General features: G+C 53.3%; 2 protein-coding genes across 2 annotated transcripts in view; both read left to right on the top strand.

Moving 5' to 3' along the window:
- The first annotated feature begins 46162 nt into the window (after positions 1 to 46162).
- Positions 46163 to 126654, top strand: FRMPD3 (FERM and PDZ domain containing 3). The gene is made up of 15 exons (XM_075896708.2): positions 46163 to 46345; positions 75564 to 75718; positions 76777 to 76879; positions 79279 to 79324; positions 82005 to 82109; positions 85197 to 85304; positions 86107 to 86238; positions 87683 to 87802; positions 88958 to 89094; positions 92249 to 92375; positions 93198 to 93287; positions 95709 to 95888; positions 113346 to 113490; positions 119171 to 119992; positions 122001 to 126654. The coding sequence occupies exons 2-15, from the start codon at positions 75571 to 75573 to the stop codon at positions 124817 to 124819; spliced, it is 5082 nt and encodes a 1693-aa protein (XP_075752823.2). The 5' UTR covers positions 46163 to 46345; positions 75564 to 75570; the 3' UTR covers positions 124820 to 126654.
- Positions 126655 to 135284: 8630 nt separating this feature from the next.
- Positions 135285 to 141327, top strand: part of PRPS1 (phosphoribosyl pyrophosphate synthetase 1) — a 16381-nt gene continuing 10338 nt past the window's right edge. The window contains exons 1-3 of the mRNA XM_075896709.2: positions 135285 to 135719; positions 140604 to 140787; positions 141203 to 141301. Of these exons, the coding sequence (XP_075752824.1) occupies positions 135598 to 135719; positions 140604 to 140787; positions 141203 to 141301 (405 nt within the window). The 5' untranslated portion in view covers positions 135285 to 135597. The remainder of the gene's footprint in view (positions 135720 to 140603; positions 140788 to 141202; positions 141302 to 141327) is intronic.

Here is a 141327-nt window from a genome sequence, read left to right as displayed (position 1 = left end):
GCGAGATTTATCACTTAAACAGCGTTATCGATTGCCCAGGGAGCCTGGTTTCATATGGATAGATCTCTGCATGCGGACAGGCCAGGGAGCCCTGTGCCCTCAGAGCAGGCGTGGGCAATCATTTTGAGTGGGGGGCCACGCCAAGCATTTGGAAAGTGGTCAAAAGTGGCCCTCTTCCATGATGTGAATGGAGGGAGTGCGGGGTCGGGGACGGAGGTTGGGTGCAGAAGGGATCTTGGGGTCACCAACCAGTCGATCGGGATCTACTGGTCGATCTTGGAGCCTCTGACAGGTGATCCTGGCTGGTTTGGCCAAGAGGCTGTCAAGGGCAGCACTTCGCTGCCGTCCCTCTACTGCGCACCTCCTGCTCTTTGCCTTGCAGCTGCCTTCCCCCACCCCCGGGAGCCTCCTGCTTGGTGTGCAGGGCAGGGCAGGGGAGGGGAGGGAGAGGAGGGTGCTGATGTCAAGGTGCCCCCTCTCACTCTGCATCCTTTCTCCACAGAGCAGAGAGGGGCACAGCAAGACTTGGGAGGGAGTTTGCTGGCTGCTTTGGGGAGTGGTGTTGGGCCAGGGAAGGGGTGAGCCTGCCTTAGCCCCATTGCACCCCCACCCAGGAGCAGCCTGAGCTAAGCAGTGCCCAGCTGGAGCCCACATCCTGAAACCCTCCCCCAGTCGTGAACCGCCTCCTACACCCCAACCCCCCGCCCTAGCCCTGAGCACCCTGCATCCAAACACCCTCCCAGAGCCTGCACCTAGAACCCCTCCAGCACCCCAGCGGCCTGCCCCAGGCTCAACTCAGAGCCCCTCTCACACTCCACATCCCTCCATCCAAGACCAGAGCCTGCCCCCAACCTGCTGCTTCTGCCCGGTGAAAGTGAGGGAGGATGTGGGAGGGAGGGAGGATGGAGTGAGCAGGGGCGGGGCCTCAGAGAAGGGGCACAAAGGAGGCGGGGCCAGGGGATTTGGATCTGAGGTGGATCTTGGATTGCACTTCAATTCAATAAGTGATCACGTGCTTTTAAGATTGGAGAACCCTGGGGTAAGGGATTGGCACGCAGGAGGGGGTCTGGGATGGGGGGGGAATTGGGTGAAGGAGGGGGTTGTGACTTGGGGCAGCAGTGGGTGCAGGTATTTGGGTTGTGACGGGGGATAGGGCATGGGGATGCCAGGTTTGGGAAGGGTTTGTGACCTGGAGGAAGGGTGGAGGAGGGGCTGCAGGATCTGGGTGGAGTTATGGGTGCAGAAGCAGGGTTGCAGAGGGTTTGGGTTACAGGGGATGGGGTGCAGGAGGGGCCAGAGGGCTGCGGGAGGGAGAGGATGGGGTGCCAGAGGCAGGGTTGCAGAGGGTTTGGGTTACAGGGGGTAGGGTGCAGGAGGGGCCAGAGGGCTGCGGGAAGGGAGAGGATGGGGTGCCAGAGGCAGGGTTGCAGAGGGTTTGGGTTACAGGGGGTAGGGGTTCAGGAGGGGCCAGAGGGCTGCAGGGAGGGGGAGGATGGGGTGCCAGAGGCAGGGTTGCAGAGGGTTTGGGTTACAGGGGGTAGGGGTGCAGGAGGGGCCAGAGGGCTGCGGGGAGGGAGAGGATGGGGTGCCAGAGGCAGGGTTGCAGAGGGTTTGGGTTACAGGGGGTAGGGGTGCAGGAGGGGCCAGAGGGCTGCGGGGAGGGAGAGGATGGGGTGCCAGAGGCAGGGTTGCAGAGGGTTTGGATTACAGGGGGTAGGGGTGCAGGAGGGGCCAGAGGGCTGCGGGGAGGGAGAGGATGGGTTGCAGAGGGTTTGGGTTACAGGGGGTAGGGGTGCAGGAGGGGCCAGAGGGCTGCGGGGAGGGAGAGGATGGGGTGCCAGAGGCAGGGTTGCAGAGGGTTTGGGTTACAGGGGGTAGGGTGCAGGAGGGGCCAGAGGGCTATGGGGAGGGAGAGGATGGGGTGCCAGAGGCAGGGTTGCAGAGGGTTTGGGTTACAGGGGGTAGGGTGCAGGAGGGGCCAGAGGGCTGCAGGGAGGGAGAGGATGGGGTGCCAGAGGCAGGCTCTGGCCAGCTGGGAGGTGCATTCCTGGGCGGTTCCCAGCCAGCAGCTCAGCTGGTTCCTCAGCCAGGCTCCCTGCCTTCCATGCCCCTGCACTGGCTGCAGGGGCCACGCGTGGCTGATTCTGAATGCTTCGAGCCCAGAGCGGGGAGGGGTACTTCCCGCACTGTCTGTCCCACAAACAGGCAGCTCCCGTTGGCTAGAAACCGGCCAATGGGAGCTGCATGATTGTGCTGGGGGCGGGGACTGTGCACAAAGCCTCTTAAAGTCCCTTCCAGCAGCCTTGCAGTGTCAGAGAGCTGCTCTGAGCAGTGGCTGAGAGCAGGGCAGGCAGGGAGCCGGCAGAGGCCGGATCTGGCAGCTTAGTGGGCCAGATGTGGCCCGTGGGCCGTATTTTGCTTGTCTCTGCTTTAGCGCCGCAGAGCACACTGCAGCCAGAACTCCTCCTCTCCCGCTGCCGCAGGTCGGGAATAGGGATGTAAAATCCTGTATAATTAGTTAACCGGCCCCCGCCTCCTGCCCCCTCCAGGTAACCGTAACTGGGAAGCCTCTCCTGTTAAGGGTGAGGCTTACCAGTTAACCGGCCAGCCGTTCACATCCCTAGTGGGGAGCCACCTCTGGTGCCCGGGGTCATCAGCCCTGTTGAGCCGGCCCTCTGTCTCTGAGTGGGGACTCAAGAGGGTGGTCTTGTAGTCAAAGGAAAAGAGCCAGAAGGAAGCAAGTTCAAGTCCACCTGAGAAACAGCCGCGCGTGTGTGGACCAGCTCTGGGCACAAAATGGCAGCTGGCTTTGCACACCTGGCAAACGCTTGGACACTAACAGAGCTGAACACATGTCAGCGAAAGACCTCTGTTTCCTAGCTACCTACACCCTGCGCGTGTGTCTGCCGGCCGAGGACATCGGGGGACGGAGGGAGGAGAGGTTTTTTGTACTGAGACTACTTCAGAGAGGAATGGGCCAGCTGGGGTGGGAGGGGAGGTGGCTGTGCACAGGGTAGTTTAGTAACTACTGGCTGTTCCAGCAGTACCCACCCCCCCATTCCTGTCCCCCACCCTCCCCTGCGAGCGGGGCTACCTGTCGGGCTGTTGCGCTGACTGAAGAGGCTGACTGTCTGCCGTGGATCCGGGCGTGGGGGGTATCTGGGGATCCCAACTCCAGACTGCGCCAGCAGGGTGGTTGTTTGGGTGACTCCAATTGCAGGGCTGCCCCCGAGGGGAGGTGTTGCGGGGGTACTGGTGCGAGGGACGAGTGAGCCCCTGAGGCTCTGTGGTGGGGTCGGAATTGAGGGGTTCAGTGTGTGGGGAGCTGTCGGAAAGCAGGTTTGGGGTGCCCAGCTGCCTGCCGCCAAGTGCGGGGAGCCCCGAGCTTCAAGGGCCAGATCCAAGCAAGCCAAGGTCTGGCTCTGGCCTCCAGGCCGAAGGTTCCCCCCCCCCCCCCGCCTTAAGCAGTGCCACCAGGCCTGCTCAGAAAACCGTGCCGCACCTGAAACCTCCTTCTCAGGGAAGGCTCTGGCTCCGGGGGGCCCAGCCGTAACAGGGCAGCTCTCCGGAGAGGATTAAAAACCAAGCCAAGGTTCTGCTTGACCAAACTTTTCACTCCGCCTGTGCCGCGTATGCTGCAGCGTGTTGCACTGTGTTCCATCCCCACCGCCCGGCAACACTTGTGTCTGCAGCACACCCGGCCTCGTGCCACCCTGCATTATGATGTGCTCTTGCGGCACAGCAGCGTGTGTGCAGAGTGCCGGTCTGCATCCGCGGCTGCACCTCGTTTCAGACGGCGCTGCCTGGTGCTTGGACTGCTCTCTCGTGGCTGGTGCTGCAGTCCCCCCGGCTGGGGCGTGCTCTCCATTGCCGTAACGGTGCTGCGTTGCCCCGCGCGGCCCTCACCCTGCCGTGCGCGGAGAGGCGCTGCCTGGACCCGGGTGCACTTCAGAGCAGGGATGTCAAATCCCGTGTAATGCATGAACAAGTTAGACCTTATGTTTAACCCGTTCACTGCTTAAATGGGGGTGGGTTGGAGCTGCCCCGTGGGTGGGCCTGGAGCGCCCCTTCCTCCGCACTGCCCGGGGGCTCTCCGGTCCCTGCTGGTTAACTGTAACCAGTAAGCATCGCCTGGTGAGGTTAACCGGTTAACTCTTCACATCCCTGCTTCAGAACTGCACCTCCCACTGTCCTGCCACTGTGTACAGGAAACAAAGGGTCTGAATGAGACGTTCGCCGCCTTCGTGATAGCAGGGGAGATGGGCGTGAGGCCTCCTGTCCAATGCAGGGGGATGGGCAGCTTTGGGGAGAGAATAGAGGAGGCCTCCCTGGAGTTCAGCTTTGCTCCGTTGTCCCTTTAAGACCCTGCAGTCGGACTTGCCTGTGAAATTTCTGCTCCCTGAAATTGCCCATATGGCAGCTAGCGCAGCAGGTCTGTCATTGACTAATGAATTCTCCATGAATAGCAGAGGGAAATTACCCAAAGCCCCCGAGTGCGAGCGAGACTTTCAAGCCCTGCCTGGAGATTGCATGGCACAGGCCGGTTCACTGGGGCGCAGACGGGAGGCCCCGTTCTTTAAGGCTGGTTTCTGCTCCAGTGAGTTTCTTCAGCCCTCAGGAGCAGTGCAGTGGCCATGCTGGTGAGTCCTGCCTCGCACGAGAGGAGGAGTCGTGCTCACAAGTCCGGCACCAGGTTACTCTTCTGGGCTCCTGGTGTTATTTGTCCGAGTGTGTTTATAATGCTCCTCTCACAGCAGTGTCCGGGCGTGGTAGTCAGATTATACGCAACGCTACACAGCGAGAGTCCCTTATGCCGGGCAGTCCGGCGGTTCTGCTCAGCCACCATAAACAGACATGAGACAGTCCATAGGCAAGCTGGTGTCTGATAAACTCAAAGAGCCCTAGAACTGGAAGGGACCTCGAGAGGTCAAGTCTAGTCGCCTGTCCTCATGGCAGGGTCAAGCACCATCTAGCCCATCCCTGGCAGGTGTCTGTCCAACCTGCTCTGAAATATCTCCAGGGATGGAGATTCCACAACCTCCCTAGGCAATTTATGAAGGGGGCATAATTTACAGCTAAAATAGCACGCAAGAAACCAGGCCAGCCCAGTCTCCTTTGCAGTCTCGTCTTCCTGTAAGTCGCTGGTGATGGGAGGAGGAAAGAAGCAAACAAAGCACAGAGGGACTTCACCCCCCCAGGCTGCCCAGATGGGCGCCGGGCCGCCCAACATTGCTATCTCGCAGGGCTTCAGTTTGGGGAGGCAAAACCTGTTTTAAAAGCTCTTCCTCCAGGAGAAGTGAGTCCCCATTCCCTTTCTGGGCCGTACTGTGGATCTGCTTCCCACTGGTTATGTGGTGTGCTTGGGACTACAGCATTGGCAGACGGCCTGGTGCTATCTGTGAGTAACCATTGCATTTCTGTTACCCTGGCCCGGGTGCCTGGAGAAGAAATGAAATGACCCTGCCACTGCTGCTTTTATGGATTCCTTTCTCTCTTAAACGTTCAGGCCACACGATGTCTCAGATCCCCTGCCAATAGCAGGGCGCTAGCTGGGAATGCAGATGCTATTAATAAAGCAAGCGTTGTTACATATTCATATCAGTCAGATTCCTAATTCAGCGCCATAAAAACCCCACTCCGTAGCAGTGGTGGAGAGAGACCTTAGGGAGGCTAAGTTTCGTTTTACCAGCCTGGGCACAGCCTGCACCGTGCAGGTTCCTTCACTTCCAGATTCCTGAATTAAATATCCCATCCGGCCCGCTCTGATCTCTCTCTAGACGGTTCCTCGCTGGCTTTGGCCCCAGCACTGGGGACGTTTCTGTCTTTCTGCTTCATTCTGTTTTGCTGGGAGGAGCAAAGATCCATCTTTCCCATTCTCACCCAGCCTGTGGATTGGATTGGCAGGACTGCTGTCCTCGGAGCGAGGTACCTGGCAAATGTCAGCTCCCCGGAGCGGCTTCTTTGCCTTGATTGGCGGTAGATACATTGATCTGCTTTCTTGCCAAGCGGTGCCTGAGGCCACCAGCTCCGTGCGCATCGGTGTCCCTGGACAGGGCATGTCAGGATGGAGGAAGGGCTAAGATCCACTCCTGGGGGGTTGTCTGTATGAGAGCTGGAGAAGTAATTTCCTGCTGGCGGAGACGTAGCCACGCTCGCACTGATGGAGTTGGCCTGCTGAAACCAGAGGTGGGCCATGGGGGGCTGGCAGCCCTAAGCAGGAACCAGTGATCTTGGGTGGGATCATACCGGCACTGGTTAGCTCTCCCACGTCCCCTCCTGCTGTGGCTATGTAACTGCCATCGGGCGGATTTGAACCGGGGACCTCTGAAGTAGCGTATAGGAGCCTCTACCCTCTGAGCTAAAAGCCAGCTGGCTCCCAGCCCGTGCTGTAGAGGTCTCTTGATCTTAACTGTTGCTGTGGTCTCGGTACCACTTGCATTGCTCAGTAACCACACTAGGGCTATGTCTCCACCGTTGCGATCTTGCACCAGAAGTATGCAAACGAGGCTAAGCGTGGAATATCGCCGAGCCTCATTTGCATATCTAATGAGCCACCATTTTTGCGGGAGAGGCTCTTGCGCCAGAAAGAGCTGTCTACACTGCCCCTTCTTGCGCAAGAAACACCCTCTTGCACAATGCCGTTACGGTGATTATTTTCACGAATAACGGCATTGCGCAAGAGGGTTTTTCTTGCGCACGAAGGGGCAGTGTAGACAGCTCCTTCTGGCGCAAGAGCCTCTCTGGCAAAAAGGGTGGCTCATTAGATATGCAAATGAGGCTTGGTGATATTCCATGCTTAGCCTCATTTGCATACTTCTGGCGCAAGACTGCGGCCGTGTAGACATAGCCTAGGTGTGTGGGTTACAGCTACACTTCTGTGTTTAGCTCGCTAATGTGGCTATGCCCCCTCCAGCTGGGTCCCACCTCCAGCACCAGTGTAGACACACCCATAATCCCTTTCAGGCCCAGGCCCCAGAGCACGTTAGCGGCTCCAACACAAAACTTGGGAAAGCGTCGGAACCGGGCAGTTCTGCTGGCCACAGCTTGGAGAAGCCTTTCTTCTCCTCTTCCAGAGCTGCCGGTGTGATTTCCAGCCTGAGGCCAGCTGCACTCGAATTTAGCCATGGGAGGCGTTAGCAGCCTTCTGCTCATGCCACGGCGACTACGCTCTGGTGTTAGCGCGCTGGCTCCGTCCGAGCTAGGTTGGGTCTGTCTCCTGGAGCGGGGTATCTCGGACGGCACCGCGGCCTTCCCTGTAATCCCCCGCTTCAGCGCCTGCAGCACTCGCGTTCCACCTGAGTGTGCTCAGTCCTTGTAGCAATCGCCTGGCCCCTTCTTGGTAGGGTCTGACAATGGTACTGGGCTGGCTGGTCCCAGCCCCTGGTCCTTGCGGGGCACAACTCTGTTACAATGGGCCTTCCTCCTGCCTATGGGGATTCCTTACTCAGCCCCACGTGAGGGCACGTTCCACCCCAGCCAAGCCTCGTGGGAATCAATTTCCTCATAGCCAGGTTGTTCCTATGTTAGGCCAGGTTCTGCAGATCAACATGTTTTTCCGACCTAGCTCTCAGAGTGCGTTCACCTTGACCGCTGCGGTACGGAACCAATGGATCAATTTGTCCTGCTTCTCTGTTTCCCTTCCCTGACTGCGTCAGCGGCTAGTCTGCCGTGTCCACGAGAGGCTCTGTATTAGGAGCGTCAGCTCGGAGAGCTGCGCAAGATTAACATAGACTGCAAGGACAAGGCCTGTTTCTCTGCTTGATTCCTGCACTGTGGCAGCGTGGTAAGGGCAGCTGTGTCAAATACCCTCTCCCCCATCAGCCTCACTGGTGTTTATGCTCGTTGTCACCCTTCTAAATGAGTAATCAGGAAAAATGCTGCTTTAACAACATTGTGCTGCCTTTCTGCCTGGCAGAGCGACGGCTGGGCAGGACTTTATGAATACGGTGGCTGAATAGACACACAGAGAGGTTTGGGGCACACACCTTCCTTCCTTATGTTGTGTATTCCACAGCAGTGATTCTCAACCAGGGTACGTGAAAGTCTTCCAGAGGGTACATCAACTCCTCTAGCCATTTGCCTCGTTTTACAACAGGCTACATAAAAAGCACTGGCAACGTGGGTACAAAGTAAAATTCATACACACAACAACTTATTTGTACTGCTTTATATACTGTACACGGAAATGCAAGTACAATATTTATATCCCAATCAACTTATTTCACGATTATGTGGTAAAAACGAGAAAGCAAGCCATATTTCAGTACTAGTGTGTTGTGACACTTCGGTATTTCTGTGCCAGATTTCGGAAGCCAGTAGTTATTTAAATGAGGTGCAGTTTAGGGATGTGCAAGACAAATCAGACTCCTGAAAAGTGGGGGCTGGGGCACATGACCTATGGGGAGAGGCTGAGAGATTTGGGCTTGTTTAGTCTGCAGAAGAGAAGAGTGAGGGGGGATCTGAAGGGAGGTTCCAAAGAGGATGGAGAGAGGCTGTTCTCAGTGAGGACAGATGGCAGAACGAGGAGCAATGGTCTCAAGTTACAGTGGGGGAGGTCTAGGTTAAATATTAGGAAAAATTATTTCCCTGAAAGGGTGCTGAAGCGCTGGGATGGGTTACCTGGGGAGGTGGTGGAATCTCCATCCCTAGAGGTTTTTAAGTCCCAGCTTGACAAAGCCCTGGCTGAGATGATTGGGTTGGTCCTGCCTTGGGCAGGGGGCTGGACTCGATGACTCCTGAAATCTCTTCCAGCCCTATAATTCTATGAAAAGAGGGTATCGTCGTCTGGAGAGGTTGAGCCACTCTTCTGTGGCACCCAGGATGTTGTATAGGAGCCAAGTGTGACGGCAGGATCCAGGAACATCGCACAAGAAGTGCTTGTGATGGGGAAGCTCATGCAGGGATGAGCCAGCCAATAATGGATACATGCAGTGCTAGGCTGGAGACAGACCCAGTGCTGTTTGGTTTTATCATCTTTATATGTTTTGACCTGTGCTCTCCAGCCACACATATATAAGTACATAACAAAGTGTGTGACAGGTTAGCTCATAGAAATCTCCTTGGGATTGTCCCATGGTGTGCTGATCAAGCCACTGATGCCCACCTTCCTGCTGTCTGGGGCTCCCCACCACCCTGTCTGGCTGGGCCAAAAGCTCTGATCTCCCCCAGCCAGCAAGACAGACTCTGAACCAGATCAGCTCTGAGAGGACTCAGCTATAAGGGGTCAGCACCTAGGAAACCAACCCCCTAAAGGGACCAAACCCCCAAATAAATTTGTCTTACGGTGTGTAAAAGTTTTACACAGAGAAAGCTCAGTAGGTCCACCCCCTTTATCAATGAAAGAGAGATATGCACAGTGGTTGCTTCCCCTCCACCGGCTAACAGTTATTTGCACTGGGCTTGATAGTAAACAAAAGTGTTTTTATTAAGGATAAGAAGTAGGATGTAAGTAGTTGCAAGTGAAAATAGTCAAGTCAAAGTAAGTTACTAAGTTAAAATAATACACTAAGAAACTTGTTACATGCACATTTTTATCCTAAGCTGTTGTTCTAAACATCTCTTTCACAAGCTCAACTGCATCCTAGCTTGGGCTTTCTCCTGCCCCTGTTCAGTCTGCAATGTTTTCAGCAGGCATCTTAGGTGGTAAGGGGGGGACTACTGGTGTCTGGCAACTGTTCTGTTCTTCATCCCCCTCTCCACCATCCCTTTTGCCCCAGGTAGGAATTCTTTGTGCTCAGTTCAGACTTTTCTCACATTGAGTTGGAAAGTGCCAGATCCAAAATGAGTTTCAGCATCTGGTGGCCTGGTGACGTGTCCACAGTTTGGACTTTCAGGACGAATAAAACCATTCATGGGTTGTTGGCTTGATCACTGAGCCATTAAGTTTCTGGAGCATCTGAAATGGCCCTCGTTAGCACATTGAGAATTATAAAGAGACCCACACTTCATATTTTAACTTCACATACAAGAATGATGCATGTACAAAAATAGGATATACATATTCATCAGATTGTAACATTAACTTTGATAGGTTACATGAGGTATTTTGTCTAAAGTGTCTTCGAGTTATGCATATTCATATTCACAAGCCAGTTTTTATAAATCACGGGGGAACATGACAGTGCACTGAGAAATCGCAGAAAAGGGCTAAATACACTTAGGGTATGTCTACACTACCACCTTAGTTCAAACTAGGGTGGTTAATGTAGGCAACTGGAGTTGAAAATGAAGCCCGGGATTTGAATTTCCCGGGCTTCCTTTGCATATTGCCGGGCGCTGCCATTTTTAAATGTCCGCTAGTGCGGACTCCGTGCCCCGCGGCTACATGCGGCACGACCTAGGTAGTTTGGAATAGGCTTCCTATTCCCAACTACCGTTACTCCTAATCCGAACTACCTAGTCCGTGCCGCGTGTAGCCGTGGGGCACGGAGTCCGCACTAGCGGACATTTAAAAATGGCGGCGCCCGGCAATATGCAAATGAAGCCTGGGAAATTCAAATCCCGGGCTTCATTTGCAACTCCGGATGCCTACATTAGCCACCCTAGTTCGAACTAGGGTGGTAGTGTAGACATACCCTTAGAGAGCTGTTCCTACAACCGCACACACTTTTGTCCTCCATGCCTCCCAAATTGCAGCAGCATTTTACAGTAAGCCATAAATTGGACAAAATACCTTCTTATTCATAAAGCATGATGGACGTGTCAGTAAGTGACTGTGCAGTGAAGGCTGCACTGAGAAATATGTGTAAAGTATGACTGAAATCTTATATTTGAAGGGTTGAATTCAGTCTCCAGATTTGGACCAATATTTCATCAGAGGCTTATTGCATTTCCCCGTGTATGTTTTTTCAGAAATATTTGCTCAGGGAACTTTTGAACTTAGCCCTCTTATGGGGTTTTGCCTCCCCTGAGGTCTTCACGCTCTACCGACACACCCAATTCCAGGGTGGGACACGGCTGTGGTAGTCCATTCCAATCCCAAACTGGGGATTGCCTTTCTTCACCATAACCTAATTGATCCCCACCAGAGACAGCGAAGGGAATTGCTTGGCTCCATCTTCTGGAAGATCCATCCTTCGCAGGAAGCAGCTGCCTATGCAACAAAGCTGCACGTTCCACGGGTCTGACAGCTTGTGTATCGATTTTCTCTTGCTCCACGCCCTTTTCTGCCATGGTGGAGGGGTTCCATCTGATTGGAATTCCGGGAGGATGAAGCCCTGCCCCAGAGCACTCTGAGAAGGGGGGCACAGAGATGGTCTCCTCCATCCTCTTCTCTCCTGTTCAGTGCCCTGCCCCCCTTAGCGCCTGTGACGTAGTGGGGGGTACCTTGCTGGTTGCTATGCTGGGCAGTGGGCTGTGGGTGACCCCCACTGGCTGCTGTCTGTAGCACGGCCCAGCAGGGCAGGGAATGAGTCACTAGGCAAGGGTCTCTCAACCTGTCCGACCAGCTACCCCCCAGGGAGAGGAACAAAGGAAGGTGAAATGCCGCCCCTGGCTGGGGGCAGGGCTGGAAGTGAGTTAGTTTCGGTCTGGGAGCATGGAGGAGACAGCCTAGGGAAAAGGGCTGGGATTTAGGGGCCCAGTCTCCCCCATCTCAAGGGGGGATGAGGCATCCTAGCCCCAGTTCCTGTAGCCAGATTCCATCTGTGCTGTGCTGTATCCTGGAGAAGCAATAAACTCCCCCTATTCTACTGCCTGGCGGAGTCTGTCTGTGCCATTACGGGGGTGCAGGAGACGGGAAAACCCCAACGCGCCGTCACAGCGCCCCACCCTCAGCTCCTGGCACTGCTGTTTGGTGCAGCACAGAGGCCGTCGCAGCTGGCTTTGTGGAGCAACATAGAGGAGCGGAGCTCTGTGGTGGCCAGTAAGGGAAGCAGTGGGACAGATGGGAGAGAGTGGGGCTCTTTGCAGCAAGAGATGGCCCGGTCGCGTTTTCCCCGTGGATAACAGGCTGGTGTGCACATAGCCTGGAGAGCCTGGCCTAAGCCACCCTGATATCAGGCTGAGCCCCACCTGGGCTCGAGTATGAAAGGGGGGCAGGTGGGCTGGTCAGGGGATGGAGCTGTGACTCTGGAGACCGCCCGTCAGGTCACTGTCACCACCCACCCACCGCTCATTAACTTTATAAACTTCCCTCCCCTGGCAGGGGGCAGGTGCCCCATTCTCCCCATTTTACAGATAGGGAAACTGAGGTTGACTCTTGGGAAGCGGAATGGCAGTGACCCAGGTCAATCTCCAAGCTGCAGCCAAAGGGAGGTGAGCACCGTTTTCCCTCACTGGCAAAAGGAGAGAGTGAGGCAAATGTACCCGAGGCCACAGAGCCAGGAATAGACTCCACCTTGGCCCTTTCCTAGATGGGTGTTTTACCTAGAGACAATGGTTCATAGCGAGGAAGCAGTTCCTGCAAGGTACTGAGTGCCCTCGACACCCGCTGGCAGGTGCTCAGCACCTCACAGAAGGCATGGTAGGTCTCCTGCCACCAGGCCGGATTGATTTAAATCAAGGTGATTTAAATAACTGATTTAAATCACCAGAAAAATCATTGATGTATCAAGTTACCAAAAAAAGCTAAGAGTGTTTGGTAACTGGGAGTGCACTTGATTTTGGAGTAAGCCCCATTGAAGTCATTGGCACTTTGGTGGTCTGAGAAAACAGGTGTAGGACGGGGTTCCCTTGGAAAAGCTGAGTGATGCTGAAGTGAAATAAGGAATAGACTTGTGGCATCACCGTTATGGTCTGTGACCGGGATGTTCCAAGATAAGGGGCATGTGTTATGCCATATAAAATCTGAAAATGAAACTCAGCAGCAACTGGCAGCTCTAGATTTCTCTGACTGTAGCCTTCTGTATGGTGTGCTTGAGTGGCAGGAGCTAAACCTCGTTAACTAATTAAACAAGCCATAAGGATTAGCGAAGCTCAACTTTTTTTTCGAGCAACATCCAACACTTGCAAACAGCTTGGGAATTTACTTGTCAAATCGCACTTACATTAAAAAGCAGAGCAAGAGAGTCTTGAAGAGTGATGCGTTGCAAAGTGAATTATTTAAGTGACTAACCAGTTGATCCTCTCAGTCATGTCCACGTCTTCATCCACACCCTTTTCTCCCAATAAGCAGTTTTCCGTATGACGTTTCATTTGTTGGAAAGGAACAGGCCGAGCCAGAGGCGGATGGGGTAATGGGGTTCTTTTATTGCCGAGACTTGTTCCGTCTCAGATCCCGCCTACCTGGGATGGGAGCGAGCAACAAATTTCCCCAAGTTACACCCTTTTTATCTTCGTTAGTATGTAAACACCCTTATCAGTTACATCACTCGTTAGGCCCTAATTTAGTAATGTGAACACTCCTATAATGCATAATCATAGCCATGTGGGGAATGTAATTATACCTGCCCCTGTTTAGAGCTTTTTAGCTGAAGTTGGCAAGTGCCAGAGCTCCCGGCATCAGCAACTTGCAAGGGGTACAGGAGATGTGAGACCCTGAATGTATAATTCACAGTGGATGAGGCTTAAGGAAGAGAGTGTGGCTAACACACAGACCATTCATTAAAAGGTTACATCTTGGGTACAGCTGCATTCTATCTATCCTGAGCAAGCAGGGAAGGAGGCATTAAAATAAGTCTGTAAGGCTACATATACACTGTGGGGCTATTTCGAGATACCTCCGGTATCCCAAAATAGCTATTCCACATCTTAAGAGCAAGCCCGTTATATCAAAATATAACGAGCTCGCTGTTCCGGCATCCCTGTACAGCTCATTGCGTGAGGAGTAAAGGACGTGTCGGAAAAGCGCTTTATTTTGAAATTCGGCACTGTGTGGACAGCGCCAAAATTCAAAATAAGCTATTTTGAAATAAGATGGAAATAAGCTATGCAATATGTGTAGCGCAAATTGCATAGCTTATTTCGAGGTAAGGGTGCTGTGTAGACGCAGGGTCTGCCTGGACCGTGCCCCATTACCATGGTAGCGTTTACCAAGACTCCTTATTTAACCCTTTCGCACCCCAACATCGTTCTTGCATCTTCCTCTTGCTCTGCTTACACTTGACATGTTTCCCTTTTTCACCCAGGGAATGAATTTCTTCAAAATATTCCCAGAGAGGGTCCCTCTGATGCCCAGAGGCTATGACAGTTTTTCTGTGGCAAGAGAGAGGGGGAATATAGGAAGCTGTGTGGGTGCTGAATAACGTCTCCCCTTTTTCTTTCCAGTCCACTCCACTGTTCCTTTCTATGCTGCCTCCGTCCCTTCCTATGTATTGTGTCTCTGTCTTTAGACAATGTCTTAACTAACTCTGCTTGGCCAAGGTCCACCACTCCATAAGCACAGAACAACAACAATCCATCCAGCCTGCGTCTTTGATCCCATGTGTTACTTTTCAGTCTGAGAAACCGAAATTGAAAGCCCAGAACTTTCAAGAAGCAAGAGCTGGTGTTAGGCTGGACAAACTAGAGCCATTCATTCATTTTTATGAGACTGTAAGTGTAGGTGTAGCATGGTAGTGATGCAATTTAATTGCAACTGTTATTTTTCAATGAGAAACATAGTATTTTGTTGATGATCGAAAAAAATCCAATGTCAATAAAAATCCAACCGCACAGAGAGAGAGAGAGAGAGAGAGAGACAGACAGACAGACAGACATGCAGCTCACTGGCAAGGGCAATCTGGCAACAAGTGAGATTTCGGCGATTAACCAATAAGCAAAAGCTTATAGGTTAATGCCATAGACTACATGCATTTCCACCGTTCCCCCTTGCCAGTCATTTTTTAGCAGGCTGGCCAGCAGCCCAGCTCAGTCCTGGCTCATGCTGTGTCCGGGACCTACCCCTGCTACATCTCTGCATTTAAAGTGTATTAGGGGCCAGGCAGGCAGGCAGCCCAGCTCAATTCCAGCTTGTGCCAGGTCCAGGAGCTCAGACCTGCCCTGGACAGGCTGCTGCCACCCTGCACTGCTGCCTCCGATGCAGTGGCTGCCGGCCCCGCCCCCAGGACTATAGAATCATCGACTAACCGGTAAGAATTCATGAGGTTACTCGACTATTCAGTTAGCTGATATTTAACATCCCTGACTTAAACCGGGGTGTGTCTGACCCGGAGCATGCCATGGGCCATGCAGAGCTAGGTGTACTGTTCCTTCCTGTTCAGAGCCATGCTGATTGCGGACCTCCCAAAGCTCGGGGAGGCTGCCCGAGCAAAGCCCCCGTGTGCCGTTAGACCCAAGACCAGCTCATTGTGAATGAATGTTAAGAGCATTGGAAAGCTCTCGGGGGCGTGGAAGGATACTGCGGCAGCCTCTCCCAATGAGACTTTCACAAAGGCGCACTCAGCAGCAAGCACACAGGGCAGGTAGCAAGATCTGAGCCTGCGCTGATAACAGCCGAGGTCGTTAGCAGCAAAAGGGCTGGACAAAGCCAAGGAGCTGTCCCTGTGGATGCTCTCTGGTGACTCCATGCAGTCCATCCAGGTCCATTCCAGTCGTGTGCGTTTCCTCTTTCGCTTTCCGTTTTGTGTTCTTCGTCTCCTGCATTGGCCCAAGACCGGGGCTGCGGCAGCAGGTTTCAGTTGAGCAAACACATCTCTGCCGTGGTGGGGTGGCAGGATTGCCAAGAGGCAATCAGCTCCAGGCCCCGTTGTGCTCGGTGCTGTACAGACAGACAGCAAACCGGCCCTCCCTGCCCTTGAGAACTTGCAGTCTAAAGGCAAAGCAAAATGGGTGGATGAAACAAAGGTGGGGTGGAGGCGGCAAAGTAATAAAAATAAAGCGATGGACACAATTCTGAGGCCACAGTGGCGAGTTGCCAGCTGCCCTGTCAGGACACGATGGTGCCGATGGGTGTGCAATACGGCAGAGGTGAGGCTTTTGATGGAGGATAAGGGGGGGGGGGCTTTGTGGATTATTGACTCGGAGCTTTTCCCCGGGTGCAAGGAGTGATGGGGTAAAGCCCAAATATGCTTGTGAGAAAAGGCATTGAAAGAGGCAGCATTGATGGAGAGCGGGATCTGCATCTGTAGACCTCTCTCCGCCACACTGCTCTGTACAAGGCCACAGATGGGGGGGGGGGGACAGGTGCCTGAGGGCCCCATGATTTAAAAGGGACCGGCTCTTTGGGCCACTGCAGTCAAACTCCTGAGCCCTTTAAAATCATGGCCAGAGTCCTGGGCAGTGCTAAGGATTGGCTGCTCCTAGCTCCGCCCCTTCTGTCACAAGCCCCGCCCCTTCTGGGTGTTGTGCCCCACCCATTCCCCAGGGCCCAGTGAAGTTTGTTGCCAGCCCTGAATCTGTGTACCAGCCCTGAATCTGTGTGTACACACACACACACACACACACACACACACACACACACACACACACACACACACACACACACACACACACACGAAGTCTGTTGCCAGCCCTGAATCTGTGTACCAGCCCTGAATCTGTGTACACACACACACACACACACACACACACACACACACACACACACACACACACACACACACACACACACACACACACACACACACACACCATTCCCCAGGGCCCAGTGAAGTCTGTTGCCAGCCCTGAATCTGTGTACCAGCCCTGAATCTGTGTACACACACACACACACACACACACACACACACACACACACAATCCTAGGACTGGACAAACACAGACTCGGACAAACACACACACACACACACACACACACACAATCCTAGGACTGGACAAACACAGACTCGGACAAACACACACATACAATCCTATGACTTTTTGCTAACATTCTTCTTTTCTCCTTGGACAGCATGACGTGGCAGTCTCCTTATTGAAAGCTGCAAGCAGTGCCTGTAAGGAGGAAAAGCAGCTCCCTTGTCTAACCCGGTGGGGGTTGAGCAGCGAGATGATTCTGGAGTGGCAGAGCCGTCTTGTAATTTTAGGTGATAATTTTATTTTGGAAATAACATTAGGATGCTTACAAGCTGGGGTTTTGTGAAGGCAGCTGCTGCCATGGATTGAACAGGCAAATTTGCAGTTATTTGCTCTTTTGCTAGGCATTTTCCACTTTCATTTTCTGCAGCAGGGCTATCATTTGGGAAAGGCGCCACTAAATTTTCAATTTCTTCCTGAATGATGGTCTCCATTTGACTTGATTTGATTTTACATTTTTCTAACGCGGCGGCTGTTCTGTCTGGCAGTGCGTGTGAACTGTTTGCGTACGCGAGCGGCGCCAGAATGTGGTTTATCCACTGCATGAGTGTGTGTTTGTAAACAGGCGGTGGTGAAAAGAGGCTTTTGAGGGGCATGTGCGATGAGACGGGGGAGGAGACTGATACCCGCGGGATGCAGAGCGGGGAGGCCTGTCTTGTGACTTAACTGGTGCAACAGGAGGTCAGCACAGCAGGGTTCTGTCTCTGGGCCTGCCACTGATTTCCTGTGAAGTCTTGGGCAAGGCACTTGATCTCTGGGTGTGTCTAGACTACACCTCTCTGTCGACAGAGAGATGTAGATTAGGCGCGTCGAAATTTCTAATGAAGCCAGGATTTAAATACCCCATGCCTCATTAGCATAAACATGGCTGCCGCTTTTTTCGAAATGGAGTTTTTTTGAAAAAGGCAGTCTAGATGCGGATCTGTCGAAAATAAAGCCTTTTTCGACAGATCCTGTAAACCTCATTTTTTGAGGAATACAGGATCTGTCAAAAAAGGCTTTATTTTCAACAGATCTGCGTCTAGACTGCTGGTTTTTTTAAAAAAAAACCTCTGTTACAGAAAAAAGCGGCAGCCATGTTTATGCTAATGAAGCATGGGATATTTAAATCCCGGCTTCATTAGCAATTTCAATGTGCTTGATTTGCATCCCTCTGTCGACAGAGAGGTGCAGTCTAGACGTAGCCTCTGTGATTTGGTTGCCTCACCTATATAATGAGGATGATTATGAGGCTGAATCTGGATGTGTTTTGGTTCACATCCTGGAAAGGCATTTAGGTGCCCAACCCCTCCTCCTCCCCCCCCGGATTAGGTGCTTGGAGGATTTGGGACTTAGACCTTCGGATGGAGGCAGCTAGAGATGGGCAAAGTGTGATTGCTGGGTAACAGTGCGTTGTAGCGGCTTCACCTTCCTCTGACGTATCTTTTGGTGGTTGCTGCCCTCAACCAGCTACTGGCCCAGCAGGACTATTGGCCCCGCTGGTCACACCAGGCCTGGGGTGCCCGTCGAGGTTACGTGGAGACAGGGCTGGCTCGATGCATGCACGGCTCCCATCCTGCCCCCTGGTGCATGCGAAGCCCCGGCACACGGTGCATGCACGGCTCCGCCCCCCGCGCGCTGCGCACCTTATAGCTGCAGTCGGGTGCGTAGCACCTGATTGCAGCTCTAAAGGGCACCGTGCGGCCCTGGGCATGGGGCGACACGCAGCCGGGTGTGCAGCGCCCCTTACAGCTGCCATCAGGCGCCCCCCCCCCATAGGTTGGCGCCCCAGGCAGCTGCCCGGCTAGCCCCTCCTTAACCCGGCCCTGCGTGGAGAGGTATTAGTGCGGTGGGGGACGTCTGGATGTGGTGAAGAGCTTTCTGATTTATTTAGGGCACCTTTGCTCATCTGGGAGAGGAAATAGCAGACGGTGGCGGAGGCCGGCTGACATTTACTGTGGCGTGAATGATCCTACCTCCCCTTGCAAAGGAGGATAAATGTCACGAACGGGAGGTTGAATAATGGTGACAAGGCAAGTAAGATATGACGGGGCCAGGGACCGGCCTGTGTGCGGTGGACAAACACCAAGGACCCTGACAAGGGGATTGCTGCCCACACTCAAGGCTCTTCATTAAATGACAGTGTGGCGAGCGCTGAACTGATATTGCTGAAGGGCTTGACTCATCAGAGTTCACTTCACTACTAGCCCATTTTACACAGGAACTGCCAGACTGGGTCGGACCAAAGGTCCATCTAACACAGTATCCTGCCTGCTGACAGTGGCCAATGCCAGATGCTCCAGAGGGAGGAAACACAACAGGCAATCCTCACGTGATCCCTCTCCTGTCACAAATTTCCAGACACACAGAGGCTAGGGACACCCTTCCTACCTGGCAAATAGCCATTGATGGACCTAACCTCCATCTAGCTCTTTTTCGAACCCTGTTAGTCCTAGTCGTCCCCACATCCTGTGGCAAGGAGTTCCACAGGTTGACTGTGTGCTGAGTGAAGAAAACCTTTGGGTAGCAGGTTTAAAACTAATAAAAGAAAGTTCTTCTTCACACAGTGTGTAGTCAACCTGTGGAACTCCTTGCCAGAGGAGGCTGTGAAGGCTAGGACTATAATAGAGTTTAAAGAGAAGCTAGATAATTTCATGGAGGTTAGGTCCATAAAAGGCTATTAGCCAGGGGATAAAATGGTGTCCTTGGCCTCTGTTTGTCAGAGGCTGGAGAGGGATGGCAGAAGACAAATCGCTTGATCATTGTCTTCGGTCCACCCTCTCTGGGGCACCTGGCCACTGTCGGCAGACAGGATACTGGGCTAGATGGACCTTTCGTCTGACCCAGTACGGCCATTCTTATGTTCTTATGTTTGTTTTAAACCTGCTGCCCATTAATTTCATTTGGTGACCCCTAGTTCTTATACTGTGGGAATAAGTAAATAACTTTTTTTATTTACTTTTTACACACCAGTCATAATTTAATAGTTAGTCTCCTCTTTTCTAAGCAGAAAAGTGCAAGTCTCTTTAGTCTGTCTTCATACGGGGCCCGTTCCAAACCCCTCATTGTTTTTGTTGCCCTTTTCTGAACCTTCTCCAATGCCAATATATGTTTTTTGAGATGAGGCAACCACATCTGTATGCAGTATACAAGATGTGGGCATCCCATGGTTTTAGATATAGGGTTTTAGGGCACAGACTGCTCATTCCCAGCATGGCAGTGTTTTCAGGCAGCTGTCACATGCTCTCCACTCTGGCCTGCTCTGCTTGTGGGGTTTCCCCAAACCTCAGTTCGACTCCAGGCTCCGTGCTCCGGTTCCTGTACCTGGCATGAAGCAAAGTGAGGCTGAGTTGATCAGACTCAAACTGCAGGAGATGGATGTGCAGGATACATCATAGATGCCAAATTATACAGAAAACCTCTTCCTTTCTGTACCTTGATACATCACACTGTGCGGCTGCACGGTACCCCACCCGCTTCACAATTGGGTTGGTTTCTTAGGACCCCATCCCTGTACAGCACATATTGGATAATCGGACCTTTGCTGTCTCTCACATTTAGGCTTATTTATTAATGCCAGGGTGTCCCTGCTGGTCTCAGTGAGCCATCCTGACTCCAGAACCTAATTGTGATGGAAACTGGACCTTCCATTTGCTTTCCCCGTTGTGCTCCAGAGAATGAGAATCGTAGAACCGGAAGGGACCTCGAGAGGTCATCAAGTCCAGTCCCCTGCCCTCACGGCAGGACCAAGCACCAGCTAGACCATCCCTGATAGACGTCTGTCTAACCTGCTCTTAAATATCTCCAGTGATGGAGATTCCACAACCTCCCTAGGCAATTTATTCCAGTTTGTGACCACCCTGACAGTTAGGAAGTTCTTTTAATATCCAACCTAAACCTCCCTTGCTGCAGTTTAAGCCCGTTGCTTCTTGTCCTGTCCTCAGAGGCCAAGGAGAACAATTTTTCTCCTGCCTCCTTGTGACACCCTTTTAGATACTTGAATACTGCTCTCATGTCCCCTCCGTCTTCTCTTTTCTAAACTAAACAAGCCCAATTCTTTCACTCTTCCCTCACAGCTCATGTTTTCTAGACCTTTCCTCATTTTTGTTGGTCTTCTCTGAACCCTCTCCCATTTCTCCTCATCTTTTTAAAAACGTGTTGCCCAGAACTGGACACAGTACTCCAGTTGAGGTCTAATCAGCGCAGCGTAGAGCGGAAGAATGACTTCTCGCATCTTGCTCACAACACTCCTGTTAATGCAGCCCAGAATCATGTTTCTTTGAGATGAGAAGGTGTCAAAGTCAGGGCAGGCCTCCACGCTCCAGTCGGGTTCTTCTGCTCTCATCACAGTAGAGTCTGAAATGGTCTTGTCGCTCTGTTGCTATGACACCCAGTGTCGGGATTTTGGTTCTTCTTAGACTGGGCTGGCCCCTAGGGGAGGAGGCGTTGCACTAGGTAACCGCTTGCCCCCAGAGCACAAACGCGCAGGAATGGCAAATGGACACAGGATCGGATCTAGGTGTAGCTATGTTTAACCGGTTAACCGTAGAGCGGCTCCCAGCCCGTGCTATGAAGCAGCAGACCCGGCTGGGCTGGTGAAGCTGTGCTTCCAGAGGTGGGGGGCTGCTCGAGCTGGTCCTGCTGCTCCGCTCTGTGGGTGGGGTGCTGCTCCAGCCCAGCTGGATCTGTGGTACAGCGGCTCCAGCCAGGCCACCGGTTACCGGTAAGCATTGCCTGGTAAGGGTGATGCTTCCCAGGTAACTGGCTAACCGGTTACCCTTTTACATCCTGGTCAAATCCCAGAGATTGTCACCTTCTTCTGGGAGAGGGTCCTACTCCCCCTCTGACTTTTCCTTGCACTCTGCCAACACTTGTACCGCACGTAATGAAAAATGATCTTTGAATTGGCCTGAAATAGCTTTCATTGTTGCTTGGAGAAGGCAGAGGAGCGGGGTCGGCGTGGGGGAGAGGCTAGGAGGTTTGCTTCGAATAGGGTTGCCCGGTGTCCGGTTTTGAACCGGACAGTCCAGGAAACAAATTGAGAAAATACCAGACATAGAAATGTTCGGTATTTTCTAATTAGGTTTTTATTATTATCATGAGTATCGGTACGTAGTTGTGTACTGCCTGGCTGGTAGACGCGCTCATGCTGCATGAGCATGTCTACCAGCTAGGCAGTACGCAACTACACAGTAGAGAGGAGGGGGGCGGGGCTGGGGCAGGATGGAATCCCTGGGGCCAGACTCGCCCGTGCGCCCCACTGAGACCATGTGTGGGATGGGCAGCACCCTAGGATCTGCATGCGTCCAAGCCAGCCCCATTCCCCAGCAGCCGGTACCCCCCTGGCCAAACCCGCTCCCTCGAACCCCCTCCTGGCAGGTCCCACTCCCCCACCCCCGCCATTTGAGATCAAGTGTGACTGTTATTTTTTTTTAAATCATCTGGTAACCCTAGTGATGGAACGTCTAGTAATCTGCTAACCGCTCCCTGTCAATGAAATCACGATAGCTGTGTGAAAGGCAGTGTGGGGAGATGCACACAATACACTCTGCGTGTGCGTGTGCGTGCGTGCGCGGTGGGACGCAGCAGAACTGGACAAGACCCTCCGAGCCTTCCACTCCCATTGACTGTGACAGCACATCCCTCTACACAACACTAATCCCCCTGTGATTTTTACCTAGCCTATTTCTGCGGGCTGCTAACGGGTGACTCGGCTATCTCCACCAGAGGACATCATCCAAAGCTGCCCTAAATGTATCTCTAAAAACTTAAAAAGCAAACAATAGCACCAAAGGTGCTGCTAGACTATTGTTTGCTTTTTACGTTTTTCCAGTTACTGACTAATTCGGCTACCCCTCTGAAGGTAAATCTATCTCAGTTAGGAAATGTGTTTACTCTGAATTTTTTGTTCCGGGCCATTACGCTTTGTTTTGCCTCTCTCAAGAGAGAACAGAAGGGCCCTTTCTTCCCTATTCACCAGCCAAGCATGGTTTCAGATTGCTCCCGGCCCCCCTTGCATGGGATTGCTTTGCGAAGGGGCTGGCAGCCGGAACCTTATGGTTACAGTGCAGACCCGTGGGCCCAGGGGGCGCTGTTCCAGCCTCCTCTCTGCCCGCACGTTGCTGGTTGTCCTTAGCCTCACTTGCTTGATGTGCTGTATCTAGGTAAAGCATTTTCCTCCATCTCTGTCATTGTAGATGCATGTTTGTGATCCACTTTAAGGCCAGCTGGCCGAGATGGGACTATCTGTCTCTTAATGCTCGGGAAAAAAATGTAATGTAGCATTTGGCGAAATTGATTTTTTTTTTCAAACTGCTCTTATCTTTGCTATTCTGCATGCAGGCAGCGTCGTTTTGGTAACCAAGGCAATTGCATAATACGTATGTTGTGGTAATTGTTCCAGTCCTGAAAAAGGACACATTAGCAAACAGTGTTCTGATGGCTCATGCTGTCTTTAATGCAGGGGCAAGGGTAGGAAGGGATGGTCAATAGGAGGCCTCATTTAATTCCTCTCTGCACCAAAGCCCTGCAGCTGGCAGTCTTCCTCCCTTTTCTAATGGCGTTCTGTAGAAATGAGCTCCGGAAAGCTATTTTGCCCCCTGTCAGCACCTGACGCTTCCATTCAGAATAGTCACTTAATGCTGTTTATGCCGTCTGGAAGAATACCAAAGCAGGCACCTCTGAGAGTTTTCCAGATTGGCCCAGCAGATAGGGTGTGGAACTGAGAATCAAAAGATGTGAGTCCAAATCGCAGCTCTGCCACCGAGCTGCTGGATAACCTCAGGCAAGTCACTTTCCGTGGGGTCTTGGCTTCCCATCATCAGTTTAGATCGCTAGTTCTTCAGGGCTCACTGTGTGACTGCGTTTTGCTAGGTGCCTTCCAGCCGGCATCTGGATTTGCTCTGCGTGAAGGCTTTGGGCTGCTACCCCTGAGACTGAAACTTTCCTGCATATAACGGTGGGTTCCTGGCTCTTCGGGTTCATTTCAGAGAGCTAAGGAAATAGCCACAAATGTGGCGTGGGAATATTTTCATGGCCGAAGAGCTGAGGAGCAACTATGGGGCTAGAACTGGGTAATATCTATATTTTTGCACATAGTAAATTTGTCAAAAATGCAATTTGGGGGCCACTACAACAATTTGCAGATTTGGGTTGAATTCCACAATCGGTTTCAGCTAAAACCAAGAGGAGGGGCATATTTTGGAAGTGTCAGAACAGCTTGCTTGTCCCAAATGAAATGTTTTGGTTTGAGAACCAAAAGCCTCCACCCCATGTTGCCCCAAAAATCCCATTTTCGTTTTTTCTGGATGTATTGGCTCAGCCAGTGAAACGAAAAACCAATTTGCCCCTCAGTTCAAGTCCCTGTGAGCAGAGACAAAGGCAGAAGGCTGAGCAGCGCGGTCTGTGCTGCTCTGGGAAAGTCTCCTGGGTTTGATGCTCATTAACTTTGGGGCTGCTGAGGAAGTCATTCCAGTTTCTCACTGTTGCTCGACCCAGACAATCTGTCAAGTTCAGCATATGAAGGGCTCCTCGAGTCCTCAGAGGCTCATAACCCCGTAAGAAACGAAGTGCAAGCCAGCCCTGCATGTGAGATTTGGGTGCATGAGATAGCAAATTCACCCATCGTATAATTGGTAAAGAAAACCAAAATTCCCTTGTCAAAGCACCATCTATAGTTGTAGTCAGCTCTGGTAGTGCTAGCAGGCTCTTGTGACAAACCAGGGACGGGGAATTTGCCCCCCAGCCATGCATCTGAAGCACCTTTACTACACCTCCTTTTGTTTGTAAGCATTTGACTCTTGCAAGATGACTTCGCCTTGTATCCAATTTATTATCTGCTCTCAGCCTTAGGCCTTGCTTCTGCATTACCACATGCCAGATTGCAGACTCCACTCCTGTCTCTGTGCTATGTCTCCCCAGCTATATTACCTCACCTTGTATCAGTATTAAATCTCATCTCGTTTATCTCCCGAAATGTTGGCAAATCAGTCTGTGATCCCTCCTGTGGTACGGCTTTCCTTCCTCGCGCTGTTCATTTGCTGTGCTCTTCAGATTTAATCCGCGTGAAGTTTACGTTGGTCTTTCAGATCCCCGGTGAATTATGTTGAGGAGCTGAGATCCCAAAGCGGATGCCTGTGGGAACTGCTTAATGCTGCTTCCTGTTTGGAGACCGCACTGTTAACAACTGCTCACTGCCTGTGTCTTGTCAATCGTCCTCCATACGCAGTCTGGCCTCTTCTTTCCTGCAGAATCTTTGCAGCTCCTCGAAGGTGTACGTGTAATTCTGTCTGTGTAGATTCTGTGTGTATCCTTTGCAGACTAATAACACCACCTCAGATGTGGGTTGTCAGCATGCTGGCCACTTGGAGCTTCGTACAAATTCAGCAACGTAGGAGGAATTGTCAGACTAAGGCCCATAGTGATTTCAAGGGGGAATCTATTAGGTACTGGGTATCTTCAGATCTTGATGGGAATGTATTTGGAGCCTGCACTTTCTCTCCCAATGTGTTTGTGCAAGATAAAGCAGGGGTAGTGTCTTTGGTATGTCTTCACAGCACGCTAGGCCCAGCGCTGTGGAACCCAGATGAATGGACTTGATGTTTCCACACAGCACCGCAATCCTGGGTTACAGGTCTCTCAACCGTGCTAACCCAGCCGTACTGCATTATGCCGACTTTCTGGCTTGGGTGCACCGTGGCCTGCAAGCTCCCTGCAAAATGACAGGGCCTTAGACCTGGGTCTCAGCAGGACTCAGGCTCTGGCCCACCCTGGTTTGAGACTGCTTTGGGTGTGGACGGACCGTGGGCTTAGGCCCAAACCTGATTCACCATCCAATCCGCTCGCTGCCCGGATTTAGTGATCACTGCATGATAGTGAGTCCATAGTGCCCAGGCGTCTCTTCGGCCGGCCACATCTTTTGGCCTCTGTCCTGCGCCTTCTGACTGATGCAAGTGCTACCATAATACAGATAACTTGGTTGTGTTCACCCCCTTGTTCACACCCCTGCTAAAAACACAATCCCTGACAGGAATGTTATGCCAAAGGATACATGGACACAAATCAGACATCAAGAAAGGTGACGTACGTAAATCAGTAGAGCACTTGAACTTCCCTGCAGCCTCAGTAATGGATTTAAAAGTAGCTATCTTTCTGCAAAAAAAAGTCAAGACAAAGAGAAACAGCAGAGCTGCAATTCATTTGCAAATTGAACATGATCAGATTAGGATGGAATAAGGATTTAGAATGGTTCTATCACTACAAAGGCAGTTTTCCCTCTCTCGGAATTCCCACCTCCCTGTCAGCTGCTGGGAGCGAGTCAAATTCATCCTAACCGAGTTTGCCTCCTTCACGCTGGTCCTACAACTTGATATGCGAGTACATATAGACCCTTACCTCTGTGCTTTCCACTCCATGCATCTGACAAAGTGGTTTTTACTCTTGAAAGCTCATGTCCACGTCAATCTGTTAGTCTGTAAGGTGCCACAGGACTCCTCGATGTTTGCTGCAGGCACAGACTAACACAGCACTCCCTCTGAGACTGGTATTTTAAGTGAGTTTTGAAAAATATACAAAGGAAGTAGCTATTGAATTTGTATTGTAGGAAATGGGATTGTAAGAATTCTATTAGGAAACAGAAGAATTCTCACAATGTCACTCCTTGTAAGGTGCAAGGTGGAACCTAGTTGGTGAGTGATTCGAAATCGCGTATTTGCCAAAATCACAGCCTGCTGGTGGGTAGTTTGCAAGGAGGCAGAATTCATCAGACAAATTAGTTGTCTCGTGCTGCTCGCTGCCCGGATTTAGTGATCACTGGACACACTGCATGATAGTGAGTCCATAGTGCCCAGGCGTTCGGTGTCTCTTCTGCCAGGCCACATCTTTTGGCCTCTGTCACGCGCCTTCTGAGTGACGCAAGTCATCGTTGCATTTCACTGTTCTGGTCTCAGTCTGAGCCAGGGGTACTCTCGGTCCTGTGGTGCAAGAGACTCTCTGTTACCCTCTGCTCGCAATAGCAAAGGGGGAGGCTTTTGAAAGCACCAAAGAGATTTAGGTGCATGGGATTCATGCTCCTAAATTCCTTTGGCACTTTTGAAGATCTCTTCCATGGCTTCTGAGCCCATGTTATCGCTTGAAACTTCTAATAATACTTGGTTTGTGTACAGTGCTTTCTGTAGTCACTGTGCCGGGTAAAAGTTACCTAACCCTGTAGATAGTGACACATTACTGCAGGGCTACTCAACATGGGGCCCGTGGGCCGCATGCAGCTCGCCACCTGTTTGTTTGGGCCCGCAGCGCAGTTTGGATTTACACGGGGTTCAACATGCGATCCTATGACCATGGCCTCCACCGGGAACACGCTCCACAATGGCAAGTCAATGTAATGGTCTTCTGTTCATAGGCGTTTCAGTAGTTCAATTCCCGGACTGTCATTGCTCAGTAAAAGTGCTGTCAGATGGGTGGACATCGGGGAAATGTTGCATTGTATTAATATCAGCAGAACTGACTTAAATGGGGCCTGCGTGTTGTGTAGTCTTGCCTTAATCTTTGTATCCATGCCCGTCAGTGTGGAAGAAGCTATTTGCATATATATTTGCATGGATATGCAACCACACTTAAGTTGCCGTCCTCGGCCTGTGCTGTGAGTATCATTGTGGCCCCCAGGGCTTCCAAAATTGAGTCGCCCGGCATTAGTGGTTGCGGGGCCACACAGTTCAGTGCTAGTGGGATTAGAACTAAGAGCATCTTGCTATCTATCCGCTGCCCTTTGTGTCATTATGGCTTGTCAGACTAGCCACGCATAATCCATGATGAAGATGTCTCTGTGTATGGCTCCATGCCTCTCCATGAGTACGTGGGTTGCGAAGGGTAAATCGGCTCCTTCCGCCACTGTGGGAGTCTGTTCCAGAATTAGCAGATACAGAGGGTCAGAGGTTTCTTTTTCCTCCTTTGTAATCACAGTGGGGATAATTAGTTTCCTGGTAGGAGTGAATACAGAACGCCCGCAACTCCAAACATCCCTCCGCCCAGCGTGTTTCCCGTCCAGGAGTTTTACTGGACCTAAATTACAGTCTCCCCATGGGACAAGTATTTGCAAGCCTGTGGCTTATTGTCTGCCACTCCATAAACACTCTGCGATGAGCCGGCCAGTCGAGCAGCCATGAGGCCGATGAGAAACCGCCTGTCTGGCTAGGAATGGATGCAGGGAACCCGCGCTTCGTCTTGGTTCCGAACGGCTGCCTCCTCGCCCAGCTATGGCGTTCGAAAACTCCTCCTCTTCCTCGGCTGAGTCACTCCTAGCCCGTTTGCATTGCTAATTAACAGCGAGGATCCCCTGCTGAGCATTTGAAATGAAGATGAAAAGGGAGGGCACCCCCCGGGCTGCCACCAGAGAGGGGGATGGGATTGTAGTGAACGCAGTGCTACACTGGCAACTCCGGAGCCCGAACGCTGTCCTGGGAAGAACAGATTCAATGTGGCCATTGGTGGTGCAGCTTCCCCTCGTTGCCTGTTGACACTGCTCAGCCCTGGCCCGGAGGGGCAGCTCCTGAGGGCGAGCAAGCTGTTCCATCGCCGTGGCCAACGCCGACGTGGGTTGGAAGGCCTGGCTGGTGCTCCTCGGGGTGGCGGGTCTCCCATTGCCGTTGGAATGGGAGCCGTCAGCTCACCTGCCAGCGGGTGCTCCTGGCCTCATTCCTTCCCAGCCAGGCTAGATTGGAGCCTGGGACCCGTGCGTGGCTGGTGTCGCACATCTCCATACGGCAGGGCCGGGCTCTGGCCCAGCAGCCCTGAGAAGGAAGACCTCTGCCTTCCCCGTTTCATGAGCTGCAAGGGAGGCCGAGCCTGAGGCGCGAGATCTGTCCGGAGCATGCAGAGTGGCCAGTGTTACCTGCCAGCGGCCTCACGCAGTGCCTGATGCCATGCTAAGGTGCCCCCCCAGCGACGTTCATCACACTGCACCCCCCAGATGGAGGGGGGTGTGGCTTGAAACCCAACCGTCCTTTTATGGCAAGCAGCAGGGCTGTCCTTAGGGGAGCACGGAGGCCCAGGGCAAACCCCCTGGCCATAGGCTCCGCCCCTACCCTGCCTCTGCTCCGCCCCTGCCCTACCCTCACTCCACCCCTTCCCTAAGCCCTGCCCCCATTGTACCCCTTGCCTGAAGCCCCCTCCCTGAGCGATGCGAGCCAGGGGATTACCTGGGGGCCTGATGTGGGGGGATGAGAGGGGCAGAGCCAGCCCTTCCTGGTGTGGGCAGAGGGTCGAGAGGGGAGAGCCAGCCCCTCCCGGTGTGGAGCAGGCACGTACCACAGGACTGTGCCCATCGGACTAAGCCTAGAGAAGCAGGAGCTGGTGTGTGATCACGTGAGCTGTGCGTGTGAGGCAAGCGCTGAACAGCTTATGCCCCAAGCCCCTCGACAGCAGCTCTCAGCCAAACCCGGCTCGTGCAGCTTTTAATCAACTCCTTGACAGATCCCAGCCACAGTGAAATGAACGTGCAAGATTGATGAGCGAATGCCAGGGCATGTTGCTTCCTGCGGGCAGCAGGCAGCCTCTGGGAGCAGGCCCGGCGCTGCCTGCTGTCCTCGCTCCTCCCGGAGAGCCTCCCCCCTCATCCAGCTTAGAGCGGCCTGCCCTGCGTAGAGATGTAAAATCCCCTTTAATCGGTTAACTGGTTAAAGGGGAGGGCGGACGGGGGGAAGGGAGGGAAAGCAGATGGCAGATGCCACCCTTTCTTGATAAAACGTGGACATTGAGCAGGCGTGGAACATGGCAGCTACGGGAACACGCCCTCGTGAGACGAGCTCCATGCGATATATGCACGTTTCGGTCTGGTGCCGCTGACATCTGGTGGCCAGTGAGCAGTCCCAGCAGCTGGGCAGAGAGAGGCACGCCCGCTGGTGAAAGCCAAGGAACGTGCGGTGCACGAGGAGGTTCCTGGGGCTGGGCCGTGCTCTGGCAGAAGGGGGCAGTTCCGCTCTGGCCCGGGGGGAGGGCAGGGCATGGCGCTGTGATGGGCCGTGTCTCGGGGCAGGGTTTCAGGGTGTCGTGCTGGAGATAACGCTCTGAGACAGCTTGACAGCTTCTCCTGGGACGGCTCTCCCTGAAAGTCCAGCTTCCATGCTGTTAGGCTCTCGCTCCGGCACTGTGGCGTTTATTGTAAACAGACAGGGCGGGTAATTCTCCCCCCCTTGCGTTCAAGGAGCAAGTTGGACCACGGCGTCATTTGCCTTTTCTCTGGGGGACGGTCCGTCGCCGTGTCCCCTTGAATCGTGGCTTAGAGCGGTGTCTCTGTGAGGGGCTGCGGAGGGAAGGAGGGAAGATGGTGAATTAGTTCGAAGGTGGGGGAGGCTGTAAGAACATTCCTGGGAGGGACCAGTCTTGTTGGGTCGCCGTCACCGCCAGCTCCAGGTCTGTATGGGGCGGAGCCTTTGCCGGCCTTGCAGAGTTTGAGCCTGGGACAAGCTTAGGGTTGCCAGGTGTCCGGTTTTCACCCAGACAGTCCCGTTTTCCCTGCCTCTGTCCGGTAAAAAACCAGAAAATTTCACGTCTGGTATTTTCTGTTTCTCTTGGACGGAAGGCCGGTGGGGACATTTTTCCTCTGCCACAATTGGGGGGGGGGGAGGAATCAGGGATTTAAAGGCGCAGTGACGTTTGTTTGTTCAACAAATTTGGTCCCCCGTTTGCTTTTTTTGGGTTTTTTTTTTTTTTTGCTCATTCAATTTTTTTTGTTCGTAATTTTTTGTTTAAAGTCTCTGGCACCCCTAGACAAGCTTAGGCAGGGCTGGCGCACGCGAGGGGGATGCTGCCCGCAGTCTGCCAGGTTGAGTCTTGGCTGCCGGAGCGTGCGCAAAGCGTGCAGGGTTTTATGGCCCTCAGCAGGTGCGTGAGAGTCTGTTAATGAGTTATCTTCTCCCCCAGTAGCTGATCAACAGCTGGCCGACATGCTGCTCGCGGGATGGTGCTCTGGAACAGACCTCAGCGGTAACCGGTTGGGACGGAGCAAATCTGAATCGCATTACAACCATATCAGGCTGGATTAGAGGCGAGCCTGAACCAAACATCTGAGTCTGAACAGACCCAGACGTCAAACAAGTCTGGATTTGGAGCTAGCCATGGTGTCTCTGGCCCCATCTCGGGTTTGGATAGACTCACCCCCACTCTCTTCTCCCAGGCCCACAGCAGGTCTAATTTAAAATACCATAGCCCACGCAACAGAAGTCTGACAATGAAAAAGGCAAAACAGGTGTCGTTCGAGGTTAGGTTATTGGTTTTCATAGCAAGCGATGGAGCCAGATGCTCCAGAGTGGAGCTAGTCGGAATTCAGAATTTATCTGGAAATTTCAACATTTTGAAATTGGAATTTGTTCTGATTTGGACTGAAGCCAGATTTTTGTATTCTGAAGCAGCATTTCCCAACCCAGATCTGCTCCTCCGATAGCTGCTGGGCGAACATGACATGATTCGTGTCCGTGTGATTTGATGAAAACACGGTGACCCAAAAGCGGTTTTGCAAATTTTGGGTGCTGCAAACTGGCATTTTCCATTGAAACGCTGTTTTGTCAAAAAGCTTGTAGCCGGCTCTCTTCCTGAGTTCCGATACCAGCTGCGACTTCGGCAGAATTACCCCAGGGAGAAATTTGGCCCGGGATATATTCCCATTCTTCAAGCCTGCTCAGGCTGGAGAAAGCTGCGTCTGTTCCATCAGCTTCATGCCCAGTTATGATCCTCTTGGGGACCCAAAACTCTGCTCCAGAGGCCTTTGTCTTGGCTGCTTCCCGGGTCTCAAGGGCACCAGCCGGATTCCCATCACCCACAGACACACGCCAAGTGACTTCCCTACACAACATGCTTGTGCATTCCCCATCAAGGGGCTGGCTTCAGTTCTGGCACCGGAGAGGGGAAAGGAATCGGGATGGATTCCTTTTCATGTCGACTGGTGACTGATCTGCAAAACCGGGCTGCCCGCCGCCACCACTCCCTGCTGCCCAAGCTGGCGGTAGCTTTAACTGAGCGTGCCCCAGGCAGATCGGCACGGGGACGTGGTTTGCAATCATGATGCGCCGCGTTCTCTGGTTAGGTGGGGCCTGAGCTTGTCCTTGTGCGGCTTTCAAGCTCCCAGCTAACAAACCTTCTGACTATAGGAAGGAAACAACCAGGAACACAAACAGCCAGGCCCATGAATTACCGTCCTGTCTGGAGGGGCACGGAGCTGGAACGAGACAGGTGCTGACAGCTGCTTTGATGAGGTTGGGGAGAGACAGCGGCTGTGTGTCAGCCGCTAACATCCCATCTCGACAAGCGTTTACCTCCCCTCCTTTTGTCTCTGTTCCCCTTGACAGAAGGCATCTGCCAGGAGCCCAGCACGGCGGGGGAGCTGCCCGGGGGTGTGCGTGCCACCGCCCTGAGTGCATGGAGCCAGGGTGTCACTAGCATGGCGAGCGGGAGGAGGATCCAGAGAAACAGCTGCTGGTCCTGGAAGGGTCCGGCCCCTCACCGGAGGGGCAAAGAGGAGCAGACTAGCTTGGCCAAATGGCATTGAAAGCAGCAAAGGAGCAATCTACAAGTAGTTCAGCTAATTGGTTTGTGTCTGTTGTTTGTTGAGTGCTGCGAAGTGAGCCATGCTGTACACGGAAATCTCCCACCCCGCTGTGATCTCATACTGGGCCCCGCGGGACAGCCCTGCAGGGAAGCCAGGAGAGCGTGTGTGATCTAAACTTGGACCTGCCTCAGCCAGTGAGGACCCCGTCCAAGCAGGAGAGGGAGAGCCGGGGGGCGCGGGAGGCATGGACTCCCCACGCTCCGAGGATAGGGAGGAGTGAGTTGGCTTGATGATCGCTCTGTGATCGGAGTGCTTGTGGGGCCGCTCAGGAGAGATTCACATGCTGGCCGGCTGATTAGCAGAGCACCCGCAGCTCACTTTTGTATTTCTACTGGTGGTGCACATTCACACGCGCCTCGGAGCACATGCAATTTATTCCGCACACTGAGAAAATCCACACACGGATGGGAAAGAGCAGAGGGAACATTGCTCGGGGCGGGGGAGTCCGTGCACGCATGGCGTGGTGAGGGGGCCGGCCAGGCGGCTGCTGTTGATGGACTGGAGCCAGGAGGGGGGTGTGGAGGGAGGCAAGGCGGGAGATCCAAGCTGGGGCTCCGTGACAAGGACGCAGAGCTGGGATTTGATTGCCGGAGCAGCAGGAGGCAGCGAAGGGGTCTGAAGGGCAAAGGAGACTTGCTGCTTTCCTACAAAGAGACAAGCAGGCCGTGAGAAGAGAGTTCCTGCGGCAGGAGTGGGTCTGAGAGGTGGGGCTGGGCAGTAGACCTCTCACTTCTCCCGTGACGTCGCTCCGTGTGCGTGCCCTCCCACTGCCGGCGAAGTCACCTGGTGCCCTGCTGCTAGGGAAGGAGTCGTTCCAGGCGGGGAGGCTGAGGCACAGACCTGTTGAGTGGCTTATCCCAGAGCCCACAGCGGTGAGCGGGTGGGGAGCAGAACCCAGCCGGTCCAGAGGGAGTCCGCACAGGTGACCTGACAGGGCTTTTCGCGCGCTCACGCCTGTGGTTCCTCTGCCCTTCCGTGCGGTGGCGGGGCTGGGACGCCAGCTGCTGCCAGCCACCTCCAAGGTGGGCACGTTCCGTGGGAGACCAGCCGATGGGCGGAGTAGGGAGGGAGACGGCAGTGGGGTCAGAGTACTGGAGGGGCGATAGAATGAGGGCTGGGGACGATGCAGCCAAGGTTGGGGAGTTCGTTGCATCCTGGGACAGGGCAGTGTGGACGCCGGCGAGACGGGCTGGTGGGTAGGAGGTTACCCATTCAGGGCATGGCTGGAGAGGGCAGACAGAGACACGGAGATGGAGGAGTAATGGGATAAGCAGGGAAGGGCGAGGCCTTTCTGACTCTGCCCCAGCTGCCTTTTAATGGTGGGTTTTATTTTCCATCAGCCGTCGCCTGCGTCCTCTCCGCGTCCGTCTGGTTTAGAAACAGCTTTGGTTGAAACTCGGCTCCTGTCTGTTTTCTGCCTGGAGGAGCCTCCGGGAATGTGTCAAAACCCCTCCCGTCCGTAGTCTCGACGCGCCCGGGCTAGGCGCTGGTGTTGGTCTGGCGCGGCCATGCTCCGTCAGGCGCCGAGGACTTTGGGATCGGTCTCTGTTCCTCCTGCTTCCCTTTCTCCCGCCGCCGTGGAGCTGGCAAGGGTGCGCCGCTGTCCTCCTGACAGCTTTTTCCATTAAGAAAGCTCATTTTTCACATGGCGCTTGGGCAGGCGAGACAGACCATCCATCCCCGGCCTGGCCCTATCAGCGCTGGGAAATTGGCAGCTGCGATGAAATGTACCGGTCCCTGCCTTCACCTTCCCTGCTGCCGCTGAAATGCTGACTCCAGCCCGGAGAGCGCTGCAACAAGGGAGCGGGCTGTGCTCGGCTCCTGGTAACAGGGCTGCAAACATCAGAACGCAGGAGGGCACAAAGGCACAGCCGAGAGCGAGGGCGGCGTGGAGCGAGGGCAGATTTCCGCGCTCTGCTCAGTGTGGTGGCGCTGGAGCCCTGCTGGGTAGGAGTGGAAATACAGGGGCTTCCAGCTGGTGCGCGAGCACAGAGGAGAGACACAATGTGCTGAAGCTGCAAAGTGCAGTGGAAGGTCTCGATCCAAAGGCCACTCTGGCTGCAGTTTTCAGGGGCTTTGGATCAGGCTCTCGCTGTGGAGCTTTGTTGTCAGCCACCACCTGCCCTGCTACGCAGGGTGCCTTAAACGCTGTGCTACAAGCAGGGCTGGTCCTAACCAATTGGCGGCCCCAGGTGACCGATCAGTTTGCCCGTAGGGTTGCCAGATGGTTTCAAAAAAATACCAGACAAAAATTTGTCAAGCAAAAAAAAAAAAAAACTCCAAACTAAACTGCTGGGGAAAATTTGTCGAGCTGAAAAAAAGAAAGGACTCGGGAGGATTCGGGAGGTTGGGCCGAAATGCGCTCGCGGCCCGCCCCTAAGACCGGCTCCGTCGGCGGACCCTTGAAAATGGCAACCGCCTGGTTTGCCCACTCTTAGGACCGGCTCTGGCTACGATGGCGGATGGCCCTGCCCTGGCAGCCAACCAGAGGAGCATACAGGTCACGGCCTAGCTCGCCCCACTCTGCTGCTGTCTGCAGGGTGACCCTGCCCCCCTCCCAGTCCTGAAGTTTCCCCACACCGTCTGCCAGGGGGACTGTTGGCAGGGTCTCCTAGAACTGGGAATTCCCGTGTGACCCTTTCTGCTCCTGGCCCTCTGGTCTGCCTGGCCAGCCAACTCGGCAGGAGTTGGAGCAAAATAAGCTTGTTAAACCGATAGTCTGAGGATTAAATGAGACCAACTGCAGGGAGTAGAGAGAGAGACTGGGGAGCGGGGATGGGGGGAGAGAGAGAGAAGCCCACAAGTAAAAATACCTTTCTCAGACTAACATTTTCAGCATATTCCAGTCCTTGTCCAGTGGATATTCCAGTCCATACCCAGTTCCCGGAGACTTCCACCCCTTTGGCTGCAGGATGCAACATTCTGTAATTTCAAGAGCTCTGGTCCCTGGGCCCCCCCAACCAGAGACGACCATGTCAGCTGGTAATTGTGGGTAGAGTGAGGGCAGCTGCCTTCAGCAGTGTTACTGAGCATGCTCAGTACAAGTCAAGCAGGAAGTTGGAGGGAGGTGGGCACATGAATTGCCTGCCCCTTGCTCATCTTCTCTGCCCCCAAGTGATAGATAACTGTGGGGTTCTCTCCCCTTTCTTTTTATGGCCTGGGAAACCTCTGCCTTGTATTCTTTGAAAAACAGCCCAGACTAAGCTGCTCACCCCATGCTGGGAGGTAGACACCAGGCTATCTTCCCAAACCTCATTGACCATGTCCCAAAGAGCAAGAAGGCTTCCTGCCGTTCTTCCCTTCCCGGTGACTTGCCGTCCCCCTGCGGCTTTGCATGGAAACGGCACTGCCATGCTTTTGAGTCCATAATGCTTTATTTACACAGGAGACAAGTAGGTAGCTGCCTTCCCTCCTGGCTGGGGGAGAACCTGTTTCTCTCTGTGTTTGGTCACAGATTTCAAAGCACAGTATCCGGGCATGCCCATAATTCCTTGGGCAGTGTTAACGCAGCCATTTCACAATTCTGCCAATCACCTTTCATAAAACACTTACTCAACCCCCCTGCTCTAACACCGTGATACTGTATTTGATCAGTGATTCTTAGCCTGGTACCTAGAACCTCCCGATATCTCACCCACTCCCGAGGCTGATGGCTTTGCTTACCTTCTAGGTGAATATTCCGGCGTTGTCTCTGCCAAAGGATCCAGCTGGTCGGACAAGCAAATGCACGTTTCTATGATTAGGGCAAGACAGGGTTCGATGCTTTGCTTTCCAAACGCATTTTAAGAGCTCCATTCTTGCGCATACCCACAACTCTTCGTATACCACCGTGCATACGCCACACAGGACCACTAGTGATCAGCATGTCATGAGTTTTGACCATTGTTACATGCCATCGTTTGGGTGTGTTGCATGACAACAGCGTGTTAGGTGTAGTGATTTGTCGGGTGTGATCCACCAGGGAGACTCTGTCTCACAGCCTCCTCGGGACAGAAAGGCAGATGTTTCTCACTGTTCAAGTAGTGGTGATGACCCCTGGTGGTGACAAGAACTGAAATGCGGGTGATCCCTGTTCAGTGCCTGCAGACAGGGTCTGTTGTTAGTGCTAGTTACTATAATTTATTAAAGGCTGGTACATGCTGAGCCTTCTGCAAGACACAGATGTCAGGACAGTATCCCTGCCCCCAAGCACTTGCTGTCTACAATACAGAAAGAGCTGGCTTCCCGCAGGAGCTGAAGGATTTTAATCCTGAGAGCCCCAGGTGAGATCACCATGCAAGGTGGCTGGCTGTTTTACAGGGGGGTCTAAAGGACAATTAGTAGCATAACCGGGGACATTGGGGGCAAATTAATAAGCTATTAAACAAAATGTCAGCCAGGAAGGGATGCAAATTAGCACTGCCTTTACAGCTTGGACTTCACAAAATCACTAGCCTCCTGTGAGACTGATTTGCATATGCAAAATAGGAGAATGGGGCTGTCTCTTTGAACTCCATGATACTAAAGGCAAGCGGTATGAATTCAGATGAATAAATACCAGTAAATGACAAAACGAGCTGATGATATAATCCTGGCCAATTTGCCAAAGGAGACGTTTTCCAGATCCAGACCTTCCCCCCCCCCCGCCCCCCCGAAACCAAACCAACTGGCATATGAGAAATGAACTCTATAAATTGCCCATTTATCAGAGTCTCATGCTGATTTATGCAAAGGTGTGTCATTTGCATATGCAAACGAAACCATTCCACTTTCCAGTTGTCTTTAACACCTGAAACCCAGAAGACTGATCGGTATGAAAACTTCATGAGATAAATACAGCGCATATCGGATTAAATAATGATGGATTTAGATAGATGCTGATTTGCATAGGCTGATCAAGCTAATTACGACAGTGTCTGTAGGAACTCAGAAAATCATCAAATTCTTATGCAACAGGAATGCTAAGTTCTGTTGCTATGAGACTTGATGCGTAAATTACTGTGAGCATTATTAATATAGCCAATAGGATGCCAATTTGCATTTCCACATTTGAAAAAAAAATCCTATACGGGATTTGTAGGAACGGGGCAGCATTCTGTGGGAAGGAGAAGCAGCCGGTAGGTGTGGTGATGCTGCAGGTGGGGATGGTCCCAGCATGGCGGAGCCATCGATGCGAGTATTTCGAGCACACTAACGTGTTCCGAGAGTTTGCGCCTCATCATTTGATGGGAGGCCACACCTTCCCCGTGGATAATTTATAAGCCATTTAGTCTGTTTTTAAAAGTATCTCTGTGTCGCTGTGCATTATTGATGCTGTCAAAATGGTTACTGCCTACCGAGTTAGCTCGTCCTAGGATCCGAGGAGATGATTTCAGTCTGGTGTGAAGTGAACTCCTGGGTAGGTCTGAGAGCGAAATTTTCAGCAAATATTCAATTTGTCCAAAAAAAAATAGTTTCAGGGAACAGAAACTATTGACAAAGCCCGTGAATAATTTTGGCCCGGAGAATCAATTCAGAAATGTCAGACGTTCTGTTTTGAAAAGAAAAAATCAAAACGAACGGGTTGGAAAATACGACATTTTTGAACCCAAAATTGTCAAATTTTTGATTGAACCTTTTTATTTTGAAAATGTCGATTGGCATTAACATTTGAAATGTTTTGTTTTGAGCCAAACACTTCAACTCCCACTCTACAAAAACACCTGCTTTTTCACATCCCTACTTAGGAAGGGAAGTTTGCAGCGCTGATTTCTACACTGATTCTGCCTCCAGGATTGTCAACCCTGCACCTCTTATCAATTCACATTTGTGTGTGTGTATAATACCCAGGGGTGCATAGAGCTAGACTCAGACACATACTTCATTTTGTGTAAACAGAGCTGCTGTCTTCAGGTTTGTCAATGCAGTGCTAAATTGATACATATACTCACCCACCTTCCTTTTAAACATATATATTTAACTAAAGCCAGACATCTCCTTGGCCTCTGAGGATAGGACAAGAAGCAATAGACTTAAATTGCAACAAGGGAGGTTTAGTTTAGACATTGGGAAAAACTTCCTAACTGTCAGGATGATTAAACACTGGAATAAGTTGCCTAGGGAGGTTGTGGAATCTCCATCACTGGAGATATTTAAGAGCAGGTTAGACAGACATCTATCAGGGATGCTCTAGGCCAGGGCTACCCAATTTTGGAAGCCCCAGGGGCCACAATGATACTCACAGCATATGCCGAGGGCCGCAATTTAAGTGTGGTTGCATATACATGCAAATATATATGCAAATATATGCAAATAGCTCCTTTCACACTGACGGGCATGAATACAAAGCACTTCCCAATGCCCCGGCGCTCCAGGCACCTCCTCTCTGGGGGCTAGAAATGCTGACACCCTGTACCTGTCTGTTCCAGCCAGCCCATCCGCTTGTATCTTTCCATGCTCATCCCACCTGGGAGACACCTCACCATTGTGGACCGAGTTCCCAGCGGAGGCCATGTTCAAAGGATCCCACCTGCGGGCTGCGTGTTGAGCCCCGTGTTAACCGAAACTGCACTGTGGGCTGCAAACAAACGGGCCATGGGCCACATGCAGTCCATGGGCCACGTGTTGAATAGCCCTGATTTAGGCACTACGTGGTCCTGCCACGAGGGCAGGGGACTGGACTTGAGGACCTCTCGAGGTCTCTTCTTCTTCTCGTGTTCTAGGATTCTGTGATGACCGGCTGCACCAGAGGCAACGAACTCTGACAGGATTTATGGGAGGGGATACAAATAACATGACATCTGTGTTCCATCTCTGTGATTTATGGCACCTAATCTGAGTCTTTGAGACTTAGGACAATTGTTGAGCTGACTTCAGATAAAGCCCAACCCAGCATAATCCCATTGGCCGGTGTTTGGCCAGAAACTGGCCAATGTGAGCTGCCTGTTTGAATAACACGGAGCACCACACCCTGCTCCCTTCTGGCTCAGTTATTCACACAAGCACATGGCCTTGCAGCCTGTGCAGGCACGGGGCAGGCTGGCTGGATGAGAAACGTTTTAAGATCTGCAAGCATTTACCTTGGCAGGCAGGCTGGCTGGGCTGCTGGCTGGTAAGTCTCCTGGCCAGAGCCTGTCTCTGCACCCCAGCCCCTCCCTTCCCCAATCCTCTACCCACCCAATCAACATACCCAAACCCTCTGCCCCCCTCCTGCACCCATACTCCCTCCCAGATCTGGCACCCCAGTCCCCTGCCCCAGATCACAATTTCTCCTACCCTGGGTCACAGCCCAAACTCCTGCATCCCAATACTCTACCTTAGGTCACAAATCAAACCCATTCATCCCAATCCCCTACTCTAGGTCACATTCCAAAACCCTGCACCCCAGTCCCCTGCCCTGGGTCACAACTGCCTCCTTTACCCAAACTCCCTTCCAGACCACACTCTCCCTCCTGCACCCCAAACCCTTACCCCAAGCTCCCTTCTGCACCCAACCTCCATCCCAGACGCTGCCCCTCCTCCATTCGTATCACGGAAGGGTGCGACCCTCGGCCACTTTCCAAAATCTGAGTGGCCCCCCCATCAAAAATTGTCCACCCCTGCCCTAGGAGCTCAAGAGGGATTAGACTCACCCCCATCCCGGCCTGCCCTTCCTGAATCACCAGTGGAGCATAGTCTGTGCAGGCCAACACACCAGCCTGAAAGCTAAACCGGAGGCAAGTGGCGAGCAGCCTCCAGCCGTCTGGGAGCAAAGGCAGTGCAGGGAAAGGTGATTCGGAGATACGGTTCCATCCAGAGACGCACCAGGGCTTACGCAGCGGCAGCAGGGCATGAGGCAAATGGTTTCATTAACCTGCAGTTGGGAGCAGACTGCAAAGTAACAGATTCCTTGTATGTATTTGCCGAATGGCAGCACCAATGAAGGGTGGAGCGATTTAGGTTAAAGTTCCCTTAACTAAACGAAGCAGTGACAAGGGTGAACCTACCGTCGTGTCAGCACAGCTCTGAAGCCAGCGGTCAGCGGAGGCCACGGCACGGGAGTTTATTTCACGAACTGCCACAAAGCCGTGTTGTCGCAGCACGAAGGCTGCACAGGTCAAAAATCACCGACGTCAGGAAATGCCAGCGCCAAGGGGTCTAGGAGCGGTTTTCCCTGAGAGACGGCGCAAGGCGGGTGAGGCTTTCTAGAATACGTTACACGCACCGCACCCGCTGCACGGCTAAAATGTCAAGCGAATAAGCAAGGCGAGTGGATCCAAAGTGGCGCAAAACGGTATTGCTGTTATCTCTGAGAATCCCTCGTGCCACACTTCTCTTCTGCCCGGCGTGTCGTCTTTCCAAGCACTGGTGGATACGGCCCCCTGGGACGGCCGCGTCCGACGCCCGGATCTCAAAGGGCTGCCGTGAGCCCTCCTGTGGGTTTTAGGCCCACGTGCCTGGCTCGGCATGGTCGGGAAGTGCCGTAGCTCCCCTCGTTCGCTGGGGGCAGTGAAAGGCAAAGTGCGGAGTTCTCAAAGGGGGCCTCGGCGCGGCAACTTTGACTCCACAGCCTTGAGCGGGAGCCTGCAAAGGGGACCCAGAGGAGCCAAACGTGGGAAGATGCCGGGGCTGGGGGAGGAGCCCAAGTACTCTCTGAACGGTAGAAGCCGTTCTGATCTGTCCCAGTGATTTAATCACGTGGACAGAGACCTCTCGCGTCCTGGGCCAGAGGGCCATTCTCACTCACTGGCCTCATGCATATGCAGCTACTTATGCAAAGTGGGGCAGCCTCACCAGGGCAGATTGGGCCCTCTTTCTTTCTCCCTCCACCCAGAGCTCGGGGGTGGGGCGCAAGACTCAAGTCCCTGCCCCAAATCAGGCCGAAGTGGGGTGGTGAACCCCCATCTCCTGCCTGGGACAGAGTTGTATCCACCGAGCTGGGGAAGGGGGCTCCTCTTCCGGCAGTATCAGCAGGGTCTGGTGTGTGGGGCGCTGGCCCCCGCGAGTGTCCACTGGGCCCGCAGGCAAGGCAGACATGGAGGCTGTGCACGTGTTCACTGGCGGGGTGGGGAGGTTATGCCGAGGGGATACAATTGGCAGAAACTTGGGGGCCTAGAGGGCTAAGCCAGCTGCTGAATGGGTGTCCAAATGTTGGATGTCAGTGCCTAAAGTGGCAGTTAGGGACAGGGCCACAAAGGGATGTAGGCGTCTAAGTCACTTGCCCGAGGCCACAGGGGAAGTTCGTGGCTGAGTCCAGGGCGGGGGGGAGAAAGTGCCTTTAAAACGTTGCCTGAAAATCCAACACCTCTGGGTCTGAGTGAGTTCTTACCTGGCTCTGCTGAGAATTCCCCGCTCTAGTGGAGCACGTTGGCGCTATGTGTCCTGCTACCACGACAGCAAACGAGGGCCGGGCCACGGCCTAGTCCACGCTCCCGTGGGCCGTCAAGCTGAGTTACGTGAACGGCGTAGCTGAAGTCGATGTACTTAGAGCTGCTTCCCACAGCTTCCCCCCTCTCCCATCCACCCCTTTCCTCTGCTCGCTCTGGGGAAGCACCAGAGCCAATGGGAGAGCACTTGGTGGTCGATTTACCAATAAATCGACCCCTGCGGGATCGCTCGCTGCCCGTCGATCTGGTGGGTAGTGAAGACACGCCCCGAGGGGTTACTATTGGCAGAAACGCCACCCACCATGCAAATGGGTGGGGGCCAGAGATGGGTGGGGCGTGTTAAGTGGTGGACACTAGGGATGTAAAATCCCATTTCATTAGTTAATTGGCTAAACATTCCTGGCTGCCGCATCTGAGCAGGCTGGGAACCAGCAGCCCTGTGGGGCTGGAGCCATGAGCAGGAGACTATTCCTGAGTAACGGTTAACCATTACCTAGTAAACATTGCCGGTTAAAGGTGATGCTTACTGGGTAACGGGTTACCTGGTCACCTCGCTAGGGAACACTGAACCAAATATAAACCTGGCCCAGTTTTTCCCCCCATTTCTCCCCAAGAGTGGAAGGGAAACCAGCTAGCAGTCTCCCATTTGGGTTTCTCCTAAGTCTGGCCTCATGGTAAAGTTTGTGGGCTCCCCATTTTACCAAGGGAAGGGGAGGAGAGAGGGCTGCATGTGAGCAGCTTGGCTGTGTAAACTTACCTCCCTTCCTGCCTTTGAGTGAGTTTCAAATGTTAGATCCCTGACAGTCTCTGCATTTAGCTTCCTCCGTTTTAAAGTGGGGGAAATGCCCAGGCTTACTAACGGGCTCGTTTCAGACGGTCTCTGACGTTCAGACCGAGCCTGGCGGATGGGGTGTGGAGGGTTGGTCTCCCCTTCCCTGCAGCAGCACCACTGTCTGCTCTGGTGGCTGCAGAACAGGCGTGTAACTACAGCGTGGAATCTGCACCGTGCAGAGTGCAGGCAGGCGCGCCCAGCCCCCGCTTTGGGATCCAGCGACTGTGCCTTTGCCTGGCTGTGGGAGGCTATGGGCCTTCTGCTGGGTGGCATTTCAGTCTCTCCTGGGCAGCTGTCCGAGCGCTCAGCTTACAGGGAACACTGCTCCTTACCCCACTGCCGTGTCAGGCGCTGTTGGTCTGTTGTCTGCCTGGCTGTGGCTTCCTGTCCCGGAGGTGCATGCGACAAGGGTGACTGGGGCTCCGCCCGTTTACAGCGGGATAAGTCCGTTGGCTGAACGGCGCTGTGGTGCATTTACATAAGTGCAGCTCAGACGAGACCTAGCTCAGGGATGGGCAATAATTTTGCAGGTGGGCCACTGCTTGAATTTTCATACATAGTCATGGGCTGGATCCACCCCAGAAGGGGTGGGGCTTCAGGTGAAAGGGGCGGGGCCTTAAGCGGAAAAGGGCGGTTCCCTCGGTGCTGTGCTGCTTTGAACAGCGAATAACTTGGCGCACTCCCCCAACCTCAGGCCTTGATTGGTCTGGGGGCGGGGGAGCGGCAGGACAGGCCGCGGGCCAGATCAAATGGCTTGGTGGGCAGGATTTGGCCCGTATCTTGCCCTAGCTCCTGGCCTTACTGCTGAGCCACTGTGTGAGCTGGGACAAGCCAGTCAGCCTGTGCTTTAGTGAAGGGGGATTATTGCCTGTGGGGGGGGGGGGGTGTAATTCACTGGGTCCATAAAGAGAGTGGGTGTTCTGCAGTCCAAGGCTCATGCTGCAAAGCACTTTTGGCTCTGCCACATTGATTTTTAGGGCCTGTAAAATGCGGCCAAGGCACATTCTAGGCACCGTCCATGGCAGCAGGTCTTGAAATGCCAGGTCTTCATCCATTCGACAGATGGTCCCTGTCTGATGGCTCTGGTAATATTCAGAATCAGGGATGGCACGAGGCAAGCTGGTTGTTTCTTGCTTGGCATTCAGTGTATACTACAAAGCTCTGAGCCTTAGTCTCCCTCATGATCCTGTACCAGCCATGGGCTGGCTACAGGGCTTGCTTCTATACACCAGCTGTGTTCATCGTGAGACCCTTTAATGCTGTGCCAGGTATGGATGGGTTGATTTGTAAATCAAAGCCATTTAAATCACAAGTTTAAACTGTGGTTTGTATCTGCAAGCAGGAAGCCTCTATTTTAATCATGTTTTTCATTTGTAGTTATTTTCCTAAAGAATGATTGAGTCTGACTAGCTGGTAACCGTTAAAACAAGTTGTTTGCAACTAAAAATACATCAAATAGGGTGGTGCTTTTTGCTAACCAGGAGTAGACATTATTTCTGTATGCTTATTTGTGCAATTAGTTTGATTCTGACTGTTTGCATATTTTTTGTTAGAAAATGGTGAATGATGCATTTCTCATTTATTGGATGGTTCAGTTTTTACTTGGGATTTGTATTAAGCTCTGTTTGGTCGGAAATTCAAAGCCAATTAAAAACATAACCAAAAATGGCATCTTAATTTTGTAATTAACTAAAATTACCTTAAGTGCTAGCTACAGTAGAAAGAAAAAAAGTTTATCAAAACATGTTTTTGTTTTTCACTTCAATCTAACAGATTTGTTAAACAAAGGAGGTGTTATTTGTAGCGAATTAATTGAACAGATTGTTTCTGGTCACGGTGTCATTCAAGATTTTAGAACTAGTAGATCTCTTCCTCTCACAACTAGTTGTTCCTGGACTGAAAAAGGACAATAAGCTTTCCTGCTTTTTCAAGTCAGAGTTGGTTTGAGGGAGCTAGTCACTGATCTGAACTAGTTGAATAAATGAACTAAGGAAATATTCTCTCTGTGCTCACAATAGAAGCTAGTGATCTCAAAATCTCGGTTCCAGGGACACACCAGGGATGTGCCCCTCGTTCAGTGATCTTTCTTTAAAACTTAGCAGCGACCATGCACTGTACAATAGTATTTTTGTAATTAATTGAAATGAGTTTAGTAGATTATAATAAGTTTAGGCTTTAACAGAGGTGGCCATATTTTTAAATTCAATTTTAAAGAGGTTTATTATTTTAAAAAACTGTGTTTAATTTAACTTTTTGCCTCCTGGGGGTTTTTACACTCCTGATAAAAGCGGTTTGGGCACATCTGGTGCTTACTCTCCGGCCACTCCCAGGGCTGCATTCCCCAATGCCTGCAGACTCAAAAACTTTGCATGCTCTGCTGTCCCACCCTAAGCCTGGCAGCTTCTGGCAGCTGCAGGGATCAGAGCTGCTGCTGCTCCAGCTGTTTTCTGCACAGAGCTGCAGAGCCAGGGCTGCCCTGGTTAGTGCAGGAGCAAAGCTGCGGTCACCGCAGGGACTGACTGCTGCCCCTATGCTGCAGGCCCCAGGGTCACACGCAGGAGGGACAGGCATGCCCAGCTGTACGAGCCCCAGAGCCCTGCTAATCTCAGTGAAGCTTGCTGGGAGGCAGCCGAGCGGCAGTGCAGGGTCCCCGCCGCCTTGCATTCATGAGCAGGGAGAATGGTTTTTTCCAGTAATATTTCCCGTGGCCACGGCTTGCAGCCGGGTGTGTGGAGGAGCAGTGATCCGTACCTGCCGGACAAAGCTCCATCGGCGTGCAGTCCCCAGACACATGAGCCCTGCAGTATCCTTTCCTGGCTCTTCCCCAATCAGATCCCTGCTCTGGAGACAGGGAAAATGTATGCAAAGGTGACTGCCCTCCCTCGATCTCTCCTCCGCCCCCCTCCCGAGGAAAAGAGTCTGGCTGAGGAATGTAGCCCCAAGCTGGTTCCAGATATTTACCCTGTGGACAGAGCCGGCTAGGGACCCCCAGGGGTGTGAGCTTCCCTGTGGCAGTGCCCTGACAGAGCTGGCTAGGGGGGCCCTGGTGGTCTGAACTTCCCCGTAGCAGTGCCCCCACTGAAGACAGGGGTTCCCGGCAGTAGGAGCTTCCTTTTGGCAGTTCTCTACAGAAGATGGCTATGAGCCCCCGGCGGTGTGAACTTCCCTGTGGCAGTGCCCTGACAGAGCTGGCTCGGGGCCCCTGGCCGTGCGAGCTTCTCCGTGACAGTGCCCCATGAAGCTGGCTCGGGGCCCCTGGCCGTGCGAGCTAAGTCTTTCCCTGCCTTGGTCCGCCGGGACCCCACAGTGTGTGCCTGGGCAGGTCAGTCTCCTTGGCCTGTGTGCTGCCTGCTGGAGCTGTGTTGAGACCGACCAACTCGTTTCCCATTGATGTAGCTTTCAGCCCTTCCCCCTCCCGGCGGAATTCAAACCTTGGGCCCAGCGGTGAAAGCCTTGGACTGAGCCATTGCACCCTCCTCAGCCCTGGCTTTCCACGTGCCCCTTGTTAGAACAAGCCCGACCCCCCTCAGCCTCCTCCCGCGGGGGAAAAAGAGCAGCGAAGCAAGCTGAAGGAGACACCTGCTCCTCATGCCCACCCCAGGTGTCTTGGGGTCTCGCTGCTGGCCCCTCCTAGAAGCCGGTGAGCAGGGTCACTGCTCCGTGGTGGGTGTAATGCACTCGCTCCCCATGTCGGCTTCCTGATTTGCGAGCGAGCAAGCAAGCGGTGGCTGTGTTTACCAGCTCGCTCCCTGCCGGGGCTCTGGGGCTGAGCCAACCGGCTTCTTTAAGATTCTGGTCACAGCGGGTGCTGGATTTCTAAGGCTGTGGTGATCTTTCTCTTTCTGCACAGACGCCGTCGTCCGTCCGTGCCGGGCAAAGAGAGAGGGGACGGGGGGAGAGGTCAAGCGTCCTGCCAGCCGCCTCGGCCGTAGGGAGCAGACAGTGAGTATCGTGCACCACGAAGCAGCTCGTAAGTAGACGAGGCTGTCTTGGCATTTATTGGCGTGGCTTTGTTTGGGGACTATTTCCGTCTCCGCTGAGCCCCGGAGAGGCTGGGGGACATCTGGCAGCCAGAGTCGGTGCCCGCTGGGCTCCGTGGTGGCCAGGACGTTGCAGCGAGATGCCGCGGGTCCCTTCCCTGCTGTGTGTGTGTGTGTGTGTGTGTGTGTGTGTGTGTGTGTGTGTGTGTGTGTGTGTGTGTGTGTGTGTGTGTGTGTGTGTGTGTGTGTCGCACAGGCAGCTACGTGGCTGCTCCGGATCTCCTTTAAAGCACCACTAGTCCCTGTTCATTAGAGTCAGATTTATTGGAGTCACAAGGGGGGGGGGAGTGAGAGAGGGAGAAACTAAATCAAGTCCTTAATGAAATGGTCTGCCAGGCAGGCTGTCGGCCACTTAACCTGTCAGCAAAACCGCGGCTCCAAAATGCTCAAGGGGGAAAGGGAGCAGAGGGAATCGAATGCTGATTCGCCGCCGCTTCGTGGCAAGAAGGGTGCTGGGAGCAGGGTGGGTGCTGTCTGTCTGTCTGTCTTTCTGAGGTTCGGCATTGGACATGTCCCCTCCCCCAAGGCACCCGGCTTTGCCCCACTTGAGACCTCCCGGTCTGAAGCAAGGGGGCGGGTTTCATTCCCCATGTCCAGTCAGTCCTGGGCTTCCCTTCATTGCTCCCTCAGGACGACCCCCGTCCCCTGTCCTCAGAGCAGCCCCCTCGTACTATCCCTCCCGGCCTTTCCCGCTCTTCCGGGGTGAGAGGAATTTGGGCTCGGTCGGAGGATTCCCCAGCCAGCTCCGTGGTAATCTACGGTGCGTGTGTGCAGCAGAAGGCTAAACCTTTCAGGCGTGACGGCGCTCTGAGGATTTCACTCCGATCGAGCTGTGGAGAACAGAAAACCTGAAATGTTCCCCACAGCTGAGAAACGTGAGGAGCCTCCAGCATTGATCGGAGGCCAGTGGCTGGACGGATGTGCCAGCCAGGCAAGCCCCCTTGTGCGAGAGGCATCCACGTGGGGTTTGTTGGGTCCAGACAGATCCCCGGGGCGTGCGCACACACGTGGTGCCAAGCCCACTTACCCACCTGTGCCTTGGGCCTGACAAATCCAGCCCAGCATCCTGTCCTCATGCACACGAGCGCCCTGTATGTGCGTCTGCACAGACACACTGCTGCTGGAGTGCACGGCCACGCCCAGGGCCCTTGGATACCTGCATGCCCCACCCAGCCAGGTCTCTAGCATGTGAACATACAACCTTACATGCAGTAACACACGTGCACCAATGGACACGCTGGTCTAACATGCAGACACAAACGTCTGTTCAGGCCAGAGCGCACAGAGACTCTGGAACCTGGGGTCTAGTCCCAGTTCTGCCCCTGATAATGATCTTAGGCAAGTTCCCCCCCTCCTCCCGTGCCTCAGTTTCCCCTCCCACCTTTTCTCTCTGTTTGCAGTGCAGACTCTTCCTGCGTCCATATACTAGTGTTGGCCCAGAGGGGTGCTGATCTCAGGCGAGGGTCTCTGGGGCAACGTGGGCATGTGATCAGCAGCACGGCCCCACGGAGCCGCGAGCCCTGCGGATTTGCCCGCGATGGCGGCCCCAAGCAGGAGAGGTGCTGCTCCCAGGTTCTGAGGATGCTGCCAGGGCTCTCTGGGCATCGCCTGCTCTCCGTGGGCCTGCTGCCCCGCTGAAGTGGGTCCGTTAGCATGGTGCTGCCCTGGGGAAGGGCGAGCTGCTGGCTGGCAAAGGGACCTAGGAGAGCATGGCCAAGATCTAGCTTGGCAAGCTGGCGCGGGGTGGGGCGGCTGAGGTGAATGCAGGCGACAAAGCAGTGAGGGGAGGTCGCCCCATGTGCTGTCCACCGGGCGCTTTGCAGGCAGTGAGCTGGGGAGCTCAACCCCATCCCTGGCAGACACTGGTCCCGGTCACAAACACCTGGGTGCAAGGGGCACCGACGGGCTCCCTTGTCGGCCTCACAGAATGGCCAGTGACCGAGTGGCCCTGGCGACCACGCTCCCCTCTCAGCCCCCACATTGGCAAGCCTGTGGGGGTGGGCATCCTGCCCTATGGCTGCAGCAGGCACCTGGCTCCCGTGGGGCAGAGGTGGGGGGAGGGCTGGACGCCCAGTGCCTCTAGCTGGGCGGTTGCCTGCAGCAGTGGGGCTGGGCAGCCTGGGACTGCGATGGGTTCCAGTCTGCAGCCAGAGTAGGGCTGCTGTCCCAGCGCGCGTGTGGCCGAGGAAGGGGCTGTACCCTTCCGGGAGATGAGTCGTGCTGCGGGGACACAACTCGCACGGGAGGGAAGGGCCACAGAGCAGCCAGGCCCAGCTCCCCGGGAGGGCCACCGCCACCCTGGAGCCGGAAGGCAATTCCCCGTCCTCGGTGAGGTGCTAATTAAACCACCGCGAGAGGGCATCCCGCGTTTACCACTGCGGGTGCCCACCTGGGACGCTGCGGCCCCTGCGCCTCGTGATTGGGCCTGGAGGGTGGTTTATCAAAGCGAGAGGTTGCTTCGATGCCTGTTGCTTCCTTTACGTCCCTGGCGGCGCCGCCTCTTGGTTCAAGCTCTGCTCCTCCGGGGGTGGGGGGCTGGTTTCTCTGTTCCGCGTACAGCCCCAGGCGCTAGATTTCCCAGCATGCACAGCCCTCGAGGCTCCGGCCACGTGCTCAGGTGCCTGGATGGCAGTGGAACTCCCCTGAAGATCTGCTCCCCTCCCTGCAGATAGCGCTGTCAGGCCCATCAATGTGAAAAGTGCTTTAGAATCCGCGTTTTTCCCCTCCTGGGTGCAGATATGGTGGGGGTGGGTGACGGGGGAGGGTATAGGAGCAAGGAGCTGAAAAGAGAACGCGGGAGCTGCAGAAAATGGAGTCGTGCTTCCTGGATTAAGCCGGGAGAAGGGGCAGAACGGAGGGAAGTGGGAAGAGGCAGCAAAGGGGGGGGGCAGGGTGCTGGGGTGGCTTGGAGGGGTTTCCGTCGTATGCAGAGTTACCGTTTGGTTGGGTGGCTCTCCGCACCCTCACGCCCCTGACGTCAGCTGGAGCATGTCGGCCGAGCTCAGAGGAGTGGGAGCCCCGCCCTGTTAGAAGGAAAGCTCCCCCGCCAGGCCCATGGCACCACCACTACCCAGGGCAGCAGGATAAACGTAGCCGCTTGCTCCCACCCCAGTACAGACGCACACGTGACCAGATTGGAACCAGCTGCACGCCACCTCGGCTGCTCGCTTACAGGCGGCCGCTTGACGGGACGGGGGGAAGAGAGGGCAGCTCCTCCCAGCAGGGGTGCTGTGGGGGGACAGGGCAGCTGACCGGGAGAAAGCAGAAGGGGGGATTCTGCGCTCCCCGCGGGAGAAGAGCTACCGGGGGATCAGGGGCCACATTCCGGCCAGTGCATGAAGGGGTTAAATCAAGTAGCTGGAGCGAAGGACAGAGTCAATGTCAGCCTGTCCCATCCTACAGGGCCTGTGTATGCAGCTGGCACCCAGGGCTTGCAGGCTGCTGTCCTGTGGCCCAGCAAGCAATGACTCAGCGCAAACCCAAGCCGGGCCGTGTGGCCGGCCCCAGGACAAGCCCTGGAGGGCAACGGAGTGGCACTAGGGAGCCTCTGTTCCTGCCACGCCGGGGCAGCTGCACAGGGACCGTGGCGGAATAAGGACCCGTCTTGCTGAGACAGCAGCGGGCCCCCGCAGATCAGCTGATCTATGACGAGCCCTCTGCTCAGCCCAGGCTCACCGCACGCACTCGCTTGTCCGTAGCCCTTTGCACTCCTGTAGGAACCCTCAGCCACGAGCCCCCGGGCCTGCCACGTTCAGCCTGGCCTCCAGCACTGACTGGTCTTGGCCCCTCATGTGGTCGCGCGCAGAGGCCGCTGCCCGGGCAGGGTTTAGTAGCGGACACTCCCGCTCGGCGCCCCAGTGACTCTCAAGCCTGTGTGTGCTCCAGCCCCGGCTGCAGGGTGACGAAAGGGAGCAAAGCTGGATTGAAACCGGATCTCGGCCTTGCGGCGCCCCCAGGCTCCTCCCTGTGGCCACGCTGGGCTGTAGTAGCCCCTCGAGGTCCCCGTGAGAGACCGTCCCTGCTCCAAAGCGCTTCTGGTCTAACTGGAGGGTGGGGCAGCAGTGGGGGAGAGAAGGTGCCTTGCCCAGAACCCAGGTCTCCAGCCTCCCACTCCAGTGCCCGAGCCACCGGATCACACAGCCCGCGGCAGAGCAACGGGAGTGGCCTAGCCCTGCTCAGGTGGCACCCCGGCTCCTGTCCTGCTCCGTACCCCTCCGTTTGCACTGGCACATGCAGCTCTGTGCACCTGCGAGGGGGAGGAGCCAGCCCAGCGGGGTCAGCGATGGGCAGGTGTGAAGGGCCGGGCAGGTTACTAAGAGACGGCCGAGTGTGGTGGAAGCCATCTGACCTCTGGGGAAGGACGGCCCTGCCTGGACTCTCACACGGCTCCTTCATCCTGCCTGTCCGGAGCGCGCGGTCACCTCCTCCTCGCTCACCTCGCTAGCGGAGCTACCCATTTCATGGCCGAAACCTGCAGGCAGAGCGGCGAGCGCTGAATTCCTTGCCGGGAGCCAGGCTGCCTCTTCTGCTTCATTATTTACAGCGGCGTTTGGCTGCCCCGCTAACTTCTCCGCTGCCTCTGACTTCTGCCTGTGCCGGGGAGCGCCGCTTGCCTTCTGCTGGCGGCTGCCTTTTCGTGGCTGCCATCTGCCTCCTGACCTGGCGGAGTGATGCCAGCCGCCTCGCTGACTCCAGCGGGGCCCAGCCCTTGCTGGTGGTCGAGGCGTGTGCTGCCAGCAGCAATTAGATACGACTTTAGGCTGCCGGGGCTCCGGGAGCTGTGCTGGCAAGGCCGGGGGAGGGCTTCGGTGGCAGTGCGGCAAAAGGGGTGATGTGGTACGAGAGGAGTGTATAAAATCATGACCGGTGTGGCGTAAACGAATACAGTAAAGCTATTTACTTGTTCCCATAAGAAATAGGGGTCACCAAATTAAATTAGTAGGTTACCTGGTTTAAAACAAAAGGATTTTTTTTCATGCAGCGCACAGTCAACCTGTGGAACTCCTTGCCAGAGGATGTTGTGAAGACCAGGACTTTAAACAGGGATAAAAAAAAACTAGATAGATTCATGGAGGTTAGGTCCATCAATGGCTACTAATCAGGATGGGTAGGAATGGTGTTCCTGGCCTTTGTTTGTCAGAGTCTGGAAATGGGTGACAGGAGGGATCACGTGATGATTCCCTGTTGTGTTCCCTCCCTCTGGGGCATCTGGCTTTGGCCACTGTCGGCAGACAGGACACTGGGCTAGGTGGACCGTTGGTCTGACCCAGTCTGGCCATGCCAGGAACAAGGGCAGCCATCGCTGTTCCCTGGAACGCTGACTTCTGCGCCTGCTCGGCTCTCCGCTGTCCTAGGAGTAGCTCATCCTTTTGCACCCAGACCTCGCTGTGGGCATCTCACTTGCCCTGCCGGCAGAGCGGGCGAGCTCCTTGTGTCTCATCGGTTCTGTGGGAGCCGCTCCCAGAATGAGCTGGCTCCATTGGGTGAAGTGACCTGCCGCTGTTTCTCTCAGCCGCGGGTGGGGAGGAAGAGGGTGGATCCCATGGCCTGGTGCGGGCACCCACCCAGCCTCCCCATGGCCAGCCTGGGGGCAGGACTGTTCTGTGGACTCAGCCTCCCCCCAGCCATCCATCCGCTAGAGCCTGAATAACGGGCTCTGTGGGCTCCCGTCCAAGATGGAGACCAGCACATGAGGCTGGAGCTGCCATGTGTTCCCTATAAAAATGGTTCTTGGCTGTTTCCCAGCTCTCCTGCTGCACGGGCTCCGGATCCCACATGCATCGCAAGCAGAACGCCGAGTGCAGACCGGCAGATGGGGGAGCCAGACCGTGTTCCGCGGGAGAGCCAGGATTTCAGCTGCTCTGTTTGTCTTCGGGATGCTTGGGGCAGAAAATCAGGGCTGGGGGGGCAGTCACTTTGGGGCCCGATCTTGCTATGTGCGCCCCTGCAGAATGCCCGTGGAGTTCACTGAGAGTCCTGTGCCTGGATTGGGAAAGAGATGAGCCCTTTAAATAGCCATCCTGCTTCTTGTGGTGAACTCCCTTTTCCCCGCCTTAACATCCTCTCCTGAGCGCCTTAGGTTCTTTCGGTTTCCAGGGAGATTGCCGAGAACTTAGAAAGAGACCCTTCTCCCTGAACGGAGCTGATCCGGTTACTGGGGAGTGAGACAGCCCAGACCCCAGCCCTGCGAGGTCGCTCCCATGGAGGGGAGTATAGCCAGGCGCTGGGCGGGAGGGAGGGGGGGCCCTCTCTAGCTAAGAGTGAGGCTTGGAGAGTGGGGTCTGGGCACAGTTGTGTGGAACCATTGGCCCCTCCCCACCCCTCACGAGCCAGGCCTGATGGAGAACCTGCCGGATGGATTCTCCAGAAAACTCAGTCGCAGGCGGGGACGAGACCTGCCCATGGACCCCTGTGTTTGGGTGTCTCCCTTAAACGCTCCTCTGAGCCGAAACCTGAGTGTGGGAGTGAGCTTCCGCCCTGGGGACTCTGTTCAGGCCTGGGGATCTCCCCGGTGGGTCCCTGCCCCATCAGCTTCCATGGTCCCCGTCTGGAGCCTCTTCCCTGGGCCTGCGGGACGCCGCCGTCCCTGCTCCGTAGTCAGGCTCTCGTCCGAGGCTGCCTGTGCCCTGGTTTCTGAGAGAGACTCCGTCAGGGAGCTGTGTAGCCATGCCTCAGTCTTGGTCTCCGCGCCCCCAGGGTTACCAGACAAAAAATCCCAAACAGGCAGGGAAAAATTGGCTGAGGAAAAAAAAAAAAAAAAAGAGGTTGCTGCGCCTTTACATTTCCTTCCCTGCGCCCCCCCTCCCCCCACAAATGCTGCCAGCCATCTTTTTAGGAAAAAAAAGGCCGCTGCACCTTTAAATGACCACACTTCTCACTCCTCCCGCCCTCGCAGATGCTACCGGCCAGCCGTCCCAGGAAAACAGAAAATACCGAACATTTTACATGTCCGGTATTCTCTGGTTTTTCTTACCGGACGAAAGGCCAAAATACCAAACTGTTTGGGTGAAAACCGGACCCCTGGCAACCCTACGTGCCCCTCGCTGGTGGCATGGGTCTGCTGGAGCTGGAAACGCCCCCAAGGGACTCCACAGGCCTGACCCTCTGCTGGTGTGCTCCGGCAAAGCCCCGTTGACTGCTGAGGAGCCTGCCGCACATCCCCATCCGTCATTGTTCAGAAAGGGCCTCTCTTGAGGATCCCTGCGTGCTGCTGACAGGAGGGCTGGAGAGCAGGGCTCTGGCTTGAGAGTCCCCGCCTGGCTGCCACTGGCATTCGGAGGCAGGGGTCTCCCCCAAGGGGCAGGGAGCATGCCTTGTTATGGAGTCTCTGCCTTCTGCCCCAGGCCCCCAGCCTCCACGGTCTATTCCTCATGCTAGGCAGCAGCACCACTGCCCCAGGCAGCAAGAGGGGCCTGTAAGGAAGGCGAGGTAGCCGTCTTAGAAGACCTAAGGCCCCTCAGAAGAGGCAGCCGGGAATGTCAGCAGGTCTCTCTGGCCTTTCCTCCTGCCTTGGCTCCCAGAGCCTTTCCAGGGACCAAACAAATGAGCCAGTCTCAGCGAACATGGGGATTTTTTCTGCTGTCTAAAGCAGCCTGTGGTTACAGCCCCAATCCATCGGGCTGACGCGCGGGACCAGGCCGTGCAGGCTGTAAGATGTGGACGGTGTCAGAGACCAGCCGGCTGCTGGGGACCGACTGCAGGACGGCTCTAGCACGTCCCTAGGTCGTTTGCCATGGTAAGAATCCTCCCCAGGCCGCCTGGGGCAGGCTGTGAGGGGGAGAGGAGAGCTGACCTGCCGGAGGAGTCCGTTTTCCACCCACCTTGCTGCTCAGGGTGGGACTTTCCCCCAAGCTCAAGGCCACGTGGTTGGGAGGCTCTGAGCAGGGTGCGCGACACGCTTGTGGCAGACCCGTGTCCCAGAGCCCCCACGCAGAGCCATGTGCATCTGTTCCGTCTGTCTCGGCTCCCCGCTTGGATCACAGCCCGAGCTGGGGAGGGAGGGCAGCTGGGAAGGGGGGGGTCGGTGGAGCTGGGCGTGCGTTTTCCATTGGCAAAGGCAGTTTTGTCGAGTTCGAGGCGTGGGGTGAGAGCAGGTTGATTTCCGTGGTGTTTTCGACAGGAAGGGATTGAAACAAGAACAAATGGTTTGGTGGTCTCGTTGCCTTTCCGTTTGTTTCAACTTCGAGATGGTTCCTTGTAATGGCGTGTGAACGGGGCCTGACATATTAAGACATTTAATAGTTTTGACGCTATCTAAACAAACTGGCTTTACCGTCTCGGAACAAAATGATTCAACGTTTCCAAATCAAACGTTTTTGGCATTTCCAGTCGCTGAAAAATGTCAGTGGTTTGCTCCGATTTGGAACCAAAACAGATTCTGAAATGTCATAATTGGCCTCAGCGTGGGACGTGGCTTCTCCAGGGTTCGGCAGCAGGGACAGAAATCGGGGCCTGGCGCCATCTCGTGTGACTGCGACTAGTGATCATTAAAGTTGGGCTCTTCGCACCCAGGGCTTGTCAGCTGAGGGGTTGAGGTACCCCAGTTCCTGGAGTCACGTGATCAAAATCTGCACTTGCATTGAAAAATACGGTATGTTTCTAGCCTTCGTGGTTGGGAAGAAAAGCCTGTAACAGTGGCCCAAGCCAATGTCTGCCTGAGCCTGCAGGGAGCCTGAGGTGATTACTGTGCGTGAGGCAGCTGCCCCATGCCACGCCAATGGGATGTCAGCTACACCTGACAGAGCTGTAGCCCACCCCACTAGAGGGGTCTCATGTTGGAGGACAGGGACTCCCTGGAGGGGGCCATTGGAGGGCTTTGAAGGTTCAGCCAAGAGGGGAGCCATATGCAATATGCTGCATCCCAAAGCACCATTCCCGGAGCCTGGTGGCTGTGTGGTTGTCATCGGTGCAGCGTTCCCAACAGGAGCCGGTTCTGGGGCAGCAGTGTGGCACAGCAGAGCAGAAAACTGGGAGTCGGGACTCTTGGGTGCTAGAGCCAAGTGTGTCACTGTCCTTGGGCAAGTCACCAAACCATCCGGTGCCTCAGTTTCCCCATGTGAAACATGGCAGTAGTCCTCGCTTGTTTCACCGTGCTGCTGGGCTACCGACAGGGGTGACACATGGGGGGGTCGCCAGGGGGTGGGGAGAGCGCAGGATGGGGCAGAGCGAGGGAGGAGAAAGGCGGGGTCTGGGTTGGAGGGGGGTTGTCACAGCCCTTTGAGGGGAGGGTCACGTTGCTGAGGGCCTCCCAGTCCTGAGTCCTCCCCCCCTCCAGTCACCTCTCATTACTGATGTTTGCAGTGCGTGTTGAGCGGCCGAGGTGGAAGGCGCTAGCAGAGGGCAAGGTGTTCCTGTGGGCCCTCCTGCAGGCCTGGAAGCCATTTTCAGGCTCCCTCTGTGGCCTCCACTCCAGCCTCCCTCTGGCACAGACAGAGCTGTAGTGAGCTGTGTCCCACCCTGGGTATCCCCACTCTGCTCCGGAGGAGACCCCGGAGTAGCCCGGCGTGCCGGGGCAGGACTTGGGAACGTAGCCAGCGTGGTGATCAGCAGAGCTCCCGTAGCGCACGGGCTGCCCTCAGGGAGCCTGCCCTGGGCTGTGCTCTCCTGAGTGCCACTGCAGGCGAAATGTCCACAGGCTGTTAAGTCAAGAGACGCATGAGGCCATAGACGTGTCCTGGACCATGTGTCACAGACGCTGTGGTGCATCCTGAGCCTAGACTAGCCAGCTCGTGTGGGGACGGTGTCTCCGGCCCGTGGGCACCGCTCCCAGGTGGATCAGAGGCAAGCAGGACATCAGGAGCCGTGCCTGCTTTTGCCTGGGGTGGGCTGGCACCATGGTCTGGGAACGGAAGGTGTCTGTTTTCTTCCCATCCCGTTCCAGTCTGTGCCCAGCGTCGGGGCGTTTTCCTCCTGCGGAAATGATCATGCAGAGGGCCGGCCATAAAAACGCGTAACGTTGTTTGTCTCTTATCAGAGATGAAGCAGGGAAGTGAGGGGAATTTTAAAGCGTCCCCGATGCTAATGTCCCAGGATGTGACTCTGAGGACAGCTAAATGGGCAGCAAACAGGCACTCGCCATATGCACAGCCAGGACAAGAGCTGCCTGTGCAACTGCTTAGCATGCCTGCCCTCGACCCAACCTGGTAGCCTTCCTTTGTGCTCCCTTCTTCGTGGTTCATTGTGGCAAATCCCTGGCACCTGCTGCCAAGGGACTAGAACTCAGGCCTGGACACTCTTGATCTGGGCACCTAAGTACCTTGGAGGATCTGGCCTCCATCTCCAAGAGCAGCAGCTCTTTCCACGTGGGCTAGAGGGGGAATCTCACTTAGCTGCTGGCAGTAGAGGGCCTGTGATGTGAGCAGTTCTGGTTCCATCCCACAGAGGGCAGTGTTGCACATACACACTCGCCAGGGTGTATAACAATGATATAACCCGTAACGGTAGCTTCTCGGGAACGAAGTTCATAGAGCCACTTCTCCTGCCCAATACGGAAAATAACAGAACCCCCGTGATCATCGCCTACACCCCCAGCTTAAACCCCTCCAGACCATCACTGACAATCTACACCCGATCCTGGAAAACCATCCCTCGTGCTCACAGGCCTTGGGAGACAGGCCAGTCCTCGCCTACAGACAGCCCCCTGACCTGAAGCAAATCCTTTGCACACCACACCTGATACACTCGCCCAGGAACTTACCTCTGCAACAAACCCCGTTGCCAACTCCATCCACACAAGCGACACCATCGCAAGCCCTAATCACATAAGCCACAACATTAGTGGCTCATGCAACTGCACGTCCTCTAATGTGACAAGTGCCAGCAATGCCCCACTGCAAGAGATACTGGCCAAACCAGACAGTCTCTGTGACAAAGGATAAATGGACACGTCAGACATCAGGAATGGTAACACACGTAAACCTGTAGGGGAACGTTTTAACCTGCCTGGACACTCAGTCGTGGATTTAAAAGTAGCTGTTCTTCTACAAAGGAGGTTCACTAACCAGTTACAGCGAGAGACTGCCGAACTGGAATTCATCTATAGATGTGATGCCATTACCCTGGGCTTGAACAAAGACAGTAAGGCTACGTCCACACTGGCCCCTTCTTCGGAATAGCCATGCTAATTTAGAACTTTGGAATAGGGAAATAAATCCCCCGCGGGATTTAAATAAACATGGCCGCCGCCATGTAGGAATAAGAGATCCTCCAGAATAGGGCTTTATTCCGGAGGATCGCGCCACTCTGGACGCTCTTTTCCGGCTTTTCCCCAAGCCGGAAAAAAAGTGGCGGCCATGTTTATTAAAATCCCGCGGGGGATATTTAAATTCCCCGCGCATTTCCCTATTCCAAAGTTCTAAATTAGCATGGCTATTCCGAAGAAGGGGCCAGTGTAGACACAGCCTAACTGGTTGGCGTGTTACACAGCCAGTTTCTCCTGCCTTTATCATCCACATTTCCACATTCAAAGCTATGAATGGGACACATGCCGCTTGCTTAATTAGCCTCATTAACACGGGTCCTACAATTGACAGGTACATCTACTGAGATATCGCTCTCTCTTGGTTTTTGTTATTTACGCTCCAATGCATCTGATGAAGTGGGTTTTGCCCACGAAAGCTCATGAGTCTGTATATCTTGGTTAGTCTCCAAGGTGCCACAGGACTGCGCGTTGTTCCTCCAGGAGGGGACAATCCCCAGACAGTCGGGCAGGTTCCACTGGCAGGCCTCATCAGCTCTTCTGGCCAAGTAGAGTGGCTTTGGCCCAGCAACATGCTTGGCTTTAAATCCATGCCCGGTCCCAGTGACGCCAATGTGCGTGAGTGCTTGGTGAGATAAGGGCCTCGCTGGCAGCCCCAAGAGGATCAATGCAGAGCATGTAGAAGCTTCTCTCCAGCATGAAAAAGCAACTGAGCAGAGGAGGCCTGGGGGGAAGCAGCCTGGCAGAGGGACTTTGGGAGCCGCAGGAAGAGGCAGCGGCAGAGTTTGAATCTGGTGACAGTTGACAATGTGCTGATGGGGTGAAAGAAATGAATAATCAATGAGTGCCCAGTGCACACGCTGTGCTTTTTCTTTATTGCAACCAAAAACAACACACAAAACCTCTCCGAACCGGGTGAGTAGCTTGGAAGAGTTGCTGCTACAGAGTGAACTTTGCCTCCTTTCTGATTGCAAAGTGTCCCTGAACAACCTGGGACTGATGAATGTTGAGGGACATTTGTGGGATATTTTCAGGGAATTGTTCTTCTCAGTCTGCTTGGTGCACGTGTGCAAACTTTGAGACGTGCCAGTTAGTTAGGTTTGGCGACGGAGGCCACATGGGGCGCTTCTGCTCAGCTGGCTGACGGTAACTGTCAGGTGTGTGGTTCAAATATTCACGCTCAAAGGCTTGTCTCGATGGGACAGTTTCACCTATGGTATTAACCAGTTCAAACTGCCATGTGGCACTGGTTGAAGAGGGGCTATTCCAGGTTAGCTTCAGTTAACTGGGAAGAAGTCATGCTGAACCAAATAAGAGCATAACAGCCATACTAGGAGAGACCAATGGTCCATCTAGCTAGCCCAGTGTCCTGTTTTCCGCCAGTGGCCAATGCCAGATGACCCAGAGGGAGTGAACAGAACAGGGAATCATCCAATGATCCCTCCCCTGTCATCCATTTCCAAACTCTGACAAACAGAGGCTACGGGCACCATTCCTACCCATCCTTGCTAATAAGTATTGATGGATCTCTCCTCTGTGAATGTATCTAGCTCTTTTTTGAACCCTGTCAAAGTCCTGGCCTTCACAACCTCTTCTGGCAAGGAGTTCCACAGGTTGACTGTGCACTGTGTGAAGAAGTACTTCTTTTATTTGTTTTAAACCTGCTGCCTATTAATTTCACTTAGTGTTCTTGTGTTATGAAGAGTAAGTAAGACTTCTTTCATATTCCGTCATATTCCCCCCCCCCCCCCAGCCGTCTTTTTTTCCAAGCTGCAAAGTCTCAATCTTATTAATTTCTCCTCATGTGGAATCTGTTCCATAGAGCTAATCATTTTTGTTGCTCTTTTCTGAACTTTTTCCGATCTGAATATATCTGTTATGAGATGGTGTGACCATATCTGCAGTATTCAGGATGTGGGTGTACCATGGATCTAGATAGAGACAATATATTTTCTGTCCTATTTGCTATCCCTTTCTTAATGATTTCCGGCATTCTGTTTGCTTTTTTGACTGTTGCTGCACATTACATGGATGTTTTCAGAGAACTCTCCACCATGACTCCAAGATCTCTCTTTTGAGTGGGAACAGCTAATGTAGGCCCCATCATTTTATTTGGACAGTTGGGATTATGTTTTCCAATGTGCATTATTTTGCGTTTATCAACATTGCCCCTCTGACTGAAATGACAGTGTCCACATGGGTCTGTACCGGTTGAACTGGATGGGTTTTGATTTCCTCAAATATTATCCAAAGTTTGCTGTTTCTACAGCTATTCCTGCCATTAAAGACATTGGCCCTGCTCTAAAAATAACTCGATAAAACGGAACCTTACCAGGACTATAAAATTATCCATGAGGAAGCTGCAGAATATACTGTAATGTACCATCATGATGGGGTGAAAGAACATGCCGTCATTGGACATGGTGTAACTGGCCACTGTGTGTTCCATGGGGAAGAATGATTGCTCTGAATTTCAGCTCTTTACTATAGATTTTGAAGATCGCTGCTGTGCAGCATATGGCTGGGGAGGTGGAAAGGCATCCCCCTAGGGAAAGCAAAGCAAAGCAAAGCAATGTGTGGGAAGACCAGACTAAGGGAATGTCTGTGTGATCTTGAATTTATACCACACTCATAGGCGTCGGGTGAAAGGCCAGCTGGGGGAGGCAAACACTAGCCCCGCCCCCTTCTACTGAGGCCCTGCCCTTTCCACTGTGGGCCCACCTCTTCCACAGAGGCCACGCCCCTTCCACCCAAGGCCACGCTCACTCCCAGCCTGATCCTTCTGGGCCATGTGGAGAGCCTTGGTGGCCAGGCAAAGCCGTCCTGATGCTTCTCCGGTGGGCAGGAAAAGCCGGGCTGCCTTCTCTGGCGTCAGCTCCAGCCTTGGGCAGTTGATCATGTAGGCAATTTTGGGAAGGCTGTGCCTTCCCTCGCCTATGCTACCAACTGCCCATGACCACACTCATCAACCTACGTGCTCAGGTACGAACAGGAAAGCTGTCTGTCCCTGTTGCCCAGGGGAGGGTGGACCCTCACGCTGGAGGTGGGACCCATTGGCGGAGATGCTTAGAGGAGCCCAGTACTGAACGGTCATGGCAGCTGATTCTCTGCTCTCGTGGGAGGAATGCTTCCACACTGAGGGGAGTGTCCCACAACGGAGCAGAATGGGGCACTGTGTCTGCATCCCGTTAGGACAAAGGATTGCAAACTTTCTTTTTTTTTTTTTTGCTGGGGCCTCCCCCTTCGCAAATATTTCAGACTGCGATTTCTCCTCCACCCCAACTTGCTAACAAATGACTCTGTACAGACGCATTGGAGCACTAAATAAAACGCTCCTTAACCCTGTGGCCAAAGCGCTGTAGCTCTTCACACAGTGTAAAGCGGGCTTGCCATGCGTTCCAATAAAGAGGATGCTACTGAGGGGAAGGAGGAATTGGGAACCGGGGGGAGGAGGGAGCGTTACAGCAATACCATACTATGCCACCCTTACTCTCCCTTCAGTGCTGGGCGATAGACCAGTGGCTGCCTCTGCCCATCACTGAAGGCAGTGCCACTAGCGGCAGCAGCAGAAATAAGGGTGGGGACAATACCACACCATCGCACCCCCCCACCACAATAGCTTTGCAACTGCCTTCCGGGTCAGGACATCCTGAGTAACTGTCCCTTTCCTGAGAGGGGTCACCGTGTTAGTCTGTATCTTTAAAAACAACGGGGAGTCCTGTGGTACCTGAAAGACGAACAGCCGTATGTGGGTGCCAGCTTTCGTGGGTAAAACCCACTTTGTCAGATGCAGGGAGTGGAAGTCACAGAGGTAGGGGTCTGTATAAGTACTCACATTTCAAAAGAAGGGAGTTACTTATCAAGTTGTAGGACCAGCGTTAATGAGGCCAGTTCAGACAGAGTCGATGTGCTCACTCCCAGCAGGCAACGGGGAGGTGGGAATACTGAGAGAGGGGAAATTGCCTTTGTAGGGAGAGGACCATTCTAAGTCCTTATTCTGTCCTAATCTGACAGTGTTGAATTCAAATGAATCACAGCTCTGCTGTTTCTCTTTGTCTGGTTTTGAAGTTTTTTTGTCGAAGGATGGCTTTGAAATGGCTTTTCAATCTGTTACTGGGTGCCCAGGGAGTTAAAATGGTCTACCAGTTTTTGTATGTTACCTTTCTTGATGTCTGATTTGTGTCCATTTATCATAGAATCATAGAATACTAGGACTGGAAGGGACCTCGAGAGGTCATCGAGTCCAGTCCCCTGCCTCCATGGCAGGACCAAATACTGTCTAGACCATCCCTGATAGATATTTATCTAACCTACTCTTAAATATCTCCACAGATGGAGATTCCACAACCTCCCTGGGCAATTTATTCCAGTGTTTAACTACCCTGACAGTTAGGAACTTTTTCCTAATGTCCAACCTCTGCAGTTTAAGCCCATTGCTGCAGTTTAAGCCCATCGCTTCTTGTTCTATCCTCAGAGGCCAAGATGAACAAGTTTTCTCCCTCCTCCTTATGATACCCTTTTAGATACCTGAAAACGGCTATCATGTCCCCCCTCCATCTTCTCTTTTCTAAACTAAACAAACCCAATTCTTTCAGTCTTCCTTCATAGGTCATGTTTTCTAGACCTTTACTCATTCTTGTTGCTCTTCTCTGGACTCTCTCCAATTTCTCCACATCTTTCTTGAAATGCGGTGCCCAGAACTGGACACAATACTCCAACTGAGGCCTAATCAGTGCAGAGTAGAGCGGAAGAATGACTTCTCGTGTCTTTCTCACAGCACACCTGTTAATGCATCCTTTGTGGCAGAGACTGTCTGGTTTGGCCAATGTACATGGCAGAGGGGCATTGCTGGCGCTCGGTGGCATAGATCATGTTAGTAGAATTTCGGAGGATGAGTCCTTGATGGTGTGGCTGACATGGTTTGGTCCTGTGATGGTGTCGCTTGTACAGTTGTGTGCACAGAGTTGGAAACAGGGTTTGTAGCAGCGATCTGCACACAAGAGAGTCACTTCCTAGACACTATAGTACAAAGACACGATGGTCACGTAAATACCGCATGTACCCGAAACGTGCTGTTCTTACCTACATGCCTCTTGCTTCCATCCAGGACACATCATCTGATCCACTGTCTACGGCCAAGCCCTAAGATACAGCCGCATCTGCACCAACCCCTCAGACAGAGACAAAAAAGCTTCCAAACCAAACCACAAAGAGAAATGGGGATTTCCACTCCATGCATCTGGCCAAGTGGGTTCTACCCACGAACGCTTATGCCCAAATAAATCTTTACGCTGCCATGGGACTCCTCATTGCTTTTGTCCGTTACCTGTAACACAGACCTGTCTCCCCATGTTCCCTCACCAGCCATCACACGCTCCAACCAGCTGATGGGGCCGCATCTGGTTTCTAACACTTTGCATGCCCAGGCTGGAGCTATGCTCTGAGACCTGAAGGGCGTTTTTAAAATCCACAGTGATGAATCTCTCTGACGGTGGCTATACCGGCCTGATGCCGTCGTCCCTGGAGGGGATCTAGTGCTGGAGGCAGGGGAATAAGGCTTGGGAGGAAGAGCTAGCCGGGGAAGGCAGATGTCTTCAAAATGCGATTGTAGCAAGCCTGTATTCAGGTCCCGTCTTCCACGCTGCTGCCTGCCTTGGGGCCAGCTCTCCCATCTGTGGCACGAAGTAAGGAGAGCTCGGTTAAAGAGCTCCCAGCAAGAAAGTAAAGGTCATGAGCGTCTGTGGCTCCTTTAACAACCACGGGGGGTCCTTCTTCACACGTGACGCCAGGCAGACCACTGCCACGTGCTGCGGCTGGGAGTGTGTGAAGCGGGTGGGCAGTGTGATGACCATCTGTGCTCCTCACAGCTCAGTGCCATGAGTGAAGGGGGTGGAAGGGTGATCAGATATAACCTTACAGGCCGCGAGCAGGGCAACAGGGAGGATTTCTTTCATGCCTGGTGCAGCGAGATGGCTGTCCGGGCCCCTCTGGGACTCTCCTTTCTCTGAAGGGTCAGGTATAAGTAGGGATGGCACCTTGCAACCGTACCTAGCAGGGCAGTAACTAGAACCTTGGTCCAAGGAGTGGCATGGGTTGGCTTGTTCTTGGTAGGGGTCAGCAGCTACACGCCCTGTGGGGATAAGTGTGTTTTGGATGCTGTGTCCCATGGGCCAGATTCTCCCACCATCTGGAGTGGTGCTGAGCACAAGAGCCGGGTGGGGGAAGGTGGTTTGAAGCCCCCTTTGTGCTTCCCACATTCTTGGCTTTCCGGGGTGGCCTTCCTGGCTCCTGGTGTATACAAAAGAGGCCTCCGGCCGGCTCTCGTTTACACTGGCCCACGTCAGCCTGTCGGGGTGCGTCTACACTGCACCATAACTCAAAATAAGTTACGCCGCTTGAGCTACGCAAATTGCCTATCTTATTTCGATGCTATTTCGGAATAGCTGTCTGCACAGGGCCAAATGTCGAAATAACCCGCTATTCCAAAATGCCCTTGGCTCCTCGTGGAATGAGGTTTACAGGACGCCGGGATAGCGAGCCCGAAATAACGGGCTTGCTGTGAAGACGCGGGGTAGCTATTTCGGGAGGCTCCAGTATCCCGAAATAGCGTTGCAGTGTAGACGCACCCTTAAAGTCCATCCCACAGCCCTGAGCAGTAGAGCCCAGCAGTGACCCGGTCACGCCTCCTCCCTCAGAGGTGCCGTGGGCTACCAGGCAGGCAGTGTGGAGCGTTGAGCCGGTTCCCTGCAGCCCAGGGACACCTGGAGTCCGGTGGCACCGTGGAAACGAACAGCTGTATTTGGGCGTCCCCTTTTGTGGGTAAAACCCACTCGGTCAGATGCTGATGAAGTGGTTTATGCCCATGAAAGCTTTTGCCCAAATAAATCCATTCATCTCTCTGGTGCCACGGGACTCCTCGGTGGCTTTGCAGGTACAGATTAACCCGGCCACATCTCTGAGGCCTTGCACCAGGGCATCTGCTGAGACTGATGCTGCTGGGTTTGTGGAAGGATCCAGGTGCCAAAAGGGGAGCGGGAGCCTGGCCTTTGCTTCTCTCTGCCCTTGCTCTGCTGTCGAGATCAGCTGGGACACATCTGCAGACAGGCCCTGGGATCTCCTGTCAGAGCGTTCGGGGAAGGGCCCCTGAGCCTGGATCTCCTCCCGCCTGTGGACCGGCAGGGCACGTGGCAGGGCCTGTCTGCTTACCCCAGCGCTTCTCTGACGGGGCTGGAGAGGTGTTTGGAGGGTTGTTTGGTCACGGCCTGCGAGAGGCTGGTGGTAAGCAGGAAAACACAGAGACCCTGTGTGACGGCGAGTCGGGGTTCCTCTGATCCTGCAGCCCTGTAGCAGCAAAAACAGACTCCACCAGCCAGTAGACTAGAGGGGGGTTATTGCTTCTCCAGGATACAGCACAGCATAGACGTGATGTGGCTACAGGAGTCTGGGCCAGGATGCCTCAGCCCCCTTGAGATGGGGTGCCTGGGCCCCTAGATTCTAGCCCCCTCCTTAGTTTGTTTCCTTCATGGTTCCAGCCCAAGACTACCCCTTACCCCGCACACTAACTTTATTAGTTCTCTCGCTGCCCTCAACCGGTCTGACCGGTTGGGTCTTTGTCTACATGACCTAGGCAGCCCACCTGCTGGGCAGTGCTCACAGACAGAGGCCAGTAGGGGTGATCCACAGCCCACAGCATAGCAACCAGCAAGGCACTGACACTACATCACAGCATGGGGGTGAGTCAGTGGGAATCTCACATCACAGCGCAGGGGGGCACCGGAGTACAGAGCAGACAGCCCCCCCACTATGTCACACCCTGGAGTGCTCGCCTGCTTGCTGCAGGGCTCTGTGCTTTATTAGCTGCGAGGCAGACTGGCAAGGGTGCTCCATGATGTGCAGAATAGAAATCTCCCGCGAGCTCGCTGGGCCCAGGCATTGCTAAGCCAGACAAAAACTGGGGATGCAAGGTTGGTGCAGGTCACAGACCCCTATCCTGACGGCTGTAGCCCCGAGAGGAACATCTGAAAACAGCACAGGCCTGCTTGTAAGCACCCAGCTCCCAAAGGCAGGACAAACATGGCAGCTCCTACAGCATGCAGGTCACCAAGGGGGAGGCACCAGGCAGCTGGAATCAGGAGTCTGAGCCTCCCCTCACACCCCAGGAAGTGGCGGGAGGGAAGCAGGCCCCACAAGTGTGACATCCGAGCCTACTGCTGGCGCTGAGTGGTCACAGGCCACGTTGACTCTGGCCAATCATGAGGTCAGGATGAAATTTGTGGGCACGTTGTTCCACCATTGTCCAACAGGGGGCTCCTTGTGTCTTCCTCGATAACAGTGCTGGTTGCAATCGGAGACACGATACCGAACTAGAGAGACCTTGGGTTCGATCCAGACTGGCAGTTTCTCTGAAACAAAACAAAGAAGGAGCACAGCAGCTGTGGGAGATGATGGTGGTGACGATACTTTGGTATAGAGAACGTGGTGAGTTTAATTTAGAAGCCATGGGCCATGACTGAGTAAGAGGAGAGGTTTTGGGAGACCTGGCTTTGGGTGGGGGACAAGAATTCTCACATTTATTTCTGGGTTCCGAATGGAAGCACGGATTGGGGAGGGACCGGGATCTGATGGATGGAGGGCTGGACTAGGACCCGGAGACCTAGGTTCTATTCCCAGTGCTGCTTCTGGCTGACCTTGCACAGGGCCACGTTGCTGCTCTGTGCCTCGGTTTACCAGTCTGTAAAGCACTTGAAGATCTATTGATGCAAAGTGCTACATCAGCGATAGTTGTTACTATATCAGGGATGCATTAGCTTGTTTTGGATTTCTATCACCACTGCTGGTATTTGGCATGGTTTCTATGTTCTGAGGGGAAATGTGTGTAAATTTCAGGGCCGGTGGTTTTGTTGTCTTTGCAGCAAGCTTGTTGATTTTTTTAATTAAAAATAACCCGCCAATGGCAATCACAATGAGCTGTGAGGTGGCTCTGCTTTTTTATTTGGCATAATATCTGTCCTCTGAAATGTTCTAATATTGTCAGAGATGGAAGGAGTAATACTGGGTGTTTCTGGATATTCAGAGAGGTAACCCACAGTGGGGCGTTCATTTCGGAAGAGCAGTGCTAGTCAGTTTCACTGCTGCCCTGCTTCTGAGACAGACAATTCCGTTAGTGCAGAGTAGTGGAAAGTGCCAAGTTGATTGGAAATATTTTAAGCAAACTTTTTTTTTTTTTGTTTGAAAAATACAAGTTCATCAAACCCGACACTCGTCCGTGGGAAAGGGTCAGCTTTGATGCATTTCTCAACTTGAAACATTTCATGAAGTTTCTAAATTGGTGAAACATCTCTTTGTAAATGAAAAATGTCCGTTTTCCAATTAGTAATGCCTTTTTTGTTTAAAAATGTACATGTGAAAAACTGGTCATAATCAAACTAAAAGTTCCAAAAACCATTGTGACTGCCCGGAACACGTTTTAGGAAGGGGGCGCAGATTTGGTTCATGAACATTTTCAAAGTTTCAACTTTTCATAGAATCATAGACTAGAATCCTAGAGCTGGAAGAGACCTCAGGAGGTCATCGAGTCCAGCCCCCTGCCCAAGGCAGGACCAATCCCAACTCAATCATCCCAGCCAGGACTTAAAAACCTCTAGGGATAGAGATACCACCCCCTCCCTAGGGAATCCATCCCAGTGCTTCACCACCCTCCTAGAGAAAGAGTTTTTCCTAATATCCAACCAAGACCTCCCCCACTGTAACTTTCAGTGTCTGAACTCTTGAACATTTTCACAGGATGTGAAAAATGTTTCCCACCCCCCTCTGGTAAAATGCTCCAGATGGGGATCATTCCCATGCACTTGGCACAGTTGCAAAGGCCTGTCCAAGGGGTAGGGCCATGGAGAAGCAGACTCCCAATCTTGGCAAGTCAGTAAGAATGGGTTGGGGGACACTCGTGGTATCGGTGTGCGCAGTGGGGCAGGAATATATTTTTGCTTGGATGGCTGTGCACTGGCTGTGGGTCGTGTGTGCTTCCAGACACAGTTGTCCCATTTAGACAGCACAATGGGATGAGGCCAAGTATAGTGGCCACTGGTACTGTTGAGCATCCTTTCCTGTTGAATCTGCTTTCATCACCAATGAAGAGGATTACCAACCCTCATGCTTCAAAGCATCAGCTGATCAACTGTAGGGGTCAGGAAGGAATTTTTTTTTTTCAAACACCTTCGCCCCATTTGCTAGGTATATTGGAGTAGCATTTCAGAGTTCCCTCAGTCACCACGGTTATTGACACCAACTAAGAACCAGATTAGGGGTATGGCTACACTACAGTTTTGTTGAAAAAACGGCTGTTTTTCCGACAAAACCTGAGTAACGTCCACACTGCAATTGCGTTTTCGAAAGTAAAACCGCAAGAGCTCTTTTGGAAAAAAGCTGTGTGGTCTGGGAAGAGGGAGTTCTTTCACAAGAAGAGGAAAGAGGAAAAAGCACAGGTGCTCTGGTGGCCACTCCGCCCATAGTAATCACAGATTAAATGCGAGATAGTTTTCATTCAGTGTGGATTCTATCTGTCGAAAAAGCAGATCACTTTTTCAATGCGCTTCCAGTGTGGATGCTCTCTTTCGGAAGAAGTTTTTTCTGAAGATCTCTTCTGGAAAAGCTTCTGAAAAAAGCCTGCAGTCTAGACATAGCCTAGAAGACATTATTCCTTTGAATATTCAGTGTTAGCCACCACTGGGGACAGGATACTGAGGATAAGGATACTGGGCCCTGGAGAAGTGCGGGTTATGGAAAACATGCTCCCAGCAGTACCAGAATAGTTGGATATGTCTGTTAATTGATGGTCACTAAAATAGTTAACGGTGCTACCGTCTCCGCTGTCATCGGTAGGCTTCAGAATAAACACCCTATTGCCCTGAACAGGGATGGTTCAAGCTTCTGTTATAGTTTGCTTACTTGCAGATTTTGACAGCAATGTAATGAGTTACAGTCAGGTTTCCTTTACAACCTAAGGGATAGAATAAATTTGCGGTTTTAAATGTACGCTTACATTTGGCAGAAGCAGAAGGGGTCAACGGAAAAGTGCAAATGTAGCCAGCCAGTTATTAACCACTCGCTTTGCCCCTTGCCTGGTTTCGCTGGCAGAGTGACCTGATTTAGCAGAGCTAAACCTCTCTGTCCCCATGAGATACGGGTGGGAAAACCACTGACTTCCCCTTATGCATTGAGGCCTGTGTCCTGGGTTCCTGTTCTCATCCTGCTGCCTTTTGTGATGCGGTGCTGAGGTGAGAGCTAATTAGCCAAGGTGATTAGCCTCTCCTCCCAAAGCCAGGGGTGGGATGCTGTCCTGTGGGGAGGGGGTGAGGGCTGTTTGCCTTTCAGAGGGGACATCTTAAATGTGTATCATCTAATGCAGCGGTTCCCAAACTTTCCAGCATCACGTCCCCTTTTTGATTTTTGAGAAACCCTCACGCCCCCCCCCCCCAAAAAAAACCAGCAGCAAAACTTGGGGTGGGATTGACCTGGGTGGGGGGGGCGGCTGGGTTGCTTCGCGCCCCCCCCCCCCCCCCCCCCGGAATTTCTTCACGCCCACCATTTGGGAACCCATGATCTAATGAATGGTAGAGAGAAGAGAGATTGAGGACTTCTCTTCCCCTGTCTCCGAGCATCGGACCGAGAGGGACAGACAGTGCAATGAAAGGTGACTAATTCAGAACTGAAAAAAGCTCTACTTTTTCACATGACCCTGGGGAACTTCCTGCTGCAAGATATCTTTGAGCCCAGGAGCCTCGCAGGTTTCAGAAAAAGACCTGGGCTTTATAGGGCGATCCAGACGATCTAGAGTTAGTATCGGAAGTGTTTCACAAATAAACGTGAGTTTTAGAAGGGGTATGAACCCTGCTGTTTCAGCGCATACGTCAACCTCTTCCTGGATGTCTTGGTGACAAGCCACTGGACCAGGTGGCCTATTGCCCTGATCCGGGGTGGCAGTGCCTGTACCGACTGTCGTCTCCTCCATTAGTGTTGAAGGATTTTGCGAGCAGGGAGCCAATTTGGCACGGAGGTGCTGGCAGCCCCTGCTCCTCTGCTGGAAAGAGGTTGCTGCTTCTCCAGAACGACTGGATTAAATCATGCTGGTCCTTTATTATTAATTATACTTGTAGTGCTTCGGCAGCATCAAAGTCTTATCAGCGGAAAGGCAGCGTGAGAGGCCGGGCCAGGCCTGCGTTTGTCAATATCCAGCGTGGCGTGCAGTTCAGTCCCTGCTTCCATTTCATGGTGGCTGCCTGACTGCGTTCCAGCTGAAATGAGGCCTTTCTTTGCAAAATTGGGTCCTTTAATCCCAGAGTGCTGCTGATGTGCTGAGCTCAGGGCAGGGGCGCCGACAGCCATGCGGGGCCCCTGGGCAAGGTGTGTGTGTGGGGGGGTAGCTTCGTGCTCCCGGAAGGGGTGGTACGTCGTGGAGGGCAGGGCAGCCAGTGCCCCACGCTGACGCCCCGCCCCCACCCACGGCCCTGAGCACTGTCCAGATCAGCCACGTGGCGATTTCAAGGGCCGGGAGCTCCGGGTACCACCGCTGCCTCAGCCAGAACCCTCGGGCCTTTTAAAATGGCTGGTCCCTGGGGCAGTTGCCTTCTTGCACCCGTCCCGGCAGCGGGCCTGGCTGATGCTTTGCCTCCTGAGATGTGAAGGGTCCTGGTCTAAGACCCGTCGGTCTGGGCGCCAGGCAGTCCGAAGCACCCGTCCAAGGCCCCTCTGGCCCATGGATGGGGCACTGGGTCTGCTATGGGATAAAGGGGCTGAGCCCCCCCCCCCCTGGGGGAACAGCAGCCCATTCCCAGCAGGATGGAGGTGGCTCGGAATGAGAGATGAGTTATAGGGCCCATCCCTAGCGCCCCTCGCCGAGGGCTGACCCAGTGCGTCATGGACGAGATTCAGCATGCTGGGGAGGCAGGCCTGCTTGATTCCCATTGCCCAGCTGGGGAACCTGAGGCACTGGTTGACCTGAGTTCCCGCAGGAGGGCCGTGCAAAGCCAGGCAGAGGCGCCAGGCGGCCTGCTTCCCACTCCGGGCGGCAGGAGAACATGCCCTCTCTACAAGAGCAAGGACCAACCCTTGTCTAAACCGCAAGTCCTTCCCAGCCTAGCGAGAGCCGTGCTGCAGGGCAAGCTGTCCCTGGGGTGCTGTGGTCCAGCGGTGTGGGAGCAGGGAGCGAGGGGGACACCGAGGGTAGAAAGCCTGGACCGGCTTTGAAACCAGCAGAGTCAGGGAACCGCACTTATCCCCCCCGCTCCCTCCGTGGGGGAGCCCTCTCGGCGAGGAGGGCTGCTTGGGAGACGCGCCTGCCACTCGGGCGATGCCAGCCCGTGCCCTGACCCCGCAGAGGGCCCCTCAGCAAGGTCGAGGCTGGCGCCGGACTGGGCGCCGCAGCCAGGCGACGAGCAGCCTTGGATTTACAGCGCCGGGGATTAGCATCGTAATGGACTTTCCTGCCCTCGCCTCCGCTGACAAAGGAGCCAGGTGGCTCTGGCAGGGAGGGGGAACTCCAGGTTCGGTGTGCCGGGGGCCGAGGGGCGTTTTATCAGCACCACAGCCGGGCAAAGCAAAACCGAGGCGTTTCCTCGGCCAGTTCTGGCAGCCTGCAGAAAGTAAAGGTGCCCCCGGCCGGTCCCTGCCGGTCCGTCAAACAGCAGCCGTGGAAGCACGGGGAGAGGGGAGGGAGTAATGCGCAAGGGGATGGTCTTTTGCTTACAGCAGGGTATTGGCAGCCAGGTCTCCCGGGGCCTGTTGCTGGCCCTGCATTGCCTTGCAGTGTGGGCTAGTCGCTCCGTCTCTCTGGGCCTGTTTCCTTACCCTCAGCATGGGAGCTCCCGGGCTCGGCTCAGCCGAGTCCTCCAGGGCTTTGGTGTCGCTGCCGTCTGAGCGCTGGGTGCGGGGCAGAGCGGGGAGGTGTGTGCGGGGGGCCCAGGCTGGCCTAGCGAAGCTTTCAGCAGTGCTGGCTCGGCTGGCGGTTACCGTCCCCGCCCCGGCAGCAGGAGTTTGTGTGGAGTCAGGCTGAGCGGGAGCGGCGCGATGCCTCGCTCAGCGTTTCACCGGCCCACGCTGGCGCTGGGCATTGTTGGCGTTTCAAATCGCCGCATTCTCCTCTCCGGCCGGGAGCGTCGCAGAGCGGATAACGAGCTGCCTAGAGCCAGGCCCAGAGCTGCCCTAGAGCCGGCAGCTGTGCAAGCGCGCCCCCCCATCCCCCCGGCTCTGCCCTCGCCCCTGCTCTGCCCATACTGAAATCCGACCTGCAGCCCCTTTTGCTACTCTGGCCCACACCTGAGCCCTGCCACGGCTTGGCCAGTGCCCCTCAGCCCTGACCTGCAGCCCCCCTCCCTGGCTCTCCCAGGCCCGAACCCCACAGCCCTGACCTGCAGCCCCCTCCTCCCCCTGGGCTCTCCCAGGCCCGAACCCCACAGCTCTGCCAGTGCCCCTCAGCCCTGACCTGCAGCCCCCTCCTCCCACTGGGCTCTCCCAGGCCCGAACCCCACAGCTCTGCCACTGCCCCTCAGCCCTGACCTGCAACCCTTCCCCCCGGGCTCTCCCAGGCCCGAACCCCACAGCCCTGACCTGCAGCCCCCTCCTCCCCCTGGGCTCTCCCAGGCCCGAACCCCACAGCCCTGACCTGCAGCCCCCCCCCCCCCCCGGGCTCTCCCAGGCCCGAACCCCACAGCTCTGCCAGTGCCCCTCAGCCCTGACCTGCCGCCCTCCCAGGTCGCCTGAGGGTCACAACTGGTGAAAACTCATAACGATGGGTTGCAACTAGTCTGCTGTGGCGGCGTGTCGGGGTTCCCCCGCCTCCTACACCCCCGTAGTGGCACGAACAGACCCACCAGCCAGTAGAACAGAGGGAGTTTATTGCTTTTCCAGGATACAGCACAGATGTCATCTGGTTACAGGCCAGGCCTAGGATGCCTCAGCCCCCTTGAGATGGGGGAGACTGGGCCCCTAAATCTCAGCCCCTTGCTTAGGCTGCTTCCTCCATGATACCAGACAGAAACTCAACCTCTCTTCCAGCCCAGCCCCCCAGCCAGGTGCTGGTCTCCGCCCTCCTCCCTTTGCCTCCCTCCCTGGGTGTCTGGGTGAATCCACATTTGGGAGAGTCAGTGAGAATCTCCCATCCCAGCGCAGGGGGACCCGGGTCACAGAGCAGACAGCCCCCCACTACGCCTCACCTGCCCTTCCCAAATTGCAAAACAGGAGGGCGGTCCCAGCTTGAAATCAATCAACGGGACAGGCTGCAAATCGCTGATGTAGACACTAACAGCAGATAGCAACAGTGGCAACCTATGCAGTGTTACTGCTGTTCACGTTGTATCAGAGCCATGACACGTGGCAGCTAACCCGTGTACACTTGGGTCTGCTGTGTACCTCGGTGTCCATGGATGTGGGGTGGGGAGGTCTTAAAATTCCTACTAGTGCGCGTTAAGGTAGAGGCATCCGGCCGAAGGGCTGGGGCGGGGCAGAGCCAACGTGCTACCACCGAGGATCAGAACAAGCTGGCGTTGAGTGGCCCTGAAGCCCTCCTCTCCCTCCGGAGGTCTCCGTGTCGTCCAGGAGCCGGGTGTCGCACGGCAGCGCTGCTCCCGGCAGAGAGCGATCGAGATGAATCCCGCCTCACGAGGCAGCTACAAACGAAGAGCTCGGTTCTCGTCTCCGCCGCGCTGTGCTGTCACCCTGAATTGTGTATCTGGTGTCGAAACCTCGCAGTGCTGGGGGCCGTTGGACATGCAGCTAGATTGGAGTCCAGCGCGGAGGGATCAGCTGCTGGACTGCGGAGAGAGCGAAGAACTGACGCGTCGCCAGAAGGGCAGGAAGACTCTTCGAAAGCCGCCTGAGTCGTCCGGACAGTAACACCCTGCCCGAGCCCGGAAGCAACGTTCACTTTCAAACACTGGGAAACGGTTTCTGACGGGCCGGGATGGGTTCTCCAACGCGACCATTTAAAAACAAGATTGGGTGTTTTCCTACTTCTGCTTGGTCTGTGTGGTGCAGGAGGTCCAACTACACCAGGGTGGGGGATAATTTTTTGCCGGGGGCCACTTCAGAAATGTTTGACGTGGCCCCGGGCTTCATCGGAAAGGGCGGGGCCTCAAGTGGAAAGGGCGGGGCCCGGATACTTCCCTGCTTCCCCACCCCCAGACCGTGATTGGTCTGGGGGTGGGGAAACACCTTTGCCCCGCCCCTCCGAGGTTCCCTCTAGGTGCCCATGCCCCTGGCAGTGGGAGGAGACTTTGCACACTTCCCCTTCTGCCCCCAGGCCAATCAGAGCTTGGGGGCGGGAGAGTGCGTGAAGACTCCTCCCACCCTGCCAGGAACATGTGGTGCTTCTAAGTGCTGTGTGCTCCTGGCAGGCTGTAGGAAACGTTGTGCATTTCCCCCTGCCCCCTGGCTCTAATTGGCCTGGGGGTGGGGGAGCGGCAGGGCCTCTGCGGGCTGGATCGGGCCCAGGGAGGCCCTTTTGCCCACCCCTGCAGTAGACGGTCACAAGGGTCCTTCCTCATTTTATTCCCCTGGGGTGGTCAGCATAAGGGCTTGGTGTCTTGTAGCCTTTCAGTGCCCAGCCCCCTGCCCAGTGTTGTTGCCGGGTTGTGGGATGGCTCTGGCTGTCAGTGTCATCTGTCTCTGGTTCAATCGTGCACCGGTGCCACCTTTTCATAGCCAGACACTCCAGCGATCAAGGCACCACTGAGATTGTTTTCCTCGGCATGAATGGCCCTCCTTGTTCCCGCTCCGGTACTGACTTGCAGCATGATCTTGGTCACTTCACCTAACCTCTCCGGATCTCGGTTTTTCCCTCTGTGAAATGGGGCTGTAATAAGCTACTGTCCTGTTGGCAATCCCTGTGCCACTTGGTTACACTGTCCCTCTCTGCAGCTCTCCAGAGCCGAACCCATCGCTGGTGATTCCACTGGCTTCAGCGGATTCACACCAGGAAGGGATTTGGCCGGTTATGTCTCTTAGCTGAGTGTAGCATCAAGGCCGCACACTAACCCATTGCGCGCAGATAGCAGAGTCCGGGAAGAATACGGGGGTCATTGCGTATTTGTTGGGCATGGTGGCACTCGCAAGTGCCATGGTGCTTAGCAAAGCTGGGGTGACCACGCTGCCTCTGAGGTATGGAGATGGGGAAATACTTCCATTCAGACAGGGAACTAGCAGCTGAGTGAGCTGATCGGGCCTCCCCATGGCAAGGGGGTCAGCGAACTCCGCATTGAAAGAACAGCAGTTCGAAGGGGCAAACCGTAGGGGATCGGGTCATGACACAAGACGGGCCGGATGACGCAGACGTCAGTGCCCTGGCCGCCTGGGGCACAGAGGTCTCACTCCAGCGGAAGGATGGTGACGTGACTCTCAGACCCCTTCCATCACACACAGCTCTGAGTCCACGCTGCTCCCGGGGAGCCCAGACAGCTCTGTGGGCTGGGGCCGGATGCCTCAGGTATCGTCAGCCCAGCTGTCAGCGAAACGCCGGCCGCAGAGCCCTCGTTTCCGATGGCGAGGTCGGAGGCAGGCAGAATGGGCGTGGCAGCAATTGCCATTGTGGAGGGACACCCAAATGTTTGGATGCACAAACTCAGCAAAGCTGAGCGGGAAGCCACGGAGAAAGGAGACACGCCGCTTCCGGCAGGCCTTCCCCAGCGGGGCCCACCCTCGATCCTCCACCCGGGGGCCCCTGGCAGGTGCAGCCTGCTCCCTCAGGAGGTAAGGCACGGCCCCCCTGGGGGGAAAATCTTCAGAGCTGCGCTCCTGGAGCTGTATGGCTCCTCTCCCTAGCGTAACGCGGCAGGTGGAGAATGTGCCTGGGTGGGGGGGTTGGTCAGTGTACGGACTTGGTGCCCTTGTGTTGCGGGCTGGCTACGGCCGTCACTCGCCCTCTCTCCCTCTCCAGCCATGTGATGCCGGAGGAGAGCGGTGATGCTATGGAATGTGGGCAGCTGCCTTCAGACGCTCTGCGACAGGTGACAATCCAGCGGGACCCCCTCTACGGCTTTGGTTTCGTGGCTGGCAGCGAGAGGCCGGTGGTGGTGCGCTCGGTAACAGCAGGTAGGCAGGGGGAGAGGGGCTGTCCGGAGCGGAGCAGCCGCAACCGGCGGGAAGTGAGGAACGGGCAGAGCGGGACAGGACCTTTCCGCGGCTGGGGCTGGCAGGCACCCTGAGGCAGACCCGGGAGTGCAGGTGGGATGGGTTTGAGGGTCAGTTCTCACACCTGGGGAGGACAGTGGGGCAGAGGCTAGGAAGATATGGGGCCTTCAGACCCCCCAACTGACGGGATGGCGTCTGAGGGAGCTTGGAGGTACAGCAACCACCCCCAGTCCGTGCCCTGTGCTCCTGGGGGCCTTGCCCATTGGAGAGGGGGCAGTGCCCGTGGCAGCCAGGACCCGGGTGAGCCAGGCCTGCCCCGGGCTGGCCAACAGGGCGACCCAAACGCTTGGAGCTGTGTGAGGAGGGTGGCCGAGCGCATCCACTGAGGGGCAGAGGAGCCCAGGAGGAGGCAGAGCCCCTCAGGGCGGGGGACACATAACATGCCACTGCTAAGGTGGCACCGGCAGCGCCATGGTTACTAGCCCCTTGGCCAGCCCTAAGGAGGCGTTCTCCGCCTGGGCAGCACCTGGAGCCTCTGCTGCTGCCCTGAGTCCCCTGTCCCGACAGACACTGCCGTTGCTCAGGGCCTGGGACAGGCTGGCAAAGGAAAGGGGCCACAGGCAGGAACGCGGGAGGGGGCCCCTGAATCGAGTGCGTGTGGGAGGAAGAGAGCAGGGCATCACTGGGCAAGCCAGCTCCCTCTTCCCCATGGACCAGCAGACACCTTCCTCCGTCTGGGTCTCAGCCCTTCCTGCGAGTGGGGCCCCTAGCCAAGCTGGAGCAGGTCCCCGGCGTGGCGCCGGTTTCTTGTGGAACAGGAGCAGGCCACGTAGGAGGGCTGTGAGACAAGCCATGGCCCTTGGTGCCTGCGTGAGCGGTGCGGGCAGCCGAGCTGGCAAGAGAGCCCCGTTGCTGGGCTCTGAGAATGGCCCCGTTCCTCTGCCGCCCCCTCACCACGCTGACACGGGAGGCTCCCTTCTGCTGGCAGGGACTCTGACACGGCCTCTTCTCCCCGACAGGAGGCCCCTCTGAGGATAAGCTCCTGGCAGGAGACCAGATTGTGGCCATAAACGATGAGGATGTGAGTGACGCCCCAAGGGAGAGGTTCATTGACCTGGTCAGGTAACGGAATCTCCCCCCACCTCATCCGGGGGCAGGGGAAAGGGCGGCGGAAGGGGTGTTAGTCACAGCTCTGCCCAGGGCGGGCCCAGAACCGCCGGCCCAGAGCCTGGGAACTGGCCGCATCTCGGCAGCGCCACAATGGAATTCAGCAGCCACGGCCACGCACTGCAGGGACCAAATGGGCGCTGCTGGAGTCAGGGCTGGTGCGGCACTGCTGTGGGGAGCTCACCCCGCCGGGTCTGGATTATCCCGGGCCGGGCACTGCTGTGGGGAGCTCACCCCCCTGGGTCTGGATTATCCCGGGCCGGGCACTGCTGTGGGGAGCTCACCCCGCCGGGTCTGGATTATCCCGGGCCAGGCACTGCTGTGGGGAGCTCACCCCGCCGGGTCTGGATTATCCCGGGCCGGGCACTGCTGTGGGGAGCTCACCCCGCCGGGTCTGGATTATCCCGGGCCGGGCACTGCTGTGGGGAGCTCACCCCCCTGGGTCTGGATTATCCCGGGCCAGGCACTGCTGTGGGGAGCTCACCACACCGGGTCTGGATTATCCCGGGCCGGGCACTGCTGTGGGGAGCTCACCCCCCTGGGTCTGGATTATCCCGGGCCGGGCACTGCTGTGGGGAGCTCACCCCGCCGGGTCTGGATTATCCCGGGCCGGGCACTGCTGTGGGGAGCTCACCCCCCTGGGTCTGGATTATCCCGGGCCGGGCACTGCTGTGGGGAGCTCACCCCGCCGGGTCTGGATTATCCCGGGCCGGGCACTGCTGTGGGGAGCTCACCCCCCTGGGTCTGGATTATCCCGGGCCAGGCACTGCTGTGGGGAGCTCACCCCGCCGGGTCTGGATTATCCCGGGCCGGGCACTGCTGTGGGGAGCTCACCCCCCTGGGTCTGGATTATCCCGGGCCAGGCACTGCTGTGGGGAGCTCACCCCCCTGGGTCTGGATTATCCCGGGCCGGGCACTGCTGTGGGGAGCTCACCCCGCCGGGTCTGGATTATCCTGGGCCAGGCACTGCTGTGGGGAGCTCACCACACCGGGTCTGGATTATCCCGGGCCGGGCACTGCTGTGGGGAGCTCACCCCCCTGGGTCTGGATTATCCCGGGCCGGGCACTGCTGTGGGGAGCTCACCCCGCCGGGTCTGGATTATCCCGGGCCGGGCACTGCTGTGGGGAGCTCACCCCGCCGGGTCTGGATTATCCCGGGCCAGGCACTGCTGTGGGGAGCTCACCACACCGGGTCTGGATTATCCCGGGCCGGGCACTGCTGTGGGGAGCTCACCCCCCTGGGTCTGGATTATCCCGGGCCGGGCACTGCTGTGGGGAGCTCACCCCGCCGGGTCTGGATTATCCCGGGCCAGGCACTGTTGTGGGGAGCTCACCCCCGCGGGTCTGGATTATCCTGGGCCAGGCACTGCTGTGGGGAGCTCACCCCGCCGGGTCTGGATTAGCCCGGGCCGGGCACTGCTGTGGGGAGCTCACCCCGCCGGGTCTGGATTATCCCGGGCCAGGCACTGCTGTGGGGAGCTCACCCCCCCGGGTCTGGATTATCCCGGGCCAGGCACTGTTGTGGGGAGCTCACCCCCGCGGGTCTGGATTATCCTGGGCCAGGCACTGCTGTGGGGAGCTCACCCCGCCGGGTCTGGATTAGCCCGGGCCGGGTACTGCTGTGGGGAGCTCACCCCGCTGAAGGCTGCCACTGGCAGGAATTCTGTTTGCCTGACCCACCCCCACCAGGCGCTTGCCCACCCAAGTGGTAAGCCCGTCCGGCTCTGAGGACTCAGGCGCATGGCCGTTTTGCTTGGGGCAGAGCAGGAGTGAGTCACGGTTCTAGCTGTGCGTGACGCTCACCAGTGGTGCCTGTCGTAGATCTCTGCTTGCTCTGAGGAGCCCACGACTGGAATTAGAAAGACAGAGAGCTGAAGGAGCCGGGCTGAGGGAGCAGGACTTGATCCCCCCATGTCCCACAATCCCATTTCCCCACAGCTGGTGTCAGCTGGGAAAGGGCTGAGGTGCTGCCAGAGGGATCTGGATTTCAGCGCTCCCTGCCTGGGAGGGGGTCCCCGCCTCGTTGCTGGGAATCCCCAGCCACCCTCCCGCCTTTGAGCAGCCAGACCTTAGACAGCCGGGCTCAGCTCTGGCTCACGCAGCCAGTTCAGTACAGTTTCTGCAACAGAGGCAGAAGCTCCCACAATCCAGACGTCCCCCACTGGCACTTATTACCTGGTGCAAAGCCCCTCCGGGAGGCGGAGAATATCTGAGCCGCTGCCTGGCTGGGGAGAGAATTTGCTGTCTCAACCCCCAGCCCAGGCTCTTCCACCTTGTGTTTCCATCTGCCTCTCTGCCCCGGGGCTGCGAGCAAACCTGCCCTTCACCGTCCCCTCCCGTCCCTTCTCTTGCAGGAGCGCAAAGGATTTCATCGTCCTCACGGTGCTGCAGACCCACCAGGTGAGCTCCGGGAGCTCTTCTAACACAGGAGTCTGCTGCAGGCCTCATAGGCAGGCTGAGCACTGGGGAGTGCGCAGCGACCGCAGGACTAGCCGTCACCAGCAGGGGGTGTTGCAAGAGGCGGGCGTACAGCACGTTGGGAGCAGTCCGAGTTCACAGCTACCCCTGTACCAGCCGCCACCAGCAGGGGGTGTTGCAAGGGGCGGGCGTACAGCACGTTGGGAGCAGTCAAGTTCACAGCTACCCCTGTACCAGCCGCCACCAGCAGGGGGTGTTGCAAGGGGCGGGCGTACAGCACGTTGGGAGCAGTCCAGTTCACAGCTACCCCTGTACCAGCCGCCACCAGCAGGGGGTGTTGCAAGAGGCGGGCGTACAGCACGTTGGGAGCAGTCCAGTTCACAGCTACCCCTGTACCAGCCGCCACCAGCAGGGGGTGTTGCAAGGGGCGGGCGTACAGCACGTTGGGAGCAGTCGAGTTCACAGCTACCCCTGTACCAGCCGCCGCCAGCAGGAGTCGCTCTAAGGGGGTGGCCTAGGAAGCCGGACTAGGGCTGGAGGGGGGGAGGCTGGTGGCTGCTCAGACAGGGCCTCCCTCGGGATGCCGGAGTGTGCGGGGGAGCGGTGCAGCAGTGCTGGGTGCCTTACTGGGGTTCAGCCATGAATACAGACCTGGTGTGTTTGTGGCCAGCCCCGGGGCCCCCGTGGACTTGGCACGATGAGACCTGGTGGGAATCCCCCTGAGATACGGAGCCACTGGGCTTCCCCAGGCCTCTCGCCTCCTTGGCACGCCGCGCGGCCGGAGACCTGCCCGGCACTGCCGGATGCTGGCTCCGGGGGGCGAAGTCGCAAAGAGCCCGCGGCAGCCACCAGCCATGAAGGCAGGACGTGGTGTCTGCTCCCCGAGTCGCTGATCTCAGAGAGCGAGAGGTGTGTGAGGGCCCCTCCACTCTCCTGCTTGCTTGCTGTCTTGGAAAGAGGGCGTTTCTGCCCAACACTGTTCCCCAAAAACGGAGCGAACGCCGACCTCGGCCGCAGCTTTGCTCCTTCCTCGGGAGAGTGCTGGGCAAGGCAGCTCACAGACACCCACAAGAATGGCCTGCACCCTATAGCACGAGCTGAGAGGACCGCCGTGACGGGACAGGCTGAGTGCTCCAAGACCCACATCCTCTCTCAGTGCAGCAAGAGTAGCACAGGCCCGGGGGGTGGGGGGATACAAATTGATTATTCTTTTTTTAATTTAAAAATAGATTTTTCAATTTAAGTCTAGTTTTTGTATTTTGTCATTTACGTGATAATAAGCTTTTCTTTTAAAAATAAACCCACTTAAAATGCAATCTGAATGTAACCAAACGGTGTGAAAGGCCTCCATGTATTATAATCTCTTAAAACATTGAAATTAAAAATAGATATACTGTATTCATGAGCCTCTGTCAAAACCGTTTGAGTTGAAGGCTGTTTTTCTTATATAAAGAAAAAAATTGGGAGTAACATCTACCTTCTGATCTCCAGCTTTATAAATATGTTACAACAGGTGATACAGATTAATAAGGGCTTGTTTTGTTTTAATAAAAATAAATGTTATATGCTGTTTTGAGTGTTTAGTTCAATTCGGGTACGTCTAAGCTACATGCCTCCGTCGACGGAGGCATGTAGATTAGACAGATCGGCAGAGGGAAATGAAGCCGCGATTAAAATAATCGCGGCTTCATTTAAATTTAAATGGCTGCCCCACTCTGCCAATCAGCTGTTTGTCGGCAGATCGGGGCAGTCTGGACGCGCCGCGTCGACAAAGAAGCCTTTCTTGATTGGCACAGGTATGCCTCGTGAAACCAGGTTTACCTGTGCCGATCAAGAAAGGCTTCTTTGTCGACACGGCGCGTCCAGACTGCCCCGATCTGCCGACAAACAGCTGATTGGCAGAGCGGGGCAGCCATTTAAATTTAAATGAAGCCCCGATTATTTTAATCGCGGCTTCATTTCCCTCTGCCGATCTGTCTAATCTACATGCCTCCGTCGACAGAGGCATGTAGTCTAGACACACCCTTCCAGTTGCCATTCTAATGCAGCTTGAATCATGATAAAAAATATACTAAATAAGCAAGATACCACACACCACGTTCTATCAGGCTAAAAGTGTATCATTCCACTATAAGAATCTGAAAATATTAAGCTAGATAATTGCTTAAATAAACATGTATTGTTGTAGTGTATCCTTGTAGGTAGCAAAACAATGTACCAACTCTAGTGTAAAGGCTCTGTTGAGATGCATCTTTCTTGAGAAATAACTAAAGGACAAATGAAAAAAGAGATTGAAATGGGATTCTACTCCGTGATCTGAATCACCTGGATTTAAATTGATCCATCCTACCCAGGCTATTGCAATGCAAATTTCCGTCCCTTACCCTTGGCAGTATGAATCTCGACCAGGAGAGACCACCTGTAAGAGCATTATGAATCTGTAGCACTCCAAGGTTCAATCCGGTCTTAAGGGAACTGTGCCAATAGCTGATTTTTGGTTCCAAAAAATCAGAAAAAAATTGGGATTGACCCAAAATGAATTTAAAAAAAAATTCAGCAGTATTATCAGGGCTTCTTCCTCTTTTGTGCACCGCCTCCCCGAGGCTCTGTCCCCCTCTGCTCCCCAAGGACAGAGGTTTAACACCTTGTGTTCTCTTTGCAGTCCCCAAAATCCGCTTTCATCAGTGCGGCCAAGAAGGCGAAGCTGAGATCCAACCCAGTGAAGGTCCGCTTTTCAGAACAGGTCACGGTTGGTGAGACAGATCCAGTAAGTGCTGCTCCTCCTTTGTCCGCCTTGCACTGATGGGGGCTTCAGCTGTCAGCCTGCTCCTCGGCAGACGGCTCTTCCTCGGCTGGTGCAGCAATTCTGTTTCCCCCAGGGAGAGGGTGATGCCTGAGAAATCTCTGCTAATCGGGCTGTGAGCAATGGACTGTGGCTCATGTAACTTCACACAGGGCAGAGAAAGGACTGTGATGTGCATCGCGAGAGAGGGATGTGTGAGCACGGGTGATAGAGCTGGCAGGTGATTCGCTGTGCTCTGCGCCAATGTGACCTAGTTGTGAGTGGAGATGTTAGCAATCGGTTATTTTCATAACCGTGTAACTGCTACAATCCTTAGCGGTTACACGGGGCCACTCTTGCTCCCTGCTACGCTTCACTTCTGCCTTGGATACAGAGGTAGCAGACGGGAGCCAATCCACACGGGGAGCCGGTTTAAAAACCAGCTCCCTGCGCAGACTAGCTGTGACGGCGCGTCGGGTTTTTCCCATCTCCTGCACCCCCATAATGGCACAGACAGACTCCACCAGCCAGTAGAATAGGGGGAGTTTATTGCTTCTCCAGGATACAGCACAGCACAGATGTAATCTGGTTACAGGAACTGGGGCTAGGAGGCCTCAGTACCCCCCCTTGAGATGGGGGGTGGCTGGGCCCTACAATCCCAGTCTGCTCCCTAGCTCCTTCTCCCCTGCTTCCCAGACAGAAACTAACAAACTCTTTTCCAGCCCTGCCCTCCAGCCAGGGCGGCAGTCCACCTTCCTTTGTTTCTCTCCCTGGGGGGTAGCTGGTCAGACAGGTTGAGAGACCCTCTTTGCATAATGACTCATCCCCTGCCCTGCTGGGCCATGCTACAGCCAGCGGAGGTCACTCACAACCCACTGTCCAGCATAGCAACCAGCAAGGTACCCCCCACTACATCACACCGGCTTCTGCCTGCTGCCCTGCACTGCTGCCTCTGTATTTGAGGCAGCAGCACAGGATGGCAGGCGGCTCCCCTGCATGCTCGTCATTTAAATCTCGGATCGGCGGGCTGGGGCTGAGTTGTAAATGCAGAGCATGCGGGAAGGGGAGCTGTTGTTGCAGTTAACCGGGATTGGTAACCGATAAACGTTCACTTATCAGTTACCAGTTACCCGGGTAACCGTAGCATCCCTAGTTGTAAGGCCCGCCTCTGTGCCCCAGATTAGTGTTTTGGGAAGGAGGAGGAGCAGCTGCTTCGTAGATCTCCGTGGACTGGCAGGACAGACTGATTTGTACGTCTCGTGCACCCCACGGTGATCAGAGCACAAGCGAGGGGATCTCTGTCTCTCAGGGCAGCTTGGGCACATGCCAGTGACTGGTCTTGGGACTGCCCCACAGCAGGGCAAAGGAGGCTGGGTGGGAGGGGGCTCCGGGCTATGTGTGCAAGGCTGTGGCGCACTCCCCGGGTTCCCACCCCCTGCATGCACACCTAGATTCACCTGTGTCGCTTGCAGATGTGCCATGCCGGGAAGCAAGCAGAGACTCCCATTCGGTGAATGTCAGTTTGTATTCAGGGGTGTGCAGGGCGCTGAGAGAGCGAGCAGAGGCCCCAGCGTCCACAGGCAGGTCTAGCTGAGCTTCGGCCATCTGTAGTCGTAGCAGTGACTGGTGGCAGCATTGTACAGACATGGCCTAGTGGTGGTAGTGGGTTAATATTTGCTCAGTGTTCAGTGAGGGGTGGGTGTTTTTTCCTGCCTGTTGATCTATGAGAAATATCAGGGGTGTGAAGCCTGACGTGTCTGGCTTTGCTGGAGAATTCCTCGGAGGGCTCTGGTGGGACCATCTCTGCCCTTAAGCGGAGGGGTAGTAGGTATTTGAGATGTACCAGATCTTTTTTTCCAGCTGTTTTAAACAATCCGTATCCCCCTAGTCAGGTTTCACTTGTTGGGTATCTGCGATGTCCGCCGTGCCACTTCTCCAGCGTCTTACAGGGGCAAACGGGACAGAAAAGGTCTGATCTCTAATGGGAAGAGCTTTTATTAATGTTGCAAGCCTCCTTCCTGAGGACTCCAAAAGGGCAAAAGCCCAATTTTCTTTCCCTTTACTGCTCACCCTGAAAACAAAGGGTGTCCCCAGCCAGTTTGTTCCTGTCAAGATAGCACTTTCAGAGTGCGCCGTGCTTGCACGGAGACGTCTTGTGTGATTGGCTGAAGCACCCAGAGAATCTGTCCTCTGAGCCAGCCAGGCGGATCTGCTGTGATAGTTTTGTCATCAGAACGAAGGCATCTGGGATCTCAGAAACGGATCCTTGGCGCAGGATCCGTGTCCCTTGCTCCCAGCAGGAGGCTGGTTTACAGAGGAGTGGGAGGGTGTTGCCAGTGGATTTAAATGAGGAGTCCTCTGGTGTAAACCCCTGTGCTTTGAGAATGACGGGGAAAGGGACTGTTCTGCCTGGGTATTTCTTGTAGCAACGAGAGCCTGTGATCCTGCCCCAGTGTTCATCCCAGTGACATTCTCTCTTAATTGCACAAAGATTGTGTTAAGCAGCGCCAGTAAAAATAAATCTTGAAGCGCTTCTAGCAAATTCTATTTTTAAACAAAATCAATTAAGTAATTATCTGATTCAAACATTGCTTGCTAAATAAAAGCCTGCGCTGCACTGCCTGCATGGGACGTGCAGGTCTGCAGAGCGGTTTTCTGGGTGGCTTGAGATGCGCGAGGGCCTTCGGTGGATCATGGGAGATTGGGGGGGGGCGGTTCCTCTTAACTATAGCCCCCACCTCGGATCTGGGAAGAGGGACAGGAAAAAGCCTAAGGGGGGGGGGGAGGCAAAGATGCCTAATGGAGTAGTATGCCCAGTATGTGACTCCACCAGGCAGCTCTGACATTCTCAGCCCTTGTGCTTTCCAAGAGCGTGGCGCAGAGGCTGGGTTTTGGTGGGAAATTGGCCTTTACTTGATGCGTAATTCTGAAGGAGCAGACAGTGCAGGAACCAATCTAGCCCTGACTTTCTTTGTTTCATTGGCCTCCTCCCCCTCGTCTCCTGTTCCCACACTCTTCCTTTTCAACCTCCCTCTCCCTGGCTCCATCCCCTCCCCCGGGCCTGTTTGCCAGGACATGCTGAAGAAGGAAGCTCTCCTCCTCATCCCCAATGTGCTGAAAGTTTTCCTGGAGAACGGGCAGATCAAGTCATTCACGTTTGATGGCCGAACAACCGTCAAGGTGGGAGCCTCCTCTGATCCCGCAGGCCCTTCCTCTTTGCCTTTGCTTGTTCCCTTTCCCGGCCTCCTGCAGCCTGGCGCAAAGGACTTGGCTGCCTGTGCCCCGGCCCCAGATAACAGATCACGTTTTCCTCCCTGGCTGCTGTGGTTTCCCTGCTTTTCCTCTGTGATCCCCGTTTCACCAGCCTCCACCTTTGTTTTGGGGCCTGTTCCAGTCTCCAGAAGACTGGCTATTGATTCGAGCCGTTGGCATGCACTGTGCTACACGCCCCATTGCACTAGCCTCGTGATCCCCACGCGGGCACCAGCTACAGCTCTTCGCAGCCACGTCTTGCATTCCTTGCACACAGCTGGCCTGGGAAGGGGGGACATTGGCGGCATGGAGAGGGGATTATTCCTAAGCCTGTAAAGCCCATTAATAATAACAGGCTGCTCTCCTAAGACCCAGCACAGCCTGACTGGGACGCCACGGCACAATCGGAGAGGTGCTGTAACACAGCTGCCCACCTCGTACTCTGCGTTCCGTCCTCCCACCCGCAGCCTGGGGCCTCCTTTCTAGAGCTCCCCCCAATGCGAGGAGGGCTGGCTCCTTGCCGGCTGCCCTGTGCTCAGTGGAGCTAGTCGCTCTCCGATAACGGGGGAGGCCTGTGGGGAGAAACGTGGGGGTATGACGGAGCTGAGCTGTGTGCTGACGGTGCCCTGAGAGACCCGGCTCTTGCAGCACCTCCTGCAAAGAAGCAAACAGCCGTGACCTGCTGGGCCCCGTAACCCTCCCCGTGTGTCTCTCTGGGTTGCTTTGCCAGGACGTGATGGTGACGCTCCAGGACCGCCTCTCCCTGAGGTACATCGAGCATTTTGCCCTGGTCTTGGAGTATTCCAGCCCAGAGCAGAGCCACAAGTTCCTCCTCCTCCAGGACAAGCAGCCCCTGGCCCACGTAAGCTTCTGGGCTGCTGGCTGGGGACTTCCCCTGTCCCCCGGCTCTGGCTGCCTCCGCTGGTGGGTGCAGAGGGCGGGGGGATCCCCCGCGGAGGAAGACGCGCTGGGCTAGGCTGAAGGTGTGGGGTGGAATCAGCCGGGTGCCACCAGCCACCTTTGGGAGGAGTCCGGAGGGCTCAGCTCTGCAAGGGGGAGTCAGTGCTCAGAGGGGCTGGCCAGGGAGGGGAGTCATCGGCCATCTGTCAGTCACACCCGTTCCCATGGCAACGCGGAGATGCTTTCTGCCCCCGAGGGGGGAGCGTCGGAAGGCCAGGGCTAAGGAACATCCTGGCACAGCATCGGGGAGCCAAGCAGCTGCCTTCTGTGTGGCCAGGAGACCCATCCTGGCTGGCTAGCGACAGCTGCCCGGCGCGGTTCCTCGCAGGGTTAGACACGAGCCATGTACCTTCCTCCGGCCCGGAGGGGGGGCAAGAGGGGAGTCCAGGGCATAGGTCCCCCCCTAGCAACCTACCCCCACGTGGGTTTCAGCCCCACTCCAGGGGCTCACTGTGATGGAGGCTCCTCTAGGGCCACGAGGGAGGGTTGCCCCTAGCAGCCCAGGGCTAGCAGGGGCTGGCTGGCACTTCTGTGGGCACCAGTAAGGGGGGGAAGGGCCGACTCCCCACTGCATGCGTGCTTGCTGGGAAGGGGATGGGGCAGGCGGGGGAGCAGCGGTGTGATTGGCGGGAGAGGCCACGCCTCCCATTGTTCTGCAGCGCCCCCTCTGGCCAACTGAGGGGTGTTCTGGTGGCTTGCATGGAGCTCCCCCCGTGTCTCTTGGCAGCAGGGCGTAGCTGGGGGGACCGTGTTCGAAGGGTGATACCAAGGAATGGCTGGGCTTTGTGTAACAGGGAACCTTAGCGGCCCGCTGGAGAGGCGCCTGAGAGGGCAGGCTGCAGGCCACATGCCCAAAGGGCTTTCCATGTGGGCTCCAGTCTTGCAGGCCCAAGTCCTGGACGGGAGAGGTCTAGGAGCTGGGTCTGTGGGTGCAGGCGAGTAGCAGGAGGTCTGAGTACCTGCACCTGCACCTGTCTGCTCCGCTCTGCGGTGCTGATAGGACCTTGGTGTGTAGGCGCCTGCAGAGCTGGGCTAGTGATGCCTCTGTAGCTCCTCGTGCAGGAACGGCTCTGGCTCCTGCCAGCTCCTCTCAGGGAGGCGGCCTGGCACCTGCCTGGCAGAGGTGGGCTGAGCTGGGAAGTTCCAATCCAGCCCTGACTCCCCTGCAGCCTGGTGCTTGTCTCAGAGACTCTGTTTGGGCCGATCTCCATTTCCAGGTGGGGAAAGTGGGCAGGGAGGGGGGCTGTGAAATGCAAAGCTGGCTAACGGCCTGCTCCCCGCTCTGCTCCGTAGAACAGCAACCCCTGCGTCCTGCCTCACCCGGTCGTGTTCTCCCCCGGCAACAGGTGGTGCAGAGGACTCATTACCAGGGGATGCGATGCCTTTTTCGGGTGAGCTTCTTCCCCAAAGACCCGGTGGAGCTTCTGCACCGAGACCCGGCAGCATTCGAGTACCTGTACATCCAGGTAGGGGGAAGGACTGACCGATAGAAATATTGCCTCATTGCTGTTCTCGGGCCACTTCAGTCCCGGTGTTACTCAACATGCTTTGCATTACCCTGCCAGTGCCATTCAGAACTCCGGCAGTGTGAGCTTCCCGCCGGCAGTGCCCTGCCAGTGTCACTCAGAACTCCGGCAGTGTGAGCTTCCTGCCGGCAGTGCCCTGCTAGTGCCACTCAGAACTCTGGCAGTGTGAGCTTCCCGCCAGCAGTGCCCTGCCAGTGCCACTCAGAACTCCGGCAGTGTGAGCTTCCCGCCGGCAGTGCCCTGCCAGTGCCACTCAGAACTCCGGCAGTGTGAGCTTCCCGCCGGCAGTGCCCTGCCAGTGCCACTCAGAACTCCGGCAGTGTGAGCTTCCCGCCGGCAGTGCCCTGCCAGTGCCACTCAGAACTCCGGCAGTGTGAGCTTCCCGCCGGCAGTGCCCTGCCAGTGCCACTCAGAACTCCGGCAGTGTGAGCTTCCCGCCAGCAGTGCCCTGCCAGTGCCACTCAGAACTCCGGCAGTGTGAGCTTCCCGCCGGCAGTGCCCTGCCAGTGCCACTCAGAACTCCGGCAGTGTGAGCTTCCCGCCGGCAGTGCCCTGCCAGTGCCATTCAGAACTCCGGCAGTGTGAGCTTCCCGCCAGCAGTGCCCTGCCAGTGCCACTCAGAACTCCGGCAGTGTGAGCTTCCTGCCGGCAGTGCCCTGCCAGTGCCATTCAGAACTCCGGCAGTGTGAGCTTCCCGCCGGCAGTGCCCTGCCAGTGCCACTCAGAACTCCGGCAGTGTGAGCTTCCCGCCGGCAGTGCCCTGCCAGTGCCACTCAGAACTCCGGCAGTGTGAGCTTCCTGCCATCAGTAAATCTGTTCTGGGATGGCTATAATGTTGTTCTCCTCTGTGTTTGATGGAGATGTCAGACCCTGTGAAGACTGGCAGATCTGCTGAGGTGGCAGATGGTAGAAGGAGAAGCCAACCAGTCCCCTGCTGTCTGCAGAGCAGCTGGCTTGTGCCTGGCAGCTTGGGGCACTGCCGTCCCATGGCAGAGCAGTCTGGCGGCCGGATGGGGATGCTCAGGTGGTGTGTTTATGAAGCGGTCAAGGGGCCAGCTCCAGTCTGGTTCTGAGCCGTCTCCTCTCTTACCCCAGAGCCGCAACGATGTGATCAGGGAGCGCTTTGGGATGGACCCCAAGCCAGAGACGCTGCTGGGTTTGGCTGCCCTCCACATCTACATCACCGTCTCCGCCACCCGGCCCACCCAGAAGGTGTCCCTCAAAACTGTGGAGTGAGTCCTGCTCTCCCAGTCCCCGCAGCCCAGACCTGCCCCCTCCCCAGTCATGTGTCCTGTTACTTGGCCAGGGCTGGTCCCTTGTCCCTGGGGTCTGCAGGGGAATGCTGCAGGGTGCGGCGCTGTAGGGTGCAGCTGGACCTAGGTCAGAATCAGCTGATGGCAAGTGGGTTTGGCAGCAGGCCCCGCACCACGCTCTGAATGGGACGCAGAAAACATTTACAAAGAGATGCCTGGAACCAGCAGGATCTGCTTTGGTTACACAGGCCAGGCCCGGTGCAGGCTGGTGGGGAAGTTCGCTGTGAACCTGGGGCCATTTCCAGATTGATGTCCACAGCCGGCTGTGCCGTTTCAATAAGCAATGATCGGGGTGCTTTGCGTTTCCCTACCTCAGGCTATCTGAGGCTCCCAGGTTATGTTCCGCTCAATAACAAATTAGCCTCCACAGGCCCAGCCCACCTATCAGAGGAGAGGGTAGGTAGTATCCCTTTCTCACACCTGGTAAAACTGAGGCTTACCAGGGTTAAAGGACTTGCCCAGAGCCAGAAAGTGAGTCAGTGTCAGAGTCAGAAGTAAACCTAAGATCTCTGGAGCCCTGGTTCCCAGCTGTCACCACGAGAGAACCCTTCCTTGCCAGCTGAAACTGAGTGGTTCTCAGTTGCTTTGAATTCCGGGTTGGTTCCACCCCCAAGTGAAGCTGGTGCAGCACTCCTGGAAGGGGAGTCAGAGACCGTTCTCTTAGCCCCGGCAACCCAAACCCACCACGGTTCAGCCTTCCTGGCTGTGGCTGGGATGCTCAGCCGTGGCTTTGGCTCCCTCTGTAGGCAAGAGGGGTTTCTGTGTCCCAGCTACTGTTTCCAGCTCCCCTGCGCACCGACAGATGTGGCTGCCTCCTCTCAAAAAAGCCATCTTGGCATTGGAAAAGGTTCTGAAAAGGGCAACAAAAATGCTGAGGGGTTTGGAACGGTTCCCGAGGAAGAGAGATGAAAAAGACTGGAGGCTTTTCCTCTGAAAAGAGGAGACTCAGGAGGGTATGATAGACGTCTATACAATCATGACTGGTGCGTGTGACAAACGGCTGTCTAAGCCAGAGCTCTGCCACTGTAGCCTGACTGAAGAGGCTGATGGGAAACAGCGGAGCAAGCCCAGGCTGAAGGGCTGTTGGAAACAGCTGTGGGCTTCATGAGGCAGAGGAAGGAGGCCAGGAGGGAGCAAGGAGCCAGGGTGTGGCTGAGTGTGCTCCCAGGCTGACGGAGGAGCTGGCTGAGTTCTCTGTAAGCTTTGTAAATAGAAGGTGGTGGGAACTAACAATAAAAGCACGGGTGATGGCACCAGAAGCGTCGCTGGCTGATTCATGGACCAGAAGGTGTCCCAGACCAACGGGCCTGAGTGGGGACTCGCCACAGTGTGAAAAAAGTGAATAAGGAAAAGTTATTTACTTATTCCCACAATATAAGAACTTTAGAGGTCACCAGATGATATTAATAGGCAGCAGGTTTCAAACAAACAAACGGAAGTTTTTCTTCATTCAGCTCAGTCAACCTGTGGAACTCCTTGCCAGAGGATATGGTGAAGACTAGGATTTTAACAGGGTTCTAAAAAGAGCTAGATAGATTCATGGAGGTTAGGTCCATCAATGGCTACTAGCCAGGATGGGTAGTAATGGTGTCCCTGGCATGTGTTTCTCTGGAAGTGGGTGACAGAAGAGGGATCACATGAGGATTACCTGTTATGTTCCCTCCCTCTGGGGCATCTGGTATTGGTCACTGTTGGCAGACAGGACACTGGACCTTTGGTCTGACCCAATATGGCTGTTCTTATGTTTTCCACTCCCTTCCTTTGCATCCTGCCTATCTGCTCCCTGAGATCCCTCCAAATATGGCTGGAAAGATGCAGCCACGGCACAATGTGTGTGCAATCACTGGAGGGGAGGAGAACTCGGAGCATTTCGAAATCCTCTTCCGCAGTCTGGGGTCAGGTCAACCTGCAGAACCTCCCCCTTCCTCCTGTGGGGCATAGTGTGGAGCAGCGTACGAGGTATTAAAGTCTGTGCTAGCATCACACCAGGGAGGGGCCCTGACTGGAAGCCAGGTGGGGCAGAGACTTTGTCTGAAAAGCACCTAATGGATAGAAATAACACACAGTTGTACTAGGGCTGGAAAGGGAGAGAACTGTTGTTTTGCCAGTCTCTTGGAATAAGGACAACACCCCATCTGGAGCTGGAGGCACTTTCAGGTGTGGAAGCAAAAATGCTGTAATGTAGTGGAGGACCAACACTTACTCGCTGTGTCTAGACTGGCCAGTTTTTCCGGAAAATCAGCCACTTTTCCGGAAAAACTTGCCAGCTGTCTACACTGGCTGCTTGAATTTCCGCAAAAGCACTGACTTCCTACTGTAAGAAATCAGTGCTTTTTGCGGAAATACTATGCTGCTCCCGTTCGGGCAAAAGTCCCTTTTGCGCAAAATTTTTGCGCAAAAGGGCTAGTGTAGACAGCTGAGATTTGTTTTGCACAAAAAAGCCCAGATGGCGAAAATGGCGATCGGGGCTTTTTTGCGCAAAAGCGCATCTAGATTGGCACGGATGCTTTTCCGCAAAAAGTGCTTTTGCGGAAAAGCATCCATGCCAATCTAGACGCTCTTTTCCGAAAACGCTTTTAACGGAAAACTTTTCTGTTAAAAGCATTTCCGGAAAATCATGCCAGTCTAGACGTAGCCACTGGTTATAAGTGTGGATGGGCCTTTAGAAACCAACCGTCATGTTAGAAACTGGGGTCCAAATTCAGTCGTACTCAGTTAGTGTCAGTGGTTGTGAGGCTGTTGACTGCAGAGCAGTTACACCGACTGACACGGGGGCTCATTTTGGCCCCAGATTTGCATCATGCATTGAACCCTGCCCTGCTTCCCACCCCAGCCCCTGCACCAAAACTCCCCGAGCTCTGCATCTGGCTCACATCTCGATTCGCTCTGCTGCAGTAGCATGAGGCCTGCCTGACCAGTGGAACACTGCTGTCTGACCTGCTCCCCACCACCCCCCCTGCCCTCCAGTTCTAGCCAGGGGTATTTCTTCTCCTCCCTCCCCTCCATTCTCGGTCACCTGCCCCTCTTGGTGCTGAGTACCTGCTGCTCTCTGTGACGTTGTTTCTGCTTGCAGGAAGGAGTGGGGGCTGGAGCCGTTCCTGCCTCCTTCACTTCTGCAGCTCATCAAAGAGAAGAGCCTTCGGAAATCTCTCTCTCAGCAGCTGAAGGCCCATCAGAACCAGCCGCCCAGCGGCACCAAGGTAAGCCAGAGCCAACGCGACCGCACCCTGGGTCCCGGGCAGAAAATGCCGCAACTGGCATAAGCCAGCAGGAGCTTTTATGTTTTCACTTGCTATTAGTGTGCATGGCTAAGCAGTGATTCGTGTTATTGGACGCAATTGATGTTTTAAATCCATTGCAGTGGGCTGTAAATCCCCGGGGGCGACGGCCTGCTAGCCGGCTCGGCCAGGAATCCATTTCTAGGCTGATCTGGGTTTCACAGCGGTGAACTGTGGGGAAGCCGTTCAGAGAAACGAAGACCCAGCCTGAAACTTGGCCAGAAAGTCACCAGTGCCGTTGACTCTGCTTATTTGCTGCTGCTTGTGCTTCTGCACATCCGTGTGTGGCAGTGCGTGGGGAAGGGCCTGGCCGCCCCCAGCCTGTGCCGCTGCTAGGGTTCTTGTGACGGAGGCACTTCTCAGGGGAGAGGCAGATCCCAGAGGGACACGTCATCCCCGCTAGGAGTTTGCAGGAATATCTGCACCTCTCAATGCATGTTCTCCATCACTGGGCCAATCGGCTGTTCGAAGGTTGCCCTGCCCCGCTGCAAAATAACAGGTCTGTTTCCGACAACAGCAGTTGTTAATGGAGCAGCATTGCCATCTCTACATCACCTGGGGTTGTCTCTATGGCATGTGTCATTTGAGGGACAATGACAAATTCTAACCCCCCCCCCCCAAACTATGCACCAAAACACCCCCCAAGTTTCAGGAGAGGACCTTCCTTGACTCCTCCTTCGGGATCCCCCTTAGCTTTTTCAGTCTCTCAAGCCTTTGCCTTGTTACACTGATGTGTTTCCTCAGGTCTCAACAACCCAGGCAAAACTCCAGTATCTGCGGATCTTGAATGAGCTTCCGACCTTTGCCGGAGTCCTCTTCAACACAGTGGGACTGGTATGGTAATTCCAGCACGTTACAGAGTAGACCATCCTCATCATTTTGGGTGGGTATTCCTGGGTTCTGAGGGAGTCGCCTAATTGGCAGGTGGCCGCTGCCATGCCCCGCAGGGTACGTGCACACAGAAACACACACAATGGCTGTGTCTAGACTGGCCAGTTTTTCCGGAAAATCAGCCACTTTTCCGGAAAAACTTGCCAGCTGTCTACACTGGCCGCTTGAATTTCCGCAAAAGCACTGACTTCCTACTGTAAGAAATCAGAGCTTCTTGTGGAAATACTATGCTGCTCCCATTCGGGCAAAAGTCCCTTTTGCGCAAAACTTTTGCGCAAAAGGGCCAGTGTAGACAGCTGAGATTTGTTTTGCGCAAAAAAGCCCCGATCGCGAAAATGGCATTCGGGGCTTTTTGCACAAAAGCACGTCTAGATTGGCAAGGTCGCTTTTCCGCAAAAAGTACTTTTGCGGAAAAGCATCCGTGCTGATCTAGACACTCTTTTCCGAAAATTTAAAAACATTTCCGGAAAATCATGCCAGTCTAGACACAGCCAATGTGCACAAGGCTCCATGATCTCCAAATCAATGGCCGACATTTCCCAAGGCCTCTCGGATTCTAATGAATTCCCAGTGCAAGGTCAGAGTACTAACAGCAGCCCATAAAACATTCAGAGTCTCCACTGACTACGGGCCAGATCCTCAGCTGGCGTGAATTGCTGTAGCTCTGGGGAAGTCAAGGATTCTACGCCGGTTTATACCAGGTGGGGATCGGGTCCTTTGTGTCTGTCATTGTTTAATTAGACAATCTTCTCCCCAATTAATTTTAAAGAGCCTCGGCCGTGCTTTTAAATCCCAGTCCTGTTTGCCAGGGTTTGCCACTGTAAAAGTGAAGTGGCTGTGCTGTCGTTGGCCCTTTGACCGCTCATCTTTCCCTCTGCCACGAGTGTGAAAGGCCTGGAAGCATCCAGTCCCCCAATTCCCTATGTGAGGGGTGCCTAGATGGAGAGCCGAGTCCCAGGAAACATAGCGCTCCCCGTTCCACCCTTGCGAGGAATAGATCCGACAGCCTTGACGTTTCCATGATTAGCAATCCCAGCCGTTAGCAATTGGAAGCTGTTTCCTGGATACAGTTTCCTGGAGCACAGTCTCCTCCTTTTTCCTACTCCTCATCCTCATCAACACATCAACTCGTTTTGTCCACTGCAGGATGAAGGCCACGCAGCCAAACCATGAGCCTGTAGGACCTGCCAAGGTTCCCAGTTGCCTGGCTCATCTCCATCTCTAGTGGCCCTCGGGCCGCCCTCCATCCATGGCTCTCCATTCTGTTGTAAGTGTCATCCATCTGCCATTGTTGCCTCCTGCCACACAGACAGACTGTCCCTGCTTTCACTACATCCTCTTGCTTTGCTTCCTTCCCCATTGGGTTGCTCTGCTGCCACATGCTTTTTATGTACTTCTTCATAATTCTGTAAAAACTCCAGAAGCAGCTAGCCCAACAGCCCCAAGCAGGCCAGGCTGTATGAAGCAGGCAGTGTGGTCAAGGCGTTACAACAGAGGAGTCGGTTTCAGGATTCCTGAATCCCATTGCTGGGTTCTGACTTGCCGTGTATCCTTGGGAAACCGACAGCTCTCTGTGCCTGTTTCCTCAAATGTAAAACAAGGGTAGAGAGACTGACCTAACACGACCAGGAGGGGCCCAGAGAGTTAATGCCCAGACAGCATTTTGACGTGCTCCGATGAAAGGCCTGGCCGAGGTGCAGTATATGTATTAGGACAATCACAGTACGATCATCATAATTATTTTCCTGTTTGTCCAATTTGTAACTTTCCCGATATATGTTCCAGCGCAGCCCCATGTGTCGCGGCTGGAAAGGCTCCGTCAATACCGATTGCCATTTTTAATCCGAGATCAGCTTCTTTTATTGTTTTGCAAATTTCCTCCCCTCGACCCACTCGTCCTCCTCCCCTTCCACCAGCCTCCTCTTCCTCGTCCTCAGAGGGGATCTGAAAGCAGCCGATTTTGTAACAGGCTTTTACTTTTCTGTAGCGCCACAGCAGTCCTGAATATTTCATGCAGACAATCATTGCTGCTATTTATTTTTAACTAGTCTTGGCAGCCTGCGTGCCATTCCCAGCACTGCAGAAAGGGGTGTTGCACTGAGAGCAAGCTCCAGGTGTGTTCTCAGCATTAGCTGCCCCCCGTACTCTGCATTACGTGTCTCTGGAGCCCTGGCCCCTGCCCTCAGCCCAGATCCAGGGGGATTTCAGCCAGCCAAGCAAATAACGCCTTGGCTGCAGGCTTGGTGCTGTGGAAGGAACAGGGCTCACATGGGGCTGGCCAGGCAGCCTTTCCATAGACAGCCACATGGCATTTTTTCACACACCTGTCTCTCTTTCAAATTGGCTGGATGGACGCCCTCTCAGGACGAGAAGCAGCCGGCCACCATGCTCCTGGTGGGCCCCCGCCACGGCATCAGCCACGTCATCGACCTGAAGACCAACCTCACCACGGTGCTGTCAGAGTTCAGCAAGGTCAGCAAGATCCAGCTGTTCAGGGAAAACCAGGGCGTGGCACGCGTGGAGACCAGCATCTTGGATGCCAAGGTAGGCATGAGTTCCACCACCCGCCGGTGCTGAGGGAGCTGTGCTCTCAGCTGGGAGAAGGGCCCCAGGGAGGAGTCTTGGAGGGTGCGCGTCACGATTCCTCGGAGGACTTGCCTTCAGGCGGCATTTAGGACATGAGTGCAGACGTGTTGGTTGGTCTCATCGTGAGTTTCTCCTGGACACTTGGCCACTGGAGGGAGGGTCAAGCAGAGTGAGCACTGGCTAGGAAGTCAGGAGACCTCCTTGCCAGCTTAGTGGCCTTGGGCTAGTCACTTCCCTCGTTTCCCCTCTGTGCTGTCTAGAGTGTGAGCTGCCTGGGGCAGAGACCGGCTCACTGTGTCCGTGGAGCAGTAGCGCTCTGGCCTTGGTCAGGGTCCCTAGGTGCCGTGACCAGAGGAGGAATCGCAGGTTGGGACTGAGATGCGTCTAATCAGCCGGGTGGAGATTTAGGACATGAGTGGTGCGAATTGTGTCCTGCCACCAGAGCGGGGACGGATATGACAAAAGATGCCTCTTGGCGGGGTCCTACCCCTCTGGCAGGTCTCTGAGGGGTCTGCCTCTCCCTTACGCCTCAGCAGCAGGGAACAGCTTGTTGTGCCAATGAAGCTGCAGGGAACTGAACTGAAAATGTGTCAGTCGGGACTGACGGGCGTTGACCACGCTGTGAGGGAGCAGTAGGAGCAGCAGGGGTGCTGCTGTCAAGACTGAGGTGAACTGGCACGGAACCCCTCCTGTCAGCCCCTCGCCTCCACAAGCAGCCGTGCTTGCCGAGGAAGGCTGTCGGCTTTGAGAACCTCTCCTCCCAGGCCTACCAGCCTCCGTTGGCCTTGCCAGCTCCGGGTGATCGCTGCAGAGTCCTGGGGCTGGGCACGGATGAGGCCCGTGTCTGCCAGCACACGGCGGTTGTTTCCGTTCACTATGGGGGTGTCCCCTCATGGATGCTGGGATCTGATGCATCCCCAGATCTCGCTGACCAGAAACACTCCTGATGCTCAGCCTCAAGCTGCCCTTTCTTAATCTCAGCCCATGACTGAGTTTGCCCGCCCTGCGTTGTCGCCCGCCCTGCGTTGTACCTCCTTGGTGGGAACACCGTGCCGAGATCTGTGGACCGTTAGCAGGTCATCCACTGAAGTTGTCACTTAGCTTGGCTGTAGCACTTGAATCTCTCCCCACTGGTCCCTGCCTCTGGCCCCCAGTCACTCCTCTTGCTGTCCTCTGATCTGCCTCTCTCAGTTGTCACAATCTTTCTAGTGACAGACCACCCAGAACTGAAGCAATATTTCAACCCCCCTCACCCGCTATAGACAGAGCAGGATCGTTACCTCGCTGCTGTGGGATGGGAGACGTCTGTGTATGCAGCCTGGATCTGCCCTGGCATTGCTTGCTGTTGAATTACGTTGCAATTTACTGTCCCCAGACACACGTCAGTCCCTTCCGATACCTCCGTGGAAGGGAAGAAGGAGCATCTCTGATTCCTTCCGCACTAGATGCATAAGCTTGAGGTTTTTCAAACTGAATCTCGTGGCTGTTTTTGTCACCATTTCTAAGCGCCTAGGTGTCTTTGTGCAAAGGCTCTCTCCACAGAGGTATTCACAAATGCACCCCGGTTGGTACCATCTGCCGATTCCACCCATGTTTACTCTTTATTCCCTCTTTGAGATCCCTAATGAACATATTAAATATAGACCAAACCTAACACCTGGGTCACTGAGCTAGCAACGTCCCCCCAGGGATACTCCATGCTTTGCTGTTTACTGTAACCTTGTGTTTCCTTCAGCCAGTTTGCAGCCCACAGACCAGTATCCGGAAGCCAAATCACCTGAGCTAACTCAGGAGCGAGATTTCATGAGACGCTGTATCAAACGTTTGCCTAGACTACAGGAAATCCCCATCCTCTGCCTTTCCTTCCTCTGCTGATTCTGTAACTCTATCACAAAAGCAATCGAGTGTGTCTGACCCAATGTGCTCTTGTTCTTCACAAGCCCACGCTGTTTACAGCGCATGGTTCCATTGTAGTACCAGGTTACTTATCGGTCCCTCCAATTGTACTATTCATTTGATACAAATGGCTTTGCAGGCTTGCAGTCTCTCTGATGGCTCACTTTCCCTTGGCAGAAATTCGACCCTGGGCTTGCGTTTTGCCACTTTTGTGACACTTTCTAGGTTTTCCACAACTTTTCAGTTACGTGCCAGCGAGAGAGTTTGTGCACTGCGCCCTTGGAGGCCTGATCCAGCCCCCGTCTACCTTGTGGAGATGTTCCCATTGATTTCCAGGGACATTAGGTGCCCTCGCATGCATGTCATCAGATTGGTTGGCTGATCTCAGTACAGCTTTTCTAAGTATTCCCTTGCCTGGTCTTTATGTTACTTTAACAAGGACGCCTCATTTCCTTGCCCTTTAAACATCCTGTCGGTATTTTTCTGCTTTAGAAAAGATCCAAATAAAGCAGTTCAGGGTCTCAGCTCTTTTTGAGCCAGGGTTTATTTCATTCCCCTTCTCATTTATTAGTGGAGCTGTTTGAGAGTAGCCCAGTGAGTATTCACCCCCTTTTTCTGACTCACCTGGTCAGCCCCAAACTCTTCCAGCTGGGCCTGTCTCTTGCAGCGCGTCTGCACACTCGCACAATGGCACTCTACAGGGAGCCTGGGCGCTCGAGTAACACAAATATAAATAAGAACAGAATGTATCCCTCCCTCCTCCCCCCCCGGATGTATTGAGCCTCTTGCCTCTTTAGCGTCGAGTCTGCACCTGCTTTATTGCTGTGCTGATCCTTCCTCTGTGGATAGTTACTGAACTCTGTCTTGCTGTCGTTTCCTCCCCATCTCTGGGGCAGGGTCTCTTAACCTGAGATCTCCCAGCAGCCCCCCCTGGCGTCCTGTGTGTGTAGGGTCCGTCTAGTCTGGGGAGCTGTAATGATGGTGCTTTTGTTTGGGATTCCCCGACTGCCTTCCCTGATGGGGAATTTTAATACCTCCTCCCACCACCTGGGTAATTCCGCACAATCTGCCCTCCTGGCACCCCTGAGCTGCTGCCTGGAGTGATCCCATTGAATTCAAATCGCACACGGCGGTTGGTCTCAAACTTCCCTTTCATTCTTGCTGCTCCTGTCTCTTGGGAAGTGCCTGAGCCAGGACAACTTCCCCTTCACGTTAACTGCACGTGGTTAGCCCAGGAGCCTCTGTGAGGAAGCCGGTTGGGCTGTATTTGTCAGTCAGCAGGTAACTGAGCAGCTGAAATCCCGGGTGAGTACAGCATCCTGAGGGGCGGAGTCCCCCATGGATTGGTTCTTGCTCTTGTGTAGTCCTGGTAGCCGCTAGCAGATGCCCCCTTGCCATTCCTCCTGGATCTTCCCCCTCTCTGCATTCTTACCCAAAGAATCTTACGCCACGCTCTCCCTCGCCTCGTGAGATCTTGCCAAGGCTGTAAATACGGCTATCGCAATAGCTATCCACATCCTCCTGCTGCTTCTGTGTGGATTGCACCCCCGGCCCTGGCTATTCTACTTCCGAGCATCATGCCTCCAGGTTTCCATTATGCTATATTAAAAAATAGCTAATCTCCGTCATAAATACCCCGTTTGGTTCTTCCCCCATCCGTGCCGCATGCGTCTATGTGCATTAATACATCGGGATCGGACTGACAAACCTCCTTTGATTGACTTGTTGCCTTTGACTAGCTGTTAACGTTTGAAAGGTGGTAATACACTGGAATGAAGTGTGTCCCCAGCTGCCAGATGAATTCAAGGCAGCCTCGTTTTGTGTGAGGGCATTCAGGATGCCTGATTAACAGCTCTGGAAACAGGAAGTGCTCCTTCAGGATGCCTGATTAACAGCTCTGGAAACAGAAGCCCCCGTCTCTCCACAGACCCCGAACACTCAGTGACAGAGTGCACAGTCCACCCCAACAGAAACAGCTGCCGTTAGGGTGACAGACTAATTCTTTGTCTATGGCACGTTCGGCTCTCGGCCACAAGAGTGACCAACACGGTGGCATTTGCTATGACGTTGCTATCCACAGGCTACGAACCAGAATGAGACCCCAGGTAGCTCTCGCCTGGTTCCTCACTGTCCCCTGGCACCAGATCTGAACTGGCACTTGGCCAGGAAATGCTGTGCGGGGCATGGCCAGTCCCTCGAGCCAGACAGTCTCCTCAGCTTTCAAAAACTTTCTGAATAAGATCCCCCCGCTGTAGAAGCAGACCCACTGCGCATCCTGCCCTGAAGCACACCCACCTGCCGTGACAACAGCACTTCTCATGTGGCACTTTCATCCACCCACCAAGTACATTCATGAACTAGGACTTGTTACGAAGGTCAGGATGTCTGTCCAAAATGCCCCCCTCCCTTCCTCAAAGAAGGAAAGGCAAAGCTATCCTGCTGGTACCGAAGATCAGGGTCTACCATTATCCTAACGCTGGAGTGTGCTAACGGAGGCTGTTGCCATCTGTCTTAATTAACTCCACGTGCAAAGACAGGGATTCAGAGCCAATGCGTCTGGCCCAGAATGAGGCACATGCTAATCTAGACAGGACCGCAAAGGATGAGACAGGCTAAAATGAGAGGGAGAAAAATCATTACCTTGAAGTGCTAATCTGCTTTCGGTAATTATTCTATTGTACTGTCGCTCCCCCTGTTCTGGCTAAACAGTAGGATGCAAATCAATCCATCTCCTCTGATTTTAAACCATTCAAGGGCAGTGTTCTAAGAATGCCCTTACTCCTCTAGAGACCTGGAGTCAAACCTACATCCCACTTCTAAATCTGCAGGTGCTCGGCAGAATAGCTGGGAGGGCATGTGAAAGAGGTTCATTTTGGGCAAAGGCAGGTTGTGATGCTTTCTCCTCTAGGAATTCCCCTGATTAGCGAGATTCATGTTCCGCATTCTCTACCAGGGCTGGGTGAATCCCGTACAAATTCCTCTCTGGGCAGTCACTGGAATAAAAAATGGAATCTGCTTTGCTTATGTCAAGGACTCTTTTGTGACTGCTTTCCGTAGATATTTGAGCAACGAGGTTACTGTGGAAACCGCATATTTGAAGTGATTCTTCATAGGGATGTAAAATAGCATGATCCCACTGGAGGGGACTGCCTGAACTGGGTCTCACCTGTCCCAACCCGGGGTGCAGGGCTGGGGCTGCTGCATGGCCGGGCTGGGGTCCCCATGTCCCCGCCCGAGCAGCAGGGCAGGGGCTGCTGATGCGGCTGGGGCTGCAGTGCAACTGAGCGGGGGTCTCCTTGCCCCCGCCTGGGCTGAAGGCTGCCATTGCGGCCTCAGCCAGTTAACCATTTACATCTCTAACCGTTAAAGGATCTGTGCAGAAAGGCCATGTCGAATTCCAGAACATCAATTTTGGGTGCCCCCTAAATGCAGCCATAAGGGTTAAAATGCATCCAATCAGGAAAGAGGCATGTCATGCAATTTATGTGACCAAAAAAACCTAACCATGCTTCTCCATGGGTCCGTGGATAATTTCAGATTCGTTACATTTGAGAATGTCATAAGCTGCTCGTGGATAGTTCATGAGCGGAAACAGCAGCGTTGGTTATCTAATAAATTATTCACTTGGAAATAATTGCTTTTCTCTTGAGCTCCTCTGCTATCCCAGGATCCTTCTGAGTTAAGGACTCCCTGGTCTGGTCAAATGGGTCAGGTTTTACAAAACTACGGGCTAATTGAAATGTGCCGATGATTGATTTTTGTAACTGTTCGTGAATGGTTGCCATCTCCACTTGCTGGAGAATTGACACGCTGGTGATCAATCCTCTGGGGTTCAATTTAACAGGTCTAGTAAAGACCCATTAAATCAAATGCTGAGATCGTCGGTGCCGGTACTACTTGCTATTGCAAGGAGTGAGGCAAGTCGACGAGAGCATTTCTCCCATTGACCTCCAGCAGTGGGGCCACCCCAGAAAATTGGTGCAAGGTATGTATGCAATTCCCATAGCTGGAGTTATGTATCTTGCATCAATTTTTTTCCACCAGTGTAGACCTGGCTTAGATGTCAAACTTGCCACGTTGGTTCTGCAATCCACACAGTGCAGCATCATGTCTGTGCACAGGAACCTGAAATTCAAACTGGGTGGCAAGAAATGCAAAAAAGTCAACCTGTGTGAGGCAGCAGCCACCGCTGCAGTCATGCCTGTTACACTGCTGACGTGCTTGCAGTGTGGGTGGCGTTCCTCCTTGCAAACATCACGGGGCAAAGTAAATAGAACAGTGCGATAAAAGTCAGCAATTGAAAGGTGCCCAAGAAAAGACGGAGCCAGATTCTCCAGGGTATCTAGTGCCTGCTGAGGTCCACGGAGGTGAAATCTTGGCCACGATAGTCAGTGGCAAAACTTGTATTACATTCATTGGGGTGAGGGTTTCACACAATGGGTCTAGCCAGTGACTGCCGTGAGCATTGGCTCTGACCCTAAGGATGCAAAGCACAGCTTGCTGGCCACTGGTGAATTACACCAGCACTGGAACCTACACACCGGGCCATCATGGTTCCCACACAACTTTGGCTGCCAGCCAGCGGCACAGCGTGTGTGCCGGGGCAGCCCGTGAGCCTAGGCAAACTAAGCAGTTGCCTAGGGTGCTGGCGGCCCGGGCACCCGATGATGATGTCACTGGGCAATGGGGTGCCTCATGATTACATCACGGCCATTGACAGTCGTGCAGGCGGGGACGCCGATCGCGCCTTCCGCCTGGGGCACCAGCTGCCACAGCCGGCCTCAGGCTGCTCCTGCGCGTGTGGCTGTGGGAAAGGGGGTGACTTGGAGCAACGGTCCCAGCAATGGCCTGTCAGTGGCGTGGACACAGCAGTGCCCATGTGGCCCCACAGCAGTGGGATAAAGAAGGGGCCTAAATTCACATTCATGTGCCTCCCGCCTTCTCAGCTGCACTTCCACACTCACCGCTCCGGAGCTAGGCTGTGACTTGTGGAGCATCAGTGGTCCTAGAAAGGCAGCCCAGACGCTGTCCGGCACCCTTCCAGGGTGTTTGCTTTTTTTCTTTATTTTTGCTGTAGAGTGTAAGATCTCTTGTGCATACAAGTGTCCTGAGGGGAGGCAGTGGCCTCTAGGCCCGGACAGAGATGCAAATCTCTCCATCTCGTTGCACCATGTAAAAATCCACATGACAATCCCAGCAGGATTATGCCAGGCCCAATTTCCAATGGAAAGGAGATGACGAGGCAGGTTAGTTTAATCCCAAGAAACGTAATCCTAGCTATTCCATGGCAGGCTGGTAGATGCCCAGAACATCAATCTGACAGACAGCTGATTAGATTCAAGGCTTGTTCTTTGAGTTCAGATCGGACATTCTGTTCTCACGGACCTAGTGATTTGATTAATCCGTCCCTTTGTACTGAAACGATCTTTGCAATGGGTTTGGGCTCATTACAACTGTGTTTACAATAATCATTTTTTGGGGGGGAAGAGGGTAACACATCCACTTTGTAGTTGGTTGCTTTTTGTTGTTATTGATCTGCAAACATCTGGAAGTTAATACAGTGATAGGGAACAGCCAGCATGGATTTGTAAAGAGCAAATCATGTCAAACCGATCTGATAGCTTTCTTTGATAAGAGGGGAGAAGTGGTGGACGTGGTATATGTAGACTTTAGTAAGGCATTTGACATGGTCTTGCATGATCTTCTTATCAATAAACGAGGGAAATACAACCTAGATGGGGCTTCTATAAGGTAGGTGCATAACTGGCTGGATAACCATTCACAGAGAGTAGTTATTAACCGTTCACAGTCCTGCTGGAAGGGCATAACAAGTGGGGTTCTGCAGGGGTCTGTTTTGGGACGGGTTCTGTTCAATATCTTCATCAATGATTTAGATGATAGCATAGAGAGTACAATTATTAAGTTTGCAGATAATACCAAGCTGGGAGGGGTTGCAAGTTCTTTGGAGGATAGGGTCAAAATTTGAAATGATCTGGACAAACTAGAGAAATGGCCTGAGGTAAACAGGACGAAGTTTAATAAGGATAAATGCAAAGTGCTCCACTTAGGAAGGAACAATCCGTTTCACACATACAGAATGGGAAGCGACTGTCTAGGAAGGAGTACGGCAGAAAGGGATCTAGGGGTCATAGTGGACCAAAAGTTAAACATGAGTCAGCAGAGTGACACGGTTGCAAAAAAAGCAAACCTGATTCTGGGCTGCATTAGCAGGAGTGTTGTGGACACTCTATGCTGATTAGGCCTCAGCTGGAGTACTGTGTCCAGTTCTGGACACCACATTGCAAGAAAGATGTGGAGAAATTGGAGAAGATCCAGAGAAGAGCAACAAAAATGATTAAGGGTCTAGAAAACATGAGCTTTGAAGGAAGACTAAAGGAATTGGGCTTGTTTGGTTTAGAAAAGAGAAGACCGAGAGGGGACATGAGAGCGGTTTTCAAGTATCTAAGGTGGTGTTACAAGGAGGAGGGAGAAAAATTGTTTTCCTTGGCCTCTGAGGATAGAACAAGAAGCAATGGGCTTAAACTGCAGCAGGGGAGGTTCAGGTTGGACATTAGGAAAAACTTCCTACCTGTCAGGGGGGGTTAATCGCTGGAATAAATTGCCCGGGGGGGTTGTGGAATCTCCACCACTGGAGATATTTAAGAGCAGGTTGGGCAGACACCTGTCAGGACAGTGCTTGGCCCTGCTGTGAGAGCAGGGGACTGGACTTGATGACCTCTGGAGGTCCCTTCCAGTTCTAGGGTTCTATGCTTCTGAGTTGTCAGAGAGACCCTGCTTCCCCCCTCTAAAAAAGACATGGGTTCTGGAACTGGGGTGCTGCCATACCCCCTGGCTTGAAGTAGTAATACCAGCCCAAATGCATGGTTTCCACCTTCAGCCTCCCCACTATAAAAATTGTTCCAGTGCCACATGTGTCCGATTTGTGCACCCAGCCCGCATGCCACGTGGCAGCCAGCTCATCTCACAATGGCATCTCTGGGTTCAAAGGGGCCATCTTTTCCCAGTGGAAATTGCCACTTGGGGCCCATGTCATACCCCACTATGGTGCACATCTGAGCGAGGAGCAGCAGGTGGCTGGAGACCAGCCAGGCACTGTTCCGTCAAAAGCATCAGAGTAATTGGCTTCATGTCTCCTAGCAGGGCCTGCACCAGCCAGCACTTAGCAGAGATCAAGACTTTACAAAGGAAAACAACGAAAAAAATTAATTCAGAAAGATCCCTGGCTCCTACTGTGCCTGGAATCTGACTATTGATTTCAGTGTCTTCCAGGGGCCTTGGGGCTGCTTCCAGTGTGTAATGGAAATAAAAGGCTCTCTAAAGTACAGTCTGTACCTTTCTAATTCTTGAGCTGACACCTCCCCTCCTGCTACGCCAGGCCCGGCTCCCTCATGTAAGTGACAAAGCAGGCGACCAAGGGGTAGAATAATGCTGGGCCAGATCCTGGAGAGAAGTCAGTAGAACGATGCTGACTGAAACCAGCTGAAGATGGGCCCATTCTCCCTGCTAGATGGAGGAGTCGGGCCTTTCTGCGGTGCGGTAAGATCTACACCTTCCCAGTTGTCATGGTGCTGCTCACCGTGGCCTCCCAGAATTTTGTGGTGGCGGCAGGGACAGAACTCAGACCCTGCTTCTCCCAAAGCCCAGGTTCAAAACAGCTGCCCTAAAGGAAACTCTTCACTTGCAGTGTCACACCTATGACACACAGTGGAGCAGTTCTGATTCTAGCCAGTAGGGAGCATTGGTGCTCACATACCCCTGCCTGCATGTGACAATACTATGCTGACTCCACAGAGCTTGAAAACAGTGTGAGGCAGAGAATTTATTCACACTGATGCAACATCTGTTTTAGAGGAACTGCTGGAACAATTCTAAAAATGAGGGCGGGGGGAATCAAGCAGGCCTTCCAGATGTGCCATGCACGGGCCTTTCTAGTGGTGATGGGGAGAGGGTTATGTGAATAACAAGATCTACTCCGAACTGCAGGAATCCCATTTGTTTTATGCGCACTGAACCAGGCTGAAACCCTTCCTTCTGGAGAGAGCGAGAGGAAGATTGAGACTTCCTTTGTCTCATGCCTGTAGCTGGGCAGAGCAGATGGAAATGCTGCTACGCAGTCTTGCTGGTGCAATTAAAACAAGGCACCCAATAAGATATATCGTTCCTCTACCATCTAGAACAAAGTGGATTTTGCTGGCTTCCCAGTACTCAAAACTGCCTGGGAATCGAGCAGCCATCCAGAAACATGAGAGAGATTCAATAGCTGATGGAGCTGGCATTTTCTGGACCATGCAAAGCCAAATCTGAATAAGAAAACAAGTGCAAGACTGTGGCCTGGGGTGAAAACAGAGGTGCTTTCAGCATGCAGTCCATTGGCGCAGAAGATTGGAAAGTGCCAAGAACTTTCTTTGATAAACATAAGGCATCTGCTATGTCACAAACAACCTGGTTTTGATCATTCAAAACTCCAAAGGAAACCCAATGAGTCACAGAGACATTGAACTGACCTGTAACACAATGAAAGATTACAGTGTTACCGTACAGATGCTGATGTTGGCAGAGAGGTCCTGCTGCATAGTTTGTATAGTTGTATAGTTCAGTGTTTCTCAACCAGGGGTATGAATACCCCCAGGGGTACTCGAGAAGTCTGGGGGGTACGTCAACACAACTGAAATGTGGAGAAAACTGAATTTTTGTGTTAAGTTTTACGGTGCTTTATTATTTTTGTATTTTTTACACCCCAAAATGTCATCGCCTGCCCGGCTACGATTAAGTTGTTTAAACAAATGTGTTGCAATGGTAGAAAAAAATTTTGTGTGTCTGAAAACTGTAAGTACTGGGGGTACTTATAATTTTTTTTAAAGGGGCTATTTTATAAAAGAAAAAGGTTGAGAAACACTGGTATAGTTGATGGTGTAAAGAAGATTGTATAGTTGACTGTATATTTGATGGTGTAAAGAAGAGAGAAACTTCCCAGTGCAGCAGCCATGCTTTCTCTAGAAAAATCTATGGACGTGGCTTGAAATAATCGGTAGAGCCCGGCAAATCTGCAGATCTCAGTTTTATAACCAGGGGTATTCACATCCGTGGATGTGGATACAAAATTTTGTATCTGTGCAGGGCTCTACCAATGAGCTAACAAGCGCAGCTGAAAACAGCAGCCACTGGAATCAAGATGAAGAAAGATACTCCAAGTTATATACCTCAGGGGTACATACCCAAAGGCCCTGAAATTAGGCAGATGCCCAAATTTGCCCTGCAAAAGCTGTTGCTGATCACACTGGAATAAGCAGAGTGATTTTAAAGGCCCGCAGATTATATGCAAAATAAAACTAGGAATTGTATTGATCAACAAACAACAGAGAAGTAATGTTCCTGGCTGCAATGAGCAATTGACAGTCAGAGCTAATAGTGTTTACAGGGAAAAAGGTCAGAAACCAATGAAGAAGTGGCTGTCCTGTGCGGCCCAGGTGCTCAGATTGTTAGTTATAAACTTGATACTGGAAATCAAGTAATCCAGAGAATGCAAATGATATCCATTCAGACCTCAGGTTCAATTGCAGCACATGAATGGGCAGCTCTCTGGCTTTGGATGGGCAGTGCAAAGGACTCTGAAACAGACACAAAATTAACACTCTTAAGCTTGACATTCATAGTGTGGTTATGCCTGCTCATAGATCTGTGGATTTAAAGCCAGAAGGGAGCATCTTAATCATCTAAGCAAATCTCCTACATAAGGGCAAGCAAAGACTTTTTCCCAGTGATTCTCCGTTTGAGCCCTATCACTTCTGATGGAGCTAGCACAGACCCTTTGTCCCTAGAGAAGCTGTTCCAAAGAGCTGCCCAATATTTTCAGCATGATTTTGTCTAATACCAGCTTCCTGATTGAGCTGGTTGAAAAACAGGAGACTGTTACTGGACATTTTCATTAAAGAAATGAGGTGCACCGGCTGAGTGTACCCTGCTTCCCCACGGCTCCTGCCACCCCGGGAGCGTAGGGGGCCACACCGCACCAGTGGCCCCCATAACCCCTGATGCCGTGTCCTCGGGGAACAGGGTGCCATGGGAGAGGACGGGGTGGTGGCCGGAAGGGCCAGACTTGGGGAATGGTAATGGGCAGCTCCCACGCATCCCGCGGGGATTCCCAGGCCAGATTTCCCAATTGCTCTGGCATTTGACATCCCTGGCTTAACCCTATTCAGCAAGCACTCACCCACCTACTTTTATTCCAGTGATTTCAACGAGACTTAAGCACGTACTTAAAGTTAAGCATATACTGAAGCGTTATGCTGATCAGAGACAGATTTAAACGTGCTTGAATGGTTTGCTGAACTGGGAGCAAAAAGAGCATGCCTATCAAAAAGGATCACCCAGGCCACATGATCTGCCATGAGGATTACTGTAGACTACTGGCACTGACTGGTTTATGTGGAACCACACAAGCTGGATAAATACTGTTATTACAGTAGGGTAGTTAGGGTACCAGAAGCCCCACAATTATCCGGAAAAGTTGATTTTCCAGACATAGAATCATAGAATCATAGAATAATAGGACTGGAAGGGACCTCAAGGTCATCGAGTCCAGCCCCCCGCCCTCAAGGCAGGATCAAGCTCCGTCTACACCATCCCTGACAGATGTCTATCTAACCTGTTCTTAAATATCTCCAGAGAGGGAGATTCCACCACCTCCCTTGGCAATTTATTCCAATATTTGACCACCCTGACAGTTAGGAATTTTTTCCTAATGTCCAATCTAAACCTCCCCTGCTGCACTTTAAGCCCATTACTCCTTGTCCTGTCCTCAGAAACCAAGAGGAACAAATTTTCGCCTTCCTCCTTGTGACACCCTTTTAGATATTTGAAAACCGCTATCATGTCCCCCCTTAATCTTCTTTTTTCCAAACTAAACAAGCCCAGTTCATGAAGCCTGGCTTCATAGGTCATGTTCTCTAAACCTTTAATCATTCTTGTCGCTCTTCTCTGTACCCTTTCCAATTTCTCCACATCTTTCTTGAAATGTGGCGCCCAGAACTGGACACAGTACTCCAGCTGAGGCCTAACTAGTGCAGAATAGAGCGGCAGAATGACTTCACGAGTTTTGCTTACAACACACCTGTTGATACATGCAGTACCTGGAGCGAGAGGAGTCCACCTCCTCGCTGTTCCTTGCCAAAGTCTGGGATCCTAAGCACATCGTGGTAAATCCCTGTTATCTACAAAGAGAAAACAACACCATAAAGCACAGCTCAGTTCCTTTATTATTATTGCTCAGCAGCCCAACTGAAAGCAGTTCAGAGCTAGTGCTACATAAATTCCCAAGCAACACTGATTGTAAATTGAACAACTGACTGTTCAGAATGGACATTATCCCCATTTAGTCTCAAGTCCTATTTAACTAAGTATCTTTTGAACAACCCATTTCCCTGGCATGTTTGGAATATATAATACATCCAACCATCTTTTTAACAACTCATTCTCCTTGCATGCTTGGAACATACGGACCAAGATTTCTAGGATTGTAAAGTATCTTGGCTTACCCTCTCCTGTCTCTCTCATTCACAATCCCTTCTCTTTTCTTTTACCAGCCCAGTTAGGGGGTAAGCAACTGGATCAAGTGTGCTGTTGTACAACTAACGACGACATTTAATTTGCAATAATAAAACCTTCACACTTGACTAGCTGTATAACAAAACCAGCACCAGTCATTCGCCTAAATGTCATTATCATTTAATCAAGCAATGTGTTTTGTAGAATTACAAAGCAGTATGCACCTCCCCTCCTGCCCCCCACACACACTTTTGCTAAGCTGCTAATGCTAACTGATGTTAAGACTTCTTGCTTGCAAAATAGTAATGCTATAGTCATCTAGGATGTGCATCTTAGGGTACGTCTAAACTACATGCCTCCGTCGACGGAGGCATGTAGATTAGACAGATCGGCAGAGGGAAATGAAACCGCGATTAAAATAATCGCGGCTTCATTTAAATTTAAATGGCTGCCCCGCTTTGCTGATCAGCTGTTTGTCGGCAGATCGGGGCAGTCTGGACGCGCCGTGTCAACAAAGAAGCCTTTCTTGATCGGCACAGGTAAACCTGGTTTCACGAGGCATACCTGTGACAATCAAGAAAGGCTTCTTTGTCGACGCGGCGCGTCCAGACTGCCCCGATCTGCCGACAAACAGCTGATCGGCAGAGCAGGGCAGCCATTTAAATTTAAATGAAGCCGCGATTATTTTAATCGCGGCTTCATTTCCCTCCACCGATCTGTCTAATCTACATGCCTCCGTCGACGGAGGCATGTAGTCTAGACACACCCTTACTGATTACCAAACAAAACCCAGGTAGTTGTGCTCCCATGGAGTCATGACAAGGGACACAGCATTAGTAGCCCTCATAAGTTCTGCCTTTTGGTTTTCAGTTATATGCAGAAAGTGCCAGTTTGTGTTGATCACAGAGCCAGTCCTGTTTCACTCCTGACAGAATATACAGACTGGGCTTCTCTGACAATGAGTCGCTTTGGAGAGATTGGGGACAATCCGTCTCCTTGATTCATATGGTGGAATTGTCCAAAAATCAAAATAGTCTGGTTTAGCAGAAAAACCCCTTGAAGCTACTTCCAGCCTCCACTTGCTGCAAAGGGTGAAGAGAAATCAGGGCGCTGATTACTTGGCCCTGGCAGCTATCAGAGCTCTGCCTTTCCCGCTGTGCAAGGGTGTGCAGGTGACGGGGGCAGAAGCTGGCTCCATCATATTGCTGCCAGTAGAGCGTTCCCTCCTGTGAGGAGGCTACTCCAGTGGCCATTTCTGATCCTGGCTTGGCTGGCTGGCTCTTGTTCACATGCGCAGGGTGTAACTGATCGCTGTATGTGGGACTCAGGGAAGAATTTCTCTCGGGTTCAGATGGGCAATGCCCTTGGGGGTCTTTTTCCTTCCTCTGCAGTGTGTGAGGTGCCAGGATCATCTGGGGCTATCTCACTTCATTGCTTCCCTGCCATTGCAAGGGTGAACCTTAGTCCTTCCAGTTCTGCGCCTGTGTCTAATCTCCCATGGGCTGTAATACTTGGATCTTATTTTGGCTGTTGGGTGTGAGGGGGAGGTGGATGGTGTTGGTGGCCTGAGAGATCAGAGTGGATGAGCTGAGGGGTCCTGTCTGCCCTTAAATTCTGTGCCACGGTGACCGAAATCTGCCCTCTGTGCCACCAGCACTCAAACGAGCCTCTGCACTTTGGACTGAATTGAAATGAATTTTGTGTCATCCCCTCTTAGCACTGGCAGGTGTGGGCAGTTGCTTCTCTGGCCTCCGTCAGGTCTTACCACTTCCTTTCTTGTTGCTAGTGCTCAGATTACTATGCTTACAGACCAGAGAAAAGCAAGTGCTCCCTCTGTGGACAGACAGCTTCAAAAACCTGGGAAATCTGCAGCATGGACTAGCTGTAAGCAGAACACGTTGGCTACCTTCCTCATTTCCCACTGAGGCTAGGCAGCGTTCATGAAGTGCATGAAGAGTCTAGATCCTGTGAGCTCTTGTGTGCTGTACGATGCAGCCACTTCTTTCCCTTGTTTCGCTTCTTACTCTCTCTGATTCTTGGGTTTAGTGTTTATTTGTGCCCACAGTAAAAACCCCTTTTACACAGTTAAAACCCATAAAACATGCTGATGGCAAAGATCCCTGCTTGAGCGCATTTGCTTATTATGAACACAGAATAAAAAGACTGCCAGGAACCTCGATAAGTCATCAAGTCCAGTCCCCTGCCCTCATAGCAGGACCACGCACCATCTGCATCCCCGTCCTCTTCTGCTCGCTTTGCAGCTCTGAATATTCTCCATTCTTTGAAGCTGCCACTGTAGCTGTCCCTGCTCTGCCTCCAGGTAGGCTCTGAGAAGATGCTAAAGAACTCTGCCTCTCCAGCTTGTGAATGGCAACAGGAGCAAACACCGAGCAACACTCCCAGCAGCTCCTCTGGGAACTCCCTGGACTGCTCTGCCTGTGAAGCCGTGTGCTTCCTAAAATGGCCAACCAGTGCAACCTAGCGCGGTTTGGGGTTTGTGTCTGAGTGGCAGGATGGGCCAGTGGACTGAGCACTTGACTGGGAACCAGGAGATCTTGGTTCTCCGCACAACCGCTCACCCCCTGCGTAACCTTGGCAAATCCGGTCTCTCCCCAGTCTTGTCTCCTTAGAATAGAAACTCTTGGCAGGTGGAATTTTATCCTTCCTTGTGTGTGAATAGCGCTTAGGACAACTGTCCCCCACTTCCCCTCACCCCAGTTCAGTTGGGCCCTCTAGGAGCTGAACTGCAGTATGAATAATAATTGTCCAGGTTCCCGGCTATCCCTGACATCCCACGTCCTCTCAGCCATACACACGTCTCCTGGGAGATGGCCACGCTCTGTGTTAGTATGTCACGTTTTCCCCAGTCGGTGGCCTCTTAGTACCGTGACAGATGAGGTGAGACCAGGAGTCATTTCTCACCTCGTGAAAGGCAGTGACGGGAGGCTCCCTCTTGCACTGCTCCCAGTTCATTTATATTAAAACTCCTCGAACCACTCCAGATGACTTCCTATGGACTGGGCAGCCCCAGGCTTTGGCTGTCTGGAGGGCTGCCCTGAATCCAGCTGTTAAAGGCCAGCTACAGTGCAGCTGCACCTGGGCAACCCCTTAACGTAGACAGGCTGGGGTGACTGCATCAGCAGAGCTGCTTGAAACCAAGGTGAACCGCGCCCGTGCAACAGCTGCTCTGCCTGTCTACTCCAGGGGTTTAGCTTTGCCGTGCCCGGCTGCTGATGGCAGGAACTGAAGCAAATCCCCGGTGTGTCCAACCTTGTATCTGCAGGTGGAAATAAAGTCCACTCCTAACAGCAGCCTCTCCCTAGTGTGATGAAAACAGGATGGTGATCATGACAGTTTTACCATCTCAGAGCTATATTCTGCACCTAGAATTGCTGAGATTGTGTCTGATTTTTCCCTCACAGCGGAGATTAAAACCCTTTCCTAGCATGAGGATAAATGTTCTCCTAAACAAACGACACTTGCTCCTAAGGTACAGATTTAACTGGCCAGATGGTTAGCTGTAAATCCCCGCCATACATTAGGAGTTGGGAGGAGTTAATAATTCATCCTTCCTGACGGTTCACTGCTGGCAGCTCCTGTTTCTTCAGACCTCTCCGGGTCCTGGTGGCATTCTTCTAACACTAGGCGCTGTAGGCAGAGTTAGTTCTATGTGAACGCTTATAGCTCGGTTTTCTATTTGGGGATAAGGACGGGGAAGTTGGGTGTGTTCACCCCGTTATACAGTCGAGTTGTGTTTCGTGGCTCACTTCTCAGTGGGTCAGGTTGTGTGGCCATGCCGTAGCTGAGGGATGAATTGAGGAGCATTTCCCTCCTACCTAAAAAGAATGCAATCCAGTGTAGGTCCCACAAACAGTCTCTTTGGCGCTCTTGGCTTCATTTGTGTATTAGCTGAAACCCATTGTCCTTATTTGCTTTTCCTTTTTTCCTTTCCAGCCACTGGTGCTGCTGATGGAGTGGCCGGAAGCCACCAATTTTGCCTGCCTGATAGCAGGGTACTGCCGCCTCCTGGTGGACACCAAGAAGATGATGTTCTCTAGACCATCCAGCCAGCAGCTGCCTCCTCAGATTACCAAGGCAGGTACGTTTCAGCCTCTGCTTTTTGCGCCCCCTGCTCTGCTATTTAGCCCAGTTCGGAAAGGAGATGGATTCCTTCTCGGCACTGGGGTAGAACTAAAACTAACAGAGACCTTTTCTATGCGGCAGGCAGTGTTAGCTAGCAGGAAAAAACAGGGTTTCAGAAGACAGGTTCTGGCTTTGCATATGCCACTGATTCACTGAGTGTCCCTGGGAAAATCACTTAACCTCTTGGTTCCTCTGTGAAAAAGTAACAGTAATTTTACTCCCACTGCTTGTCACATGCCAGGTGGCATGTGGTATCATAATATCAGGTCCACGGGGCAGCTCTAAGCTGGGTCAGCATAAATCTGGCATTTATAAAGACTTAGTGCCACCCGCAGGAATCAGCACTGAATCCGCTTGCAATGTGCCCACAGAGGATGTGCAGCTGCCGTGACTCATGTGCCTACAGTTGGCTTGGGTTTGGCAGGGTTCTACGCTGCATCCAGAGCATCTGTGCAGAACAAAGGGCTGTTTAACTTCCTGCTGCTTTTCCTGAGCGGCAGAGATGTAGAGTCAGACACGCTCACATCCCGCACCGGACGCTTGTGGCACCGCGGCTGCTGTGCATTAGAACCAAAGATGTACAGCCAAGACTCCCAAAAGTGACTTGTGATTTTGGTGCCTCGATTCTGAGGCGTCCAATCTGAGAACCGTAGAGGAGTCTGGAGTACAGGGGTGCATCTGCAAACCGTGCCACCTTCAAGGGGACTCCTCTTGGGCACCTGTCAGCCGACGGTCAGGGCAGTGAGTCCCTTATGACCGGCTGAAGTTCTTTTAAATTGTGCTTGGTTCTGTTACAGCAATTGAAGGAGTCAGGTTAAAGCTTAAACAGTTACTATTTTATTGTTACAGGGTAAGCTTAGTTGTTAAATGCTACTGCTGTGTTACAGATAACACAGCCACTACAAAGGAAATTACACTAAGAAGTTACTTACAGGTACCATGAAACCCTTTTGGTTCTCTGAGCTCTTATTAAATGCATGCAAAATACACATAGCAGGTATATTCTCACCCCTGCGTTCCAGACTTGGCGTGGCCAGCGTCTTTCTCTCAATCCCTCGGGAAGAAGTAGGGCGAGGTTGGGCGTCCCACAGACCTCGGGAGACAATCAATACCTGCCAGCAGGTATAGATGATTGGAGCTCAAATGGGGTAGGCTGCTGAACCTCTTTTTATACCCCTTGGGTCATGTAGGCTTCTTCCTGGGCTCAAGTGGCCAATTAGGAAAAATGGCTTTGAATGCCAAGTTTCCCACGAAGGGTGCAAAGCATAATTTACACCTGGGAAAATGCAGACAATGGGCACCTCTGGTATGTGATGGGCGAAGATTCCTCTCCTGGGACAGTGCAGGCGTGTCAATTACTGGTACTAGCCATCAGGGCAACGGGAGGCCCCGGGTCGTCAGCTAGCCCATTTACTGTCTGGTTTCTGTTTATGGTAGAGTCAGGGACAGGCAGCAAACCTGTGTTCCCAGGGCATCAAAGGCTGACTGCCTTTCTCTTGCTCTCTGGGGGGGGAGGGGGGAACAAGATGGGGCTCGTGGCAAAACAAGATGGGGTTTTTGTGTCTGGCTACAGCACCCAAAATCACTGGTCACTTGCGGAAGTCTGCCCGCCCATGTGGCTATGATGTAGGGATGTGCAGGGGCAGTGTAGAGGGTAGAAGCAGCAGCATTAGCCAGGACCATGGGGTTTCATATCTCCATATGAGATGGAGCTGGTTGACGCTGCCTTAAAGGGCTAGTACCCATCTCAGGGTCCCATTCTGTAACTGAATCAAATGTCAGGGTAGATCTGATCCTTCCCTCCGTGCCCCAGTGCATGGGGGTTGGTGGGGGGCTATCTCTAGGTGCTTGGATTGGGAGGGTGGGGCAGCAAGAGCGCTGGAGGGAGGCAATGCATTGGTGGCTGCGCAGCTGCAAGAGCCATTTATCCCTGTCGCATGGTGACACGAGCTGTTGTGTTCTCAGGGCTACAGTAAAAGCCCCTGTGTCCTGAGGGGTGAAAGTCTTTCCCCCTTGAGCCTCGCTGGAGCCCAGCGCACCAGCCCCCTGGCCAGGTCGGGTTCAGAAGGGTTGGATTTAGCCCACCAAGACAGGCGATCCCTCCGGAGAACGTGTCTCGGCAGGAGAGCCAGAGCGCTCCGACAGAGCGGGTCGGATTACCTGGGCTGCAGATTGCAAGCAGTGCCAAAATCTTAACTGGAAAATCAGTTCCTCCCACCCTTTGCCTGGGAGAGGAGCATATCCGTGTCCCGGGGGCCCCAGAAGGCCCCTGGGGAACTGCAGCCGTTGTTAGGGGTGAGTTTCCTATGCTGGGATTATCCGTGAAATCCATCTCCCTTGGATGATGTCCATCTGATCAGCTGCGGCCGGCAGGCACAGCGCACTGGGCTGCAGAACTGGGCAGTCACGTCATGTGCTGCCTCCATGAAAATCCTTTCAAAGCTGGTGTTAACCCAGCGAGGGCAGCTGACGGGTTGGCTGATTGCCGGCTCCTGCTTACGCCCCAGCCCAGAAACATACACAGCTAGCCCACAGAAGGGATTCGAATGCGCAGCAAAGGTCCCCTGCCTGCCCCCGGCTCTGCCATGTGGCACATGGGCACAGGCACTGCCATGGGCTCGTGGCTAGCGTCCTGTGGTACCAGGCAAGCTCAGTTCCTGAAGCCAGCCTCCTGCTCGCCCCTTGCCGAGGGGGCTGCAGGCACCAGAGTGCTCAGCCTGCACCGGGGCAGAGAGAGGGCGAGGGAGAGCCTTGCGTTGTGCTGCAGTGTGGTTGTTTCAGGGACTGTGCCCACGCAGCCACAAGTGGCTGTGATGCAGGGACATGCAGGAGGGGACGAAGCGGGGGGCTTGTCCCTCCCATAAATGGGTCACACTCCCACTCGGCCAAGTTGTGTCGCGTCAGCGTTCCCCCTCCCCCATTCATTCACTTCAGTGCAGACCTGGAGGTTGCCTGCTTCTAGAGGGAAGGGGCTAGTTCAGTCTCCAGGGCCCCTTCGGTCCTCAGTCTCTCTCTTGAGCCGTCCAACGAGGGAGCTGGCTTGGAACTGCTGGCCTGGAAGTGAGAGGTTCTGTTGTCCATCCCTAGTCCCCAGAGCCATGCAAGAGCAGCGGGTGTCAAGCTTAGCTACACAGATTTAGCCCGGGCCACTGGTGTGTCCATTACCATATCTCTTTATTCTTGCTGGTGTTTTTACGCTGTGGGGGGTGAGCGTTTTAATCCACGGGGGGATTGGGAGACAAATTGCCCATGTTGCTGAGCTATTGCGCTCAGGGATTTATTTGACTGCATTTGATTTTGTAACAAGGAGCCTGTGTCCCCTGGCACTGACCTGCAGAGCTGTGCAGGTCAGCTGCGAATGCAGTCAGAAATGCCTCCCGAGGCCTGGATTCTACCTCCCACAAAGAAAAGTCTCTGGAGAGTGGAGGACACTCTGTATGTAACATTTACTACTGATGCTAGAGGGTTCTAGTGAGTCTGGGGGTACCTGGGCCTGCCTCAGCACTGGGACTGGATCAAATGACCACTCGAGGTCTTTCCAGCCCTATATCTCTGTGATCAGCAAGAGCCAATGGCTGGAAGCCGGAATAGACAAATTCAAGGTGGACATAAGGCCCAAATCTTTAACCATGAGCGTGATTAACCCAAATGCATCCACTGTGAATGGTGAAATTCACTTATGCTGGGAGCTGTGGCTCCTGGCCCCTGCAGTGAGCTCCCCACAGCTCCCAAACTCACGGAGGGGGCCGGGAGCTAAGGGGAACCTACTGTGGCTCCCGGCCCCCATCACCTCCTCAGGCCAGGACAGGAGACTCGCGAATATGCACCACCATGAAATCGCAATTCTGCAAATTGTGAGGGTCTCCTGTAGAGTCCCACGTGGCAGATTCCCTGTCACTTTGAGCCTTCGCACGACAAACGGATGTCTTCCCCACAGAGAACCAATTCCACCACCTGCTGTTGGGCTGGTGCAGGAACTGCTCGGTGGAGGGCTCTGCCCTGTGCTATGCAGGTGGCCAGACTAGAGGATCACAAGGGTCTTTTCTGACTCTTAAAACTTACGACCCATTAGAGCGGAGCTGGCATTTCTAGCTGGTTCCTCCAAGTGGGAAACTCCAGTTCTGCTGAATCATAGAATCATAGAGCTGGAAGAGACCTCAGAAGGTCATCAAGTCCAGCCGCCTGCTCTAGGCAGGACCAATCCCAACTAAGTCAACCCAGCCAGGGCTTTGTCAAGCCGAGACTTAAACACCTCTAGGGATGGAGACTCCACCACTTCCCTAGGGAACCCATTCCAGTGCTTCACCACCCACCTAGGGAAATAGTTTTCCCTAATATCCAACCTGGACCTCTCCCACCACAACTTGAGACCATTGCTCCTTGTTCTGCCATCTGTCACTACTGAGAACAGCCTCTCTCCATCCTCTTTGGAACCTCCCTTCAGGAAGTTGAAGGCTGCTCTCAAATCCTCCCTCACTCTTCGCTTCTGCAGACTAAACAGACCCAAGTCCCTCAGCCTCTCCTCGTAGGTCATATGCTCCAGCCCCCTAATCATTTTGGTTGCCCTCGGCTGGACCCTCTCCAATGCGTCCACATCCTTTTTGTAGTGGGGGGCCCAGAACTGGCCCAGCTGGTTCATTCAAGTAGAAGACACCTGCCACTCCACTTAATGCCCCTGATATTCTGCCTGTGCCTTTTCCACAGAGTGTATGAGCATGGCAACGCTGCTGCAATTTGTCAGTGGGACCTTTCTGTTGGGCTCGCTGCCCACCTGTTATCCTGCACAGAAATGATACTTTGACATGTGTCCTGGACCTGGATGTAAATGATCTAACTGGGCTGAATATTAGTGAAGGTGCCACAGAGGTTGCAGGAGACTGCAGTAGCTGGGCCGGGGAATGCTACGTTGTGGAGAGCGTATCATCTGAGCTGGAAAAAGCTCTTGGCTCCCTCTGGGTTTGGCTTGGCTTAGCGGAGTAGAAGTTGGCATATTGCAGGAGAACCAACACCTATGCCCATGGAGACTGTGCCCGTTGTTCTGCTGCATGTTCCAAGTCTGCTGTGACATCCCCTTGGCCTCTGAGGATAAGCTGAGGAGCAATGGGCTTAAAGTGCAGCAAGGGAGGTTTAGGTTGGACATTAGGAAAAACTTCCTAACTGTCAGGGTGGTTAAACACTGGAATAAATTGCCTAGGGGGGTTGTGGAATCTCCATCCCTGGAGATACTGAAGAGCAGGTTAGACAGACAGCTATCAGGGTTGATCTAGATCAGCGTTAAACTGTTTTCCACGGCACACTGGTGCGCTGTAAGTCAGATGGAAGCGGAGAACAGAATTCAAAATGGCTGCCCTTAAAGGGGCAGGCGACCTTTTTTTTTCTCAAAAAATATTGTTTGGTGTTCCTTGGCCTTAAAAAGTTTAAGAAGCACTGAAGTAGATGGTGCTTGGTCCTGCCGTGAAGGACTTGATGACCTCTTGAGGTCTCCTCCAGTTCTAGGATTCTATGATCCCAAGGATTTTAATGCCCAGCAGGAGGCAGCTGTGGTTTGGTGGTTCCTAAGGTGCATGCTGAATTTCGTGCCTCTCCCTCCTTCTCATGGGTGCTGCTCTAACGTAAGGAATGTTATTTTGGTTTAGATTATATCACCGCGCACAACGTCCACCGGCCGGCTGCAGCGGGGCACTCGGGAAAGAAAGAGAGCGGGTTCTTGGGTGGCGCTACCTCCAGCCCTGGGAAATCCAGTCCCCGAGTTCCCAAGGCATCGGACTCGGAGCTCGTCAGCTTTTGTTACCTGCACATGCGGGAACAAAGGAAGCAGCGAGAAAACAGGACGGACATCAACGAAAACCTGATCTTCTTTGAGGAAACCAGGCCCAGGACCAAATCCGACCCCACTTCCAAAAGCTCCGGCCAAGGCTATGAGGGTGCTGCCAAAGAGTACAACCCGGATGGCCTTGACCGGGACCATCAGGCAAGTAGGGCAAGGGCCAACACCATGGACAACCACCTGAGGAACGATGCCATGCACTTCTACTGTAACTCCTGCAAAGCCAAACTCAAGAGCCGGCTGGCCTCTCGGAAAGGCGGCAAGGCCGGCAGCTCCCACGATAACATGGTAGACTTGATGTCCCTGCCGCCTCCAGGGAGCGATGAGGAAGCGGACGAGACCACTTCCCTGCTCCCTGCGATCGCCGCCCCACCGCCTGGCTTTCGGGATAACAGCTCCGACGAGGACGACCCCAAGCGCAGGGCGGCCGCGCAGAGCCAGGAGCAGGGCCGACACCTCTGCGGCATCCTGTACGACGAGATCCCGGTGACGCTGATAGACAGCGTCCAAACGCGGACGGTCCGAGACCACGCCCAAGAGCTGGACGATGCTCTGGTGTCCACCCTGCAGGCTCTGGAAGCCCTGGCTGCTTCGGAAGATTGTTCACACCCCCCACCACAGCAGACAGCAGGTAGTGAAGGAGGCAGAGCTGTTGTGCTTCCATTACTGTCTGGGGTGCGAGTCCCTTTCCCTTCTCATTCCTCTCTCCTTACCTCTCTCCTCCCTCTGTCTCAGTTCTTATTCGTATTTGGAGGGGATTCCAGAAACGCAGGCCTTAGGGAGACCAGACCCTGGAACTAGTGTAGAGGGAGAGCAGTCCGGCGGGTGCTTGGAAACTTTCATGGTGCTGGAGATGCAAACCTCCTGTCTCCGAACAGACGAGTGATAGCAGGGCGGCCAGACAGCTTCCAGGCTCCCTCTGGTCGGCATGCTTCCTCTCTGCAGCTGGGATCCACCCAGCTGCCTGTATCCCAAAAGCCCTGCAGGTGGGGGCACAAGGAAGGCCTGCAGAACAGAGCTTTGGCATGCAGGGTGTGCCCTGGCCTGGAAGGGGTCCCCCAATCCTGCTCTCTCCTCCTCTCGGTGTTGTACTCTCCATGGTGCTACTGAGACAGCCACGAAGGAGGGAAAAGGAGTAAGAGCTGCGGGTTCTTCAGCATGCGGCTGGAAAGATCACCAGCAAACTCGGGGCGTTCCCGCCAGCCAGTGCAGGGTTGGTGGTGGTCTCAGAGACATGCTCATCTCTGGCCTCTGTCACCAATAACAATCCAGCCTGCGGATTGGCCAATACTCTACTATGCTCTGACAGCCCCTAAAGAAACTCAGCCCAACATTCTGCTGGAAGAGGCTGCTGGCTCGGCTGCTGGCCAGGTGGTGCAGCAGCTAATGCAGCAGCTCTACTGCCCTCCCTTCTTTCGGGGAGCTGAGAGAGGTGCTGGGCTGAGAGCTCCCTGCTTGTGCACACAGCAGGCCAGCTGGGGCCCAGAGCTCCCCGCCTAACACTCTCCCGGCTGGAAGGGGAGTTCTGCTTTTGCAGCACACCTGCTCCCCTAGCACAGGGATGGGGACACTGTCCGCTGCAAACTGGACTGAGACCATGATGATTTCGCACCAGCCAGCCAACAGCTGTCAGGTGGGAATGACTTTTAGTCACATGACTTGGGGTGGACTTCAACAGCTTCCTGGAAATGGAGGATTCCATAACCCTGTTGCCAGACACCCGCACCCACTTCCCTCGCACCCTAAACTGATGTCAGAGCCTGCAGAGATGCCGCCATTAGTCTCCACTGTTCCCAGCAGGAAGGGAAGGAGATCCTGGCTGGCCGTGTGCAGCAACAACCTGGTTTCCCTGCACCTGTTTCTGGGAAGCTTTGTTATTAGCCCTGCCTCTCGCATGTTGGATGAGAAAGTGCAACTGCTTTGGAGATCAGGGGCCCGCTCCTCCAAGCACAGTACGGCCCGCCAGCCTCTCCCAAAGCAGGTCTCGCCGTTGGGCAAAGCAGACCCAAAGCCCGTGTCTCTTGGTGTGCACAGATGAGTAATTACGGTGACGAGCCACCAGATCAATGCTGTGGGACAATCTGGCCCCTGGAGAAACCCCAGTGAAGTCAAGACATTGGGCCCTGGGCATTCCCAGGGCTATCTGGCCCTGAGAGATTCTGCAGCTGTAAAAGGGCACCTGGCCAAGGTGACTTAAGTGCAAATGTGTTATCAGTTGGATTCCTCCAGGCTGAGTAAAGTGGGTGATGTGAGCGGCCTGCTGGCCTCCTCCACACTCTGCCAGGTTTCCTGATTGCTCCAGACAGCTCCCCATGGCCCTGCCGGAATCCTTCCCAGGCCCCCTTCGCAGGTTAAATGCTCTCACTGAATTGAGTCAGACGCCAGACTGAAGCTGGCAATCAGTCTCGGTCAGACTTGCCTAGACATAGATCCCATTCACGCACAGGAGCAGGTGATCCAGTCAAAATCGTCTCCTGGAGGTGTTGGTGGGAGGAGGGAGCTGAGGTTCCCCTGCTGAAATCCTCTCTCCTCCAGTGGGCACGGAGGTCTGTGGGACTTCCTCTGCATTGCTGCTGTCTCCTGCAAGCAGAGGTGAGATCCCAGCATAACATCCCCACGTCCCTCTTGTGTTTTCTCAGGTCTCATTGTTCTAGCTGCCATCACGCCCGAGTCATCCTTGGACTCTGGCCACGAAACCAACTCCTCGGAGCTAACAGATGTCTCAGAGATGGTCTCGGCCATGAAGCAGCACCAGAACGCCGCCTACTTCCTGGCCCACCACATCAACAAAGAAAACCTGCTGGGCAGGAAGGATCTTCCCTTCCGAATCCAGAGCTGTGCTGCTCAAGCCGTCCTCACCTCGCCATACCTGCTTGGGCGCCAGGAGCCAGGCCCTTCCCTGAAGCCAGCTTTCTCTCACCAGCCCGCCAGCCTCTCTTGCAGCAGGAGCAAGCAGGACCAGCAGCCAGGAGAGCAGAGTTACACCTTGGCAGTCCAGCCTGTGCAGTCACCGCAGCTGAAGGAGCAGAACAGGGACATGACAATGCCGGGCTCGGAATGCAAAGGCCCCGGCCACTCGAAAGCAGCTTTTGAGGTGTCACTGCACACTGCAGCTGCCTTGAGCAGGGACCAGGGGCAGGATCCTCGGGAGAAGGTGCCCAAAGAGGTCCGGCTGAGCCCTAAACTAACCCTGGATCCTAAGGGCAGCGTGACCGTCTCAGCTGCTTTGCAGCAAGTGGGGAGCAAAGGCTCGCCTTCCCAAGCAGCAGCTGTGGTGGCAGACACGCAGGCCAGTGGGAGCAGCAGCTGTGTGCTTTCCAGTAGCAAGCCTTTGAAATTCAAAGGGAGTCAGCCAGCTGTGGAGACCTCGTGTGACTGTCAACCGGAAGCCTCTCTGAGCCCAAAAGAGCCTTCTGGCAAGAGGGGCGATGCGTCCCATCCCTCCCCTGGGGGGGGCGAAAGGCTGCAGGCCAAGACTTTCCCCTCAAAGAGCTACCCACAGAAAGTGAGTGGAGACCCTGGAGGAAAACCAGCAAGTGGGGAGCCAGGCCAGAAAGCAAAAAGTGATGCTGCAAACCCTGCATACCAGAAACACATGGGTCCCGCGAGCCAAGGGGAGAAAATGCAGCAGGAAAGTTGTGCCAAAAGCTTACAAGCGGAGGGTAGCACGCTGCATTCTCCATCTACGAGTGGCACTTCCAGGAGCACCAGCGAGGATCCCAAAGGGCAGATCCAGCTGGTGCCCAGATCTGAGGGCTTGCAGATTAGCACCGTGCCTTCCAAGAAAGCAGAAAAGATCCCGGAAACAACCCCGCAGGATGCTGATGTTCCAGCTAAACCCAAAGTCCCAAAAGCCCACTTCAGGTTAAGGAAGCTGTTCTCTGCTACTTTCCCAACGCGGCTGAAGAAGGAGACAGACGAGCGGCAGGCCCAGCTCCAGAAGGTGAAACAGTATGAGCTGGAATTCCTGGAAGAGCTGCTCAAGCCAAAGACCAAAAGTGACCTCCCGCCTCCGGAATACCTGCATCCTTCTGTGCCTGGGCGCTGCAGTTGTCAGCTGAAGAGCAGCCCTGTGCAGAAAGTCCCCGGGATGTCCCGGGAGCAGAGGCGAAGCTGCGACTGCAAGCGGATCTGCAGAGGGGTGAGGCCACAGCCCGGCCAGTTAACAGCACCAGAGCTGGAGAGGCAAGGGAGAGAGAAGGCCCCTGACAGCCAGAAGCAGGCAGAAGCAGGCAGGCTTAATAGTGTGAGCAGCCCTTCTAAAGGCAGGCGGATACGATCCACAAGTTTAGAGTCCAGAGACTACCGGTCAGATCCGGAGAACAGCATGTCTTGTCTGACCACGTGCACCTCCCGTGGAGAGTGCATGGGGGCACCACACTACAAGAAACTGATGCGCCGCTACAGTGTCAGTGAAATCGATCAGGCTGAGCGAACCTCTCTCTCCTCGGACATCTACCAGAACACCTATCCGGCCAAGCAGAAAGGCCTGCAGAGCGAAGGAGACCCTGGGACCCACAGCACCACGCCGAAGAGCAAGAACCAGGAATCCCCAAGAACAGGGGACCCATCTTACGTTCAAATAGCACAGGAGAAGAAGAGCCAGAAGGGCTCGGCGGCTTTCTCCCTCCAGGAGGAGATGTACCCAAGTCATGCCGAGCTGCCGGAGGAAGACATGGAGGACAAGAAGTGCTGCTCCATCCGGTATTGCTTCTACTACAGGAAGTGCGACGTGGCAGAAGACGGGAGCGAGAAGGACGAACTCTCCTATTCCATCCCCATGCAGATCCTACCAGGCATGAAGCTGGACAATCAGATGGTTCCAGTAATGAGCAGGACCCTTCAGGTCCTGGATGCCACTGCCTGCAGCAGCCCTGATGATAGCCAGACCCAGGAGATAGATTTAAGGACCTCCACCTTTGAGGGGAGCCTGGCTAAGGTCCACGCCCTTCGAGGCCATGCCTATGCATTGCCAGACGGGTTTCTGGCAGTGCAGCTGGACACTAACGAGCTCCTGACCATCCTAAGGCAGTGCGTGGTGAGCCCTGAAGTTCGGGAGTGCAAACCCTACATCTCCCAGCTGGCCGAATACAAGCAAGAGCTCGCCCTGAAGTTCAAAGAATTCCGGGCCTCCTGCCGCAGGGTGGCAGCTGTGGACAAGAGCCCGACGCACATGCTCTCAGCAATCACAAGCAGCTTTCAGGTGCTCAGCAGCCTCATTGAGACCTTTGTGAGGCTGGTGTACATCGTGCGCTCCGAGTCCCAGCGCCAGGAGCTGCTGACCAAGGTGGAAGAGGTGGTGCGGAACTACACCTTCTTGCTGAGGGCGGCGGAAGAGTCAACAGCCAGAACGCTGAGTCAGCACCAGATGGCGGAGCAGCAGTCCCGCCCATCGGCCACGGTTGCAACTGTTATGAGCACATTCACGCGCTCCTTAAAGACGCTGATCAATAAATAAGCCGGCTAGGGAACTGAACGAACCAGTATGTGCCAAGCTGTGTGTCAGTGGTTCTTGTTGCGAGATTGTGTCCAAAAAGGCCTGCTTGTAACAGGGCTGCAGGGTCAGAGACTTCTCTGTGGGGTGTATAGCTGCATTGGTGGAGTCTGAAAGGGACACACGTCTTATAGTTAGCTGTCTGCCAACCCGCCGGAGGGCTACAGCCAGCCACTCTGCATGCTCTCCCATGCCATCTTGTCAGTGCCCTTATCTGGGAGGTATTGCAGTTCACGCCCCGTGCTGATTTGGTTCTGGATCTCCCCTGTGAGGACAGCTGACATTTTTTACTTCATCATGGTGCACTGGGCCAGTCTGGAACTAGGAACTGAGCTGAGACCCTCCAGCTTTGCTTGGGTCCGAGTCCCCTTGGATCCAAGCCAGCGTCTTGCCACGTAAACAGCTCTTATGCCTCCAGAGACCCTCAGCCTACAAGTCCTGCCCTCAGCTGCAGAAGGGATCTTAAATAGCAAAGTCCCCAAGGCCACGTTAGGGGGAGTGAAGTAGTCATGGGGGGGGGATCCTGGAGACCGGATGCAGGGGTTGGGTCACCCTAGCAGCTTTCAGAATGCCAGCCCAGATGTGCACACACTTGCTCTGATCAAGGGACACACAGGAGCCCAACCTGTTCCATGGTTATAACAAGCCACAGGCTGCACTCCTTTACCCACCTCTCCAGGTGCTGTGAGGGCTCAAACTTAGGCCTTTCTCCACAGCCCTGTGTGATGGTGCGGAAATGTCCAGAGGGAATGAGCAGCAAAGAGCAAACCCAACTGCTTTCACCGATGGCATGAGGCTGGAATTCAAGAGTCATTTTGGAAGGGAGACACGTGAGTTCCACCTCTTGAGCCGTTCATTCCCATCTGCCTTCTGCTCAAGGTGGGGAGATGCTGGGAGCTCTCTCTTACTATGCCGTTCGAGTCGTTGCCAAGAGAAGTCATTTTTAGCATTTTGGTTTGTAGTGCCAGCTTGCTTTCCGTCATTTCTAACACACACACCCCGAACCTACCGTCTGACGGCACCTCCCTCTCCTCCAAAACAGTGCCAAAGGGAACCCACAAGTCTCTGCATCCACCTTAACCACCCTGCCACTCTGCCTCAAGGGCACATGTGGAGAACAGGCCATGGTGGGATCCCGGTGTTGCTGTGTTTTAGAGCATACGTGTTCGAGTCTATACGAGAGGTCAGACTGGCTAGTGAGGGCAGGTGTCAGAAGACAGATAGGTTTGTGAAGTCAGGCAATTGCCCACTCACTTGTAGAGTGCAAAGAGATGATTAGGGATCTCAATCCAATTGATCACCTCCCGTCACCTCCCATCTCTATTTTTTTATACAAGACACACATTTGAAATCTCTTGTTTTCCATACGAGTTATGGAAATGCACAATGTGCTTTTAACACGTGTTCTTTACCTAGTGCAATAACATTCCCTGGCCCATAGCTTCAACCAGCCGTTGGCCACTGTCATCAGCAAAGAAGGGAGGCTCTCACAATACAGACAGAGCACCTCTTGTCTCCTGCTTTCAAGAGCCCTGTAACAAAATATACAATGGAATAGCCAAAGCAGAGTTCAGTCCGTGGCAGGCGATGCCTATTTGAAGGCCAACAGGAGGCCAGCCTCGTCCATTATCTACTAAGAAATAGAGAGTTTCCTTGAGCTCCCTATCATGCCTATACCATTCCTCCATAAATCTCTCTGCGTCATTGAGAGACTTTTTTATTGTCTGTATATAGTATATATAAATAAATATATATATAAATTCTATATATATACAAATTTGTCTTGTTTTACAAACAAGAAAGATTAAATATATTAATCTTAATACCAAAACTCGCACTGTGTGTCTTTTTCAGACTGTGAATATGTATTATTGTTTACACAGAGCATTGTTTGCAGACATGGAAGCTTATATCTTCCTCACCAAAGGGTAGTGGAAAGCAGTAGCTGTTATAACACGGAGTACCACGCTGCACACTGGTTTAAGGGTCAGGAAATGAAGGAAACTAAGCACATGGAAGGAGAAGGTGATAATGACATACCCAAATTGGAACTTAATTACTGGGATCAGCACCCTTATAAAAGGTACCAGGGGGTCTTTAATAGCCACCGATGGTCAGGACCTTGGTTTTATATCTCATCTGAAAGACGCCACCTCCAGCGACACAGCTCCTGCTGATACACTGATCATTGCATCAGTTCTGATTCAGTGGGAAGAGCATCCCCCTGCTGAATCGTTTTAACAGCCCATTGGAAAAGGCATTAGCGCTAACTGCAGCAGATATGGCATAAGTGACGGCTGCACAGAAAGGTCAGTTCCTCTTCAGCTGGATTTTTTTAATCGTAGCTCAGCATACCAGTTATACTAGAAAACATCATTAGGGATACATTCAAAGGGATTCCATCAAGTGCTTCCGCAAAGCACTTTTTAATTGTTGGTTTTTAACCTCCCAGTGTTTTTAATGGAAGCTTGAAAATGCCATTTATTTCCCATTAATAAGCCTTTTCCCTGACAAATGGTGAATAAAGTCTGAGTGACATCAGTGCAAATCTAGAGTAACTTCATGGAGTTAAGATTCCCCCCACTGTTGCTGGGAACAGAACATTTGTCTAATTCATTCCTACTATAGCTCCTGTGAAGCCATTAGAAGTGATCAGGCTAGACGCGAATCACTGCTTTTCCTTACAGAGGAAGGGGCATTGTGGTTGAAACTGAGGTAACCCTAGTGGCTGTGATAGTGCAGGAGAGGAGAGCTACCCTAAAAAAATATCCCAATGACTAAATTAGAGCAGAAGTGCTGGGAGACAATGAATGGACACTAGGGGTACATCTAGACTAAAGGCTTTTGTCAACAGAAGTTTTGTCGACAGAAACTGTCGACAAAGCTTCTGTTGACAAAGAGCACCTAGACTACATCCAGTTCTGTCGACAAAGCAAGTCGCTTTGTCGACATGACAGTGTAGATGCAAAGGACAGTTTAGATGCAATAACGCCTCTGTCGACAGGAGGCGTTATTCCTTGTAGAATGAGGTTTACAGCCGTCGACAAAACTGTTGAGTTCTGTCGATGGTATGTCGACAGCACTCAGTGGAAGATGCAGGTATAGTTTTGTCGACAAATCCCTGTAGTCTAGACACACCTTAACATTCTCTTCAGCACTTATGGGGAGCTCTTGCTTGTCCTCACTCCCAAAACTGACTACCCTGAAGGACCCCCGTTTTAGGATGATCTCACTGAGTCCCAGACACCTAGCTAAAAATCAGAAATTCATCACAGAGGAATAAGCCACATGGGCAACACTCAGCAGCATGAATTAATATAATGAAGTATAAATAATTGAGCTGTTAATACTAAGTGCAATTCAGTTACAATAAGAGATGGTCTGTTATAAGCTACTGCACCTGCTCACAGAGGTGACAGAAAAAATAGCATTCAGTAAGGCACAATCAATGTGAAGATACAGCCTTGATTAGGCAACTAGTGGTAACCAAACACTGATTTACACTTCAAAATTAGTTTTACATAACTACAGGGCTATGAAAAATTTTGCACCCTGAGCACTATAGTTCAACTGACTGTCCTCCCCGTGTAGATGCCGCTAGATCGATGGAAGAATTCTTTTATCTCCTTACCTATCATCACTCAAAGAGATGGATTAACTACATTGACAGGCAAACCCTTTCTGTCAATACAGTCAGCATCTGTACACTATGGTGCTACTATGACCTGAGTGGCGTTTGTACTCAGGAATGTGCTGTGAGAGCAAAGGGCTAAGTGATAGCACTCGTTGTGCTACCTACAGCTTCCCTAAATAATTCAATTTCAGGCCATGAAACACAAAGGCATTTCAGATTACGTGGACCTCCATGTGATCTGGTTTAATAAACTAGGAGGTTTACAATATGGCTGTGTCTAGACTGGCATGAATTTCCGGAAATGCTTAAAACGGAATACTATTCCGTTTTCAGTTTTTCCGGAAAAGGAGCATCTACATTGGCAGGCTGCTTTTCCGGAAAAGCCCTTTTTCCGGAAAAGCGTCTGTGGTCAATGTAGACGTGCTTTTCCGGAAAAGAGCCCCGATCGCCATTTTCGCGATCGGAGCTTTTTTCCGGAAAAGACTACTGGGCTGTCTACACTGGCCCTTTTCCGGAACAGTGTTCCGGAATAAGGACTTATGCCTGAGCGGGAGCAGAATAGTTTTTCCGGAATAGCGGCTGATTTTGTACAGTAGAGCATCGTTGCTTTTCTGGAAATTCAAGGGCCAGTGTAGACAGCTCGCAGCTTATTCCGGCTGATTTTCCAGAATAAGTGGTCCAGTGTAGACACAGCCTATATGTATTTTCTGATCATCCATGGGTGGGCAGTAGTTTAATTCTTAACCTCCAAAGGTTAGTGACCACAGCCTGATCCAGGCACTATTTCTCTTACCAGTGCCAAACACAACGGAATAAGTAGCCCAGTGGATTTCAAAGGCATCATGGCAAGCCCTAAGCAGTATGTAGGGTCTGGGCCTGTGTGTCTGCCTTAACCCAAGGGTGGCCAAGCACCATATAAACATAGGATCTCACACACACGTGCCCAGGCTCCTGCCTCTGCCTGTGTTGCCAATGCACAGGCTATCTAAGGGGAAGCTCACGAGCAACTACTTTGGAAGTAACTGAGGTTTTGTTGCAGCCTACCACCAGGAGTGGCTAGGCCTTTTCTCCTTAAAATCACTCCACTGTTATCCCATATAGCTCCACCAGCGGTAGTAACAGTTAGAGCATGGAGCAGACTGGCTTCTGGCCTCTCAGCTGATTCATTCAACCTGTTCATCGCAGTTCTAGGCAGCATGGCAATTAAGACACTTGTGGGTGATGGAACCATTACTAACCAGCAATCACACACTCACGTACTATTGCAGATGGTGCTTCACCGTGCTAGTGAAATGGTGGGAGAGTTCCTCCAAAAGGCCAGTACAGATGTGACCTACAGAATGAAGGGTCAGAGTCTGCCTTTGGGCTATGCATACTTCTGAAAATCCCATTCAAAAAGGGAAACTGATGGAAATAATATGCCACGAGGCCCTTGATGCGGTTGTAATCCTCTGGCTGTAGGTCCTCCAGCTGACTGAGCACTCCGGCAGCCTCCTGGTTCAGTGCGGGGATGAGCTCCTGCAGCCAGTCAGCTGGGGGGACCTGTTACAGTCCACAAGCCCTCTCAAAGGAGCTGAGGAACCCGTCTATGTTGCCCATGTCCTTCAATTGGGCCACCACGAGCCTCTCCAAGTGTCTGGCAGCCCTAGGCCCTTGGGATCCATCCGCACTCGGCGCAGCCGGGCCCCCCCGCTTCTCCGCTCTGCCAGGGCCAACTCATGCTGTCGCTGCCTCTCTCGGTCCTGGTGGTCCCTTTCTCAATCTTGGCGCGCCTTCTCTCCGTCCTCTACTTCTAATTTCTTCATCCACAGCTGGATCTCCAGCTGCCTCAGCTCTGCTGGGCTGGCCCCTGCCCTACACGGACTACGGCCTGCAGGGTTCCCCTGGGAGGCTGTCCCGTCTCTCCGATGGGTTCCAGTGCTCCGCCCACCCTCAGAGCCTGACACGCTCCCGGGGGGGGGGGGTCTGGCTGCTCCCCACGGGGACAAGATCCTGGCCCCGTGACTGGTCATTCTCCTCCAGCCGGGCAATCAGCTGGGCCTTGGTTGCGTTCCCCACAGGCAATCCCCCCTCTCTGCACAGCTTCACCAGCTCTGCTTCCAAGAGTCCGGCGTAGGCCATCTCCCCCCTGGTCCCCTCGGCGCGGACCCACCGGTCTAGTGCTGTAGTGCCCACGATTCCCAAGAACTGCTTCGCTCTGTCTCCAGCACGCCTGGCTCCAGGGCCCTTGCTTCTACTGCGCCTTGTCACTCGCTGCTGGAAGCTCCATCCACGGGGTGCGTGGAAGGAGGGGGGCTTTAAATTGGAGTCACGATCTCTCTGCTCTAGTGAATATCCTATGTACCCTTCAGATTACTAGAGTCTGTGGTGGGAGTAACTGGCAAGGGGCTGGGTGCAGCCACAATATGGACATAAAAGAATGCTGCTTCTGCATGCAGGGGGAGAGAAAGATCACATATTGCTTTAGACATGAGTTAAATTCTAACAGTTCAACAAGAGAAACAAACCTAAGCTTCTAGCTATTACAATCAAACTGGCAGTTAAAAGAAGTATACAATCCTCTGTAAAAGGCTCAAATCATAAGAATGTCAGCAGAGGGTTTTTTTTAAATGTCTAACCAAGAATGGCAATAACTTAGCTGGTTTTGCAGTGTCATGTACATCTTTCTAAGTGGGGGTAAGTGCTTCTTGAAAGTTGCAAGACTGACAGCACTGGCTACTGAAGTCCTGTTTGTCCACAGAGTAAGTAGAATATTGAGATCAGTAGGGTTAAGCTTCCACAGCAGTGTGCTGCCAATATGCCTCAACACTGAGCTAGAGCAGTTATCTTTATGGGAGCAAGAGGAATTAAGAGAGTCACTCTTTCCCTTTCTGCTGAGTCTAACAAGGAAACCAATTCAAGATAATTATTATGGTGGGTTTTGTGGTGTGAACACAAGTCTACCAGAGGATTGGAAGACCCCAATTCATTTCATTGGGGCTATCAAACAGCCATCAGCTGGTCATAAATTTATTTTTATTACTAGCTTGTGAAAATTAGAATAAATGAGAGGTAGAAAGTTTTATTCTTCTTTACCAAGTCCCTGGTTCATCTAATCTGCTCACTGTCATGTACATCAGAGGCATGCTGTAAATTGCTGCAGTAACATCTGGGAACTAGAAATGATCATCAGTATGATGCCCCATTTCCAGCCTGTGGGAATGAATATCTTTTGATCGTAGATAGAACATAGATTTAATGAAACAGAGCTAGAGGCCTTCACAAAATCGTATTTCCTTTTCCCAGCATTGCCAATCCCAAATGTTCAAAAACCGTGAGTCAGACTCACCAAAAATTGTGAGATTGGCCTTGAAATCATGCGATGATGTAAACATAACAGATCTGGTCTGTTTTCTGAGCCTTTAGAGTGTGCAATGGTGTCACATTTGGAAGCTTGCTCCACAGCCACATGGACTAGACACTCACTTTTCCTGTAAGAATGATGGCTGAAAGCATCAAATATCTACTTGACCTGGGGCTTTAAGGAAAACAATGACTTGTGTCAAAATCGTAAGAGTTGACAACACTGCATGTCTCCTCATGGGACAGCAATAGATATTTGACCAGAAAAGTTGGAGAAGTATAATGTGGCTAACCTATACAGAAACACAAGGCCTTTTTCTGGCTAAATTCTCAGCTTCCAGAAAGCATCATCATCAACCTCTCATTAACTGCAACACTTTATTTACACATTGATAATGGAGATGGGTAAGAATTACAGGACTGGACCCACAGTTCAAAAATGACAAATGGTCTGGTAGCACTTTATAGACTAACAAAACATTTAGATGGTATCATGAGCTTTCGTGGGCACAGCTCACTTCTTCAGATGACAAGAGTTCAAAAATGGTTCCCTTTGGACAGGGGGTACTTTTACCACAAATCTAACTTAATCGGCATGGTTTAATAGCACAGAGACTGAAAAGCTCACAAGAAGTTAATTATGCTGATGCGTGGGAAGAAAACTGATTACCCAAATAACAAAGGGAGAAATCAAATTAAACTGCCTGTTAAGTATTAGATCCACATGGGTTTAGCGTAGATCAAGAAATTAGAGAAAGTACAGCAGGCTTGGAGGGGGACCAACAACAAATCTGATTTTTTAAAACTAAGTCTCAGGATATGGCCAAAGGCTGACTGCAACCTACTGGAAAGTACATAGCCAAAAAGATTAACAACATTTTCAGGAGATGTGCAAGGAACTCCATTTATGGGGATAATTTTTCTTAAAAACATACAGTGAAACCTTTGTTATCTGGCACTCTGTTAACCAGAAAACTGTTAACCAGCATTGCCCCCAGCCACAATACTGTCACATCTTCAGGTGCATGGGCCTGGCTTCGTTTACCATGATTGGCTTAACAATGTTTTATTTAAGAAGTATTAATCATCTTTAACTCAAAATAGAAATGTAAGACCAACTGCCTCATGCTACAAGACTACCAATATTAAAAACTTGAGTTTTACTATTATTGTCCATTGGTTTTTCCTAGGTTGATGGGGCCCTCAGACAACTGGAATTTTTAGATAACCGGAATGCCCTAACCTCTGAACGGGCCAGATAATACAGGTTTTACTGTAATATATATTTTACAGTAGGGTACATCACATTGACTACACCTTAGAATTCTGTGAAAGCTGCTATTCTTTTCAAAAATGGATAGCCTAATATTCCATACAAAGATAAGACTAAGGACTTGTTTACACCATGCACACTTTGCTGGCAGAGCTATGTCAGCAGAGCCCCTTAATGTAGACACAACATAATCAATTAGGTTTTTGTGCCAGCATGGCTACATCGCCTCCCCAAAGGAAATCAGCTGTGCTGACAATCACTCTGTAGTTGCAGCTACATGCTGGGGGAGGACCCATGATGACTTATCCACATAACTGTGTAGCATAGACCAGCCTTGACCGAACCTGAGAGAAACAATAGAAAACATCAAGGAATAAACAACCTAAGCAAGAAAGATGAAGAACAGACAGCAAAAAGCATTTTCTGCAGTGAAAGAGGTGACTATGACAATGCTTAAGGTTGAAAAAAAATTGTAGGCCAGAATATTGTTTTGGAAACTGCAACAAAATTTTAACAACACACAGCAACTGTTTCTAATTGCCGCAAACCTGAGTGGTGCTGCAACGCCATGCACCAGGGGTCAACATCACTCACTTGAATTTGGCCCAGCTGCCCCATCACCATGTTTGCCTTTGAGAAGATGTAACAAAAGACAGGACGATGCAGCACTTTAAAGACTAACAACATGGTTTGTTAGGTGATGAGCTTTCGTGGGCCAGACCCACTTCCTCAGATCAGTTTGTGGAAGAAAATTGGCCCAACCATATATACCAAAGTGATACAATCAAAAAAAAAAGTGAACACATATAAAATTGACAAATCAGATTTTAGAACAGAGGAGGTGTGAGGGGGTGAAGGTTAGTGTCTGTGAGGTAATGATGTTAGGGGTGATAATTTGGGAAGCTATCTTTGTAATGGGTGAGATAATTAGCATCTTTGTTAAGGCCCATATGTAAAGTGTCAAATTTAAGCATGAATGACAGTTCTGAGACTTCTCTTTGTGTACTTCCTTATGTTAGGTTTAAACTTACTGCCTGTTATTAGGTGACCCTGCTTCATGTGCTACATGAAAGGGTGACTAACCATTTCCATGTTCACTTTCTCCACGCCAATCGGGATTTTACAGCTCGCTCTCATAACCATCACTTTTCCAAGCCAAACAGCCCTGGTCTTTCTAATCTCTCCTCCAACAGCAGCGGTCACATCTCCCTAACCGGTTTCATCGTCCTTGGTGGGCCTTGTTCCACTGTCTCTGCCTGAGAGGGGACACCAGCACGCAGGCCACGTTAAAGGCACGGGCAGGGATGGGGGGGATGTGTTCTGACTTGCTGCGGATCCCTTTCCCCCGGGCTACGTCTAGACTGGCATGATTTTCCAGAAATGCTTTTCACAGAAAAGTTTTCCGTGAAAAGCATTTTCAGAACAGAGCGTCTAGATTGGCACAGACGCTTTTCTGCAAAAGCACTTTTTGTGGAAAAGTGTCCGTGCCAATCTAGACGCGCTTTTCCACAAAAAAGCCCCAATCACCATTTTCACGATCGGGGCTTTTTTGCAGAAAACAAATCTGAGCTGTCTCCACTGGCCCTTTTGCGCAAAAGTTTTGTGCAAAAGGACTTTTGCCTGAACGGGAGCAGCATAGTATTTCCGCAAAAAGCCCTGATTTCTTACACGAGATCGTCAGTGCTTTTGCGGAAATTCAAGCGGCCAGTGTAGACAGCTGGCAAGTTTTTCCGGAAAAGCAGCTGATTTTCCAGAAAAACTAGCCAGTCTAGACACACCCCGGTGTCTACACGGGGATCCCTGCTCCGCCTGGCGCTGCTCCTGGGGCGGAACGAGCCCTGACCAGCGCCCAGCTCCCCTTGGGGGGCAGCTCCCCCAGGGCCCCAGCCAGGGTTGAGGTTAACCCCCCGGGCGGGGCGAGGAGGACACCACACGCCCAGCCCCTCCCCCAGTGGCCGCACCTCCCTGCGCCTCACACAGCGCTTTGCGGGCCAGCCCGTGGACGCCTTGGGATTAAGGGGAAGAAGCTCCACCCACTGCCAACTCACCGCCCAATAGGAGGCGAGGCAAGTTCTCCGCCAACCAATCCCTATCTCCGCGCCCCAAGCCTCGGTGGCACTGACTCGCCTCTAACCCCGCCCCTTCCCCTGCCACGCGCCGCTAGAGGACCGCGCGCAGCCCCTACTCCGTTAGCAACCGGCGGCGTCGGCTCGGCCGTTGTGTAGGGAGGGAGGGAGGGTCGCGCGCAGGTCCCAGCGTGCTCTCAAACCCCACCCACCCACCAATGAGGGGCGGGGAGGGGCGGGGCCGGAGGTGGCCGGGGAGGTTATAAAGGGAGGCGCGGCTGGCGGGAAGGGAAGATGGCGGAGTAGACACGAGTTGCCGTCTCGTGCTGTCCCCGGCAGCCCCCCCCCCGGTGGGAAGCGGCGACTGGAGCCCGCAGCCCAGCCCGGCCCCGCTGTCAGGCGGCGGCGGGAGGAGGAGGCCGCCGCGATGCCCAACATCAAGATCTTCAGCGGCAGCTCGCACCAGGACCTGTCCCAGAAAATCGCCGACCGCCTGGGCCTGGAGCTCGGCAAGGTGGTGACCAAGAAGTTCAGCAACCAGGAGACATGGTGAGAAGGGGCCGGAGGAGACTACAACTCCCGGCATGCCCCGCCGCGCGCTGCTTGCGAGGGCCGCGCGGCCGCCGCGCGGGGTCTGCTGGGAGTTGGAGTGCCTTGGCTGGGACTGCCGGCCTTTGCAAATGGAGTCCGGCCTGAGGCGGGTGAGGGGCGCTGCCCCCCACTTCCCCGCGCCCGGTGCTGGGGGGAGGGGCTGGGCCAGGGCCCAGCGTCCTTCGGACGTTTCTAGGCCGCTGGAGCGGGCGTGTCCGTGCCTCGTGGGAGGCGAGGCTGGGCGACGCTCTCGGCCGCTGCCTCTGCTGGCTCCTCCGCGGCCGTCCACATGGTCCGCTTCAAAACCGCGCGGCTGGCTGGCCTGAGCCTGCAGGCAGCTCTGCGCCTGAGTCTGCAGGCAGCGCTCCAGCTGCTGCTCGGCCGCCAAAGGGCCAGGCTCTGCTGGACACTAAGCCGCTCCAGGGCCACGTGGACACAGAGGGCAGCGCTGGCCAGTTGTTCCTTCGAAGGACTTTGCTGTGTGGATGCTCTTGAGCCTTAACAAGGAAGCCACAGAAGCTTAATTTGAGGAAGGCTTAATTTGAGAGATTGACGAAGTAATTGGCGCACTCTTGGCTGGAGGGGTGGATGTTAGACAGTGAGCCCACACTAGTCACTGCGGCTCTAACCCTTCCAGAGGCTTCCACTGAAAAAACAGATTGCCATATTGTTCCGCAGGAACATGGCATGTTTGACCATAACACTGTGAGGGAGGGGTGTAATTCCTATGCTAGTGTGAGCATGACTATCTGTGTACGTGGCTGCAGAAGCATGGGGTCTGATAGTGGTGCTTTGCTTACTAGTGCTGTGTGCAAACCCACGTGAAACTGGGTACCCTCTTGGTGTGGCTAAACTGTGGAAGAGCTGTGTGTAGGTTGAAAGTAAGCATGTAAATGGTGAGGGTTATGGTGACCCAGGCCAGGTGTGTGTGTGAGATGATGCAGCCCCATGGGATGGCCAGAGCAACCCCCACCAAGGGGAAGGTGAGGTGCTCTAGCCTGACTGCCCCTCCACTTTAACTTAACAGTTCACTAATTAAACAGGATTTTACATCCCTACTTGAAAGCTGGCCATGCTTGCCAGCAGAAGTTGGTCTAATAAAAGATATTACCTCACCCAATTGCTCTTACTGATAACTTGATATTATGGGAGGCAGAGGGGTTGGTTTGACATGAACTAATCTGAATACAGCATACTTGTTCAGTAACTATTACCTCACCCAATTTCTCTTACTGATAACTTGATATTATGGGAGGCAGAGGGATTGGTTTGACATGAACTAATCTGAATACAGCATACTTGTTCAGTAACTATTTGTGCCTTGCCTCCTAGTTTCTATTCTGCCATGCTTCATGCTATAAGCAGCATGGTGGAAACTTGAAGACTGTAGCAAATTAGCACTAAATAAAAACTGTTTTTACTTCTAGTTATTGTAAAAATCCTTGCAATCAAAGAGTAGACTAGTATAAAGTTTAAAGTTTTGAATATCAATAGAGCATGATTTTCCAAATGAAAGGATCATTAGGGTGTGGCTGGTGCATCCAATCACACTGAAAAGCATCTTCTAGAAGCTTGGTATTTTTAGCCCCTAAAGGGTGTTGACATTTAAAGTCTTATGGTCACTTAGCAACCCATTAAGGTAACTTGAGGTGGTACAGACTTAGGTCTTTGGGAAGTGAACTGCTTCCCTTGTTGCAGACAAGATAGTGAACTTTTGATTGTAGTATTGTAGCCATGTTGATTTCAGGATATTAGAAAGACAAGGAGGGTGAAGTAATATATTTTATTGGACCAACTTCTGTTAATGAAAGAGATAAGCTGTCAAGCTCTCTGAGCCCTTCCGGTCATTGTAAGCTCAAAAGCTTGTCTTTTACACCAACAGTAGGTCCAATAAAATATTACCTCACCCACCTTGTGTGTCTAGAGAACTTTTGAGTTTAGTTTTGAGTGTAGATAACTAAAATGTTCTGGCAATTCTCAAATACCAATACTACATCTAAAATTTTTCAAAGCTCTAACATCTTCTATTTCGCTTCATGCTGTATTCTTTGTCATTCTTAATATTTTCCTGAAACAGCAAATGAGTTCAGGGAGGAAGATCTAATATGCAGTTATAAAAACGTGTTGGCTCTGAACAGGATCAAATAAGAATGTTTTTTTTTTTTCCTGAGTCATGTCATGTAAATTCACGGAACACACAATTACTGTATGTACTTGCTTACTAAAAATGTGGACCATAAGGATCCTGTTGCAAGGGCTTGAGAAGTAAGAGTCTTGTAAATGTTTTTCAGGCTATACGAGAATGGAACACACAGACATATTAGGAAAATCAGTATGTCTGTTTTCATTCTATGAATATGGGCTGTAAATGAGAACCCAATGGATAGGTGGTTTGGATGAAACTTGTCAAAGATAGGGGTTTGTTTACTGAATTACAGCTCGTGTCATTACACTGACTCCAGAATTGTGTGTCAAAGCTCTTATCCTTCCAGCTGGCTGATCGAGCTCTTAATATTAGCAAATAATGCCGACTGCACAAGAATAATACAGATGCTTTTTCCTCCTCATCAGCCAGTAGGGTGTTTACCTGGGGTGGTGAAATTGTCTGCCTAATCAGTTCTTCTTGGCGTTTAACAAAAGATCAGCTGATCTTACATTTGTGTCTGAACTATAAAATTAAGAGACAGGAAGTTGGGAAATGTGTGCAGGGACTGAATGGGAGTGTTATTTCCTTTTATGAAAATTTTGGTATACGATAAAACTGCATATAAAATTGAACTGACCTCAGCGTGACTCACATAATCTCTTGTAGCCACTTACCCCTTAATAACAACCAATATCATTGGCTATAATCCAAAGCGAAGCTTCCTTCAGAATGGCTGTGTCTAGTACAGATAAGGTCAAAGTTGTCCTGTTTTTCGCTCCATAGATTCTGGGATTTCTAGCTACTTCCAGTGTTTCTGGCTTGTTCTCTCAACGGAAACATTTTGGAGCAATCTGCTGCCACATTAGGCCTACACAGCACTTCTTCAGACTTCAGGTTTGATACAGATGCCACTGCCTCATCTCCCTCTCTGTTGTGGGGCAGGCCTCTCTGTACATTTTTCTAAAGCTGTCTGGCCATTTGCTGCTGGCACTGGGACCTCTGGCATATATTCAGAATCCCTTCATCAGGGATTACTGTGAATTACACCCATGAAGAAATTAACCCTGAATGCTTTCTTAGAACAGGATGCTGCTTATGCGGGTAACCTGCTCTTAAATGTTAGTTTTATGTTTTTCTGCCCTGTGGGCGCTTCTAAAAATCTGGCTCGGGACTTGCTTTGCTGATGTACCATCATTGTTTCCTTCTTTAAAAGAAGCCTGGTGTAAGTAAAATTATGTTCAGTGTTTCTCCTGTGTGAGCTGAAAGAATTTAAGCACTCTTCAGGGTATTAGGAGTACATATTACTTAGAGATCTAAAATAGAAGCAGTATGTCTTTTGCTTTATCAACTGAATCAGTGTATGTAATCAAAGTAAGCAATGTAAAATACAGTAGTTTCTAAGTATTAACAGACCCTTTGTTGCTAGCAAATCATTGCCATTGTTGCTAATAAACAAAAGGCAGGTTTGCAGGGCTGCAGCCGGGGAAGGAGGTACAGTACTAGGATGTGCTTTCCCTGGCTGTAGCCCTGCAAACCTGCCTGTGGCAAGTGGAAGTGCAGCCTGGGTGCTGTGGCTCTCTGTGGGAACAGGGCACCAGGGTCTCACGAGGCTCCATTGTACTGCTCCCAGAATTTTCTTCCCTGGGTGCTGTTCTGTGACATGGCACAGCCTGGAGAGCGAGGGGAGAAGGAACCATGCAGCTCCAGCATCAGGGCTGCAGCTCCCCTCCCCGCTACTGCCCTGTCTACAGCCTCCCCTCACAGCTCCTTACCCTCTGGAGCAGTCCGCATGCAGGCACATTCGCCTGGAACAGGGGTGGGCAATAATTTTTCATCAGGGGACACTTCCGAAATTTTTGAAGGAAGGGGCGGGGCCAGGACACTTCCATGCTTCCCTGTCCCCTGGCCCTGATTGGTCTGTGGGCCTCCAGTCTTTGCCTCCCTCCTTCTCCCCCTCCCCCTGGAGAGAATCCCCAGCTGTTCTGAACTGCTGGCAGTTCCCTCTAGGTGCCCTCAGGGTGGAAGGAGGCTTTGCCCTCCCACTCGCCCTCACCCCCAGGTCAGTTGGGGGTGGGGGGAACATGTGAAGTCTGCCCCTGCACTGCAAAGGAGCACTGCACTTAGTCACCCAACAGCTGAGCAGCAGCTGGTAGTTAACTCTAAGTGCTGAGTTCCTTGCAAGGCAGGAGGAGACCTAGCGTGCTCCCCCAGGCCTTGATTGGCCGTGGGATGGGGGAATGGCAGGCCCCGCTGCAGGCAGGATCAACCTGCTTGGTGGGCTGCATCCAGCCTGTGGAGGCCCTTTTGCCCACCCCTGACCTGGAAGCAACATGGGAAGGTATATCTCAGCCTTTTCTTCCCTGGCTTCAGTATTGCAAAACTGCCAACAGGTGGAACCTTTCTTCAAAATAGTTTTAATAAGTGGCATGCTGTTGCCAGGATGTGAATGCCAGTAATATTAAATATTATGGGATGGGATTTACTATTAACTTGGAAGTTATTGCTACTGTATTGGGGTTACTTAAGCAAAATCTATTGGACAGTTACTGAGCAAATAACTGCCTTTCTGGGAGTCGTTTGATAAGTTACTAAGTTGCATGGAAACTGCTGATGCAGGCTGCTTGCTGTTAACAAATTGTATTTGGTTTGTGCTTTTTATTTCACTTGTTGTTTTTTTTGTCTCCACCTCCACCTAGTGTGGAAATAGGTGAGAGTGTGCGTGGGGAGGACGTCTACATTGTGCAGAGTGGGTGCGGTGAAATCAATGATAACCTGATGGAGCTTCTCATCATGATAAATGCCTGTAAGATTGCATCTGCTAGCCGTGTCACTGCAGTCATTCCATGCTTCCCTTATGCTCGCCAGGACAAAAAGGACAAGGTAATGCAAACAGGAGTTCCATAAAGGAATATGTCCATCTAGTCTCTATCCAGCAGCCAATGCTTCAGAGGGCAGTGTGCAAAGTGCATAAGCAAGGCAGGGGAAAATGATTTTAGCATAGTCAATTACTTTTTGAGCCTGACATTTGCCAACTTGTATCATAATCTTTGGAACTGCAGATGCTGTCTTGAAGTATATAAATGTCTATTCCTTTTGGAAGCTTAACAAGCTATTTTCCTTCTTGGAGGAAGTGTGGGTGTTCACGAGAATTGGCAGTTTTAATTAAAATCGAAGTATATTTTCAGACTTTCAGGCAATGATACCCTGAGGGAGAGGCTGAAATGTATTACTACTTGTAAACCCGCAAGTGAGTGTGCTGTCATCCAAATTAACATGGCTTTTTCTTGTACTTCAGAGTCGAGCCCCAATTTCTGCCAAGCTGGTCGCAAACATGCTTTCTGTGGCAGGTGCTGACCACATCATAACTATGGACCTACATGCTTCTCAGATTCAGGTATGAACCAAAACACGGGAAGATGA

Source organism: Pelodiscus sinensis, chromosome 13, assembly GCF_052426305.1.
Source record: "Pelodiscus sinensis isolate ZL-2025 chromosome 13, ASM5242630v1, whole genome shotgun sequence".
NCBI classification, from domain to species: domain Eukaryota; kingdom Metazoa; phylum Chordata; order Testudines; family Trionychidae; genus Pelodiscus; species Pelodiscus sinensis.
Note: the sequence above shows the minus strand (reverse complement) of the source record. Positions and strands in the feature narration are given on the sequence as shown.

Excerpts from the sequence above, each read along its gene's own strand:
- FRMPD3 (XM_075896708.2), top strand. The coding sequence starts at position 75,571 with ATGCCGGAGGAGAGCGGTGATGCTATGGAATGTGGGCAGCTGCCTTCA. Across the intron at positions 75,719-76,776 it reads GGTGCGCTCGGTAACAGCAG|GAGGCCCCTCTGAGGATAAG; the intron begins GTAGGCAGGGGG and ends TCTCCCCGACAG. Across the intron at positions 113,491-119,170 it reads TCCTCAGATTACCAAGGCAG|ATTATATCACCGCGCACAAC; the intron begins GTACGTTTCAGC and ends ATTTTGGTTTAG.